Source organism: Caretta caretta, chromosome 20 (assembly GCF_965140235.1).
Source record: "Caretta caretta isolate rCarCar2 chromosome 20, rCarCar1.hap1, whole genome shotgun sequence".
In the NCBI taxonomy this organism is placed as follows: Eukaryota; Metazoa; Chordata; order Testudines; family Cheloniidae; genus Caretta; species Caretta caretta.
This window is the reverse complement of record NC_134225.1, coordinates 22,814,474-22,948,605: the sequence shown is the minus strand read 5'-3', so window position 1 is coordinate 22,948,605 and position 134,132 is coordinate 22,814,474. Positions and strand designations below refer to the sequence as shown.

General features: G+C 54.9%; 8 protein-coding genes across 23 annotated transcripts; 3 read left to right on the top strand and 5 right to left on the bottom strand.

Moving 5' to 3' along the window:
* The first annotated feature begins 14,599 nt into the window (after positions 1-14,599).
* On the top strand, positions 14,600-24,699 carry ATG4D (autophagy related 4D cysteine peptidase). Of its 2 annotated transcripts, none has more exons than XM_048831461.2 (11): positions 14,600-14,724; positions 16,116-16,416; positions 19,471-19,554; positions 20,493-20,666; positions 21,257-21,590; positions 21,807-21,871; positions 22,130-22,278; positions 22,901-22,979; positions 23,478-23,554; positions 23,641-23,760; positions 24,272-24,699. In XM_048831461.2, the coding sequence occupies exons 2-11, from the start codon at positions 16,200-16,202 to the stop codon at positions 24,443-24,445; spliced, it is 1,473 nt and encodes a 490-aa protein (XP_048687418.1). In that variant the 5' UTR covers positions 14,600-14,724; positions 16,116-16,199; the 3' UTR covers positions 24,446-24,699. The 2 variants fall into 2 exon arrangements, with proteins under 2 accessions (XP_048687418.1, XP_048687419.1); XM_048831462.2 differs by having other exon boundaries at positions 14,607-14,724; positions 16,113-16,416.
* Positions 24,700-25,420: 721 nt separating this feature from the next.
* LOC125627405 (galactosylceramide sulfotransferase-like) lies at positions 25,421-28,206 on the bottom strand. Its single transcript, XM_048831492.2, has 3 exons — positions 28,063-28,206; positions 27,658-27,776; positions 25,421-27,008 (listed from the first exon to the last, which is right to left on the bottom strand). The coding sequence occupies exon 3, from the start codon at positions 26,978-26,980 to the stop codon at positions 25,916-25,918; it is 1,065 nt and encodes a 354-aa protein (XP_048687449.2). The 5' UTR covers positions 26,981-27,008; positions 27,658-27,776; positions 28,063-28,206; the 3' UTR covers positions 25,421-25,915.
* Positions 28,207-30,529: 2,323 nt separating this feature from the next.
* Positions 30,530-41,774, bottom strand: KRI1 (KRI1 homolog). The gene is made up of 19 exons (XM_048831441.2): positions 41,631-41,774; positions 41,184-41,260; positions 40,729-40,834; positions 40,091-40,190; positions 39,426-39,477; positions 39,021-39,070; positions 38,709-38,805; positions 38,392-38,466; positions 37,427-37,543; positions 36,398-36,520; positions 35,911-36,006; positions 35,355-35,525; positions 34,687-34,762; positions 34,082-34,185; positions 33,698-33,839; positions 33,070-33,200; positions 32,674-32,738; positions 32,115-32,210; positions 30,530-31,313 (listed from the first exon to the last, which is right to left on the bottom strand). The coding sequence occupies exons 1-19, from the start codon at positions 41,710-41,712 to the stop codon at positions 30,869-30,871; spliced, it is 2,205 nt and encodes a 734-aa protein (XP_048687398.2). The 5' UTR covers positions 41,713-41,774; the 3' UTR covers positions 30,530-30,868.
* A 1,940-nt stretch (positions 41,775-43,714) lies between these two features.
* CDKN2D (cyclin dependent kinase inhibitor 2D) lies at positions 43,715-46,468 on the bottom strand. The gene is made up of 3 exons (XM_048831493.2): positions 46,402-46,468; positions 46,032-46,189; positions 43,715-45,399 (listed from the first exon to the last, which is right to left on the bottom strand). The coding sequence occupies exons 2-3, from the start codon at positions 46,173-46,175 to the stop codon at positions 45,040-45,042; spliced, it is 504 nt and encodes a 167-aa protein (XP_048687450.2). The 5' UTR covers positions 46,176-46,189; positions 46,402-46,468; the 3' UTR covers positions 43,715-45,039.
* Positions 46,469-48,232: 1,764 nt separating this feature from the next.
* AP1M2 (adaptor related protein complex 1 subunit mu 2) lies at positions 48,233-55,497 on the bottom strand. Its single transcript, XM_048831470.2, has 12 exons — positions 55,346-55,497; positions 54,234-54,390; positions 53,928-53,995; positions 53,238-53,368; positions 52,842-52,989; positions 52,446-52,572; positions 51,354-51,496; positions 50,865-50,936; positions 50,040-50,198; positions 49,586-49,711; positions 48,744-48,819; positions 48,233-48,500 (listed from the first exon to the last, which is right to left on the bottom strand). Exons 1-12 carry the CDS (start codon positions 55,385-55,387, stop codon positions 48,478-48,480), a joined length of 1,272 nt encoding a protein of 423 aa, XP_048687427.1. The 5' UTR covers positions 55,388-55,497; the 3' UTR covers positions 48,233-48,477.
* A 3,753-nt stretch (positions 55,498-59,250) lies between these two features.
* Positions 59,251-98,325, top strand: SLC44A2 (solute carrier family 44 member 2 (CTL2 blood group)). 6 transcript variants are annotated; one of them, XM_048831448.2, is made up of 23 exons: positions 59,251-59,357; positions 76,575-76,623; positions 76,920-76,993; positions 78,146-78,230; positions 79,108-79,192; positions 79,840-79,959; positions 80,153-80,213; positions 80,842-80,968; positions 81,765-81,848; positions 82,715-82,827; positions 83,603-83,734; positions 84,598-84,697; positions 84,985-85,077; positions 85,325-85,409; positions 86,112-86,374; positions 86,495-86,589; positions 87,567-87,670; positions 88,153-88,226; positions 88,576-88,646; positions 88,934-89,022; positions 89,544-89,628; positions 90,574-90,729; positions 93,369-98,325. In XM_048831448.2, the coding sequence occupies exons 1-22, from the start codon at positions 59,330-59,332 to the stop codon at positions 90,693-90,695; spliced, it is 2,139 nt and encodes a 712-aa protein (XP_048687405.1). In that variant the 5' UTR covers positions 59,251-59,329; the 3' UTR covers positions 90,696-90,729; positions 93,369-98,325. The 6 variants fall into 6 exon arrangements, with proteins under 6 accessions (XP_048687405.1, XP_048687401.1, XP_074977778.1 ...); XM_048831444.2 differs by lacking the exon at positions 59,251-59,357 and adding an exon at positions 65,980-66,756; XM_048831447.2 differs by lacking the exon at positions 59,251-59,357 and adding an exon at positions 71,263-72,186.
* Positions 98,326-101,564: 3,239 nt separating this feature from the next.
* Positions 101,565-122,830, top strand: ILF3 (interleukin enhancer binding factor 3). Of its 10 annotated transcripts, none has more exons than XM_075121731.1 (20): positions 101,565-101,684; positions 107,234-107,326; positions 107,410-107,636; positions 107,967-108,147; positions 108,512-108,659; positions 109,973-110,064; positions 110,449-110,544; positions 110,909-111,020; positions 111,741-111,838; positions 112,263-112,374; positions 112,476-112,586; positions 112,883-113,082; positions 113,595-113,765; positions 114,261-114,398; positions 114,617-114,793; positions 115,081-115,234; positions 115,521-115,574; positions 119,378-119,743; positions 121,831-121,959; positions 122,176-122,830. In XM_075121731.1, exons 2-20 carry the CDS (start codon positions 107,324-107,326, stop codon positions 122,307-122,309), a joined length of 2,703 nt encoding a protein of 900 aa, XP_074977832.1. In that variant the 5' UTR covers positions 101,565-101,684; positions 107,234-107,323; the 3' UTR covers positions 122,310-122,830. The 10 variants fall into 10 exon arrangements, with proteins under 10 accessions (XP_074977832.1, XP_074977828.1, XP_074977831.1 ...); XM_075121727.1 differs by having other exon boundaries at positions 121,831-121,968; XM_075121730.1 differs by having other exon boundaries at positions 115,078-115,234.
* Positions 122,831-131,689: 8,859 nt separating this feature from the next.
* LOC125627395 (beta-1,3-galactosyltransferase 1-like) lies at positions 131,690-132,784 on the bottom strand. Its single transcript, XM_048831477.2, has one exon. It carries the CDS (start codon positions 132,782-132,784, stop codon positions 131,690-131,692), a length of 1,095 nt encoding a protein of 364 aa, XP_048687434.2.
* Between the last annotated feature and the right edge of the window lie 1,348 nt (positions 132,785-134,132).

Here is a 134,132-nt window from a genome sequence, read left to right as displayed (position 1 = left end):
GATACAACCGCATTTGCTCCAATCCCAAATAAATTTGTTAGTCTCTAAGGTGCCACAAGGACTCTTGTTGTTTTTACTGCTGGACACTGAAATTAACTTTTTTTTCACCCTCCCCCACAAAAATCCCTCAACACAGGAGCAGCAGGGATTCTGACCAGGTTGTTATGTTCAGAATGGGACTCCAGTGCGTGTATATTAAATCTCCAAGATTAATGTTACAATTAGAGATATAATGTCTTAGCTGTAATTAACTGTGTGGCAGTCATGTCTCTAGACCCTGACCAAGAGCGGGGCCACGTCGCTCAGGGTACTGCCCAGACCCCGACAAACAGCAGGGCCCAATCACGCTGGGTCCTGCGTGGACCCCAACCAACAGTGGGGTCCCATTGCGCCAGGTACTGACCGGACCCCAGCCGAGAGCGGGGCCCCGCCATGCCAGGTACTGCCCAGATCCTGACTGAGAGCGGGGCCCCCTTGTGCCAGGTACTGCCCAGACCTTGATGGAGATTTCACACCCTGAGCAAGGTCACTCTGCTGATGCAATTTGTCAGCGTTGCCTAGCCCTCAGACCTGCCAGCGATGAGGGGCAGTGGGTCTGGCACTAGACAGGCTGTCAGGACACTTAGGGTTTATTCCAACTAACCTGCTGGGGAACCCTGGGGAAATCCTTTCCCTGTCCAGCCCTGGGCACCACCCCCGGGCTGCTGGTTTGTCCATGGCAGGACCAGCCACAAGTAGCGAGCCCAGCGGAGGGGCTGAAAGTTGCCAGGGGCTGAGGCTTCAATCCCCAGACAGTCACAGATGGGGCTTGGCTAAACTGGAACGTTCCCGCGGGATTAAAATAGGGTGTGAATTTAAAGCGCAGCCGCTATTCTTGGTTCACTTCCTGCGAGCGTGCTCCTAACAGGAAGGCCACGAAATCAGGGAGAGGGTAGGGCTGCTTGGTCCTGCCTCAGGGCTAGAGGCTGGGCTCAAGGCCCCTTCCAGCCCAGCCGAGATAGGAACACGGCACTGTTGTTCTCGAATAAGTGCAGCCACGCATGGAGGTCGTCAGGAACAACGCCATGCATAGACAAGCCCAAAGCCAAAGGCTGTGCCAAGCACCGTCCTTCAGACTCACTGGAAGGAGCAATGAAGCCCCCATCGTGCAGCTGAGACAGCTCCAGACAAGGAGGGACCGCCCAAAGCACATGGCAGCTCAGAGCAGAGTTCCGAGGTTCCCCAGTCGCAGGGCTGGGATTGCAGCCTTTGGGTGCTGGAGGGAGATGGCAGGAGAGCAGCTGTGAGTGTGGCTCTGGGAGGAAGCCAAGAGACAGAGCTGCCTGAGCACAGAGCCTGCTGCCAGGGCAGATGCGGGGATTTTGGAGCAAGGGAACTGCCTGCAGCTGTTTGTACCCACGGTGCCCAGGGAACCAGGACTCTGGGCACTTTCTCTGTAAATAAATAAAATCCCACCAAGCACAGACCTAGCTCCTGGCATCCATCTCTCCTCCTAGCCAGCCCTGCACAGCTAACTGCTTGGCCCAAAGGGGCAACGACATTCCATGCAGGGCCTTCCCGTGCCCTCACCCCCCAGGGATCTTGGCACCTGCCCTCCGGGCAGCACAGGACGTGAGCAACATCTGTTACATGTGGCTCTCTCTCTCTCTCATCCTAGAGTGGAGGCAGCGTGGCCTTGCGGATACAAACTGGGACTCAGGATGCCTGGGTTCAGTTCCTGCCTCTGCCACTGGCCTGCTGGGTGACCTTGGGCAAGTCCCTTCCCCACTCGCTGCTTCATTTTCCCCCTTCTTTAAAAAAACACCAACCTCCTTCGCAAAGCGCTTGGTGCTGTCTGGATGAAGAGTGCTGGCGAGAACTGCCCCCCTCTGCCCTGGGGAGGAGCGTGTGTGCAGCAGAGGGGATTGTTTTGGTTGGGTTTGGAGAGAGGGAGGAACCATGCTCCCAGACTTGACACGGTCCTTCGTTCCTAGATGAGTTTGTTCCACAGCCCCCTGGGAATGCCCTGGCTCCTGGCCCCTTGGGGAAGGGTCTGCAAGACCCCAGGCTGTTCTGCATCGCAAAGGGCAGGGAGAGAAGCCAAATGACAGAGCAGGCGAAGGCTGGACTGGAGGAGGCCCATGCTAACCCCTGGTATTTCAGAAGGATCCGTGTCAAGGTGCATGAGGACACGAGGCGGCCAGCGGGTTCCAGCGAGCTGCAAGCACCTGGGCGTGACGGGCCCATGCTCAGCCCTACAGCGTGCACTGCAGCTGGGGTGCAGAGCTGGGCTGGGCCTGAGGTTAACAGCAGGAAAGGCAGCCTGCCTCTGCAGCTCCCCACTGCGCTGGGAAGCCATTTTCACACCTCCCCCAGTGCAGGGCTGTGGCTGGCCACAGCACAGTGGATGGGGGATGTTGGGGGTGGTTCTCGGGGAGGTGCAACTGCAAAACTCGCTTTCTTTTCAGGAAATGAAGAGCGAGGCTGACAACACACCAGCCCCTGCCAACCAGCCCCCCCCATGTCACTCCCCCCCCAGCAGAAATCCCAGGGCTCCTCCACTACTGGGAACTGGGGAGAAGTTCAGGCTCTGGACAGTTTATAAAAGGTTCGTGTCTTCCCAAGGAGCGGAGGAAGAAACACAGGAAGCCCATTTGTCAGCGACGAGAGGGGGTGCTCCCAAAAACCTCATCACCGGGGTCAGAGCATGCAGGGGCCTGGGAGCCAGAACTCCTGGGTTCTGTCCCAGGCTCTGACAAGGGATTGGGGTCTTGTGGTGAGATCGGGGGGGACCTGGGAGCCAGGACTTCTGGGTTCCGACCCAGGCTCTGATGAGGGTTTGGGGTCCAGGCTCTGATGAAGGGTTGGGGTCTGGTGGTGAGAGCAGGGGGGACTGGGAGCCAGTGCTCCTGGGTTCTGTCTCTGGCAGGGTCTTGTGGTGAGAGCAGGGGGGTTGGGGGGCTGGGAGCCAGGACTTCTGGGTTCTGCTTAGGAGCCCTTCGCCCAGAAGATTATCTCCTTAAGAGGCCGGGACAGGCATCATGTCCGGTTATTGTCTGGGAGCTGCAGGGCCGCCGGGCAAGGAGCATCTGGACTGCTGCTCCCCACTGCGGCGGGGCTGGCAGGAAGCTGTGCTGGGGCTCTAGGAGCCAAGGCAGCCTCATGGGGTGGGGTCGGGGGGGCAATGTACTTCCTCCCCGCGGAGGATGCAGCTGGGCTGTCTACAGTGCTGACGCACAGGCCCTGTGGCCTGGGCTCCGGCCATGCCTGGACAGGGGTGGCACAGACGGGGGTGTGCCAGCTGCTCCAGAGGACACCCCCAAGACAAGACCAGCCCCTGCCCCTTTCAGGTAATCTCCAAGGCAGAGGCTGGCTGTTTCCGGGAGCATGAACAGAACAGGGGGCCTAGCTCTGAGCCTTTGGATACAGACTGTCGCTGAGGCACTGTACCCAGGTTAGAACAGGGATTGTCCCCATTTCACAGAAGGGAAACTGAGGCACAGAGCAGCTAAGTGACTTACTCATGGTCACACAGTGGCATAGGCAGGAATAGAACACTCCCCCTGGCATTGTCTGCTCAGTGGACAGGCACAGGGTCATGCTCCAAGCCTGCCCAGCCAACCCCCAGGAATATCTCCTCCCTGCTTCCCCAGCCAATGCTGCATGTTGGCCCCCCAGTTCCTCCACAGTTGGCCCCGAAATGTGGGCCCCACATCTGGCAACGCCTGCTCCCAGTCCCTGCAGCTGGCCGGGCGATAAGGATTTATCAGCGGCCGCAGCCGGCTGCCTCTGGCAGAGCTTCCAGTTCATGGGCTGGGCAGGAAGGAGGGGGCTGGTGGGATGTGGCCAATAACCCGGATGAGTCAGACGGTGGGAAAATGCAGGGACACCCCCACCCCCGAGCCAGACCTTGCCCGCGTGAGGGGGCGCCCGCTCTGTGACTTTCCCAGCTCTGCTCTAGGCGGAGGCTGCTCGCACAGAGAGCTCAAATCCGTCAGGCTCCTCAGAGAAAGGGGCACCCATGGGACCACAGGCAAGGAGGGTAGTGGTAGGTAGGACTGCAGGCTCCGCCCACACAGCAAACCCCACCCACTACAAAGGCACAATCAGGGCAAATTGAGAAGATCTCAGGAGTGTCACCTCGGTCTCTAGCCTCACCTGCGATCTCCCAGGCCCCACCCACTCATGGTGTCAGCCACAGCCAACTGGCCCTATCTCATGTGTTGCTTTGCCCCCTTCCCATCTGCTTTGATCAGCAGGGAAAATGTGAACAATGCTGCCCTGTCAATCAGTTCTCAGCAGGGATCTGGGCTCAGCCCTGGCTGAGGCAAGCAAGGTTTGCAGAGCAATGGGTTGAGGCTCTCGGCAAACTCAGGGTCCTATTACAAAGATTCCAGTCACTATTGCCAGAGGCTGATGGCCTGCTGACATTAAAGATACTCACCCTGGGGCAAACCCCTAGGGGAACTGCATGGCATGAGCACGGCCTGGTATGTCGGGAGGCAAGTTATCCTGTTGTGAGCCCTCCTTTGCACAGGTAGAGTGTGACTCTGCTTGGGAAATAGAACCCAGGAGTCCTGGCTCCTAGTATCCCACTCTAACCACTAGACATATTCCCTCAGTTTATCAACATCAGTGCCAGCCTCCATGGGCAGAGGGGGCTGGCTTGTTTTATCGTTAAACAAGAGCTGAGGCCATGGGGCAGAGGGGAGAGGGGGACACTGCTTCCCCCTCAGTCTGAGTCCCGATAACCCCCCATCTCCCTGTTCCGTGACTGGGAGCATGGGGAGGTGGGGTGGGTTGGGGGCAGGTGACCCAGCTCTCGTTTCACTGGCTGAGAGGCCCTCGGGGGCAGGGATGGGCATTAGATTGGTCAGGCTGGGTGTCTGTAAAGCGGGGAGCCCAGAGATGCTTGGGGAGGCTACAGGGCAGCAGTTGGGTCTCCGGCTCAGCTGGGTTCTTGCATCCCAGCTTCAACCCCCTCTCTCTGCCCAGTAGCCCAGATTTCCTAGCGTCCTGCAGCTTTGTTCCCAGCCACCGGGCTGCTTCTTCCCCTCCCGGGTTCCATGCACAATGGGGCTTTAACATCAAACGCTCCCACTCCTGGGTGGGAAACTCCCTCCCGCCTCTGTCTTCATCTAACCCCCCACTACGCCCCCACCCCCGCCTTGTCGCTGAAACAGAACCACTTCCCTCTGCCCACAGGCCCTATGTGAGTGTGACAAACCGGCAGCTTTCCTTCCATGGCCCACACGCTGGGCTGCGTCCTAGCCAGCGGGGACAGAGCAGCCTCCAAGCTAAAGGAGACTCCCCTAAACAGTACAGGGTCCAGGAGGCATGGGAAACCAGAGGATGGGTACCAGGGATCCTGATTGGCTAAGAGAGACCCTCCTACTGGCCTCTCTCTGCCCCCGGCCCCACCTGTTCCCAGTGCTCATGAGCAGCTGGGGCTCAGCCACCCACAGGGCCCAGCTCCTCTTCCTGCTTCTGCCTGTCCTGCCACGCCCTGGAGCTGCCCGGCCCCAAGCTGCTGCAGCGCTGCGTTCCCACGGGTGGGACTCCCACCTGCAAACCCCGCCCATGCTGGGCCGGCTGACGGGCACTGGGGCATCCCCAGCAGGGGGTAGCAACCTGCCGGATTTGCCCTTTCCAAGGAGGAGCAGCCCACTGCAGAGAGCGCTAGCCTAGGACACCTGGGTTCAGTTGCCAGCTCAGCCTTGGAGACCTTGGGCAAGTGGCTGCATCTCACTGGGCCCCATTTCTCCCCGTAAGGCGGGGCTAGGGATCCTTCCCTGGGCTGGTAAGATGGTGAGTATTGCAAGGCCAGGCTGTGTCAGCCCAGTGCCCAATGGCAGGGCAGGGTCTGCACAGCGCCTGGCATGACATGAGGGCCCCGATCTTGGGCCCGTGCAGGGGGCTTCCTGGCTTTCCCCCGGCCTGCCAGGCTCCCAGCTCTGGACCCAGGGTCTCCTGGCTGAGTGGGACATGCGGGGAAGCAGAGCCAGTGTCTCTGTTTGCTGCGGCCGGGTTGCCCGGCAATGCGCGCGGCCCCAGCGATAACTAGCACTTTGCCTTCCCTGGTTTGTGTCTTGGCAGCTCCAAGAGATTCCTGGAGAGAGACCCCCTCCCCCCGCCTGACCAGCTTCCAGCTGCCCCCCTTCCAAGGCCCTGAGGGTTTCTGGGAAGCCAGGGGATGAGGCTAGTCCCAAAGGAATGCAGCTTCCCACAGGGCCCTGGAAGCTGAGCTGGAGGTGGGAGTGGGCTAAATCCAAGGAGTGGCAAAGGGGATTTGAGAGCTTCCAGGACAGCTGAGATGCAGAGATACAACTTTGGGGAGCCCAGGACAGGGATAGTAGGGGGCTGCGGGTCAGGAGTGAGAGGCACCGGCAGAGCTCTGGGGGATCCCAGGGCTGGATAGCAGGAGGCTGTGGGTTTCCAAGAGATATCTGCCCAGCAGAGGCAGGAAGCTCCAGAATCTGTATGGAGGCTGTGGCTCTCAAGGGAGGGAGTGTGGTTCCCCCTAACTCTGCCATTCCCAGTCCAGTGTGAATTCCAGTCCCTGGCCCGGGAGGTTCATTCCACTTGGGTTAGGGGCGGCCGCAGGCAAACATTCCAGCACAAGAGCAAAGCAGCCGGGTTTCAGGACTGGCCCCAGCCATTCCCCTCCCTGGGAAGGCATGTTCTCCAATGCCCCGCAGCCCTCCACTCCCTGTCCCTGCAGACCACCAGCTCCCGCCCTGAGCTGGAAAGCCATCGCTGACAGACCCTGAACGAGGGCTGCCTGGCAAAAAATGAAACATTCCATCCAGCCTCTCCTCCTGGGGTGGAGGTGGGGGGTGGGGTGGAGGATCTGTCCTAGTGGAGGGGGTGGGGTGGATCTGCCTGGGGGTATGTGGATCCACTCTGGGGGATGGGGAGTGGATGGGGTCTGCTCTGGGGGGAAGGTGGATCCACCCTGGCGGGAGGGTCAGGGTGGATCTGCACTGATCGGGGGAGCGGCATTTTTGCAGCAAAATGACAAAACCTGGCATGTGTTTGTACAGACTCCCGGCAGAGGCAGCATGCTATGCAAAGCTGCAAAGGCCAAACTCCTCTGCCCTCCCCATGGGGATTTCTGTAAAGCATTCGCTTCCTCTTATCGCTCGAAACCCACTCGCCAACTCACTGTCAAATTCTGTAGGCCCAAAACGTAGCCTCGTGTGAGATGCTTTGGGTCTGGCAGGGCCTCTGCATTCCCCAAATGCCACCAGCACTCGGCTGTTGGGAAGAAAACCCAAAAATGCAAGGATAGTTTCTGTAGGGCCTACAGGAAAAGAATGGCTAATGCTCTCATGCGCCCCCTGCTGGCTGCGTGCTCCAGCGCTCACACTGATGGACCCTGCCTGCAGCAGCCCATTCCTACAGCTTCCCCAAGGGTGATCAAGGAGGTTTAGGGGCTTGGAGCGACCCAGCCTTGTTACCTGGGGGTTCCTGTGGGGATTTCATAGCCCAGGAGATTGCCCCCCCGCAGCAGTTTCGGTGGGGATTTTGTTCTCATGGGAACGAGGAGCATGTGCCCTGGACCCAGAGCGCAGGCAGATCCAGCACTGCTCTCTCACACACTGCCCAGACCTGGAGCGTGTCGGCCGGCACCCTCTGAGCTATTATAACCAGCCGGTGCCCCTCAGTCTCGACCCACAGCCCTCCCTGCAGTCAAGAGTGGGGGGCACAGCTGGCTAGCAGCTCCCGGCCCATGCAGGCCAGGGGGCAGCCTGCCAGGCACTGGGCTGGGGGTACCAGGAGGCCCGTGCGGCTTTGGTCTTTGGCTTGGAAAAAAAATAAGCTGATTTCAGCTGTTCTACAGCATCTCAAATTTGATGGTAGCGTTAAACCGAGCAGTTGGGGGGGTAGGGGTGGGAATAAGGGCCCCGGGCCAGCAAAGCCACAGGGCCCTGTGGGAGACAGGGGGAGGAGAGGGGTCTAAGGATTTTATGGCCAGCCACTCAGCAGTGCAAGGACCACGTGCCCACGTGGAGGAGAGTGGGAGGCCAGGGGTGTGAACAAGGCCCGGCACCTCTCTCCTCCCCTCCCCTGAGGTTCGCTCTGTCGATGTGAAAACTACAGAGTGTGAGGCCAGGGGCACAGGTGTGAACAGAGCCTGGGCTGCATCATGACAGCTCCTCACCCCAGCAACCTGCCCCATCGCTGGCTCCGGGAGGGCATGTCCGAGTCTTTGCCTCTGAGGGGCTGGGAGTGGAGCTGAACCCCAGTTCCCAGAATCCCGGTTCTCTGTGGGGGAAGAGCTGGCATATCACAATCCTGAGACCCACGGGCCGGAAAGCTGGCCCCGGGGGTCTGTGGGAAGCTGCAGTTTCACGTTACCATGGATTCTGTGTGCCCAAGCAGGGCAGCTCAAGGCTCCAGGGCAAGAGACTCAGCGAGGGGGAAGCCTGAGGCCACTGAATCTGGCCGCCTGCCCACATGGGACTGGGAACCACAATCTGGGGCTTTCCAGGCGAGGGGGCGTGGGAGGGGCTCTGCATGGCACTGCCCCACCTACACTAGCAGAGGGCACACATGCAGGCCCAGCAGAGCAATGGGAGGTTCCCCTGTCCTGCCTACGAAGCCCATCCCCCAAACAATGGAGCAAAGCAGCCCATACTTGACCTCTGACCCTGCCCCACCGGGGCTGTCGCTGCCTTGCCCCCCCTCCTGCGCCTGACCTTGGGTGCAGCTCACCTCGGCTCTCACTACTAGGGGTCCCCTGTCGCCCTCCCGCACACTCCTAGCCTGGCTGGGCACACCCAGCAGGCCAATTCCCCACGCAGTCTAGGTGAGTGGGCCGCTGCACTTGATGAGGGGGTGGGCGGGGAGCCAGGGCTCCAAACGTCCCCGGGGCAGGCTCCTTCCCAGGGAGCTGCATGGGGTCTAGCCGTCCGTCATGGTCGTTCACCCCTGCGCACAGCCCCCTCCTTTGCCCCAGTGCAGAGTGTGCATGAACCGGGCTCTGGACATCCCTCTGTGAGTAGCCCTGCTGGGTGAGGCCTGGAACCCAGAGCCCCTGCACAAACGCTGAAGACCCCTGGGCAGTTTTTGTAAGCGTTTGCCCCTGTCTCCTTGCCCCTGTTGCTGTGTGCCACCTGCCGCTCGCCGCTCCAGAAGTGGCCGCATGTCGGAGAATCTGGGGGTATTTGGGATGACAAGATAGTCGCATTGTCTCTTGCGCACAGCTGGCCCAGGCCTGGGCAGGGTCAGGTTAGATCCGGGTACCCGGCATCCTTGGACATTTAATTAGCACTCAACGAGGATTGTGCTCCCCAAGGAGGCCGCAGCTGAGCCACAGAGGTTGTCTACACTGCAGCTAGATGCTGGTGTGACGAAGTGGGACTGTTCTTAATGTTTCCTCTGAATAGTGTGAGGGTGCCTCAGTTTCCCCTAGGCAGTTCTTAAGTATCTAGGGGGTGGGGTAAGGGTGTATGATCATTGCAGAGCCCTAGAGGGCAGGTGTGTGCAGGGGTCTGGACACAGAGAATGGCCAACACCCGGTTTCCTGGCAACTGATGGCCTGGGCCCTTCCCCCCCTGTCCCGGCTCTTCGCCTCCGGGGACTCCCTGACAACTGGTGGCAGCGGTGGGATGTACTGCACCCCATGGATGGCGCTTCCTGCAGTAAGTGACTGGGGAGCAGTAACACGAAGGGGGATTGCCGAGGACCAGGCCTGCTGAAGGCTCAGAAAGGAGCGGTTTCGGGGGGCGGTTAACCCCTGGGAGTGTGTGACCAGCGAGAAGGACTGTGCAGTAATGGGGTCCCCCTGGGGACTGCAGTGAGCAGTCTCAGGGGCGGAGGAGTCTGCAGCTCGACCCTGGCAAAGAGGTGGTGACCTGGAGAAGGGCTGGCACACTAGGGGTTCTCCCTGGAAACCGTGGGGAGCTGAGAACACACGGACCTGTGAGTCCACAACAACTTGGGAGGAGCGGAGTGATGGCCTGTCACTGTCTCCTTAAGAAGGACATTGTAACCCTGTGCAAAAAGAGAGGGTTGAGCTTTGGAAAGTTCACCAAAGCAGAGTTAATCGTGCAGCTGGAGGAGGATGACCGCTCTAAGGAACAGATTCCTGACCCCAACTGGGGCTATAGCAGGATCTGGGAGCAGCTGGAGCGGGAGCCAGGCATCGCCAAGACTCCTGTCCCCGATCGGGTTCCCCATCGGGGGATCGGAGACGGACGGGATTGGAGCTGAGTCTGAGAGAGCAAGAGGACTGTGAGAGACAGCGAGAGCCCGAGAAAGAGCTGCAGAAGCAGCAGCAGGATGAACTGGCGGTGGGGGAGCGGAGAGGCCTAGGGGACCTCCCAGGGGTGAGTGGGGATAGATCCCGGGGGGCCAGTTCCGCAGGGAACCTCGAGACTAAATTGCTGCCCCTGGTTAAGGATGGGGGGGAGGTGGATCCCCACCTCACTGCCTTTGAGCAGGCTGGAGATTTGAACTAGGGGGACCCTGCGGAAAAGCCCCGGTGTCTAGCTCCCTTGCTGGGTCCCAAGGCCATAGACTCCGTCAGCCAGATGGTTGGGGATGTGGACAGGCTCCCACTCCTGACCCCAAACTATATGTCGGTGTGGAGTTTCCTGGGGCCAGGCCCCTCGGACCTCCAGTGGGATCAGAAGGTGATGGTCAATGGGGAGACATTCTTGGGGTGGCCAAAGGGCATGGGCTGCATAAACCTTCCCACATGCGGCCTGCGAGTGCTATCGACCACCCCTGACCTAAGGGAGGGTGTGAAAATGGAAGGGCCTGGTGTAACTCCTACCAAGGAATGGGAGAGATGCTGGGGCATCCATGGGAACGTTGGTGGCTTCGAACTTCCCCAGGTCACCGGCTAAAGTGACCCCGCTCAGTTCGATCTCGAAGGGGGGAGAGATGTGACGAAGTGGGACTGTTCTTAATGTTTCCTCTGAATAGTGTGAGGGTGCCTCAGTTTCCCCTAGGCAGTTCTTAAGTATCTAGGGGGTGGGCTAAGGGTGTATGATCATTGCAGAGCCCTAGAGGGCAGGTGTGTGCAGGGGTCTGGACACAGAGAATGGCCAACACCCTGTTTCCTGGCAACTGATGGCCTGGGCCCTTCCCCCCTGCAAGGTGAGAGCTAAAGGGTTGGAGAACAAAGGAATCAGGTGACCACCTGGCCCGGGAAAGGAACAAAGCCCAGAGGAGGAGGGGCTGGAGGGGGTTTTTTCAGTTTGGGGCTGGCTGGGACATGGAGTGAAGTGCAGACGTGGTTGTCTGGCTCACTGCCCCCCAGAATGGACCCAGCTGAGGGGTCCCGTTCTCTGCACCTGCAAGCTCTGTTTTAGACCATGTTCCTGTCGTCTAATAAACCTTCTGTTTTACTGGCTGGCTGAGAGTCACGTCTGACTGCGAAGTTGGGGTGCAGGACCCTCTGGCTTCCCCAGGACCCCGCCTGGGTGGACTCACTGGGGGAAGCACACGGAGGGGCAGAGGATGCTGAATGCTCCGAGGTCAGACCCAGGAAGGTGGAAGCTGTGTGAGCTGTGTGTCCTGAAGACAGTCTGCTCACAGAAAGGCGACTACCCCAGAATCCTGACTGACTTCATGGGGAGCAGTTCCAGAGCATCGCCCAGGGACTCCGTGACAGCTGGCCCCTGCCAGCGGCTGGGCTCGGGGCTGCTGAACGTGTGGACCTACCCTGAGATCCACCTCAGGAGCAGACCCAGCCCCGAGGGGAGCACTTAGCTCTAGCCAGGTGGAGTGTGACACCTGCTGTCTGCAGCCAGTATCGCACCCCTTTCGGGGCCACAAGGCTGGATCTAGAGCAGTGGTCCTCAAACATATGTACTGGTGACCCCTTTCACACAGCAAGGCTGAGTGTGACCCCCCCCCGAGCCAGCCAGTCCTCCCTATGCAAGAGCCAGATCCATGCCAGCGCCCCCTAGAGGGAAAAAGCCCAGTGTCCCATTCCCCATACTCCTAAGCCAGAATTCCTCTGACCTGAGGCTGGCTTGGCACCAGTGCCACAGAGGTGGAAAGCTCAACATCCCATTTCCTTACCCTCTCTCTTGTTCCCAATCCCAGCCCCTCCATTCCTAGCATTCTACCCTGCTTTGCCACGCACCAAGCAGGGTCCCGAGCCTCTCCAAGCCTAGGAGAAGACACTGTGTTCAGATCTGCCCCCCTGGCACACAGCAGCGAGAGATGTGGGCCAGGAGCACCTCTGGGGGAAGGCTGAGAGCTGAAAGAACACACAGGTGGAAGTTGAACCTTAAACCCTCAACAGAACCAGCACAGAACCCAGCACCCAGGATGCTGCCATGTAAAAAACAGGCAACCAGCTAGCACCATCTGCCCTGTAGCGTTAAACACTCAGCACCAACACTGCAGAGCACGTATTACCATTGTTATTAGGTGTATTACAGTAGCGCTTAGGAACCCCAGCCACAGCCCAGGCCCCAATGCTCTGTGCAGACACAGAACAAAAAGATGGTCCCAGCACTGACCTCCTCCCTGCCCATCACCTGCTGCACGTTCCAGGTTAGTCCCCCAAGGGCAGTGCCGCATTAGCCCAGTGCAGGTCCTTGGGCCCCAGACCGGGCTCGCTGGGTGGGAGATAGCCACCTGTGGCATGCAGGAGGTCAGACGTCACCATCTGGGGTCCCTTCTGGCCTGACACTCCAGGACACGTAGAAGCCCTGTATGCACATTACTAAGCAGCAACTTCCACTTCCTCCTCCCCCAGAAATGCTCAATGTCTGTGCTAAATCAGGGTTCCCCCACGCCCCGCAGCACAGAGGACCCCTTCCCATCCACTCCACATTGAACCTAGGGTTGCCAACTTTCCACTCGCACAAAACCGAACACCCTTGCCCTGCCCCCTGCCCCGCCCCATCTCTGAAGCCCCACCCCTGCCTTTTCTCTGAGGCCCCGCCCCCTGTTCACTCCATCCCCGCCCCCCTACCCTCCATCACTTGCCCTCCCCACCGTCACTCAGTAGCTCATTTTCACCGGGCTGGGGCGGGGGACTGGGGTGCAGGAGGGGTGAAGGCTCTGGCTGGGGGTGTGGGCTTCGGGGTGGGGTCAGAAATGAGTCCCGGGTGTGGGAGGGGGCTCCGGTCTGAGGCAGTGGGTTGGGATGCAGGAGAGAGTGAGGGCTCCGGCTAGGGGTGCGGGTTCTGGAATGGGGCCAGGGATAAGGGATTTGGGGTGCAGGAGGGGGCTCCGGGCTGGGATCGAGGGGTTCTGAGGGCGGGAGGGGGATCAGGGCTGGGGTAGGGGGTTAGGGCGTGGGAAGGATCAGGGGTGCAGGCTCAGGATGGCGCTTACCTCAGGTAGCTCCTGGAAGCAGCAGTATGTCTCCCCTCTGGCTCCTACGCAGAGCCACAGCCAGGCGACTGTGCGCGCTGCCCCTGCCCCAGGCGCCGCCCCCGCAGCTCCCATTGGCCGTGGTTCCCAGCCAATGGGAACTGCAGAGCCAGCGCCTGGGGCAGGGGCAGCGTGCGGAGCCCCCTGGCTGCCCCACACTACGTGTAGGAGCCAGAGCAGGGGACATACTGCTGCTTCCAGGAGCCACGCAGTGTCACGACAGGCAGGGAGCCTACCTTAGCCCCGCTGTGCCGCCGAACGGACTTTTAACAGCCCGGTCAACAGTGCCGACCAGAGCCACCAGTGTCCCTTTTCAACGGGGCGTTCCAGTCGAAAACCAGACACCTGGCAACCCTAACTGAACCCCGCTCCTCTCTCCTACACGCTCCCATTCCCCGACTTCTCCTCATCCCTGCCCTCCCCGCCAGGCTCCCTTGAGTGGGCTCACCGTCCCCTGGCCGACTCCACCATGGGCCCCAAAGCCAGGTGCCCTCGACTCCTGGAGCATAACATTGATTTGCGGCTGCTGGCAGCGTCTGGGGATGTCCCCGTGGTCTCTCCACGCTGGTGCTGGTCTGCGCTGATGGTGATGTTCGGCATGATGACGGGGGGCCCTGCACCAGGCACGGACCGGCTGGGCCCCCTAAGCCTGGGAACCACTCAGGTGCCTCAGGAGCCGTACCCAGCCTGATCGGCCCCCGGAGGGGGCCTCTCTCCCCACGGAGACCCTGCGACCCAGGGCTGGGTCGGAGAGCAGGGGGCACCCCAGTGGGGCTGGCAACGCCCGGGGCACAGAGCTGCAGAAGCCGGCACTAAATTTAGGACTGCCCTGGGCAAAGGGGCCCTCCGACCCCTCCTGCCTGCGAGGTGGGGGCCCTCCGACCCCTCCCCCGCTCCTTCTACTTAGGTGACCTCTGACCCCTTCACTTCAATGACCTCTGACTCCTGACCCCTTCATCTGAAGTGTCCTCTGACCCCTCGCTCCTTCCACTCCGATGACCTCTGACCCCTGACTTCTTCTGATTAGGTGACCCCTGACCCCTGCTGCTTGGGTGATCTCTGAAGCCCTCTAAACTCCAGTGACCTTTGACCTTTCGACCCATCATAGTTTAGTCACCTCTCACCTCCGGCCCTGTCAGACCCCGCTGACCTCTGACCCCGACCTCCCCCTGCAGACCCCGCTGACCCCAGGGACTCGCCCCGTCGCCTGGCAACGCTACTTCCGGTGACGTAAGGCGCCGGCAGGGAGGCGCTTCCGCCCGGAGAGGGGCCGGCCGCTTCCGGGTTCTGGCCCGGAGCTAAGATGGAGGCGGCGGGAGGCGGGGGAGCCGCGGGGCCCCCCCCGGGGACCGAGTGAGCAGCGGAGCCGGCCCGGGCCCGAGCCCCGAGTCCGCCCAGGTGGGGTCGGGGTCGTGGGGGGCCGGGCTCTGGGGTGCTTATTGCGGGCCGGGCGCGACGGGGGGTTATTTGGGGGGCGCTGGGCTGCGGTTAGGGGGCAGGGCTGCGGGGGGGCTCTGGGCTGCGGTTGGGGGGGCAGGGCTGGGGGGACTCTGGGCTGCGGTGGGGGGGCAGGGCTGGGGGGGCGCTGGGCTGCGGTGGGGGGGCAGGGCTGGGGGGGCGCTGGGCTGCGGTGGGGGGGGCGCTGGGCTGCGGCGGGGGGGCTCTGGGCTGCGGTGGGGGGGCAGGGCTGTGGGGCAGGTGTGTGGGAAGCCCTGAGCTATGGGGGGTGTGCTGCGGACAGGGCTGCAGGGGGGAGGGGCTGTGGTTATGGGGGGCTGGAGTCCCCCCAACAGGCCTGTGGGGGGTGGCACTGGGACAGGGCTATGGGTTGTTTTCAGGTTGGAGGGGCTCAGCGTGTGGGCTGTGTGGGGACAGCCTGGGCTAGGCAGTGGGGAGCTCAGGCTGTGCGGGTCCCTCTGTGAGGCGATTGTCAGGGGACCTCAGGCAATTCCTGGCTTGGTAAGTTTGGGGAGGGGGGCCCCTCGGGTGTGGAGCAGGGCCTTGGCTGTGGGGTGCTAAAGCTGCCTAGGAGGCATCGGTTGGGTGGGGAGCAGCGGGGCTATGCAGGTGTGGGGCAGGTTTGGGGGAGTGCCAGGGGTAGGTCTTGGCTCTGGGCCGTGTCTGGGGTGGGACTCGGGGCTATGAGAGCTCTCTTTGGATAGCTGCATGGCGGAAAGGTGGTGAAGAGTCTTGGCTGGGGGTGCCAGGGCTGTGGAGGGGACCATGAAGGGATTCCCCTGGCAGAGGTTCCTGCGGGAGGTCAGGTGACGGGAGGACCAGGGTGTCCAGGGCTTGCAGTCCTCAGAGAGCCCCCGCAACCCAGTGCGGCAGGAAGCTGCTTCTCCCTGCGTGCCCAGTATGGAAAGAGGGTAGGGCGAGGACAGCACCGTGGGGGGTGGGGCATGTGGGTGTAAGGTGAGGCAAGATCCCTGCTGTAGAGAGGTGTGGGACAGGGTGTGGGGCAGGAAAATGCTGTGGGGAGAAAGGACTCTACGGAAGGCTTCCCTCTGTGCCTTACCCACTACTAACTGCGCTGCTCTGCCCTGGCTTGGTGTGTTGCACTGACTTACTGCCCTGATGCCTGGATTTGTTCCCTGGGCCTCTCGCTCACCTGTGCTGTGTCAAGCAGCCCAGCCCGCTTTCAAATGCCCTTCTCTTGCAGCATTGACCTGGGGGAAGTGACAGGGTGCGGGGAGGGGGTGACATTCACCCCTCTGTGCTAACAGTGAGTATCCAAATGCCGCCGCCACCTCCCTGAAAATAACCCCTTGTCTCTGGTCGCTCAGCAGCTCTGCTTTCCTGGCAATGCACGTGCACTTGCATCCCGGCCCCGCCACCCTGAGAACACCGTCTGCGCCTGTCCCGCCTTCTAAATGAATTCCATCTCGCCTGCCTCGGTGCAGTACGTCAGCCAGGACAAGCTGCACCATTCAGATGGCAGGAAGCTCTTTAACCCCAGGGCCGGGAGCCAGGATGGGAGCTGCAATGGGCTGTTCCCGGGGGGGGCGCAGAGCGGCCAGCCCAGCGAACCTGACGAGGTGGACAAGATCAAGAGCAAGCTCCTCTCAGCCTGGAACAACGTGAAATACGGTGAGCGCCCCAGCCACCTGGGTACTGCCCGGCTCGCTGTTGCGCTGGCCTTCGGGGCAAGGAGATCTGCGTCCTGCTCTGACTTGCCGCCCAGTCAGTGCACCTGGGATTTCAAATGGGCTGGGAGCGGCTTGGCCAGCGGGGAAGAGAATGATGAGATGTCACGTGTCTGTGTTGGAACTGGGGCTGCCCCAAAATGTGCTGTCTCTGGGGCTTTAAGCTGCCCTCCGCTCCGCTCCTGGTCTCCTGGGAGTGCTTGGCCTGGATTAGTTTAGCTGTGCCGGCGCAGCAGCCTGCTGCAGGTCGCTTCTGGCCTGGTGTGGTGATGGTAAAGGGACGTGCGTGGCTGTGTGTTGAAAAGGCTCTTCCCCCAGATCTTTAGCTGGGGCGTGGCAGCTGTTGGTTTGTGGGCAGCAGGCAGGTTGGTGCATTGCGATCTGCTAGTTGTCTTGTAGATTCCCATGTCGATACCCCTGGTGCTTGTGTCAGAAAACTCCTGCTCCTGGCCATGGGGGAGCAGCCCGTCCAGGTTGTCTACGGTCTCTGTGGGTGTGTCTGGATGCTGTGGCAAGTCTAGGCCTACGAGCAAGCCAGGCCTTGATGTTTGTGAGAATCCTGCCGGCTGGACTCCAGCCAGTGGCCCTGCTGGGAGGCTGGGCTTCCACCCATGCTCAGCCCTAGCTGTGTTGTGACCTGAAGGCTTCTCAGTCCACCTGGAACAGGGACCTCGAAATTCCTGTTCTAATCCCAGCCCTGAAACTGACGCCCTCTGGGCCCAGGGCAAGTCACTTAACCCTCTCTGTCTTCCCCAGCGGTGAAATACAGTGATCGAACGGCTCACCCACAGCACAGGAGGGTGGCGAGGATCAGTCAGTCAGTGCCTCCACATGTCTTGCAGGCTTAGGGGGATCCCTAAGAAATGGGGAATGTCTAGGGTAATGGCTACAAACTGGACCCATCATTCATGCTGTTTCTAACCAGGACAGCTTCGAGTCCCATTCCTAGCTGGGTAGCAGAAACCTCGCCATGAATGGAGGGGGTGGGGTTCCCCATTGCAGCTGAGTGCAGGTTTCTCTTCCTGTAACTCAGTCAATTCTGGCAGATCAAGGGCTCCTTCAACTCACTGGCTGCTGACGTGGCTGGAAAGACCACACTCCCCCCCCCCCCCCCCCAGTGCTGGCTGTGTTTGTGTCAGGGCATCGAGAGCTGACCTCAAACCTACCCTCCTCCTCCTGTGGGTGCCTGTTGCCTGCATGTGAGAGTCACTTTATCTTGCTGATAAACTTTGCAACACTTCTGCTGCATCAGCATGTCAACAAAGGCAGTTCTGGTCCTGCTCTCCTCTGGGTGGTTAGGATCTGGCAGTTAGAAGGTCCTGGGAGGACAGCTTCACTCCTATAGAGCCCTGGCCGAAGGTCACCTGCCTTAAGGAGGATCAGGCTCCTCCTGCTGTGCCATGTGACTCCTGGGCCCTGGTGTGGCTGGGCTAGGGGATAATGCAGGAGTGTTTCAAAGAAAGTCCCTAGAATCCCCCACACACACACCCCTGAAGCAGTTGCTACCTTGCAGCCCTGTGAGTGGCCAGGATCAAAGCAGAGTGCAGGGACTCCCAAGGGTGGAGGCAGGTGCCTCAGGACCATAGAGGGCTGTTAGTGGGCATGTTGAAGGGAGCAGGTGAGCGAAATGCAGAGCTCAGACTGTGCGAGCTGAGAGGTATTCCTGGCCCCAGCTGGTGTACACACCCTCTCTACAGGCTTTTACGCTGCTCATTGTTGTGCTCTCTGAGTTCCTCCCAGGCGCGCATTAAGCAATGAGATTACGTGTGTGTCACCTGTTAGTCCCGTCCCCCCCCCCGCCCCGGGGAGCAGCCCATGCAGTGATGTGGCGTGTTTTGGTAGCATTCTAGAGTGGTTTGAAATGTCCCTGCTGCTCTGTGTTGGAAAAGGCAGGTCAGCGAAATGCCCCTTGTATTTGGAGCAGAAGGTGGGAGGTTTGGGAAGGTCCTTCGTTCCCAGAGGAGTTTGTTCCACCACCAGGGAGTGGCCTCTGAGAAAACTCTCTCCTGCCCAGCCAAGCCTTACCCTTAGGGCACAGCGCTCTATTGTGCCGGGGAGTGGAGCTGTCGACCAGGGTCCTCTGGAGCTTTGGATGGTCTTTTAGATATCTTGGGCCCAGGCCAAGAAGCGAACCCCTTGAAGCTAAGGACCGAGACCTTGATCTGGAGCCAGCAGTGCGTAGAGAGTGGAGGAGAAATAAGCAGCGCCTTTTGTCCCCACCCTGTGTCTAGACCAGTGCTGCAATTAACATGGCTGCTTCTAACAACCTGCTGCGTGCTGCTGGCAAATGCTGATCACAGCTCCTGGAGCCACCCACAGAGGGAATTTCAAGGCGCGGTTCTTGACTGTTGCCTGTTTCACTTCCTCCAAGGGGCTGTAGCCGGTAGCCTAGAGCAACAAAGTAAAGGGGTGGGAGGGCCATGGCCCAGCCAGCAAGTGGAGCGCAGCATTCCTGAGGGAGCTGGCCAGAGGACTGGTTTGGGTTTGACTGGCGAGGCTGTGTGGCAGGATTCAGCTGCCCCTTGACCCGGTCTGGCTTTCTTTGTACCATTGCACCAAGGTGTGGCTGTTGGCATTTTCTCTCCTTTAAATGACATGCACACGGGCAGGTGGCAAACACAACCAGAGCTGGAGGCACAGGGGCTCAGCCAACCCTACCCCCAAGTGATCCCCCCCAAAGCTGAGTACATGGTGCCTACCTGAACTGATTGCAGTCAGGACATGATACTGAGGACAGGGCACCTCTGGAGCACCTGGGATAATGCCCCATGGCAGGGAAATCTAGGGCAGCCAGCCAGGGCATCAGAGCTTTGTACACTGGCTGAATCCATGCCCTGTGCATGGGAACACAGCTGTGGGTTATTGACCCTGGCTGCTGGGGATGTGAAGGTTTAGCAGGAGGAAGGAGCTGGCTACTCTCTGATGGTCAGGACGTGGGAATGGAAGGGAGTGCGGACGGGAGGACACTGCTCACTTCTCTCTGCTTCTCCCCTCCCAGGATGGACGGTCAAGACTAAAACCAACTTCAGCAAGCTGTCCCCCATATACCTCTTTGGCCATGTCTATTGCTTTGAGGTGGAGGGTGAGTAGCCGGGTTAGCGCAGAGATCAGCCATGACTCCATCTTGCCTAGCTCCCGTCTGGCCAAATGCCCAGAACCAGAGCTGGGTGGGATTTTTCAGTGAACCGTTTCCTAGCCGGAGAATGCTGATTTGTCCAAACTTGGGGAGAAGGGAGGCAGCTGCTGAGTTGTGGAAACCATTGGGTTTGGTGTTTCCAAAATGAGCAGTTCCGGTTTCCTGGTTCGTGCCGATTTTGTTTATAAATTCAAACTAATTTGAGCACAACCCCTCTCCCCGCCCCCAGTGGATGGAAACAAAGCCTTTGCAGTGACCCAAACCAAAACTCTTCCCTTGAGATCTTGGCTCTCCCTCCCGATTCGGGGAGGGGAAAAGTGTCAGAATCTCACATTGTGTTGCAGTGGGGGAGGTTTAGATTGGATATTAGGAAAAACTTTTTCACTAAGAGGGTGGTGAAACACTGGAATGCGTTACCTAGGGAGGTGGTAGAATCTCCTTCCTTAGAGGTTTTTAAGGTCAGGCTTGACAAAGCCCTGGCTGGGATGATTTAACTGGGAATTGGTCCTGCTTCGAGCAGGGGGTTGGACTAGATGACCTTCTGGGGTCCCTTCCAACCCTTATATTCTATGATTCTATGACACGTTTCCCACCCAGTTCTACGTGGAATCCCACTCCCCTGCCCCCATCACACACCTTAATCCCCAATGTTTGGGAGCCCTGGCCCAGAGTTCTCTCCTGTTGATAAGGCTCAGTGCTAACATCGCCCCCTATGGCCACTGGCAGAGATGGGGCCGTGACAGTGGGGTTCCTTTCTGTGTTGCTACCCTGCCCCTGGATTGAGTGGGGAGGCCCCCCATACATGTCTGGCGGTCCGTGGCTGAACAGGGGTCCCTCCTTCCCCGCTGTGGCTGATTAGGCGCGGGTGGGGGTCTCTCCTGCAGAGGACGTGGAGCGGTTCCAGAAGGACTTTGCCTCCCGCATCTGGCTCACCTACCGCCGGGAGTTCCAGCAGCTGGAGGGCACCGTGTGGACCACGGACTGCGGCTGGGGCTGCATGCTGCGCAGCGGGCAGATGATTCTCGCCCAGGGACTCCTCATGCATTTCCTCGGCAGGAGTGAGTGTGGGGACAGGGGCTGCTGGTGGATGCCGCAGAAATCCAAGGCTGGCCAGCATGTGCCCAGGGCTCCCGGCTCCGTGCCCAGGCCCTGGGGGGTGGCATGTAGGAGGGGTAAAGGAGCTTCAGAGGAAGGGTTAAGACACCCTGCAGGAGGTGGCAGTGGGACCGTCTGCCCGCGGGGGAGAGTTCTCCTGCCCCAAGAGCTAGGGGCAAGACACTGCACATGCTCAGCGCAGGCCACAGCTGCTCTGGCTGCTGGGTTGGAGGGAGCAGCCGGCACTCCGAGCACCCTGGGTCATGTCCCTTTGTTGGTAATACCCTGCCTAGCCCCTCCCTAGAGCACTCAGCCTTTCACAACGTAGGTTGCAGTCCCTACAGTTGAGGGAAACTGTGGCAGGGGCAGGAACAGAACCCAGGAGTCGGCTCTCCAGGAGGACAGTGCGTTTCTGGCCTGGACTCCATGAGTGACTTTCAGGCTGAGCTCTGGCCCCTGGAGAGGGGTATTGGCATCATGCCACGTGTGGACCCTGTTCCCCCCAGGGCAGGCTTGTGGGACACGTCGCCTGTACCTCTCCTGTTACTCTTAGACTGGACCTGGCCCGATGCCTTGTTCACCACCAGCCTGGTGGAGATGGACCCCATGAAGCCTGTCTCTCCTGCCCGGCCTGGCAGCATTGGCTTGCAGCAGCTGCCTACCCTCGCCGTGGACAGAGGCAGGGACCACTGGGGCATCTGGGCCCCTCTGTGCCCCCTTAGCCCCCAGGAGCTGGAGAAGGAGCGCAGCCACCGCACGATCGTCTCATGGTTCGCAGATCACCCTCAGGCACCCTTCGGCATCCACCGGCTGGTAGAGCTGGGGAGGAGCTCAGGGAAGAAAGCTGGGGACTGGTACGGCCCCTCCATTGCGGCCCACATTGTCAGGTGAGCTGATGACGGCCCCCAGCACCGGGGATCAATCCATGCTGACTCCACCGGGGCGGCCCTGGGCATGACATGGGAGCTCTCCTGAAGCACAAGCCTGCGGCCTGCAATCTCCACTCCCGCGGAGCCTGGCATTTTCCGATCCCAGTTGCGGAGCTGGGCTGGGGCGTGGCCAGGCCGCAGGACGCTCATTCTCTTCCCCTCCATCTCCTGCAGGAAAGCGGTCGAAGGCTGTTCAGAAGGCAGCAGCCTGGCTGTCTACGTATCTCAGGACTGCACAGGTGAGCTGCCCCAGGCTGGTGCTGTGGTGATGGGGTAGCCTGTGGCTGAAAACCGATGTGCTCCACGGACACCCGAGCTAGGGGGCGCTCTGACTCTCGGGTGTCACACCTAGAGGCTGGGGGTCTCTCCCTGCCCCGGGCTAGGATCTGACCCCCTCCTGCCCCCCCCGCAGAAGAAGCCAGACCCTACTGGTGTCTAGGGTGGTGCCAGGCTGCCAGTGACTAACCCCCCTCCCCTCTGTCTGGTGACACGCTCAGTGTACAAAGGGGACGTGGTGAGGCTGGTGTCGGGGAGCGACGGCCGGACCGTGCCTGATCCTGGCGCCAAGCGGAAAGCTGTCATCATCCTGGTGCCCATGCGCCTGGGCGGGGAGACCCTCAATCCTGTCTACGTAGACTGTGTGAAGGTAGGGCAGGGGTGGGGCCTGAACACCTGGGGGACCCTGATTGGTGGGGGAAGGAATGGGAGGCAGGACTTGTCCAGCAGTCCCTAGCTGTCCAGCCCCCATCACATAAGTATCTGCCTGTCCCAATCTCTAATGTATTTCTCCTCACTGCTCTCCGAAAGGCAGGGCAATGCTATTATCCCCATGGCACAGATGGGGAAACTGAGGCACAGAGAGGCTAAGGGACGTCCAGAGGTGCCCCAGGGAGTCTGTCAGAGCTGGGAATTGAACCTGGGTCTCCCAAGTCCCAGGCTAGCACCCTGCCCGTCCTTCCTCTCAGTCCCTGTGTTGCCAGCTGCTCCGGCACGGTACGTCCAGCTGCCTCGAGACACGGCCCAGTGTAGGAACCTCCTGAGGCCCTGGGGTAAGCCCCGTCTCCTTGGAAGTCCTCTCGGTGACGCCCCCGTCCAGCTCCATAGTGGAGAGCAGCCCCACGTTTAGCTGCATGGATCCCTGCTTTGTGCCTCGGCAGGCCACGCCCGCCCCAGGGCCCGTGCTGGGGGCAGGGCTGCGGCCGCGGTGGGGCAGCAGGAAGTGAATAGCAAGGCTGAGCCCCCCACCCTGTGTTTCCATCCCCCTCCAGGAGCTTCTGAAGCTGGAGCTCTGCATCGGGATCATCGGCGGGAAGCCCAAGCACTCGCTCTACTTCGTGGGCTACCAAGGTATGTGCCCGCAAGCTCCTGCCCGGTGCCCATCCCTGGCATGTTCGGGGCAGCAAAGCGGGAGCTGCCGGACGGAAAACAGGCTCTTCCCGTGGGAAATCTCCGGCCTCTTGGCAAAAAATGGAAACACCCGCAGTTTCCGATTTGGAAACGCTGCTGCAGTGCCTCCCAGTCTCCTCCCGAGGCCTGTCTCCCTGGTTGGACTACAGCTCCCATGACGCACCACAGTCTCCCTGTGGTGAGGGGTGGTGGCTGTCTCCTGGGCGTCCCTGGCCACAGTACATCATGGGAGGTGTAGTCTGGCTGGGAAGCCTGGCCCATAGGAGAAGGGGGAACAGGAGGGAACCAAACCGCCGCTCCCATGTGGCACCGCAGCAGGTCTGAGTTGCAATGCTTTGGGTTGGCTGCTGGGGCTGGTGTGATCCGGACTGCCTGAGGGAGGGGCTGTTGAGCTCCTGCTGATGCTTCTCCTCTCCCCACCTCCCCCCTGCCTTCCAGACGACTTCCTGCTGTACCTGGACCCCCACTACTGCCAGCCCTTTGTGGACACCACCAAAAAGAACTTCCCCCTGGAGGTCGGTACAAGCCGGTGGATGGGGGGAGCAGCTGCTGCCAGGGGCTGGCTCCGTAGAGTAACACATGTACACGCTCTCTCTCCCAGTCGTTCCACTGCAGCTCACCCCGCAAAATGGCCTTCAGCAAAATGGATCCCAGTTGCACCATTGGCTTCTACGCCCGCGATGGGCAGGAGTTGGACACGCTGTGCTCGGTGTTGACCAGGGTAAGGGCCGCAGCGGGCAATGCCTTGGTGCCAGCTGGAGTGGGGACCGGCTGGGGGGTGCGCTCTGCCGGGGCCCCAGAACACCCTGGATGTAGCCCTCCCGCAGCCCCCGTGCTGGTGTCTGGCATCTGCACTGTGCATGCGGGCACCTGCCTGGGAAAAGTGCCGTGTGGATTCTGCCTCCTGCCACTGGCGGAGACTTAAGTCCGCCTCAATATCTGGATCCTGCCTGGTCAGAACAGGGCAGGGCAGCTCCGTTCTCCTCCCCCAACGCTTGCCCATGCGGGTGAGGGCTCAGAGAACCCGCCATGCCAAGCCAAGGGGCTGGTGCCTCCAATGGCCTGGCCCTGAGCCTTTTCCCTGCCCCTTGCAGCACGGGCTCCCTGAGGTGCTGGCTGGGAGCAGGGGGGCACCGTGTGGATTTTGCAAGCAGATAACGTGTGTGTGGCGAAGGGGGTGGGGTGTCTGCCTTCCTCTCGTGGCCCTCTGACCCCGGCCCTCTGCCCCCCAGGTACTGAACTCCTCGTCGGCCAAGGAGAAGTACCCCATGTTCACGGTGACGGAGGGTCAGGCGCAGGAGTACGGGCTGGCCGAGCTGTGCTCCCGTTTCTCCCAGCAGACCGTGCAGCTCCCCAAGCGCAGCAAGGCCAAGAAGCCCAGCTCGGACGAGTTCGTCTTCCTGTGAGCGGGGGGGGGCTGTGCCCCATTATTTATTACTTATTTATAGAGACATGGCGGGGGCCACTGGCTGCCCCGCACACCATGTCACAACACTGGCAGTGCAGCGGGGGTGCTGGGCCGTTGCCTGAGGGCAGCCCCCCCCCCCACCGTGGGGACAGGCAGCCGGCGAACTGGAGAGAGCCCTGCTGCACACTGTACTTCCCAATTTACACTGGAATAAATCCCTGGCACGTGGGGGAGAGCGGTGCCCTCACCTAGGCCGGGCCTGTTACTTTGCTGGGATCTAGCACCCCCTGAAGCTGATCGACGGCTGTGCAGGTCCTTTGCGGTTTCCTGCTGGAGTCTGGCTCTGCCCTCTGCCGGCTCCTGGGCTGCCAGGGCAGGACCCCGCTGTCCCTCTGAACCGGAGTGCAGAGGTCAGATGGCCCAGCTGCAGCCTGTCCCCAGAGGGAGCTGCCATCCGCAGGCACTGACCCTGTGGGGTGGGGGGACACCTGCATCCCCTAGGGGACCCTAGCACTGCTGTCCACAAGACCGCTGCCCTTGTGCGTCACCCCTCGCACCACAGGGAATGAGACTAGGCCTCTGAGCCGGGAGGTGGTTACTAGCAAATGTGAGGGGCTAGGCCCTTCCCCCAGGGCTGTCCCGGCAGTAGAGCCACAGGGCTACTGTGGGGGCACCAGGCAGCCCCTCCACTGCCCTAATCCAGCCCTGGCACAGAGGAAAGCTGGAGCCAGGGGCCCCATGGCTTATGGGGTGGCGGCAGGCTGAGAGGGCTTTAGGACGAGACTCAAACCAGCTATGTGCAACGTGTGTCGTGAGGGGTGGCTCTGGAAACCCCCTAAGAAAGGGAACTCTCCTTACCCCCCCCCCCCGAGCACCCCTCTGGGGCAGCTGACCCATTCCCCCCTAGCCCAGGGCAGCCCAATGGAGCAGGCTCTTCCTGCAGCGGTGTCAGAACATGAGCCACGGCAGCTGGTTTTGAATGGACCTGGTTTATTTATTGTGGGTGGCCCCAGCTCAGGACACAGTGTGCGGGGATGCTTCCCCCCCCAAGTCAGGCGCTCCTTGGGCCTCTTGGGGAAAGTCCTGCTGGAAGGAGAAAGTGCGGGTGACATAGGGTGTATCAGGGCCACTTCCAGCTTCTCCAGCCTCTGCTACAGCAGCGCCCTGTGGATCCGGCTAAGAGCGGGGCTCCCGGCTGCTCGGCCCCCAGGGGCAGGGGAGAGGGGTGGGGCTGGGCGCTACCCACACTGAGCTTGCAGTCCCGAGCGCTGCCCTGAAGGGCTCACCCTCTAGCTAGGCGAAGGGTGGGGAGTCACAGGCCCGGAGCGGGAAGTGGGCAGCGACAAAGCAGCGAAGAAAACCCAGCTCCTGCCTCCTGCTCTGCTCGCGGGCTGTGGCTCAGAGTGGGGCTGGGCTGCTGCTCTGGGCCCCACGGGTGGGTTATCAAAGCCCCCTGGCCTGTGCCCCACTAGCCACAGGGCAGGGAGCACATCTCCCTGCCGTACTGGCGGTAGTAAAGGTGGGCGTGATACCGCAGCTCCGGCAGCACCAGGCGATAGCAGCTGGCGTGCTGAGCCGGTGGGAGGCTGGGCCGCAGGTTGTAGCCCAGGATGGCAGCAGTGTCAGGCTGCCAGGGCCGCAGCTCGTCTGCTGTCTCCTCGGGCCCCACGGCCTCCCCGGCCAGGCAGGTCTCCCGGGTCTCCCGCAGCAGCGAGCGCAGGGCATCCAGCTCGCCCTTCATGCGTGTATAGCCGTAACTTTCCACCCGCTGCCACAGCACGGCCTGGAAATACCGGTAGAGCCGTACATCCAGCCAGTTCCACGCCCGGATCTGCCGCGCCAGCCCCGGGGCCAACGCCTCGTCCACGGCCCCCTGGCGGGCGTTGAGCCGCACGTAGGCCAGCTCCTCCAGCCGCAGCCCCAGCAGCTCCCGCGCCAACAGCAGGGACTCGTCGAAGTGCTCGGCGATGAGCACCAGGTGGAAGGTCCGGTTCAGCTGCTCCAGCTCCCGGTCCCACCGGCTGCCCCCTTCGTCGCCGCCGGCCTCCAGCCCCAGGTCAAAGGCCATGGGGTTCCTGGCCAGCCCGTTGCCCGTGTCGGCCAGGTCATAGTACTGCGCTGGGGCCTGCAGGAAGGCAGCCAGGGGCTGGGTGTGGTTGGCGAGGGGCCGGAAGGCGGGTACGGTGCTGCGGTAGTAGGCAAAGACGGACTGGAAGGTGCGGACGGGGTCACGCAGGATGGTAAGGTAGAGGCTGTCCGGGGGCATGACCCGGCGCAGCTCGCTGGCTGCCAGCCGCAGGTGGCTGAGCAGCAGGTTGTAGCGGGTGGCACCCGGCGGCAGCGGCTCCACGAAGGCGGCAGCAAAGCGCTGGGGGTAGGCGAACTGGTAGGTGTAGCGGGGGAAGGCCACGGTGAGGTTATGCCGCTCGCCCAGGCGGAAGAGGATGTTCTGCAGGGTGCTGCTGCCCGTCTTGTGGGTCTTCACGAACACCACGCTGGGGGGAGGGCGGCCAGAGCTCTTCCCCCGCAGCATCTCAGGGGGGCTGGTTCTACCCACCTCCCTGTGGTGGGAGAGAGGGGGTGGGTTAGAGGCCCTCACTGCTGGAGCAGGGCCCCCAGGTGCTGCACAGCCAGGTCCAGCCCCATGGAGCTGAGTCTGAATCGACTGGTGGACAGGATGGGAGAAAGGGCCAGGCGGGGGAGGGGACTCAGCCTGCAGCCCTGAGAATAGAACCCAGGTGTCCTGAGTGCCAGCCTGGGGCCCTGGTTGTGCTGCTCCCTCGTAAACCTCCCGCACCCCTATCCTCTGCCCAGCGGTCCTGTGTCACTAGTGGCTGGCCTCAAGGCCCTGTGTGCAAGGCCATGCTGGCGAGGCCAGAGCGGGGGCACTTGGTGCTTACCCCCCAGCCTGCACCACTTGTTAGCATGGTGGTGGTAGGCTTTGCTGCCCTCAGCCTGGGGCCCAGCCAGCTGCTGGGGGGCTCAGGGCCTGGCCCTCCCATGGCAGGGAGGGTGCCCCAGCCCTTGGCTGTTTCCTGTGAAAACCCTGCCTGGGAGAACTGCCCCAGCAGCCACTAAATGCCAGGGAGTGTGTCGAGGCTACAGTGGGTGATACTGAAAGGTGAACCGTCAGACTGGAGGGAGGTTACCCGTGGAGTTTCTCAGGGATCGGGTTTGGGACCAATCTTATTTAATCTTTTTATTACTGACCTCGGCACAAAAAGTGGGAGTGTGCTAATAAAGTTTGTGGATGACACAAAGCCGGGACGTATTGCCAATTCAGAGAAGGACCGGGATATCCTACAGGAAGATCTGGATGACCTTGTAAACTGGAGTAATAGTAATAGAATGAAATTTAATAGGGAGAAGTGTAAGGTCATGCATTTAGGGATTAATAACAAGAATTTTAGTTATAAGCTGGGGACGCAGCAATTAGAAGTAACGGAGGAGGAGAAGGACCTTGGAGTATTGGTTGACCACAGGATGACTATGAGCCGCCAATGCAATATGGCCGGGAAAAAAGCTAATGCGGCCTTGAGATGCATCAGGCGAGGTATTTCCAGTAGAGATAAGGAGGTGTTAGTACCGTTATACAAGGCCTTGGTGAGACCTCACCTGGAACACTGTGTGCAGTTCTGGTCTCCCATGTGTAAGAAGGATGAATTCAAACTGGAACAGGTACAGAGAAGAGCTACTAGGATGATCCGACAAATGGAAAACCTGTCTTATGAAAGGAGACTCGAGGAGCTTGGCTTGTTTAGCCTAACCAAAAGAAGGCTGAGGGGAGATATGATTGCTCTCTATAAATATATCAGAGAGGGAGAGGAATTATTTAAGCTCAGTACCAATGTGGACACAAGAACAAATGGATATAAACTGGCCACCAGGAAGTTTAGACTTGAAATTAGAGGAAGGTTTCTAACCCTCAGAGGAGTGAACAGCCTTCCAAGGGAAGCAGTGGGTACAAAAGACCTATCTTGCTTCAAGATTAAACTCGGTAAGTTTATGGACGAGATGGTATGATGAGATAAAGATCAATTAATTGACAAAATCATGTTAATTATTCATGGTAAATAGGCCCAATGGCCTATGATGGGATGTAGAGGGATAGGATCTGAGTTACTACAGAGAATTCTTTCCTGGGTATCTGGCTGGTGAATCTTGCCCACATGCTCAGGGTTCAGCTGATCGCCATATTTGGAGTCAGAAAGGAATTTTCCTCCAGGGCAGATTGGAAGAGGCCCTGGAGGTTTTTCGCCTTCCTCTGTAGCATGGGGCACAGGTCACTTGCTGGAGGATTCTCTGTACCTCAAAGTCTTTAAACCGTGGTTTGAGGACTTCAATAGCTCAGACATAGGTGAGAGGTTTATTGCAGGAGTGGGTGGCTGAGATTCTGTGGCCTGCGTTGTGCAGGTCAGACTAGATGATCATAATGGTCCCTTCTGACCTTAATATCTATGAGGCCTGGCCTGTTCTGGGTTTGTGACTGCCTGGCACCATGGGGGTGTGCCAGGGCACTACTGTAATACACCCCCATGTACAGTGCCTGGCACAATGTGGGTGCCCCTGGACACGACTGTAATACACCCACATGTACAGCACCTGGCACAATGGCAGCCTGGTCCAGGAGGGGCTCCTGAAACAGCAGCAGCAGCCCCCTTGCTTTGCTTGCTGAGGTGTGTGGCCATTGGGGAGAATGAGCAAGCCCTTGGCCCCAAACCAGCACTGCGGTTTTTTTGTTTTTTTGGGGGGGGGTCTCATCCCAGCCTGCCCACTATGAGCCTTCGCCCATGGCAAGAGCTGGGCACTGAATTACAGGGTAGCCATGGCCCAGCACCCACAGCTGCTCCTGCCAACAGCCACATTCAGCCCCTGCAGGCTTCCCTGCCCCCCCAGTTTGCTGAAGCTCCCCCGACGCACCCCACAGGTGCCAGCTACTCACCGCTTGGCCGCCTGCCGGAGGAGCAGCAGCAGGAGTCCTGCCAGCAGCAGCGCACGGCACCGCCATGGCCCAGCCGAGTGGCACCAGCGAGCCAGGGCCATCTCCTCCCGCTCCTGCTGCTCTGTGCCCAGCCTGGGGCTACCAGCGCCTGCCACGGCCTCTTAAATCGCTCGGAAATCCAAGGGCTGCCTCGCATCACCTTGCTAAGGCGGCTTAGCTGCAGCCCGGAGGGGGACGAGCGACGGGCCCAGCCCCTGAGAGGCACGGCAGGGCCCAGCTCCAGCCTTGGACACCTGGGCCAGCACTATCAGCCTTGCACAGCCCCCTCCCCCCAGCCAGCGCTGGTAGGGACAGGGCAGCTGGGCCCCAGAGCAGTAGGGGCCCTAGCCAGGCCCAGCCTGCCCCGCTGTGCCCCAGGGGCTGAGCCGCAGCAGCGGGCCTGGGCCCTGCGGGGGAGTATGGGACCAGCAGATAGGAGCCACAGGCGGTCCCAGGGGCTGCCCAAACCCAGACCAGAGCCAGGCCCTGCCTGGGGCAGCCAGGCTGACAGTGCAGGACCAAGGGCCGGCCCAGCCCTGGGGGCTAATTTGTGTAACAGCGCCTCAGGGCCCCGCCCCACCGCCCAGGACTCCCTGTGCCCCTGAAGGGAGCTGGGGAAAAGCAGGATCTACCCCCACCCTGGGGCCTTTCTGCTCCCCCCGAGAGGCAATTTTGCATCAGGGCCCGATTAGGGCAGGTAGGAGACTCGGCTCCACAGGGCATTAGCAGGTTCCCCCGAGGACACCAGCTGCCAGGGCTAAGTCCCTGGGTTAAAGCAAAGGCAGCTCCTGGTCTGGTGGGGGGGGGGGGGGGGGGTCAGCCCCAGGGATGGCGCTCACCCAACCCGGCCCCACAGCCTAACCCTCCACAACGCCAATCCCCGTGGCCCGAGGAGCGGACAGCCCTGTGCAGCCAGCATCTCCCCCCGTGGGAAACCAGGGGAGGGTTTGCCTCCCCGCAGGCTAGCTCCCCTCAGTTTAAGCAGCAGAGTTTCAATGTGTCCCCCGGACTCTGGGGGAGGCCGGCCGGCCAGGGGGAGCCACAGCTGGCCCTGGCAGGACAGGCAGCGGCCGCCCCAAGATGAAAGCTGCACTCAGGGAGTCAGAGCACTGGACCGAGGTTTATTTCAGAATCCGTGTAAAAAAGGGAACAAGGCCCAGCGGCGCTGAGGGAGAAACAGGCTCTGCTCCACTCTCTGCCACCAAACACTGAGCCCCACCCTGCCGTGCACCTGCTCCAGCAGGGGAAACTGAGGCACGGAGCCAGACCAGGCGTCAAGCCCACTCCTGGTAGCAGGAAGGGGTAGAGACAGTGACCCCAGCTGCTGGGGAGGGGCGAGAGTTGCCCCCCACACTCAGTTCCAGGGCAGGCCTGGGGCCCCTCTCCCCCAGCTGCCAGGCGACGGCACCCAGCCACGCGAGCCCCCGGCTCTCTCCGTGCTCAGGCCCGGGCGGCTTTTCCCATGGGACCCTGGCGTCCGGGCGCCTTGGCCCGCTGAGTCTGGCGCGCCAGCTGCTTCCTCTGGTGACGGTGGAGCTGGCGCCACTGCAGGCGCCCCGGGTTGAGCCCGTAGGCCCGGAGCCTCTGCCCGCTGAACTCCCGCCCGCCCACCCGCACCCTGGCGCCCAGCAGCCGCCCCCGCCGGCCCCGCCGCGGCCCTGCCTGGGGCCCAGGGGAGGCCTTCCCCGCCAGGCCCCCGGGCTGCCCAGCAGGGGACAGGGTGGGGCTGAGGGCCCCTGCCGTGGGCACCGAGGGCCCCTCGGCCTCTGGGCGCGCGGTTAGCCCGGCGCCGTGCGGCTCCTGCTCCAGCTGCCGCCGCTTCACCTTGTCCTGGGGTTTCTTCCCCAGCTTGGGCCGCGGCTCGTCCTCGCCGGCCTCCTCCGCGCTGCAGGGCAAGGAGAGGGGCCGTGTGAAAAGCGGGGGTTCCCCAGCCCAGGGCATTGTGCGAACTCAGCCCTGCCATGCCAGAGCCACCCACCCCCTGCAAGGCCTGCGGCCCCAAGAGCACAGGCATCGCCAGCCCGGGGGCCCATCTAGCCTGGCATCCAGTCTGCAGCAGGGGCCGTGCCAGTGGAAGGTGCAAGACGCCCTGCAGGAAGCAGCAGAAATAGGATCCCCTCCCACCAGGCAGAGGTCAGGGCTCCTGCCCCAAAGCCGTTCACGCTGTCCATACAAGCGCCCAAACTTTTCAAGCTGCCCAGCTCTTGGCCTCCCTGGGATCATGGAGCAGGGAGTTCCACCGACCCACTGTGCCCCACGTGAACACAGCATTTCCTTTATATGAGGGTGACGGGCTCAGGAGCACTGCCCCCCACCTGCCCAGCCTGCTTCTCTGGGGACAGCATGGGACCGGGGGCACTGACCAACAGGCCCAATCAGCTGCGGGGAGAGGAGGGAACATGCTGTCCGCAGAGTGGCCTCAGTTCTGTAACCCCAGTGCCTTTAAGACTCCCTGCCAGGGGCCCACCCCGCCCGTGCTACCAGCCCCCTGGAGCCCCATAGAATGTGCAGCAGCTGGGGGGGCCCATCCAGCAGCCCCCTGGGACTCCTAAAAACCAAGGAAATTCCCAGCCAAAAAAATATGGTTCGAGACGAGCTCCCATGCAGGGGGTGAGGGTTCAAATCGCACGGCACCGGGGACCCAGCGCTGGCGCCCCCTGCTGGAGCCCAGGCCCAGGGTACGTACGCAGCGGAGAGGGACTTGAGGATCTGCTGCTTCTTGCTGGTGTTCTGGGCCTTGCGGGTGTAGGCAGCCTTGTCCTGGAGCTCCTCCTTCTCCGACCTGCGGGGAGACGCGGGGCAGGAGGGCTCAGATCCTGACCCACAAAGGGGGACCCGGGGGTCACATTCCAAGGCCTCTAATTGGAGAACGGCTGAGAGCCAGAGAGCTGGGAAATGGGAGAATCACCCTGGCCACGTGTGAACGGGGCCTGGACTGTAATCTGGCAATGCTACGGCAGAGCACCAGATAGGGAAACTGAGGCACACACAGAAACCAGGTTTCCTGACTCTGAGCCCTCCCCTCCACCCCAGCTCTAACCTCCACACCTCACTCCCCTCCCAGAGCCAGGGATAGAACCCAGGAGTCCTGTTCCACAGGGCTGTGGGAATCTCGCCCTGCATGTGGTTTCTGAGCAAATCAAAGTCCTGGTATGAAGCTCCCTGGGGCCCAAGGACCCATCTGCTGCCGTCCCATCCCCCACCTCCAAGCGCCACAGAGGAGGGCCAGCCTCCCAGCCCCTCACCTGTACATGCAGGTCTTGCGCAATGAGCACCAGCGGTTTAGCTCCTTGTCATCAGCGGCCAGGATCTGACGGGGGACGAGAGCAAAGTGGGGGAGGGTTCATGGCCTGTGAGGAGCAGGAATCCACTGTGGGGGAGGAGACCCCCCAGGAGCCGGGGATCCAGAGGGGGAAACTGAGGCACAGAGAAGGGACAGGATTGATCCCCTCAAGTCAGAGAGTTGGGGCAGAGCTAGGGAGAGAACCCAGGAGTCCTGGTTCCCAGCCCCCTGCTCTGACCACTAGACCCCACTCGCCTCCTGGAGCTGGGACAGAAAGCCGGGCTAGGCCCAGAACTCTGCGGAGGCCGGCAGAGCACAGGGATGGGTGCTGGGCAGGGAAGGGGCGGCAGGCGGGTACCTCATCGGTGCTGAGGCCGAAGTCGCAGGGCATCACGGTGCGGTACTTGAAGCGGCAGGGCAGGTCGCCGATCACGTCCTCATAGTCCAGCCGGTAATACTCGTCCAGGTACTGCTCGAAGGAGCCCACCTCTGGGGGGGAAATGGTGGGGCTCAGCACAGCCCTGGGATGGGGGCGGCTTCAGGAGCTCCCTGGTCCAGCAACCCCCTCCCAGCCCAAGGCAGCACCCCCAGTACAGCCCCCTCCCACAGGTGATCCCCCATCAGTTCCCCCTCTCAGCTGCGGAGGGCCCTGAGGCAGACCCAGAGGGAGCCGGGGGCTGGGCCCCCCGGCTACAGGGTGCCCTTGGGGCATACCAGGGAGGGCACCGGGGGGCAGGAGGGAGCCTGATCCAACGCAGCCATGTCTTAGCCAGCGGGGGGCACCCCAAGTGCGGAGCCTGCCAGCCTGGGCAGAGCTGCAGAGAGCCATCGTGGGGACACCCAGGGAGGGGGCTGGATACCTGGCAGCACGTGGCTCCTGGTGGGGTGGGAAGGGGGCAGGACGGCTGCTGGGCCCAAGGAGCCTGACACCCCAGGACACCTGCGCTGGAGAAAGCTCCAGGCAGAACCCCCCCCAACCCCCTTACCAGGGTCGAACGGGGGCTTCTCCCGCTCCATGGCCTCCGTGAACCGTGTCTTGAGCTTCCTCTTCCCCAGCAACGTCGGAGGCTCCTTCTGCCGCTTCCGGGGGGGGCCTGGCCGCACGTGGGGGTCGTAATCCGCGTCCATCTGGGGGGACAGAACCGCCCCGGCGGCACCCGTCACGCTTGGCTCAGGGATACACCCTCCCCCCATTACCACCCAGCGCCACGGGCCCCGATCCCCAAGTGGGGTGCCCCCGAACATGCCCTGCTGGCACCACCCCACTGGGGCATGCTCTCTGCTGGAGTCACCCGGCACTGCCAACAGTGTCATGAGTTCAGCGGGGTCTCAGCACCAGCTGGCAAATTCCCTCTACCCCAGGGACGTACAATGAAGTTGGGGTCCTCGCAGTGTGGCTCATAGCTCCCCTCTTCCTCCGGCCACTCGCCTCCCTCTGCGTCCCGGCCAGTCCAGTTGTCCCAGTTCCAGCCATCTGGATCCAAAGGGGAAAGAGACGGTTTCTTTGGAGCAGAATCGTACTCCTACTGCTCCCCCCCCACAACCACTGAGTGGCAGCCACCTCTGGGCTGGGGCGTGGCAGCTGATTTTAACAGCACTGCCCGCAGGGTTGGGGACGGGAAGTTCAGATTCAATGTCCCCTTGCTGCCCCCCGCCGTTTGCAGTGTGGGGCCGCTATGGAGCCAGCCCAGGCGGGCTCCGAGTGGCGTCTGCGTTGTGCCGCGACAGCTCCCACAGAACCAGCCCCTCAAACTCACGCACCCCTCCCAGACAGTGAATCATTTGCATATGTAAATATGCAAATCAGACCACCTCCCTGCAGCATGGGGGTGAGGAGAGAAGTGACCTGCCCAGCTAGTCTGAGCAGGGTGGGGACGGGACCCAGACATCATAGGGCCCAGTGTGTCCTGGATGGTGCCCCCCCATTGTCCTCCCCGCACACGCCCTGCCCCCCTGCCCTCCCCCATCCACCTACCATCCACGCCCTCCTCCTCCTCGAACTGCGGCTTCTCCTCCTCCCCTTCCCCGTAATACTTGGCCCCGAAGAACTTCTGTGGGGTGGGAAAAGGAGAAGGAGCTGAGTGAGCAGCTGGGTTGACTGGGGCAGGATTTCCCCCCCGGGCAGGGGGTCCCAGCCTGGGGAGGGGCTGTGCCCAGTGGGACAGGACAAGGGAGGGCTCCTCTGTCCCAAGGCTGGTCCCCACGAACACCCTGGGCCCATCCCAGCCCCATGCAGGGCTGCATCTCCGGCCCCGGAACGGAGGGGACCGCCCTGCCACTGGGGATGCTGCCTGGTGCCATCCCGCTGACCCACAGAGGAGCCAGGCCAGGCCAGGCCAGGGACATGGGCCCCGGGCCAGCTGGGAGCCAGCTGGGCTTGGCGCGGACATTAACCCCTTGGAGCCCAGAGGGGTGTGTCAGAGTCAGGAGAGGCGAGGGCCTCATGGGGAGAGTGGGGAGGTGTCTGCAGGCCAGCCAAGAGGTGCCGGGTTGGCAAGGTCTGTACCGCAGGCCGGGAGGCACTCAGGCCCCATTTCGGGGTGGGGGTGTTTGTGCTGCAGGCCAGGAGGCGCCAGGCCCCCCAGGGCGAGGTGGGCAGGTCCCTGTCCCCCGGGCGAGGGCAGGTGTGCGGGGGGCTCTCGCCTGCATGAGCCGGTCGTGTTCGGCCGGGTCGAAGGCCCCCTCCAGCTCCTGCTCCCCGAAGCCGACGGTCGCGTTGCCCGTCGCCTCCCGCAGCTTCTCCAGCTTGGCCAGGATCTCCTGGCGCTTCAGGTTCTTCAGCTGCTTCAACTCCTCCTGCTTCCGGGCCTTCTCCTGTGGGGAGGGACTTGGGGTTATTATGGAATGGGCTCCCCTCACTTGCTCATGCCTCCCCCGCGCCCGCCAGGGGGTCCATGCAACCCAGAGAGATGGGGCGGGGGGGGCTCCTAACCCGTGAGAGACTCCCTGTCTGATAGCACCAGCCCCCAAGACCAACCCAAGACAAGAGCAGGGAGAGAACCCAGGCGTCCTGGCTCTCAGCCCCCCCCGTTCTAACCACTAGACCCCACTCCCCTCCCAGAGCTGGGGATAGAACCCAAGCGTCCGGGCCCCCTGCTCTCTCCCCCCATTATTCACTCAGCTCCACGACTCAGGCTGCCCCACAACCTCCAGGGGGTGGAGACCCCCCAGCCCCCTTCACGCTGTGATCATCTCTCACCTTCCTCTTCCTCTCCCTGATCTCCTCGCGCTTCTCCTTGCGCCGTTCGTCCTTCCTGCGCACCGAGCTGGCGATGGTCCGGGGATAAGTCCTCACCTGGGCGGGGTGGGGGTGGGAGATGGGACGACGACACGGGATCCGCGTTACTGCCAGACCCCCCCCCTCCCCACACACAGGCGAGACTCCAGGGCCCCTGGTGTCCTGCACCCACAGCCTGAACACCCCCACCCACAGCATGGGGGACACCCTGCACTGCAGCCCCCAGGCCTCACTCCAGCCAGGGGGACTGGGGCTGCATTGTGTTGGGGTCTCCCAGCTCCCCTATCCTGGGACCCTATCGTGCCCCACCCAGCTGCACTGGCTCCAGAGTCACTCCCCCTCCCCGGGGGAGGAGCATGGTGCCTGGGGAGGGACATAGCGCTTGAGGGGGGAGGGGCAGGGGGAGACAGCGCCCAGGGGGGACACGGCGCCCGGGGGTATCCCTTACCAGCTGTGCATCAGGCTCCTCAAAGCGGAAGTTGAACTTGCGCTCAAACTCCTCCTGCTTCTTGAGGAAGAGCTCCCCCTCGTCCGAGGAGTCCTCCAGCCGCAGGGGGGACACGGCCCCAGGCTCCCTGGGGAAAGCCAACAAGGCCGTGGGGGGGGGTGTCTCCAGGAGCTAAACCCACCCTAGAACCTCTCCTAGGGGTGACGTGACACCCTGGGTGGGTCGTCGGCGCCGGGGATGGAACCCACGACCACGGGATCTAAAGGGCTGAGCTAAGAGCCAGCAGCATTCACCTGCACCACCGAGGACGGGGGTGGTGTTTAATTTGGGGGCCCCAGCCCAGGCTCCCCGCACCATTCCTCCCCACTGCTCTAGCCCTCCCCAGGCCTTTGCCTTATGTTTCCACCTCCCCAGGCCAAGGACAAGTGTCCCCTGCTGACAGCCGTCACCCCCACTCGGAGGCACTGCATGCTTGCCCCCCAAGTTGATTTCAACACGTGCCCCTCCAGGAGCTAGCCATCCCCTCTGGGGGGTGTCTATAGGGAGCTCTGCTCACAGACTATGTTTTCACCCCCGCCTGCTATCCCCAGGAAGCCCCCCACCCCCACGGCTGCCCCCCCACTGCCCCACAGCAGCGGAACCCGAGTGGTTTCTCCTCTTACAGGAGCAATAACCCCCCCGCGCTCCCCCCCCAGTTCCTGCTCTGATTGGCTGGGGTGGCCACACCCACCCCAGACTGGCCAATGGGGCGGGAGGCCGGTCTCCAGGAGATCCAAGAGCACATGTCCAGGCAGCAGCTGGGGCGGAGCCATGACGCTGGGGGCCCAACCCCCACTGGGCTCTGCAGGGCACCAGCCCCGAGAGTCAGGCCAGGCCCCCCAAGTTAGAGACCCCCCCCACCCCCACCCAATAAAACATGGCCCACTCGTGATCTGGCTCCTGGGGTCAGGGGATCCCTTCATCCAGCCAGCCCCAAGGGGCAGGGAAAGGCAGCGGGCAAGAAAGCGTCCCCAGGTGCGCCCACTACACTTGCCTTCCCTCCTCCTCCTCGTCCTCCTCCCTGTAGCCCTTGCTCAGGATGTAGTCGCGTAGGAAGCGCTCCCCGGGGTCCAGCGCGGGGTTGCTCCAATACTCCTTCAGCGGGGCCTGGCGGAGAGAAGACGGCGGAACTCACTGCCACAAGGTGGCGACTGATGCCAGGGCATCGATACGGGAAACAGGAGCAGCCAGGGTTAGAGTAACAGAGTTGGGAGAGGGGTTTTGGACCCCCTCCCGCTTTGGGGCAGGACCCCAACCCTCTAACTCACATGGGTCAGGAGGGACTTCTCCCAGGGCAGGCGATCCCATTCTGCCTCCTGCTCCTACCTCTGAAGCAGCTGGTGCCACTCCCATCAGAGGCGGGATCCCAGGCTAGACAGGCCCCTGGGCTGAGCCAGAGCTGCAGGGAGATGGGGGCGGGAAGGAGCAGATCGAAGGCTGGGCTGGCTCACGCTGCGGCTGTCACAGGCCAGCTGGCCCCGGAAAGGCGTGGGGCTCAGCAGCTCCAGGAGATTGCTCAGCTGGGGGCGGGAGGGTTAGTGGGCTTGGCTGGGTGGGTGAGAGCTCAGTGGTGAGCAGGGGAGAGAGCAGAACAGAGCCCCGAGGGTCCGACGCCCGGCAGGGACCAGCAGGTGCCTCCTGCCTGCGGGCTGAGGATGGACTCTCCAGAGGGGAGACGCCGGAGTGCCTGGACCCTGGGCAAGGGGCCGAGCAATGGGCCAGGGGCTGGTGGACACGATTTGGGTTTTAAATTGGCTGTAGACCCTATTCAGTGGCCAGAAGGGGGCGCTTGTGGGGGTCTCTGCCGGGGGCACAGGCATCCTACTCGCACCAGCCGCAGCCAGCCCAGGCAGCCAGGGGCAGGTCACATGGGACGCTGGCCCAGCACCACAGCCCTGCCCCGGGGTTGGGGGCTCCAACAGCACCTGGCCGGGGGAGAGCGGGCGCCGGCTTACCAGGTCCTCGAGCTGCTGGTCCGGGGGGAAATCCTGCCCTTTGAGCCAGCTGACATAGCCCTCCTGCTCGCGCGCCTGGGGTGGAGATAAGCAGAGACCCCGTCAGCCCCCCCGAATCCAGCCAGCCCAGCAGGAGGTGCCATGCCGTGATGCCCACCTAAGGGAGCCAGCCCCCAGAACCGCATCCCCCGAGCCCAGCCACCTTGACCCCACCAAACCCCGTCCCGGCACAGGAACCGTCTCTGCCCAGAGCTCCCCTGGCTGAGCCCAGGGACCCAGAGCAACCCCCCCTCCCCCCCCCGCCGCCTGTCACCCACCGTCTCCTCCGTGCTCTTGATCCGTTTCTGCAGCAGGGCCGAGCCGCCCTCCCCCGCGCTCTCCTCCCCATCGCTGTCTGCCACGAATGGCCGGAAGCTGTCGGGACGGGGACGCCTCAGGATTAGCAGCAGACACTGGGGTTCGAAGCCACGGGACCCCCCCATCGACCTGCCTGGCTGGAGTGCTGAGCACCAGCTGCCCCGAGCACACCTACCCCTTTGGGGGCCCTGCGTCTGGTGGGTCCCCGTAGGGACTCAGCCTGGTCACCCACACACCCCCCTCTGTGCCCCACACCCCATCCTCCCCCTCACCTCTCCTTGATTCGCTTCTGCTCCTCAACATAGCTCTGGGAGGCAGCTCTCTGCACAGCAAAGGAAACAGAGGGTTAAACTTGGCACCGGTCTCCAGACCCCAGCCCTGAGATGTGGCCACCTCTGGGGTGGGGCATGGAGGCTGTTTATACAGGGATCCCTCCCCCAGGGCTGAGATGCGGCCACCTCTGGGGTGGGGGCCAGCAGTCTTTCAGCAGCTATGCTGCAACAGCATGGGGCAGGAAGAGGAGAATCCTATGTCCCATTGATACCACAGGTGGGGTTTAAGGAGGAAGAACAGGCTCTGTAGTGGGGAAGGCTTCCCTGGCACCTCCTCCCCCCTCTCTCTGGGCAGAGATACAGCCCCTCCCACCCCGAGAAGGCCCTTTCCAAGCCACTCCCCACCTTCTGTCTTTCAGCTGCTGCTTCCTCGTCCTCCTCATCCTCCTCGTATTTGCTGGAAGAGGAAAAAATTGGTTATTTGTCCGCTTCAGCCTTTACGCAGCCCCTGCGCCACGTCAGCCGCCATCAGGAGAGGAGCCAGGCACCCAATTCCGGCTACATCAACACTGCCATAGACCCACAGCTGCCTGCCAGAGCAGGACCGCTCAAACGCTGCACTGCCCTTTCAGCGACAGGGCAACCAGGCCTGAGCCTTTGGCCGGTGGGCTCCAGAGGGAGGTCAACCCTTCTTCCGCATTGTCCTCAGCATACACCTAACACCTGAAGTGCCGCATTAAGCCAATGGCTATAATCCAATCGCAGGCTTCAGGGCCTCAGCCAGTCACTTGCAGGGGTCAGGAAGGGATGTTTTCCCCAGTGCACAATAGGCCAGATATATTCTGGGTTGGGTCTTTTCCGCCCCGCCTGCCTCTAAAGCATCAGAGATTGGCCTCGGCTAGAGATGAGATACCAGTCAGTGCAAATCAGGGCTCTGAGCTGGGACAAAGCATCCTCCATCTAAGATGCGTGGCTGGTGGGTCTTGCTCACTTAAACTAGCCTTAAACTCTATGAAATCACCCCTCCAGGGACCTCTGTGGCCCAGCCCAGCCCAGCCCCCGCTCCTTACCCTTCCTTCTCCAGGATCACCTTTCTCTCGTAATCCTTCAGGTACATGGGTTTCTCCTTCCTCTTCGGGGCCACCTCCCTCCCGCTTTCTGACAAGGAATCTGAGGACAGAGCCACAGCCCAGCTCAGTGCGGGGAGCCAGGCGCTCCGGTCAGGGGGAGGTAGCTGGACGCACATGCCAGGAATTTGGGTGTCCTGCAGGCTGGGAAGGGGAGTCCCCATAGATCAGGGATCCAGACCCAGCCCAGCATTCCTGGCTCAGGGACCCCAGCCATGGGCCTTGGGGGTGGGGGCTTCGGGAATGGAGTACAGGCAGTGGGGGAGGGGGTCCCAGCTGGGAATTAACCCGGGGGGGGCAGGAAGGGGATCCCATGTGGTGTGTCCCTCCTAGGTTACTATGGCAAGGTGGCAAGCTGCCCATGGGAGCCAGGACCGTGCCTCTGGCTCCAGCGCTCCCCCCGGCACAGCCGGGCAAAGGGGGAAAAGTTACTGTGACCAGCGGGTCCCACCTAGGACGATACTTCCTGCCGGCAGCACCACACCGTTAGGCCAACGCTGCGGCTCTGATGGGGGGGAGCCACTGGGGGCAGGGAGAGAAGGGGAAGACTGCACAGCACACACGGGACGGGGAGACATTACTTGCTTGGCTGTAGAAGGTGGCATCTTTCTCGTAGATCCTGGGGTCCTTGGTTTTCAGCAGGGCCAGAGTGCGATAGAAATCTCTGTCTTCCAGGGGGTCCAGCTCCTGCGGAGCCAGCGGGTTAGTCAACAGCGACCCCCACCATTTCTCTGGGGCTCTGTGTCTAGCACTGACCCCACCCCACAAGGCACCAAGGGGCAGCTCAGCGTTATCCCCAAAGGACAGAGGGGGAAACTGAGGCACTGAGAAGGAAAGTCACTCACCTAAGGGCATAGAGCCAGTCAGTGTCAGGGCCGGGGCCAGAACCCAAGAGGAATCCTGGCTCCCAGCCTCCTGCTCTGACCCACAAGCCCTCCCTCCCCTCCCTGAGCTGGGGATAGAACCCAGGAGTCCTGTTTTGAAGCCACTCCGCATTCTCAGGCCCACTGACCCCCAGCCTCCATCCCAGGCTCACCACGTCATCCCCACTTTCCTCCGATTCCGAGCTGGACTCCTCACCGGCCCCCGCGTCGGCCCCATAGCGATCCTGCACTGGGGTGGTCAAAGGCAGTGGGGTTAGCGGGGAGCTGGGGGGGGGGTCTGCAGGTACCTATTCCCCTCTCCTCCAGGTGCCCCACCCGCCCCAACTTTGCACCCCCCCCAGCCACGCCCCACTCCCTCCTCCAGGACCATAGAAGGAGGGGGGGGTGTCTCTGGGTCAGGGCAGGGGGCTATTCGCTGAGCTTGGGGGCAGCCCAGGACAAGGGGGGGCTGCAGGGGCAGATGTTATGCAATGGGGGGGCGCTGCAGGGACAGGTCCCTGGTGGGGAAAGGCGCCCTGGGGGTGGGGGGTTCCCCAGGCTGGGGTCGGGGGACCCCCCAGCAGGCCCCGCCCCCTCGCTAGGCCCCGCCCCCGGCTCACGCCGCCGCAGCTCCTCCCGCCGCCGGTAGCGCCCGTAGCGGGCCGCGAAGCCCGCGTTGATTTTCAGCCCCGGCTCCGGCATCTTCCTCGCCCACCACGTGGGCGCCGGGCACTTCCGGGTCGGGAGACCACGTGGGCAGGCCAAGGGGGCGGGGCGCTCGCCCCTGCAACCCCACCCCCCCATTTAAAGGGACCGCAGCAACCTGGGGCTGTCACTGAAGACAGTGTCCTCCCCCCCCCCATCAAACATCCCCAACCAGAACCCCCCCCCAGGACACCCTCTCCCCCCCAGCTCTGCCGGTGCCCCTCAGTCCCAACCCAGCCCCCCGGCCATCCCAGCCCCAGGTGCCCCTGTGTATATAAAATCTCCCCACTGTATTTTCCACTGCATGCATCCGCCGAAGTGAGCTGCAGCCCACGAAAGCTTATGCTCTAATAAATTTGCTGGTCTCGAAGGTGCCACAAGGCCTCCTTTTCTCTTAGCAAACCCCTGGATCTTAGGTAGTTCTCTGGTTCTTACCCCTGCAGTACCTGAGTGCCACAATCAGGAGGTAGGGCAAAGCTATTGTACGGGGAAACTGAGGCCCGGAGAGATTTTTTTTTGGACCTAAGCTACTTGCTCCAGGCCACCTGGGGTCTGTGGCACACTCTGCTGGAGGGAGAGGTGCACCGTTCGGGTTCACCCCACAGTGAACTACATCACTGGGATGCAGCAAAGACAGAAGAAAGGGGCCTGGGGTGGGGGGGGGCTGAGGAGCTGCAGCTGGGAAAAGCCTCTGTCTCTGGTAATCTCCTCTCAGCTGCTTGTGGCTTCTGGCACTTGCCACAGGCTGGGATGTTGTGAAACAGCCCCAGCTGGGCCTTGGGCTTTTGCTTTTATTTTTTAAAGCTCCTGGCAGCAGCCAGCTCTCCTTTCTCCTCCTCTCCTAGCTTGGAGGCTGGGCTGCCCCACCCTGGCCTGGCAACAGGCACCCAGCTAGCGTTGCCAAACCCTGGCTTCCTTCCTTCCGTTGCTGTGTCACTACGTGCCACACCCAGAGGCTGGGCCCAGGCCGCGGGGACAGCCCGCCCGATAAAGCGTCCCTTGCAGCGTCACCTATTGCGCAAAGATCTCTGCGGAGACCCAGCCAGCCCTGGGAGCAGAGACAGGCCTGGGAGCTTGGATCCCCACCCCACGAATGCCAGGGCGGCCCCTGCTGCGCCCCCCCTTACAGGTTCCTATAGCAGCATCTGAGCCAGGACAGACACCCTCCCTTGCAGCAGGAACCTCCAGGCCAGTAGCTGGGAAACCAGCTCCCCGGCCTCCTAGGGGCCCAGCAGAAAAGGGGAAGGTACCTGGCCAGCATCCCCGAGCTGGGCTCCGGGCACGGGTTGTGGGGGAGCATCTAAGGTCGTGCTGGATTCCCAGCCAGAGTCACAGCAAAGGCTCCGGAAAAACCTGAATAGTTCTGAGCCCCTTCTCCCTGCAGCCCGACATGGATCAGTTGGGAGGAGAGCTCTGCCTGAATCTCGGGGATATGGACGGGTTCTTTGCACCTTCTCCAGTCCCTGTTGCAGGCTACAGGAGTGCAGGAGGCTTAGCCAGGGGAAAGGAGAGGGTGCCACCAGGGAGCAATGGTAGCGGAGCCCCAGTGTCCTCCCCCTGGCAGAGTTACATCAACTGGCACACAAGGCAGGAGAGCCCCTGGCCCAGCCCATCACGGTCCAGTGACGGGGGAGCCAGAGCAGGAGCCCAGAGCCGGGGGGCAGTGCCTCCCTAGTTGTGTGGGACGTGACGTGGGTGCAAAACAAGAAGTATCGTGGCAGCTGGAACGACTGCCCAGCTCTGGGAGGGGAGAGCGGTCTAGTGGTTAGAGCAGAGGGTGCTGCAAGCCAGGACTCCTGGGTTCTGTCCTGGGCTCTGTTGCAATCTGTGACACCTCAGAAGAGTCACTTCCCCTTCCAGTATCAAATGGGAGCGGTGACGGGAAGTTTGACTGAAAAGTGCATTGAGATCCTAATTCCCAACCTCTGTGGCAAGACAGCTGCAGGGAACCCACCCATGCAGCTAGGGCTGCCATCTCTGCCGGAAGGAAGACCCAGGATTCATAATCCACAAATATTAATTTAATGGTTAAAAACATTAAATTATCCCCCAACATTTTCTCCAAAGCACAATAAATAGAATCTGGTTTAATCTTTTCTCTGTTTTAAAAAAACCACTATATACACAGCACAGATCCACCAATTCATCCCGGGAAGAGGCTGCTGCCGGAAGAATCAAGCTCAAACGTTTTCAACGCAAAGACAATTCTGTTTCAAACACACGGGCGCTCGGGGGGAAGGGACACTGCTCGCCCGTCCCCAAGGGGCCTAGCAGAGGAGGGAAAACACCAGCCACCATCCCCCAAACCATGGCTGGAGCGTGGCTTGGCAAGACCACAGAGGCCAGCGTGAGCTGCATTGCATGCTGGGATGTGTAGTCTCTAGGGCAGCCTGGACCAAGGAGGGGCGGGAGGCACAGAGCTGATCTGGGAGCTGGGACGGGGTGTGGAACCCCATGGGCAACATGAGGCTCTTGCCAGTGGGACGCCCTCTTTAATAGCAGCCCTATGCGTTGCCATGGGGGATCCCAAATGCTGGCCGGCCCTAGACCTGGGTATTTGCCCCATAGCTCCAACTCAAGTCCAGCCCCCTGGGCTCTAACCTCCTGTCCCTCTCATCAGCTTGGTCCCATTAACCCTTTGCATGCCGCAGTTCCCAGTGCCCCCCACCAACCCCCGCCCCTCCCGGCTGGGTTCAATGCAAAACGGACACTCACAAAATAACACTGTACAAGGCAGGGGGACGGGCAGATATGGGGGTGGGGAGAGACCAGAGGGCCCTGTGCATGGAGCGCTCTCCTAGGGAGCCACACAACCCCCCCACTGCTTTGCACTGAAGTGGGAGGGGGCAGGGAAGGTCCGGCTTTGCAACTGAAGCACCGTTGTGTCACCGTGCCCTCCCCACACCACAGACAGTCTTCGCTGCATGGCAGGCACTCCTCCTGGCTGCAAGGTTAGCAAGCCGCCCAGGGATCCGAGTTTGAATCATGGGCAGCAAAACCAGGCTTCCCCTCACATACACACACAGGTCAGCAATCCGGGAGGGAGGGGGAAGCACCCACGGCAAGGAGGACGGGGTGGGGAGAAGCCCCCCTCACTCGGGAACATCCTAGGAGGGGAGAAAAGCACCCACAAAAAATATAAATAGAAACAACAGTGAAAGTTAAAGACGAACTCTGAGGTAGGTGGGGGGCAGGGAGCTGCCTTTACACGGGCCGGGAATTAGGACGGGAGGGGGCAGGCAAGTCCCTCTGGGGCGGGTGCAACGGCAGGACTGGGGATGTCCCAGGAGGAGCAGTGCCACCCACCTCCTGCCCAGGAAGGTGTTACGCGGGGGCAGAGAGGTGCTGCTCCAGGATGGCCTCAAGGTGCGAGAGGCCCAGGTGACGGGCGAGCTCCAGGGGGGTGCGCCCCTCGGCGTCACGGTGCCGCAGGTTGGACTCGGGCGCCAGGTACCGCACCACCTCCATGTGCCCCTCCCGGACGGCCACGTGGACGGGCAGCGCCCCCGCCCCATCGGGCACGTTGACGTCGGCCCCATGCTCCACCAACACACGCAGGGTATCCAGGAAGCCGGTGCGGGCGGCGTCGTGGGCGGGCGCCCGGCCGGCCTCGTCCTGGATGTTGGGGCTGGCGCCCTGCTTCAGCAGCTCCTCTGCCACAAACGTGTTGCCGAACATCATCACCTGGGTGAGCGGGGGGGGGGTCACATGCAGCCTGGGGGGAGGGGATTTGAACCCAGGACCACGAGCCCCCCCCCGACGGGCAGCTGGGGACTGCACCCGTGCCCCAGAGCCCTCATCCCGCTCTAGGCAGGGAGCGGTCAGGGACTGGGACCCTAACCCAGGGCCCCCACCCAGTGAGACCTGGAGCCAGGCCAAGTGGCAGCCTTCGCCCGGGGCTGTGTCCATCTTGTTTGGTCTGCACCCCCCAGCTGTTTATAAACATCGCTTGCTTGGGAGGCACCTGCGGGATTCGTGTGAACCCGGGGGGGGCGGCCAGAAGGCATGAGGGGGGACACACGAGGGCAGGGGGGGGTGGGACCTGGGTGCTGGAGGGGGGCACGCGCACACGAGGGCGCTGGAGATGATGGGGCAACAAAGACTGGGACCCCCGCGGGCTTGCCAGCCCCGCCCGGGGGGGAGAGCCCTGAGCTGGACAGCCTGGGCACAAAGGAGCTGGGGGGTCCCTCACCCCCCGACCCGCAGCGGGGATGGGGGGCGCCAGCTCCCCGTGGGGATCCCCCAAGCCCCCGGCGGGGTAGCGCGGGGGGGGGCGCCCGGGGTCCAGCCCCAGGGGGAAGGCGGCGGGGGCCCACCTGCAGCGCCGTCTTGCCGAAGCGGTTGTGCGAGTCGGGATGAACCAGCTCCTGGTGCAGGACGCGGCGCAGCTCGGCCAGGTCCCCCCGGGCGGCGGCTCCGCTCAGCCGGTCCCCGGCGCTGATCTCGTCCCCCAGCAGCATGGCCGGGCGGGGACCTGGGGGCGGACACAGCGGGGGGGGTCAGCCCGTAGCCCCGCCGGGGATCCCGCGCCGGCCCGGCCCCTCCCGGGACACCCCCCTTCGCACCGCTCCCCGCGGCTGCCCCCGGGGCCCCTCGTGCCCGGGGCTCTCCGCACCCCCGCCCAGCCCCCTCTCCGGGCTGCCCGGCCCCCCAGGCCCCGCCCGGGGCTCTCCGCGCCCCCCTCACCCTGCTGCGGGTCGTCTGCGGCCAGGGAGCGGGGCCGGCGGCTGCGGCAGTGGGGAGGGCGGGGGCGGCGCTGGGGGGGGGCGCTGGGGGCGGGGCGGGGCCGGGCTCAGCGAGGCTGGGGGCAGGGGCCGGGGCGGGTCCCGCGCTCGGCTCCGCCCACGTGGCCGCCCCATGTTTGTTTTTCTCTCCCAGCTCTGGGCTCGATACATTGTATCCGAACCACCACCGCCCTGGCCACGCCCCCTCCCCCGGAGTGGCCAATCGGAGCCCGGCTCCGGGCAAGCTCTTGGAGCCTCTCGCCTTCTGATTGGCCGCCGGCAGGCGGCGGGGAGGGCGGGGCTCCCTGATTCAAACGCAGCTTCGGGCGGGAAGGAGGCGGCGGCGCCGGAGTGACCGGGACCCCCTCGAACCACCCTGGGGGGGGCCGGGACCCCCCAGCCGGGACCCGCCCCGCCCCAGCGGCCGGGACCCCCCTTCTGCTGCGAGACTCACAGACTCTAGGCCCCCCAGGCTGAGTGACCCCCTGTGGCCAAGCCCCCCACCGGAGGAGCCGCCCCCAGCTCGTGCTCTCTGCCCCCCACCTGCTAGGAGCCCCCCATCCCATGGATCCCCCACAAATGCCAGGAGCCTTGCAGAAGTTCTGGCACCCCCAGACCTGGGTTGTCCCCCCCCAGCCATGCTCTGTGGGGAAGGGATCCCCAGCAGACCCTGCATGGGGGGCAGGGCAGCACTGGACCGGCCCAGAGGAAGCAGCCGCTTGTGGCAGGCGGGCAGCGACCAGCTGCCATGCCCCAGCCCCCCCCCCATGAAGCGTGACAGACAAAGCACCTGCCCCACATGCTGCATTGGAAGATGGGGGGCCAGCCCCCTGTGATCCAGCTGGGCACTGCATTACCAGAGTGGGGAAATTCCCAGGCCTTTCCCCCTGTGCTGCCCCCCCCCGGCGAGAGAGGGAGGATATGTTCCTCTCCATGCCAGCCCGTTCAGCACAGCCATCCATCCTGCCTTGCTCCTGCCCACACCCCTCCGCCCCCTGGCCCAGGCGCCGAGCTGCGGGGGGTCGGCCTTTACGCCCGGGCCATTAATACCCGGCTCTCGGGCGAGCAGCCGCTGTGTGAGGATGACTGGCAGCTCCAGCCGCCCGGCGCGAAGGGCCGACGCGCCCTCGCCTCAGCCCCAGCTTTGCCGGGACACGGCGCCGCAAAGCCAGCAGGCCCGGGGAGGAGCCGCAGGCCAGTTTGGAGCCAGGCCCCAGTTACCTTTCCCCACGAGCACTGGGTCAGACCCTCGCCCGGGGAAATGGAGCTGGCAGGGGACGGGGCAGAACTCAGCCGCAGCTCTTTGCCTCCTGCCCCCTCCTGGCCGATTGCCCCCCAGCTGATCCATAGCAGGGATGACACATAGGGGTCCCCCACGCAGCTGCCATTCGTGGCGGTACAAACAGAGGCCGGCCTGTAGCAGCCAGATACTCCTGCTTCAAAGGAAGGGGCCCGGGGCCCTGCAGTGCTGCGATTCCTTGGTGCTGGAGTGCCCTCCTGACCCATTAGAGATTGGCTCATGCCCGGGAGCAGGTGGGTTTAGATCCCATCCCAGCTCTCGGGCTATGTCGTCCTCCCTTGGGTTTCTTGCTGGGCCCAATCCTGTGCTCAGGGACGCATATCCAGCCCCGCTGACTGCAGTGGGGAGCAACTGAGGGCAGAACGGGGCCCTCTGCGAGTCCCGCCCAGGTACCCGCGGCACTTTCCAGCCCAAAGGGGTCAGGAGAGCCCCTCCCCGATTCACATCGGACACCCCCCTGGCAGCTGGCACTAAACCATCCTCAGAGCCAAGCGAGGTTCATTTCCTCTTTATAAATCAATAGATAAGTCGGGAGAAAGGACCGGGCCCTGGGGTAGGGGAGTCGCCAGAAATTCAGCCGCAGCTGGGGGCAGGACGGCGGACAGCAGCCCAGGGGGAAATGCACAAAATTCTCTCTTAAAAGGGCCTCTCTAGGTTCACAGGGCACTCGCTGCGGTCCGGGGGCTCCAGCCTCCTTCAATCGTGGGGCCGCAGGATCCCTCGCCGCCCGGCTGGAGCCTACTGGGTCCGGAGCTGGTAATCTGGACCGAGAAAGGGAGACGTGCGTGTGAAATGCGGAGCCGGGGATCATAATGGGCCAAGTGGATCACGGGAGCGCAAAGTGCACCATGGCCTGGTGACCCTTCCTGGAATCCGCCCACCCTCAGTAGACCCCCACCCCCATGGCCGGGGGGCCGACACAGAGTGAGCTTCTCCCCTCTAGGGCTGAGAGGGCAGACCCTGGCCAACGCACCCCACAGCCGGACAGCCCCTGGGTGACTCACCCCCGCTCTGGGTGATGTACCGCACCCAGGGCAGTGCCTGGTACCCGCTCTTCTCGATGATCTTCATGTAGCGCACCTGCCGGGGAAGGAAGTCACAAGGCAGGCGGCTATTTGGTGGGGACATTCCCGCCCTCCCCTGGCACCACTGGGGGACTGCTCCAGCCTCCCCCCAGCTCAGAGCTGTACCCCCTCCCCCCAGCTTGCCAGTCACCGGGACCTTCCCCTCTGGCCCCTCTCCGGGGGAAACCGAGGCACAGGCTTGCCCAAGGAGCTGGGGCAGAGCCCAGCCCTGGCCTGACCTCCCTGCATCTCCAACGCATCCGCAGAGTCGCTGCATTTCCCTTAGCACCGCCCCCCGCGACAGCCCCGACTCTGCATTAGGGTCGCAGGCTGCCCCCTGCCGCAGAGGAAGGCTCAGGGAAGAGGAGGGGGAATGAGCCCCACTTCTGGCAACTGAGCTGCAGTCCGGGGGGGGGCTCCCCCGTCCCGGGTCCAGCTCCCCCGATGAGTCGCTTGCCCACAGAACCGCCGCGCAGCAGGAACGTGGGAACCAGAGCGCGTCAGCTCATCTTCCCCAGCTCCCCACCCCCCGCAGGGCCAGGGGCGGTCATAGGCAGGATGGCGCGGAGAGACCAGGGTGGGGCGAGAGGGAGGCTGGCAGCTTGGATTGAAGGCACCATGAGCACGGGGAGGGGTGATGGCATGGGAAAGGGTATAGCCCCCCCACCCCGGGCTTTCCCAGGCCCTCTCTCCACACACCCTGCCCCCCACTCTCCTAGTTCTCTCCTCTCCACACCCAGCCCCCCTCCCTCCATATAACCCCCCTGACCGCTCCTGCTTACCTGGATTCCAGAGACGGTAAAGTAGGGGATCTCAAAGCGGACAGCAATGGGCGGCCGCCCCTCCACCTCCTCCTTCTCCACGCTGGGCAACCCAAAGTGGGCCCGCATCAGGAACTCTTTCCCACCCTGTGGAGACAAGCATGGCCCTCATGGGGAAACTAAGGCTGCAGATTACCCCAGGGCGCCCCCTCCCCACCTTCCCGCATCCCTGCGAACAGCTGGCTGACCTGGGGGATCGATTCGACCAGGACAGGCAGCGGGCAAGTAACTCGCCCAAGGTTACTTAGCAAAGTCAGTGTCAGAGCCAGGGGTAGAATCCAGCAGTCCTGGCTCCTAGCACCTGTTGCTCTAACCACTGGACCCCACTCCCCTCCCAGAGCCAGGGATAGAACCCAGGAGTCCCAGCTCCCAGCCCTTGCCAGCATAAGGGGGAGGGCAAAGGCCGCTCTCTCACCGGGAACGACTTGATGCTCCAGATGACGATGTTCTTCTCGGGCATGTACTTGGCACTGCCAACGCTGGTCTTGAACTTGGGGGAGTCGGCGTCGCTTGGGACGGGGACCGAGATCTCCACACCATTGGCCACCGACTGCTTCTTGAACTGGCCCTTCGCCTTCCCAGGGCAAGGGGGGGAACGCAGCGTCAGGGGCGTCCCCTTTCACAGCTCAGCAACCCCATGGGCTGAGCCAGCTGGGGCTGGGGGGGAATGAGATCAGACCCTCCCGCTGCTCAGCCAGGAAGGCAGCAGAGTTACTGTGCGGAGGAGTTAATTGGTGGGGCTTATCATCATCCATGAGGATACTGGGCCCTGCAGCCCAAGGAGCGCTAGGGGAAAGGTCTCCTGTCTAGGTGCCTGTCCAAGCCACTCACAGCCACCCTCCTGCCCCCGGGGGGAAGGACATGTTAACTCCATGTTACAGATGGGAAAACTGAGGCATGGGGCAGCGTGAGTGACACACTCAGGGTCCTGCAGGAAATTGAACCCAGGTCTCATGAGTCGAAGGGAGCGTCCTACTCACTAGGCCTTCCTTCCCCACTAGAGTCTTTCCCCACTGGGGGCATACAAAGCTGTAGGTGTTCATTCTCCTTGGCAGGCTGAGGGTGTTTTGGGGGGGGGGGGGGGGGCTCAGTGCAGGCCAAGGGGAGTCCGCACACCCCGTTAGCTCTGGGGCATCTGGCACAGCAGTGTGAAAATCTGGGGGGGCGCAAAGGATCGAGGTGCCCTTGGACCCGGTCATGGCACACCCAGTCACCCCACACACCCAGTCCAGGGGCTCACCTTCACCATGATCTCCACGCGGCTGTGGGAGAACTTCTCGATGACCGACTCGATCCAGATGAGGGGCTTCACCTTCCCGCAGGGAGAGAGAAAGGAATGTCAGGCCCCCCCCTGCCCCGGGTAGTGCCCAGGAGTGGGGCAAAAAGGGAGTCGCTCAAAGTCCCACAGCGAGTCATTGGGAGAGCCAGGGGCAGAACCCAGGAGTCCTGCTTCAACCCACGAGATCCCCACCCCCTTCCCAGAGCCAGGGGCAGAACCCAGGAGTCCTGCTTCAACCCACGAGATCCCCACCCCCTTCCCAGAGCCAGGGGCAGAACCCAGGAGTCCTGCTTCAACCCACGAGATCCCCACCCCCTTCCCAGAGCCAGGGGCAGAACCCAGGAGTCCTGGCTCCCAGCCCCCTGCTCCCTCCAGTCTCATGTGTCGGACGGGGCAGGGGGCACAGTGCTGAGGGTGGTGCCGTGCCCTCCCTGCAGGCCCCCTGCCCACCTGCGTGTTGAGCCGGTAGGACATGAGCTCGAAGTCTCCGTCAGGCGGGATGAAGGAGATGGTGCGGTCATTGTCGAAGCGTGAGAGCCGCACGCACTGGTGGAACTTGACGTCCTCCAGCTCCACCGACTTGTTCTTGCCACCTGGAACGGCGGCGAGCAGAGGGGGCAGCTGTGAGGGGGGTGGCAGAAGGGCTGGGGGGGGTGCAACTGGATGGGGGGAGCCCTGCAGACACTCAAGATCTACTGCTCTGTGATAAGAAGCTGAACATCAAGTGTGGCGGGGTGGTCCCCCCGCCACGCTGGGAGAGGGCTGAGAGGGAAAACAGCCACAGCTGTCGCCCGTGTAGTTAGGGCCCAGCTGGCCCTTATCAGAGGGCTGTGGGCCAGAAGGGGAGAGACTCCCTCTAGCTACCTGGAGAGAGGAGGACCTGGCTGCCGGGGAAGCTGAGGGGGTACCCAGGGAAGGGCAGAGGGAGCTGGGGCGCTCCAGCCTAGCAGAGCCCCAGGCTGCAGGCCGAGGTAAAGGCCCACACAAGGGTACTAAGGCTGCAGAGGGGCAGCCCAGGCCTAGACAGAGGCAGCTGGTCCGACCCCGCTTGCCGATGACGAGTGGTGCGGACTGCGTCTGCCCCAGGGAGCGGGGGCTAGACGATGACTGACCGTAGTCCCTGAGGCAAGGGAGGGATAGGGGGTTGGGGGTTCCCTGGGAGGGGGGCCCCAGACTGAGGGGGTACTGCCAGGGGGCAGAGCCCTAGGCTAGAAGGGGTCTGGGAGGGGCATGGGGCCAGCGGCAGGCGAGACAAGGACCGGCAGAGGGCGCTCCTGCCTGAAAAGAGCTAATTCCCCGGGCAACCAGCAGGCAGCGCTGCAGCGGTGAGTCGTCGCCCCGCGACACCAAGACACAGTTTATGTAGGGCCTACAATAACTCCAGGTGCTAAAGGGAGCTCTGCCATAAGTGTGGGGGGAGCAGCTGTGGGGTCAGCCTGCCCCTCCACACAGGGAGCCCCCCTCCCCTTGTGCGTGCTCTCCGCCCTGGGCAGAAGGGGCTAAGCCGTGGTAGGGGCAAGCCGGGGCACCCCGGGTACTCACGCCCGGTCAGCTCAAAGAGCATGCGGTCGTTAAGGCCCAGCCGCAGCTCGGGCATGCCGGAGAGAAACGTCTTCAGCTTGATGGTGCCCACGATCTCGCTGAGCAGGACACTGCCATTGGTGTTCACCTGGGGGGCCGGGAGCGTGGTCAGCGGAGGGACCCTGTTCCCCTCTTCCGTGCTGGCCGGGCTCGGTGCTGGGCCTGGGCCCTGCCCCCAGGAGCCAGCCACGGCCCCAACACACGCCGGGGCTCCTGGCAAGCTGGGCTGGGGGGCTTGGGCAGCCACCGGCCAGGGCAGGGAGCCAAGGCTGGAGTCTCGTCTCCAGCCCCCGGGATCCCTTGGCCCATCTCCCTTGTGGCCCCAGGGCCGCCCCCCCCCCCCCCCCCCCCGCTCACCAGCAGGTTCACTGACTCAATGACATCGATGAAAACCTCGTTCTTCTTGTACTTGATGCCCTCGGAGCGCCAGGACACGGCGTTGGTGACGGTGGGGGGCACGTGGGACTTGCCGGTCTCCAGCTTGTTGCCTTGCTGGGTGATGTACCTGGGGATGACGCCCGGTTAAAAGAGCCCATCTCCTCCCCGGGGCACAGGCTTTGCTGCCCACTCTGCCCCTGGCCGGAGAGATCCTAGTTACACCCGCGCCAGAGGTCCAGCCCCATGAACCCGACAGGAAACTCCTCTCTCTGTACTAGCCTCCGTTTCCTGAGCTTCTCCATTTGCCTTATTTTCACTGGCCGCCTTCCCGGGCCCAGCCACGTGAATTGACTGGCCCCTGCCCGGGCTACTCACTCCTGGAGGATTTTGCTGTCAGTCGTCTGGGGGAACCCGAAATCCATCAGCTCATCCAGCAGCTCGTAGATGACGACGAAGTTGTCTCGGATGCTCTCCTCCTCCAGCTCCTTAAAGTACTCGGAGAAAACCTGGGAGAGGGGCAGGAGCACTAGCCACTTCAGACGCCGCTCGCTCGCCGGCCTCTTCCTAGGGGCCGAGGTAGGATCTCCCTTCCCCGGGAATAACCCCTGGCCCCACTCAGTCAGCTGGGCGAAGCCACGCCAGACATGGGGGTGGGAGGGGGTGACCAAGTGGATCTGTTCTGGGATCACATGGAGCTGGGTGGTGCCAGGCCAGGCACAGGGAGGAGGGGGAATCAAGCGGATCTGTTCTGGGATCAGGCAGAGCTGGGTGATGCTGGGGGGGCCAAGCAGATCTGTTCTGGGATCACATGGAGCTGGGTGCTGCCAGGCTGGGGTGGGGGTGAGGGGGAATCAAGTGAATCTGTTCTGGGATCAGGCAGAGCTCCAATATCCAGGGCTTTGCTGCCTCCCCGTGCAGACATCATTGGCTCTCCCAACCCTGCTCCGCTCAACTGAAGCGGGGTCCCGGGGACATGACGCTGAGGTTGCAGCCCCTCCCGCCGCCCAGCAGGAGGCGCCGCAGGGACGCACCCCCATTGGATCCAGCACCGCCCGCGTCGCTCACCTCCACCACCTTGTAGAGGAAGGAGTAGACCAGCGAGGCATTGGCGTTCTTCATGGTGGTGGCCACCACTGTGGGGCGAGTTAAGGAAAGGGGGGGGTCACTCTGGGGAGCAGGGTGCCACGTTCTGCCCATACGCCCACTCCTGTCCCAGGAGGGACCTGCCGGGGGGAGAGGGGTCAGGCAGCTGCCAGTTAGCGTCGTCCATTTGGGGACACAGCACCAGGAGATCATGGGCACCAGAGCTTGTGAAGGTGGGGGGGGGATGCCCAGGGGAGGGCAGGGCGGCAGCCAGCGCTGGTAGGATACGGTACAGGTTGGTGTGCTTGATCCAGAGGAAGTGGACTTTGCCATGGGTCAGCAGCGGGGTCAGGGCCCCCTCCTCCTCCTTCTGCATCAGCAGCGGCATGAAGTGATCGATCTCTGCCATGCTCACATCCCCCTTGTAGTTCCGGCTGATCAGCGGCTGTGGGACGGAGAGGCTGGGGGTGTGTGGGGACAGGCCTGAGGGAGCCCCCCCATGGGGACCCCTGCAGGAGAGCACCAGCCCCGCCATCCATGGGGACCCACTCCCCACAGTGAAGCTTTCGCCCTGTTCCACCATGGGCTGAGGATTTTGTGACCTTTCTTTCTTCCATTCATTTCAGGTGAGTAGCCTGGTGGAGTCCCCTAAGCAGGGAATCCCCCTTCTGCTCTGGCCTCCCACACTCTGCCCAGCTCCCCCACAGCACCCACGCAGCCCCCTGCCCCGCATGGCCTGTCAGCCCCTCCAGAGCCCAGGTGAGCAGAGCCCAGAGCTCCATCAGGGTCGGACGAGGCCTTCGTGGGGCAGGTTGTTCCCGCACCTGCCCCTGGTGTAGCTGGAGCTGGGCATCTGGCTGGGAGATGGGCTGGCTGGGCCTCGGGGCTGGCCAGTCTCACTTTGCTCTGGCCATTCTGTGACCTTCACGGGACCCTGTGGGGAGTGGGATGTCCCCCCATCCCTTCACAGCATGCTCCTCCCCACATCTCATCTGCTAGTCAGAGCAGGGGGGCTGGGAGCCAGGACGTTAGGAGGAGAGTGGGGTCTAGTTGTTAGGGGGGAGGGCTGGAAGCTGGACTCCTGGGTTCTCTCCCCAGCTCTGGGAGGGGAGTGGAGTCTGGTGATTGGAGCAGGGGCCTGACAGCAGAACTCCTGGGTTCTATTCTTAGATCTGGTTCTGTGGCCATGGGCGAGTTTCCTTCCCCCACCCCGTGCCTCAGTTTCCACGGCCAGTTCAGAGTGGGGGCTGGGGTGGCACTGGACCAGGGCAGAGCATGCTGGGGGTTCTTTCCAGCCTCCCTTTAGGGACCATTTGCAAAGTGCCCCCCCCCCGACCCAGCTGCCCAGGCCGAGCCGGTCGGGGGCTGGAGGCCTGGGTGGGGGGAGCAGCAGGGCTCACCTTGCCTTTGAGGTCCAGGACGAAGACAGCGGAGGCTGACATGATCCTGGCCTGGCCCCCTCCCGGCCTGTGCGCAGCTTCCTCCTTCCTGGCTCCCCGCAGGGCCAGGTGAGGGAGCTGCGCCCACAGGTGAGCTGGCCCCTTAAAGGGGAAGTGACACATATCCGCCGACAGGAAGGAGGGAGGCGGCCACAGAGGCGCCCTGGGGTGGGGGCGCACGGAACCCCTGGCACACCTGGGCCCACAGGCTGTGGGACAGATGGTGCTTGTGCCCCCCTGCCCCCATGGGTCTGCCCCGCAGCTGGCCTGACCTCTGGGCTGCAGCTCCAGGGGGCTGGGCTGGAGGAATCCTCTCTGCCCTCCAAGTGTCCAGCGAACCCCCCTCAGTGCTTTGCCCCAAACCCCTGCCCCCTGCTTAGCACCTGGGGGTCATTCCCGGGGGAGGGGGGGCAGGCAGAGCCAAGCCCTGGGGCTGTCAGTGTGTGGGGGTGGCCAGGGAGAGGGGGGCAGGCTGGGGGTGGGACAAGGAGGTAAGGGAGCTGGGGAGCATTGTGGAAAGATGGGGGGCAGGAGAGGGGGTGGCCTGGGGCAGGGGAATCTCCACAAACTCCTTGCTCTGCCCAGGGCCCTGGCCTGGCAAGAATTCCCCAGCCACCCACGCGGGCGCATTCCAGCCCCGGGCCGGGCGACCTCGCCAGCCAGGACAATGGGGGCCTGTGCTGGGCAGGGCCAGTGCCAGCCGGAATCCAGCCTCCTCTGCGCCGGGCTATGCGGCTTGGATGCGGAGGGGCGTGGGAGCCAGGCTGCGCTCAGCAGCATGGCATGAGCCGGGGAATGCAGGCGGGTGGCAGCTGGAGCTGTGGGAGCTCATGCAGCCGATGCCATTTCCCGCTGAAGAGTCTCACAGGAGTGTCTAGAAGCCCTGAGCAAATCCAAGGCCCCCCTGGGGCCTGGCGCTGCCCAGACCCCCACCAAGATCCAGGACCCCCCTGGGGCCAGGTGCTGTATGGACACAGCATGAGAGAGATTCCCTAAAGAGCCAAAGCCTGGGCAGGGAAATAGAGGCCCAGAGAGGGATGTGACTTGCCCACGGTCACCCGGCAGGGCAGTGGCAGGGCCAGGAATGGAACTCGGGTGTCCTGAGTCTCAGCCCAGTGCCCCACCCACTAAGCCGCAGTGTCTGTGGGGTATGATGTGCGTGGGCCTGCTCCGATTCCCTCCTCTCCCCAGCCCAGCAGCGGCACGGGACTCTCGGGGCCTTCCCCTGCTCCAGCTCTCAGCCCATATCCTAGTGGGATGGGTGCCCACCTCCCAGACACCATCCCCCTGGTTGGCACCTCCTTGCCAGCAACCTCAGCGGAGAGGAGATCTGCTCCCTCCAGCTTGAGGGGGGGGGGGGCCTCCATGCCAGGTGCTGCTCGGCTGTTGCCATTCGGCAGCACTTCATATGCAGTGCCGTGGGCATGGCCTGTTTGTTATTGGCTGTGTGCTGCAGCGGGCACGGCCCCTCCCCGAAGTGTGCCCGCTCTGCTCCCCGGGAGCCGGAAGGCAGCTGAACCCAGGGGCCGCAGGGACAATTCCGTTACAAAACCCAAACCCAGGCGTCGGGCCCTGCCCGGGTGGGCGTCCGGCTCGGCTGCTGCTCCGGGGCTCTGCGCTGGTGCCACGGGGCAGAACTCGGAGCTTTGAGCATCTCTGCCCCTGGCACCAGCCTGATGGAGAGTCAGAGTCACCCCAGCATTGGGGGCGCCCCCCGGGTTCCACTGCAGCCAAGCTGCCTGCAGGGCTAATGGAGTGCCCGGCTCCAGAAAGCAGAGCCCGAGCTGCCAGGGCCTGGCTCCCCCATGAGCAGGGGACTCGCCCTTTTCCAAGGGACCTGAAGCCCTTGGCTAGAAGATGAACAAAGGGCCCAGCCCCTGCCCTTTCCCCACATAACCCTTGTGATGTGTTTCCTAAGCGAGGCAGCAGGGGGTGCTGGTGCTCCCCTTTCAGGGACCCAGGGAGTCTGTTTCCATGCCCACGCTATGCTGCGACTGCACCCTGGGATCTCTTCAGGGGTGCCCAGTGCAGGAGCCTTGCGGCTGCCCCCAAGGAATTCAGGGAGGTGCAGAGATCAGTCTGTCTGGGAAGCGAACCCTGGGGCTTGGCAGCACAGAGCCAAGAAGGGATGAGGAGGAAGGATGGACTGACGGCCCAGGTGCTGGGGTAGGACCCAGGAGATCTAGGGACAGTTCCTAGCTCTGCCCCAGACTCTCCTGTGGGGCCTTGGGCCTGTCCCTGCATCTCTCTCCATTCCCCCTCTGTCAAATGAGAGTGAGCCTGCTGTTCTCCCGCTCGGTCTGTCTGGTCTCTTTAGATTGGAAATGGGGACTGATTTTCTGGGCAGTGCCTGGCACGACGGGGCCCCGATATTGGTCGAGGTTTGTGCAGCGCCCGGCACGATGGGGCCCTGGTGTCGGCTGGGGCCTCTCGGCACTGCTGAGGTACCTATATAATAATAAGGGGAAGCTCAGGAAGAAATCAGAAGCAGGCAATCGCTCTGTGCTGGGCAGTGTGGGCAGATGCTGGTGCTAAGCCCTGGGCTCTTTGCCCAGGGACAGAGCCCTCCATGCTCAGCATGTCTCTGTAATTGCACGGTGTATATTTGGGTGGGTACAAGCACGTTCTGTCAGGGGGGACGACCCACGGTGCAGCAGGGCCCACGCCCAGGGTAATTGGAGGGGGTCAGCGAGCAAGGCAGTTCCAGGCCACATCGGGAAGAGCTGCTTGCCTTTCACAAGCATTCCTGGATCTGAGGGAGGCAGCAGGACTGCGGCTGGGTGGGGTTGTGGTTGTGAGTTCTTGTCATAACAGCCAGGATCACAGGCCAAGCAGCGCACAGGAAATGTGGCCGGCTGGCTCCTTCGCAGGCACTGACATCCCTGTGTGCAGCTCACGGGCCCTATAGGGCTGTAGGGGCTATGCACTGCTGAGACCCAAGGAGGAGCAGGGGGGGATCTAATGCAAGGGGCGGGTCCTGGGGGGGTCTCAGTGCCTGGGACCAGTGCCCCCTCCCCTCCTGCTGAGCTGATGCAGGGAGTGAAATTAACAATGAGTTTTCATTAAAAAAAATTCAAACTCTATGGACTGATTTGTTCTGACAGGCCGCAGGGATGCGTCTACACGGACCGCTGGCCTCATCTGATACAGCTGGGATATCAGGCTATATGGACCCATAATAATCTATATGGCAGGACATGGGATTCTGGACTATATGGACCAGCAACAGTCTATATAGTATGGCAGGACATGGGGTGCTGGCCTGTATCGACCTGTAAGTCAGATCCATTAGGGAAGAGTTGTGGATACTGAGGTCTGAGGCCTGGTCCCCTATGGAGCCGCTTAACGAGCTGGACGGACCCGTGCTGCTGCTCCGGGCTGTTTAGGGTCTTGTCCGGGGCGCATCACTGGGGTATCTTCTCCAGCGCAGCAGGGGGCGGGCAAGTGGGCCAGCGGACCTGTAAGGGCTCGATCCTGCAGGGCAGGAAGGAGGGTGCTGGACTGTATGGCCTGATGGCCCACCCTGGCGTGGCACTGGCAGGCAGGGAGATATCGGCCAGTAGCGACCGCTGAGCTGATCGAGGGTAGAAGATGAGATATGTGGACTGAAGGTCTGATCTGTAATGGCAGGAGGTTCCATACTGGGCTATATGGCCCGATCTATATGGACTGTGGTCCAGTCCGAGGCTGCAGGAGGGGGGATATTGGACTATACGGACTGACGGGATGGGGCGGCCATGGGGCTATATGGCCTTGCCCCAGCGGACCGCAACCCCTCTCTGCCCCTCCCCAGGCAGGCGGCGGAGGACCCAGGCGACCGGGCAGCCGAGCTCTGGGGGTGTGTCCTCAAGCCCCGCCCCCCCGGCGGCCCCCGGGCTGTGCCGGGCGAGCGGCGGCGGCGCCGGGTGCTGGTGAACGCAGCCGCCCGCGGGGTCCGGGCCAGCGATGGAGAAGGAGCCGGACGGGGCTTACGGTAACGGGGGCGCTCCGTGGGGCGGGGGGGCTGCATCCAGGATCGGGGCCCTCCCCCGCCCGCATCGCCGGGCATCTGGGCAGGAAAGTGCCCGAGGGGAGCTGGGGTGGGGCTGCCCCCATCTGCTGGGCTCAGCCGGGGGGGGAGTGAGCTGGGATCCCCCCTTGTGCCCGCCCACCCGCGGCTATTTCCCCTTAGGGCCCCAGACAGCTGGACCCTGTAACGCCCAGGGGCTCAGCCCCGCATTCCCCCCCCCGTCGGGGTTTGGGGCCCAGGTGCCCTTAGAAGGGAACCGCGCCCCTGGGCTCCCGCTGTCCGTGGGGGGCGGTCAGGCTGGGGGCTGCGGGGGGAACCAGGCCCGTTAGCTGGTCCGCTGCATCGCCAGGGGCGGGTGATGGCTGATGCTGGTTTGTGATGGGGAGATGGGCGCTGTGGGGCTGGGTTCGCCTCGGCTGCTTTGAAAGCAAAGATCCCAGCGGGGTGCAAAGCCAGGAAACCCTCGGTCCTGCCCTGGGGAGGGTGCAATGCAGCCGAACTGAGAACTACGGCCAGGAGACCGCGACCCAGACCAGGGCCCCGTCGCGCCGGGCGCTGCCCAGACCCCACCCGAGACCAGGGCCCCATCGCGCCGGGCGCCGCCCAGACCCCACCCGAGACCAGGGCCCCATCGCGCCGGGCGACGCCCAGACCCCACCCAAGACCAGGGCCCCGTCGCGCCGGGCGCCGCCCAGACCCCGGCCAAGACCAGGGCCCCGTCGCGCCGGGCGACGCCCAGACCCCAACCGAGACCAGGGCCCCGTCGCGCCGGGCGCTGCCCAGACCTCAACCGAGACCAGGGCCCCGTCGCGCCGGGCGCCGCCCAGACCCCACCCGAGATCAGGGCCCCGTCGCGCCGGGCGCCGCCCAGACCCCAACCAAGACCAGGGCCCCGTCGCGCCGGGCGCCGCCCAGACCCCAACCGAGACCAGGGCCCCGTCGTGCAGGGCGCTGCCCGCTGCCCAGACCCCAGCCAAGACCAGGGCCCCTTCGCGCCGGATGCCGCCCAGACCCCTTTAGTTACAGCACTCAGCTGCTCTCCCTTCGCGGGGAGCTGGCTCTAACCCGCCCCGCAGCACATTTGCAGGCTGCTGTGTGTAGAGGGGGGCTGGGAGCGCCAGATATGTGATGTTACAGACCATTAGTTCCCTCCCCCCCATTCCGGGTTCCCCAGCTGTCAATCATGTCCAGTTCCTGGGGTGATGTTCCCACGGGGTGTTTATCCCAACCAGCCCTGGGCTTGGCTGCCACCCCACCCTCACTTCCGTTTCCCTCAGTGCGGAGCCCTGTGTTTCTAATCACCAGCACCACTTGCTCTGTTTCCTTCCACCCGGACTGACAGGGGCAGGGGAAAGGAGTGGGGGCGGGGTGGCTGGGCCTGGGGCACACCCTGGTGTGACAGCCCTGTGAGAAATGCGATGGGCCAGGGCAGCTGCCCGGCTCCCCCAGGTGGGTGCCCGCACTTGCTCTCCTGCACAAACAGTGCTGATAGCTACGGGGGGGGAGCGGGGTCTGGGGCCGCGGCTAGCAGGTCCCGGAAGCAGCGGCATGTCCCGTCTCCAGCTCCTATGCATAGGGGCAGCCAGGGGGCTCTGCTCCACGCACTGCCACCACCCCAAGCGCTGCCCCTGCAGCTCCTGTTTGCCGGGAACCGCGGCCAATGGGAGCTGCAGGGGTGGTGCCTGCAGACCAGGCAGTGTGCAGAGTCGTCTGGCTGTGCCTCCGTGTAGGAGCTGGAGAGGGGACATGCCGCTGCTTTTGGGAGCTGCCTGAGGTAAGTGCCACCTGGATCCTGTACCCCTGAGCCGCCCCCCTCCCAGTGCCCCAATCCCCTGCCCCAGCTCTGATCCCCCTCGCACCCTCCGAACCCCTCGGTCCCAGGCCAGAGCCACCTCCTGCACCCCAAACCCCTCCTCCCCAGTCCCACCTTAGAGCCTGCACCCCCAGCCGGAGCCCTCACACATCGCCTGCACCCCATTCCCCCTGCCCCAGCCCAGAGCCCCCTGCCGCACCCTGAACTCCTCATTTCTGGCTCGGCCCCAGAGCCCACCCCCCAGCCAGAGCCCTCACCCCCTCCGGCACCCCAGCCCTAATTTCGTGAGTGTTTGTGGCCCGCCATACAATTTCCATACCCAGATGTGGCCCTTGGGCCAAAAGGTTTGGCACCCCACGATCTAGCGTCTCGTCCCTTTCACTGCAGAGCACTGTGCAGCCAGAGGGTCAGCGTGGTTATTCCTTTTGGTCACTCATTAGTGGTACTGCGGTGGCTACCAAACCTTGGTCCTGCGTGGAGAGCCACTGGGCCAGGCGCTGCCCAGACCCCGCCCGAGATCAGGGCCCCGACGTGCCGGGCAGTGTACAAATGTAGACTGGGAAATAGTCCCTGCCCCAAAAAGCTCACTCTCAAACAGCCTCCTCCCCAATGCCCAGGACTCCGCAGGGACCCCCTGTGGTGGGCACAGAATTTTAACTCTCCTGATTTATGGGGCAAGTTTGAATTGAGGAGATGGTTTCCGCACCCTTCCCCCCCCCCCCCCCGCCCAATGAGACAGAACAGGGCTGGGGGCGGGGTGCTCTCACCTTCCTGGTATATAACAAGCTCTTTCCTCTGTCCTGGTCCCCACGCAGGGAGCCCTGGAGCGCCCCACCCTGGTGATGCTCTGGCTCTGGCAGCCAGATGGCACCCCAGCAGTTGGGATGTCGTCAGCCCGGTCTGGGGGGGGTTGTTCTCTCCTGGAGGAAGAGCTGTGGCGGGAGCCAGACTGAATCCATCCAAGGAGGTTTCTTGGCTCAGACGGCTGGTGTGATCGGCTGCAGGGCTGGGCTCTGTTCTTCGCTGGAGCCAGCTCTGCGTGTAGCACCCTGAGGACAAGGCCCAGGTTGCTATCCCCTCCCTGGAGCCCGTGGGGGTCAGCTCAGCCAGGCCCACGCCACCAGCGCTTTGTCCCCACGCGGGGTTTACGCCGAGCTGGCTCACTCCGGCCCAGACATGTCATTCTCCACGGTAAAGGCAGAGCCGCTGGATGCCCGGCTGGCTCGGGGAGCCGAACGCTCGCGCTGCTCCAGCTAAACTAGCTATGGGGCCTGGGTGGGAGCTGGGGTGGCACTGGGGGGCTGGCCTGAGCCGCCGTCCGTCCCGCCGTGGTCACACAGCTATTTGTAGCAGGCTGGCTTGGACAGAGCTGGCCCAGGTCTGGCTGCCCGCGCTGGGAATCACCCATCCAGGCCGCTGCATAGACGTGCTCTCAGAGTGGGCGCTGTGTGGGTCCCAGGGCAGGCAGCGGGCACGGGAGCATATGGACTGGTGGCCCCGGAGGTGAGATCCGATGTGCCTGGCACAGTGGGGGCCTGAGCCTGGCTGTGGATGACACCGCAGTCCAAGCCCCTCTTCTCCGTAGATTCCTGCGCTCTCGATAGGTGCGGCCACTGCACCCATCACCATAGAATCATAGAATCATAGAATATCAGGGTTGGAAGGGACCCCAGAAGGTCATCTAGTCCAACCCCCTGCTCGAAGCAGGACCAATCCCCAATTAAATCATCCCAGCCAGGGCTTTGTCAAGCCTGACCTTAAAAACCTCTAAGGAAGGAGATTCTACCACCTCCCTAGGTAACGCATTCCAGTGTTTCACCATCCTCTTAGTGAAAAAGTTTTTCCTAATATCCAATCTAAACCTCCCCCACTGCAGCTTGAGACCATTACTCCTCGTTCTGTCATCTGCTACCATTGAGAACAGTCTAGAGCCATCCTCTTTGGAACCCCCTCTCAGGTAGTTGAAAGCAGCTATCAAATCCCCCCTCATTCTTCTCTTCTGCAGGCTAAACAATCCCAGCTCCCTCAGCCTCTCCTCATAACTCATGTGTTCCAGACCCCTAATCATTTTTGTTGCCCTTTGCTGGACTCTCTCCAATTTATCCACATCCTTCTTGAAGTGTGGGGCCCAAAACTGGACACAGTACTCCAGATGAGGCCTCACCAATGTCGAATAGAGGGGAACGATCACGTCCCTCGATCTGCTCGCTATGCCCCTACTTATACATCCCAAAATGCCATTGGCCTTCTTGGCAACAAGGGCACACTGCTGACTCATATCCAGCTTCTCGTCCACTGTCACCCCTAGGTCCTTTTCCGCAGAACTGCTGCCTAGCCATTCGGTCCCTAGTCTGTAGCTGTGCATTGGGTTCTTCCGTCCTAAGTGCAGGACCCTGCACTTATCCTTATTGAACCTCATCAGATTTCTTTTGGCCCAATCCTCCAATTTGTCTAGGTCTTTCTGTATCCTATCCCTCCCCTCCAGCGTATCTACCACTCCTCCCAGTTTAGTATCATCCGCAAATTTGCTGAGAGTGCAATCCACACCATCCTCCAGATCATTTATGAAGATATTGAACAAAACCGGCCCCAGGACCATGGTATCTGGGCCCCTTCCAGTCACATGGGGCTCACTCGCTCGCTCTTACTCTCTCCCTAGGTGAGCGTAGGGGATCCTCGGCCTTGTCTTCCCCCTCGGCTAGAGCCCGGCCTGCCTAGGGGGGCAGGTCAGGTCCGTCACCCTCCAGGAGGGGGAGAAATACCCTGCTTTAGACGATGGGGCTGGGACCTCGCCTGACAGGGCTAGCTTGGCTGGGAAAGGGCAGCACGGGGTGTGGGGGTGTGGTGGGGGGCAGGGGTATTTGCAGGGGATGCGTCTCTCTCTGTAGGGGTTCTCCAAGGCGGGGTGATGCCCTGCCCCCTGTACAAGGGGAGCGTCATGGCCGGATTCAGGGTTTGCAGCTGGGATTCCGGGCTGCAGATGAGGGGTCAGAGGTGCCCCCCCATTCCCACCCCCGCCAGCTGGCAGCGTTTCAGAGCATGGCATGCCGGGAAGAGGGGCGGAAGTGGGCCAGGAACTGAGGAAGGAGGTGGCTGCCTTCCAGGCATTCAGGACAGGGTGGGTCGCGGAGCCACTCACTCCCCAGGGACATGCTGCCTTGGGAGAGAGCCCACAAAGCGTCGAGTCTCTTGGTTTCGATACATGTGGCTTTTTGCTCCCAACCCTGCTGTTTTAAATGGGGAAGCCCAGCCCCTGCCTACACAAGTGCTTCCGGGGGGAGCGGGTGTTGTGTAACCGTGCACAGCCACAGCTTAGGGGGTGGGGGGTGAGGAGTTCTCTGCCCAGTGGGATCTAGGGAGGAAGAATGTCCCAGAGAAAGACAGACCTGCTCCCTGTCTGTCCTGCAGAGACCTGCACCCGAAGCTGCTGCGGGGGGGATGTTTCCGTCTGTCGGGGGATGTTCAGTCTCCCGGAGGTTGAGAGGCTGCCTAGGGCCCCGGTCCCTGGGTCCAGACCCTTATAACCAGAGGCTGCAGACCTTGGCCTGGCTGGAGGAGAAGGAGCCTCCCCTCTCTCAGCAGACTCCTGCCCCAGCTAGCTGACTCAGGGAAAGGGAATCTGAGCAAGGCAGGAGCTGCCTCAGCCAGACGGATGAGAGGGAGTTTTGAGGGGTGGAGAGCCAGGCTCTGAGATGCCTGCCAGTTCACATGCCAGTCCAGACCCAGCTTACAGGGAGAGCTGCAGATCCTGGCCATGCTGGGACCCGTCAGGGCAGCAGAGGCCTGGGCCCGGACAGCAAACAGCTGGTGGTTTGATGCTGCAAACAGTGTTGGATTGCGAGGCTGGAAACGCCAGAGGTGCCGGGACCACAAGAAGATTTGGAAAGAGGCAAGCGCTGTCCACGGGCCCCCACAGAGCCCCCAGCATCAGAGGGGCCCAGGCCCAGAACAGCCACTTGTTACAGGCCAGGCCTCTTGCTTGTCTGGCTGCGCTAGCAGGCATGACATCCTGTTACAAGCCACACGGGTCATGTGGGCCTGCAGGGGGATTTCCTCACCTCAGGGCTGGATGTTGTTAGCGGAGGGCAGGTGCCAGACTGGCAGCTCTGGAAACTGGCATCCTCTAAGCCCAGAGCAGGACCCGTGGCAGGGTGACCCCACACCTGGGGGGATGGAACAGTTTGTATAGTGGGGGCTGAGAGCCAGTGAACCAAACTGTAAACCCTGTGTAGAATGGAAACCACTTCAAACCAGGGGGTGCGGTTGCACCCCGGCACCCTGACTTGCAGCACCTGTGCCCATGCCCTGTACCCACTGCCGCTCTGCATCCCTTGCCCTGGGGTCTCAAGGTCTCTGACCTCACCACAGGTGCAGCCCAGGCCATGGCAGGATGAGCTGCTGATTTTAGGAAGGGCCCCAGGTAATAAATCTGAGATTGCGCCCGGAGGCTGGAATTGGGGAACCCTCTGTCACGCAGACCCCAGGCGATGCTCTGGAACTGCTCCCTACAAAGCCAGTCAGGACTCTGGGGCAGTCTCTTTTCTGTGCGCAGACTGTCTTCAGGACACACAGCTCACACAGCTTCCACCTTCCTGGGTCTGACCTCGGAGCATTCAGCATCCTCTGCCCCCCCCCCCTGTGCGCTTCCCATAGCCAGTCCACCCAGGCAGGGTCCTGGGGAAGCCGGAGGGTCCTGCCCCCCAACTCCGCAGTCAGATGGGACTCTCAGCCAGGCGGTAAAACAGAAGGTTTATTAGATGACAGGAACATGGTCTAAAAGAGCTTGTAGGTGCAGAGAACAGGACTCCTCAGCTGGGTCCGTCTTGGGGGGCAGGGAGGCCAGAGCCCCATCTGGGCCTCCCTCCATTTCCCCAGCCAGCTCCAAACTGAAACTCTGCAGCCCCTCCTCTAGCCTTTGTCTCTTTCCCGGGCCAGGAGGCCACCTGATCTCTTTGTTCTCGAACCCCTTGGTTGGCATCTTTGCAGGGGAGGGGCCCAGGCTATGAGTTGCCAGAAGACAGGGTGTTGGCCATTCTCTGGGCAGACAGCATCCCACTGGCCCTCTAGGGCTCTGCAACAATCACACCCCCTGATCCCACCACCTAGAGACTTAAGAAATGCCTAGGGGAAACTGAGGCACCCACACAGTAGTCAGAGAAAACATTAAGAACATTCCCACTTCATCACACCGTCCTTCCTGTGTCCTGGAGCACAAAGAGGGGGTGGCTGTCCAGACCGGGACGGGGGTGGGAGGCATCTGACCCAAGCTGGTCAAGAGCCCGTAGGTCACAATAGCAGCGTTGCATCAGCTGGAAGATCCACCCAGAGCAGGAGACAGCCCCGAGCATTGCATGCTGGGATACTAGTCTCCCTGGAGCAGGTGGCTGGTGAGATAAAGACAGGCAGCAGCAGGGCCCTGCTGAGGGGGGGAGCTGAGAACCCATCACAGCCTGGGGTTGGGGCTGCTCTGCCGGCAGGCGGTTGAGGCGGCTGCAGGGATGGAGCGAAGGGTGTTGGGAGAGTTCAGCTGGGAGCCAGGACCAGACTTCGGTGAGGCTGCAGGTCGGGATGAGGGGCATGGGTGGAGCTGGGGGGCAGGGCTGGGGTAGCAGGGGGACTGCAGGTTGGGAGTGGGGGGCAGGGCTGGCATAGAGGGGGCTGTGGGTCAGAGCTGAGGGGCACCGGTGGGCCTGGGGGGCAGGGCTGGGATAGCAGGGGCTGTGGGTCAGGGTTGAGGGGCACAGATCCTCCACTCTCCCAGGCAGCGAACTCTTTGTCAATTTAAAACCAAAACCGAATTAAACCCCCGTTACAATAGGACACAAACCCAAGCCCATTTAATCTGATAAATGCTTTAAGCTGAATTTGTCTCTTCTGTCCGTGTCCTGCCCACGCGGGGTCAGCAAGGCTGGTCTAGCAGCCGCTGTGTGTGTGTTTGTGGGGGGACAGACTAAAACCAAGTTGCTGTTGTGATACTTTTAGCTCTGCAGCGAGCCCGCGGCTGCTCAAGGATCTCTGGCTATGCCCCACTTCCCCGCGCCTGCTCTCGCGCCCGCTCTCGTGCCCCTCAGAGCCAATGGGGCAGGGAGTGGCTGACCTGATGAGTGCAAGGAGGTTGTTCCACTTTTGGGCTGCGAAGAATATGTTGGTTCCTTGCCATGGAGAGGGGCCTCGGGGGTTTCCTGGGGCTCTGCAAACTTGCCGCTTCCTGGCATTTTCTCTGGAACGGCCTCTCTATCGAGCGCCCCTTTGATCCTGGCTGAATGCAGATAAAAGTCAGCTGCATCCATGTCTTTTAATTTGCACCACTTCATTTCCTGTTGATCAGGTTGTGCTTGCCAGGACGCTGCTTTCCACCTCCTCTGAACAGCATGCACTGGGGCTGGGGCCCTGGGGCAGCCCCTCGCGAGATGGGGGGTCTGGAGTCTGTCACTGTGTGTGGCCGGAGGCTCTGGGCTGCTGGTTCGGGAGGTGACACTTTCTACCGTCTCCTCATTCTCGTCCTCAGGCCTCGCAGCTCGTGGCTTCCGAAAGCTGTGAGCCCGTGTCCGGGGTGCAGGGACGGGGGCTGGCTCGGGGCTCAGAGCCTGCAGCTAGTGGATGGAGAGGAGAGGCTACGAGATCGTGCCCACCTGGCTGGTGGGGTGAGGAGAGAGACGCCCGCGGGAGCCTCTCCTGAGGGAGACTGAAACAAACTCACAGAATCCATGTTGGGGAAGGAAAATGGCCAGAGGGGCCTGGGAAGGCCACATGATGGGAAAGTCAGAGGGTGACAAAAGAAACCCAAATGGCTCTGGGTGTGTGAATAACCGAGCCAGCCCCTGTCACGGAGTCCCTGGGCGATGCTCTGGAACTGCTCCCCACGAAGCCAGGCTGGACCCTGGGGAAGTCTCCTCTCTGGGAGCAGCCTGTCTGCAGGACACACAGCTCACCCGGCTCCACCTTCCTGGGTCTGACCTCGGAGCATTCAGCCTCCTCTGCCCCTCCCTGCGCTTCCCACAGCGAGTCTGCTCAGGTGGGGTCCTAGGGAAGCCAGAGGGTCCTGCCCCCCAACTCCGCAGTCAGACGGGACTCTCAGCCAGCCAGTAAAACAGAAGGTTTATTAGATGACAGGAACATGGTCTAACACAGAGCTTGTAGGTGCAGAGAACAGGACCCCCTCAGCCAGGTCCATTTTGGGGGCCAGTGAGCCAGACAACCCCATCTGCCCTTCGCTCCATGTCCCCAGCCAGCCCCCCAAACTGAAACTCTCTCCAGCCCCTCATCCCCTGGGCTTTGTCCCTTTCCCGGGCCAGGAGGGCACCAGATTCCTTTGTTCTCCAACCCTTTAGCTCTCACCTTGCAGGGGGGAAGGGCCCAGGCCATCAGTTGCCAGGAGACAGAGTGTCGCCATTTATGTTCACTGGCCCTTTGCTCTGCAGCCATTACATCCCCTTATCCCACCACCTGGAGACTTAAGAAATGCCTAGGGGAAACTGAGGCACCCCAACAGTATTCAGAGGAAACATGAAGAACAGTCCCACTTTGTCACAGCTCCCCCACCAGGTCAGCTGGCCACGCCAAGGGCTGTGGCATCGCAGTATCATCCGATGAAGTGAGCTGTAGCTCACGAAAGCTTATGCTCAAATAAATTGGTTAGTCTCTAAAGTGCCACAAGTCCTCCTGTTCTTTTTGCAGTATCTCTGCTAGCCCTAGCTATGGGAGCTGCTGCTCTAGCCCAGCCCTGGGCTGTTATGCAAGTTGTACAGCTGGGACCCGAGGCACTAAGTGACTCAGCCAAGACCACACAGGGAGTCAGTGGCAGAGCGGGGAGTTGAGCCCAGATCTCCTGAGGCTGAACCCCTGGACCATCCTTCCTCCCGCCACTGCCTGGATCTCTCAGTCCCAGCCCTCCAGGCTTCCCGCTTCTCTCCCTCTGCCCCCAGCACTGTGGCTCAGGGAGTGGCTAGGAACATCACCCGCTGGGCTGTGGTTAATCAGCCTCCCTCATGCCATCACACCCATGTGTTTCTTGTTCCTCTCTCCCCACCCTCCCTGCAGCAGCCTGACTGGCAGAATGACTCATGGCCCAGCAGGCTCTGCCCTGGCCTCTCTCCTCTCCCCATCACTCTTGAGGCTTTCCCCAGCCCTCCTTTGTGCTGAGGGGCAGCCTGGCACTGGGCAGCGGGGTGCGGGTGCCTGGCGGGGGTGATCCCTCAGTCCAAGGCAGCAGCTCCAGGAGAGATGCGAGGATTCTCCCGCTCCTCCAATCCCAGCTTTTGTTTTGGAGCTGTAAATCAGTGGCCTACCAGTCTGCCCCATGACATCACCACCAGCCAATGGGGGCACAGAGCTGCTGCCAGGGCAAGGGCTCACGGGCGACTGGCACAGGTCGCCCATAAATCTCTCTCTCCTGCCCTGCACTTAGGGTGGCGAAAAACATGCTGCTTACAGCTGGTGACTCCAAGAGCCACTCCCATGGCTCGTCCTTCAATCAGGCCCCAGGTCGTAGCCCAGCAGCAACCGATACCGCTGCAGGGAGGTGGGTTCTGCGCTGGCTTAGGGGGGGTGCATAGGATGTACCGTCAACCTTTGGCTCAGTTACTATCTGAAGGAATTTCTGTCTAGTGCTTAGAGCGGGGGGGCTGGGAGCCAGGACTCCTGGGTTCTATTCCCAGCTCTGGGAGGGAAGTGGGGTCTCATAGTTAGAGTTGGGGAGGGGTGGGAGTTAGCGCTTCTGGTTTCTATTCCTGACTCTGAGTCAATGTGTCTAGTGGAGATTTATTTACAATCTAAATATAGCGAAGAGGGTAAACCACAGCAATGAACTGTAGGCTCAGGGGACTGACCGTGGCCATGCAATGCTCAGTGATTTCCATGGCAGCCCCAGATCGGAACATGTGCCCTGACGCAACATGGATCGGGTGGGTCTCAGCCACAAACAGACCGGTACCAGCTGGCTTCTTGCTCTCGATCCCAGCAGAGGCACCGAGGACGCTGAGATGGAGCTGAGGCCCTGGCAGGAGGCAGCGGGAGGTAGATCCCTGCCTTGCCGTGGCTCACGGTGTCTGCACCCTGAGGGTCAGTCGAGGTGCTGGGGCTGGCAGTTAGAACCGTCTGCCAGTGCCGCTGAGTACGCGTTAAGAACAAAACAAGCTGAACCAGCTTCCAACCACAGCCCCACACCTTGGTCCCGTGCCAGTGGCGGCCAGTGGGTGGCTAAAGGAAGAAGAAGGTCTAGTGGTGAAGGGCTCTAGCCTGAGACATAGGTGAGCCAGGTTCAAATCCCTGCTCTGCCACAGGCTCCTGGTGTGACCTCGGGCAAGTCACTTAGTCTCTCTGGGCCTTCAGTCCCATCTGCCCACCAGTGGTAGCAGCCCTGCCTCCTAGGGGTGTGTGAAGGAGGGTAGATGAGCACAACAGATAGAAAGGCTTAAAGCTTTTTTTAAAGACACAATTCTAAGGTCTTGTCTATACACAAAAGCTTAACTGTCGGTAGAGTCACCTAGTGTGAACCTGGTTAGCCCGATATCAAGGTGCCTTGTACCAGTCTAGCTAGTCCCGTACAGCAGGGGTTCTCAGACTTTTGTCCTGGTGACCCCTTCCACACAGCAAGCCTCTGAGTGTGACCCCCCTTATACATTAAAAACACTTTTTTAATATATTTAACACCATTATAAATGCTGGAAGGAAAGCAGGGTTTGGGGTGGAGGCTGACAGCTCGCGACCCCCCATGTAATAACCTCGCGACCCCATGAGGGGTCTCGACCCCCAGCTTGAGAACCCCTGCCGTACAGGAAGGGGAACAAGGTGTAGCAGGAAGACACCTTTATTCTGGTACAAGTGCATCCACACTAGAGACTGTGGGAGTATGACTGTCTCAGGAACCAACACAGTTCTACCAGTGCAACCACAGTGCCTCGGCCCGTCAGCGGAATAGAAATGCGCGCGCACCTCTCGATGCACCTCTCTCTCACTTGTGCCCTCCCCTCATTCTCTGCATCAAGGGCTCGCGAGAGGAAAGTTTCTTTTTCAGAAGAAAAGAAAGTCAGACTTTCTGCCTGGAGCTGCCGTTGCACAACGTGCGTGACTGAGAGAGGGAGAGAAGAGAATTCCGCCTGACTCCAGCTGTGGAGGGGGTCAGAGCCCAGCTCAAAGCACTGCATACCTACTGGCATGGGTGTAAAGAAGCTTATTTTTTTAAGCAATAAAACTTCCCCCATTTCGTTGCCTTTTTATGATTTAAGCAGCTACAACTGTTCACAGCGTGTCTGTGAGACTCCCTTCTCCCATGTGCCACCATGCTACCCTGGCACTAAGGCACGGAGCTGCTTCATTGACCCCTTTCTTTGGGGAGAAGTTCTTCGCAGTGGGTCAGATCCTGTGTGTTTGGGATTTTTCTGTGCAGAGCTCTGCTTGGCCGCAGGTCTGGCCGTGCGAGATGGCTAGAAGCTGATACATCTTCCATCCGAGGGATACCTTGAGAGATCCTATGAGAGCCTCAGTCCTGTTTTTGAACTGGCCCCTGCCTTGCACCTTGGGTGATGTTTCCACCTTTGTTCCCATTCTGATTCGGGAGCGCTTGGCATGCATTTGGCACAGGGTGTAAATGATCAGACGTGGCACAGGGCCTGGGAGAATCAGGCCAGCAACCCAGGCCTATCCTATAGGAGTGGTTGCTGTCCCTTTAAATGTGTTTGCTGAATGGGCTTCTGTTTTTATTGGCTGCCCATAGTCACACCCAGAGAGAAGAGGAAAGACGGCTAAGACAGCCAGAGAATCAGTATGTGAAAGAGCAACACAAACTGCCTGCAAAGGGAGCTTTTTGCTAAACACCTATTACAGGTTAGACCAGTTCAGCCAGACAGGAAGAGGGGGCCACCAGAGCTGACTGGGCAACTGATCCCTAGCGGACTGTGGGAGTCAGAAGGAAGTGAGCTGAGCTCCTGCAGTGAGTCGTTGGCATGGGGGTAGACGAAGAGAATTATTATGGCAAACACGGTAAGAAAGTGTGCGTCGTGCAGCAATGTCCAGTGTGTCTGTTCTCTGGGGCTTGCTTATGCCAGCCTCCTGTGCTCCCTTCCTGCTCCTGATGCTCGCTTTCCCCTCTGTGTGTGCAAGGGTCTGCAGGGGACAGCACTGAGTTCTGGGGAACCGGGTGCTGTCTCGCCGGGATGCCTTGGGCCTTTGCCAGGAGCAGTCTGTGCTCGGATGCCTTTCTGATTATGGGCAGAAAGAAGAGTGGAATCTGGGCATGAATGGACATGGCTGGCTCTCTGCAAACTCCCTGAACTTTAATGAATGTCTGACCATCAGGCTCCTTCACAAGCAGCTGAGGTCCATGGAGGGTAGAGATGGTGCGTTACAGTTAATTAAACAGCTTCCTGGCGAAACAAGACAGCAGCTGCCTTTCCTCTGCATTTCTTTTCAGTTGTGGTGAGCCCTGCCCTTGGGACTGACTGGAGAAAAACACTCTAAGCCCTGGTATAAAGGCGCCCTACACCCATACAGTTTATTCCCGTTCTTGCAGGGGAACAGCTATAAAAGCACCTTTGTAATCAGTATAAACACCAGCTGGCTTGTACTGCTTTCCATGGTGTAGTTAAAGCAGCGTGACTTGTGTGTGGACAAATTGTCACTCCCTTGTTGTGAGTCACTCTGTGTTAGGTTCATAGCCCTGGGCTCGAGCTCCTCCTCTTTTAGGCTCCCATGGCCACAAATTAACCCTGGAGTCTCTTGGCCCTGATGGCTGAGAACCTGGACTTCCAGTTCTCCTCTGTGACCCTCACCCTTTCTGCAAAGGTTCAGAGTTCCCCTTGCGTCAGCACAGATGGTGGAGAACCCCCCCCCATGCTTTCCAAGACCTTGCATGGGGAGTGGCTAGTTTGGGGGTAATTGCCGCAAAGTTGCTGCTTGCGTGGTATTTTTAGGGAGGCGAACGTTCCAGCAAAGTTAGCCATCGCTGCCCTGGAGTGACCCAGGACTGGAAGAGCGGGGGGGGGCAGAGCAGAGGTGTGCTGGCAGAGTTGGGGGCACGGGGAGCCCAGGACTGGAACAGAAGGGTGCCGCTAGTCAGGACTGAGATGTACTGGCAGTGTCCAGGCCTGGATTAGCAGGGAGGGGCTGCAGGTTTGGCCTGAAGCATGCTGTTAGTTCCAAGCAGGGCTACTAGCTGCTCACTCTCTGAGCAGTGAATTGTGATGCCCCTGAAAGGGGGGAATCCCGTGAGTAGAAATCAAGAATTGTTTCGTTTCACGGGTCCCACAGGTCCTGCTGAGAGTTTGGTGGTCTCTGTAGCTTGGCACATGGGCCATGGTGCATCTTTTGAGTGCTGAGTGGGAGCTGCAAACCTGCTGTTATAAACTCTTCTGCATAAATTCTCCCTGGTGGGGGTGGGGATGCAGCTGCTCTGAGTGTTTGTGCAGACAGTTCACAGAAGCTGGCAAGAATCCTGCTCTGTAGATAAGGAAAACAGGAGCCTTGTAAATCACTTCACTGCCTGTCCACAAACACGATGACCAGGGCAGGTGCTGTGTGCCTATGAGACATACAGAGAAGGAACATTGCACACTCATGTCTCTTCCACAAGTGCCAGCAGTAAGTACAAGTATATTAGGTAGCTGCAAAAAGAACAGGAGGACCTGTGGCACCTTAGAGACTAACAAATTTATTTGAGCTGTAGCTCACAAAAGCTTATGCTCAGATAAATTTGTTAGTCTCTAAGGTGCCACAAGTCCTCCTGTTCTTTTTGCAGATACAGACTAACACGACTGCTACTCTGAAACCTGTCATTAGGTAGCTGAAATTTCTGGCGTATGTATGCTAGCCTTGGCCTGTTTTTCCAGGAAATCCACCTGGTTTCACTTTCAAAGCATCTGTGTATGCCTGCCTTGTGCATTGGCTCTTACCCACGTTTTGATTCGGGGATTAGGGCATCTCAGCAGCTCCCAGGTTTCTCAGAGCGGGATCCGTGCGTGGCTCCTTCTCAGGGCAGGAGGTAATGGAATAAGCAGTCTGGCTCCAGCTATTGAATTCCATCCAAGGAGTGCTAGGGTGGGTTAGGGCGGTTGCAGCCTGTAGAGAGAAGGGATTTCTAGGTTAGATAGAACTTACTATCCTAGATCTGGAGCTGGCTCTGGGTAACCTGACTGAGGGGCCCCTGGGCCTCTTTTGAGGCTCTGAAAACATTTCTGGTGACTTTCTCTCTTGGAAAATTCCCAGGAGCTGAATGGAAACATTCTCTGAGAACTGGCTGAGGAGCTATGTGGAAACTTGTTCTACAGTCAGGCCCCAAATTATTTCCAGCCCTGGACACTAGGATATCGGAAGAAAAATGATCTCTTGGTAGATAATTTTCCTCCCTGGTTCTGGGTAGTCTCCAGGCCTTTGCTGTAAAGGTGAAACCTGCTTCCAGCCTCCTCCATCGGCACCGTCCGTGGTGCCAAGATGAGGATGTAGTATTCTAATATCTAAACCAAAGGGGGGCAAACTCCGTAAACTCACTGAACATTAAATCCCACCAAATGAGGGTAAATCCATCCTCATCCTCGTATCCACGCATTATACTCCACACCTGAACCTAGCCATTATATGGACAACGTACCCCATATCTCAGTGTCTGTACTTTGACCTGTTAAACCTTTACCCCCAATCGGGGAGCTTGCAGATTATGTATTCCTTACGCCACCCGTTCCTAAACCGAATTTTGCACCCCTTGATAATCTGTACCTTATTCCCTGATAACCAGAAACTTCTATGCTTAAACTCTGTACCGTTTTCTTTTTACTTCAACATCATCTTAATAAAATTATGAATTCTAATATCTAAACCAGAGGGGGGCAAAATCCGGCCCATGGGCCACATCCGGCCCGCAGGACCCTTCCCTCTGGCCCCCGAGCTCCTGCCAGGGAGCGGGGTCAGGACAAGCTTGCAGAGGAGCCAGCCCAACTCCCCACAGCCGGGTGAGCGGGGCGGAGCCTAGTCTCTGGCCCCTCCCCTTCTGTTCCCCTCGCTGGCACAGTTCCCCAAGCGGGGCAGCGGGGCAGCATGGCTATAGCGGGGCCAGAGGGAGTTCCGGGGGGGAGGTGAGGAGCTAGGGGTCGGTCAAGGGGCCTGGGGCCTGCTGCCGGGGACAGGGGCTGGGCAGAGCAAACCAGGGCCCCCCTCCACCTCCACCATGCACCTCCAGCATGCACCTCCAGCAAGCCCAGACACGGAGCGAGCCCTGCCCGACTGCCAGGGAGAGCAGCCAAAATGAGCAGGGGAAATGCACAGGGAAAGGATTGAGCCTCCTTTCCCCCACCCCACAGCTAATGTGGGTTGGGGAGAGCAGGGAGGGTTGGATGGGGGCAGGGGAGCCCCAAGGGGGGCGGTCAGGCGGTGGGGAGCAGGGGAGATTGGATAGGGGACAGGCAACCTGGGGGGATGGTCAGGGGGCAGAGAGCAGGGGTGTTTGGAGAGGATGCAGGAGTCCTGGGGTCAGTCAGGGGTGGGGAGCAGGGGGGATTGGATGGGGGTGGGAGTTCCAGGGGGCTAGATAGGGGGTGGGGGCCAGGCCACACCTCACTGTTTGGGGAGGCATAAGCCTCCCTCAGCCTTCTCTACCCGGCCCTCCATACAATTTCTGTACCCAATGTGGCCCTAGGGCCAAAAAGTTTCCCCATCCCTGAACTAACATTTTCCTTAATTCCCGTGCTCCTGTGGGGTGGCTAGGATCAGCCCAGAAAATGGTGGTTGCAGGGGATTTCCTGTTCTGAATCTTTCTTGCCTGTGTCTCATAGAACGGAAGTTCTCCTGCTCATAAGAGCCCCAAACTCATTACTAACCCTACAGCATCCTGAGTTCTTCTCTTCTTGGTGGGAAGAAATTCAACTGCCACATATGACAATTAGACTTAGAATCAGACTTCCTCAACACACCTTCCCCACCATAACATAGCAGACGTGCCCAACTCTGATTTTGAAAAGGAAATACAATGGGCCAAGGTCTACCCTCTGTTACCTCCGGGGCTGCATGGGTACCCCACCAGGGGCAGATTTGGCTCAGTCTGTGTCTGGTGGCTACAAACACTGGTCAAAGAGGGAGCCAAGTAGTTAGAGCCATGGAAAATGGTGTCCTGTTCCTGGCTGTTGTACTGATGGGCTGTGTCCCTTTGGGCAAATCACTTTCTCTTGCTTGGCTTCAGTTTACCAGCTGCCCTGCCACCTGATGAAAGGGATATTTGTCATCTCTAACCAACATCAATATTTGCCAAGTTCCTGCTACTCCTGGGTATGAAGTAGCTCCAAAACAGGTCCTAGTAGAAGGAAAAGGATGTGAAAATTTACCCTGCTGGCCCAATGCTACTCCAAATGGATGGCTAACTCAGTGTCCTCTTACCTTCTTTTTAGGGACGCCACAGAAATATGACCCAACATTCAAAGGTCCCATTCATGACAGGTAAGAGCAGCCTTTCAGCAGCTGGCAATAGGAGTGGGGTGCTCCTCAGGCTGAGCAGAGAACACCTGTTCTCATCCAACACTCTGGGGTGGCGCTAATATGAATAGGTGACTGGGGAATGCTGATTGCCGCAGAGACCTTGGAGACAGGGTCCACATCTCAGCGGGAATGTGGATGGGAGTGGTTTCTGCAGGGAGGTGCTGGGATGAAGCAGGGGGGCATAGTGAGTGCTCCAGTCTCCCTGCTTTTCTGGAGCTAGTGCCTGATCTTGTTCTTACTTCGCCTTCCTCCCTCAGGGGCTGCACTGACATCATCTGCTGTATCCTCCTCCTCATCGCCATCCTTGGCTATGTCATTGTGGGAGTCGTAGGTAGGTAGCATATGGCCTTCTCTTCCTTTCTCTGTTTTTTAGGAAACAGAGTGGCATTTGTCACCCTCGACACCTCTAGACTCAGATCCTGGCGGGGACAGGCCCTAAAAAGGCATTGGCGTACAGCAGATGCTTGGTTGGGGTAAAAACACCAGGTTGACAAGTGATTAAATGCTTAGTGTGTTGTGATGTTACACGTGTGTGAGGGGGGTGGCTCACAGGGCAGTACTTGGCACAGTACCCATTGCCCAGCCACTAACAGGTGATGTCTCTGGGTAGGAGGGATGGTTCTCCTCTTGCAGGTGGAGTCACCCCTGTTCCTCGAGGCAGGATCCCTGACTGTGACGTGGCAGGGCTTCTCCCCAGTTTTCAAGCATATGTTGCCATGGCCAGTCTTACTGAAGCAAGTTTATTGTCCAAACCTAATCAAACCAGCAAAACTAGTTCCTCAGCTCACCTCTGTTCTAGTGTTTTGTGGCCTCTCCTCCTAGGGGTTTCTGGTAATCTTGCTTTTTGCAGCTTCCCATTTTCACCCAGCTTCCCTTCTTCTGGAACGCTGGCACCAGGGTTACCTCCTTGAGCACCTGGCCCCTTGTTCCAGGGATCCATCCCCAGAGTTAGCTCCACTTCTCTGTGGCTTCTGTCCTCAGGAACAATCTGTCCCAATCACTCCTCTTCCTGTCCTCTGACAGGCCTTCCTAGCCCCACATGGAGCCCAATCCCCTTTAATGAGCTCGACTGGGCCCACCGACTCTGGCACAAGAGAGCCAGACCTGGCCTGTTCACAGGGCCCAGCCACCCTAGGACAATCCCTTTAGCTCTTCAGCAGCTGAAGACTCATGAGGGCAGGTTGTCATTTCATGCCCTACCTCAGTTTTCCATCTGCTCCTGTTTCATGTGAAGGCTGGAAGAGACTGGTCCATGTATCTACAGTCATGTCAAATCAGCACCGAGGGGACTTCTGGGTGGGGCTACCCATGATAAGGTTGTCCCACTGATTTGTTTGGTGAGGAGGGTGTTTATATGAGATCACTTGCTAACTGGGGGAGGTCCTTGGCCAATGATTGACTCAGCAGGTTGATACAGCAGGTGAGGTGGGAGAAGGAAATGAAGGTTGCCTGGTTAATCGTAGCTTTTTTTTCTCCCATTCAGCATGGACACATGGTGACCCCCGGAAGGTGATATACCCCACAGACAGTCGCGGGCAGTTCTGTGGCCAGCTGGGAACTCCCAATGAGTATGTGTCTGAGATCACTCTTCTTTTAAAAGACTGCAAGGAAAGCTGGTTTGCCATTAAATGGGAACACTGAGTAATGTCCTGTCTTTGCTCCATAATACCTCCAGAAGAAATATAGCCTCAAAATACTACATCCTTGATTTCTTGGCTCCCTACAACCCCATTCAACTGTATCTCCTCTCCTCCCTGCCTCTGGCTGCTAGGATTTGCCTGTGGGATTTGCCCTTTTCCCTCTGTCCCCCCACCCCCAAGCTCCTGTGAGGTATAAACGGGACATCAACAATCCTATCTGTTTGCTCAGTGCTACCTTCCATTTTTCAGGCTGTGTGAGAACCCCCCTCCACTTGCCACTGCCTGAGACTAGGCAAAGCGAGAAGAGCTCTGATCAAACCAGCAGAGACTACTAGAGCTGCAGGTAGAGGCTACGGACCCAGGCTGAGCAACACCACCTTTTAGTCTCAAATCACACCCAAGTGTGGGTCACTGTGATTTTCCAAGTTTGGCAGCTCCAGTTCTAATCAGCCAGGAAGTGTATTGCTGCGAGTCTCTCACCCCAGGAGATGAACCTCTAGACCATTTCCCAGGGAACCAGATACAAGAGCAGGATTAGAACTAGGTTCTCCAGCCTGGTGGGACAGCGTTTGACTTTAGATTCCTGCTCTAGCTCTTCGGCATATTGAAAGGGAAGCAGTATAAATGCTTCAAAACCACAAGACTGTCGTGGCTGTGGGAGGACAATGTGACTTCTCCACTGCTGTTGGATGGGCAAGGCAGCGCAGGGTCTCACTGCAGGCCTGGACTAGAATAGGTGGTGTGGGAGGTTTGTTCCCCTCTTGGACAGGAGATTCCAGAAACTGAAATGTTGTCTTGTTTGCAGGAACAAGCCTTTCCTGTTTTACTTCAACATCATGAAGTGCGCCAGCCCCTTGGTACTGCTGGAGTTCCAGTGTCCGACCAAACAGGTAACACAGCTCTCCGCAGCTTCCCATGCTCCCAAACACCACTTGTTGCTGCTTCTCTTCTTGGGGCCCCAACCCCTGCTTTGTTCTCATTTGGAAGGTTTTAAATAAGAGCTTTGCAATGTCCCACATGCTATCTTTAGCAAATGTCCTTGCAGATAACACACAGACCACCGCCCGGGGAGCAGGGGGTGTTGCTTTCCAGTCAGCCATGAGTGAATCCTGTAACGGGGTGGGCACTGGGTACTGTGCCAGGTATGTAGAGCACATGTCTCCTGGTGTCTGTGTGTCTCTCAGTGTTTAAGGAGAGAGGAGCTACAGTGCGGGATGCCCTCTCTTGGTTGTGCCTGAGCATTGCAACAGCAACTGAGAGCCTCAACAGGGAAAGGTGCAGGAAGAGGAGCAAAATGAGTGGCTTCTGCTGGTGATTTGCTTTGAGGTTTATGGCACAACGGGCAAGAGTTGAACTGTAGGCTGAGAGTGAATGGACAGGACGCCAGCTAGCAGACTCCTGCCCCTCACCCAAGAGGGAGCGGTGACCTTGTGTCTGTCTCATCCGCTCCTCTCTGATTAATAATGATACTTAGATCTTATACAGCCCCACTCAGTTCTTTCAGTCTTACATACTGTGCATATCTGAACTCTTTCAGATTTGTGTGAATAAGTGCCCAGACCGGTATCTCACGTACCTGAAAGTCAGGACACAGCTCACCAAAGACTTTGAATACTACAAGCAGTTCTGCGTCCCAGAATTTAACAATCAGCAGAAGGTGAGTTTTATATTAAAGGAAAGGGATGTATTTTAGAAGTAAACTGTTCAAAACTGGTCCCAGTGTGGTGCCATTCTAGACTCTTCTTTCTCTGATGTTAACCTGATGCTTGCATGTTTCTCCAGAGGAAGAGTGAATGGTGTAGAAATTTTCAGGCGAGAATTTCATTTAAACTTCTCTCTCTCTCTTCTAGAGCGTCCCGGAAGTGCTGAGGGATGGAGACTGTCCGGCCATGATCACTCCCAGCAAACCTTGTAAGTCTGACTGGGGAACGAAGGAAAAGAGGCTGGGAAGGCTCCTGGGAACTGAATATGGGTCGTGTATGAGTTCAGACAGGGTTTGTTGCCTCTTGTGCAACAGCATGTGAGGGCAATGTACATCCAAGATAGCTTTGCACACAGGTGTGTTACCACCAGCTGGTCTCCATGTGTCTATGTCCCCCTACCTAGGATTTGCTCCAGTTCATGCCCTTGCAGGTTGCTTGGAAGAGACCTGCAAATAAAAGGGTACAGCTTCCTTCCCCCAGTGGTCCATCCAACCAGCTGGGACAGGGTACTGAGCAAAATCCCCATTAAACTGCTAGATAAGAGCAGGAGCAGACCAGCTGCTGGGTTTGGGTTTATGGTGATGAGAGCAAGGGAACCAGCCAGGTTCTAAACCCAGCTCTGCTGCTGATCTGATGTGGAACTGTGGCGGAGTTCCTTCCCTAATCTGTGCCTCAGTTTCCATATAAGTAAAATGGGGTTAGTGATATTGACACTTGTGTAAAGCACTTCCTGTTAGCCTTACCTGAGGGTACTGGATTTTCCTGATGAGGCAAGTGGCGATTAGACTGCTTTGCTCTACAAAATTCACCTGTGCCTCTTGTACTTTGTCCCTCAGTGGCACGCAGGTGTTTACCAGCAATCAACACCAAGAAAGGGGTCATCATGGTTGGGAACGAGACGACCTTTGATGATGGATGGGGACAAACAAAAAGGAACGTGACAGAGCTGGTGGAAGGGGCCAAGTGAGTTCTGAGCCTCATCTCTGAGGAGAGGTATCCTGGGTGCCTCTGGGCTTGTCTTCGTTAGGAAACTCGGTCACGTTCGAACATGACCAGAAGGCATCATGGTAAATAAGTTGCCATGAAATAATGCTTATTTACATGTGTTGCGGTAGCACCTGAGAGCCTTAGTCTTGGACCAGTTTTCAGAGTAACAGCCGTGTTAGTCTGTCTTTGCAAAAAGAAAAGGAGTACTTGTGGCACCTTAGAGACTAACCAATTTATTTGAGCATGAGCTTTCGTGAGCTACAGCTCACTTCATCGGATGCATACCGTGGAAACTGCAGTAGACATTATATACACACAGAGACCATGAAACAATACCTCCTCCCACCCCACTGTCCTGCTGGTAATAGCTTATCTAAAGTCTTGGACCAGGAAGCCACTGTGGCAGGCTTTGTGCAAACACAGAACAAACAGAGGGTCCCTGACTTAAAGAGCTTACAGTCCAAGTATAAAGACCAGAAACGGGTAGAGACTGACACACAACTGGGGGAATACAGGGAAGAAACACCGGGCAGCGGTCAGTGCACAACAACCGCCCAGTCACTAACAAAATGTTTGTAGGCATCACAGCGGAATTCTAAAAAGGGATCTGAAGGAGGACAATGAGGTAGCTTTGAGGATGTTCAGTGAGAACAATTCTTATCCCGGCACCAGGAGGGCCTTGGTCAACCTATAAAGATTGCGGGGTTGATCACAAACTGACATGCCTCTCTTCTCCCCTCTCCCCCCAACTCCCTGCTGTTTTTAATTCCAGAAAAGCAAACGTGGTTCTGGAAGCAAGACAACTGGCCATGAAGATCTTTGAAGATTACACAGTTTCCTGGTACTGGATAATAATGTAAGCAGAGAACTGAATGGCTCAGCTAATGCATACAAAGAGCATGATGTCCGATTCCCTTCCAGACAGAGCTGTATGGGAACGGAGCCAGGGAGCTGCTAGCACTTAATGGGTGCAGAGTCTGGCAGAACATGTGCTGTCTGAGAACAGTGCGGCATTTGAATGAACATGTATCAAAGCTTGCTGGTTATGGAAGCTGTAGGGTTTTTCTATTCCCTATGTAATGAGGGTTGTGGTGGGGATTTTTCCACTCCACTTTGCTGATGGTAAAAAGGTGGTAGTGGAACTATGCTAAAATAAAGGAGTTTAGAGAGACTGGCTGGCTTGGGATCTGAATGGAATCCAGAGTGGTTTCTTTGTTTAGTTTGTTGGTGTGTCGTCCCCCTCCCGATTCTAATCCACCACCAATGTGGCAGTGGCTGAGTCATTCAGCTCTGACAGTTGGGCATCTTGTGTGCAATGAGTTTGTTGGGTCTCGGTCCAGTTCTTAGCAGGATACGTGTTGCCAGGACAAACTGCCCCCCTGTGTTGGTAGCCCCCATCTAGAGACCAAGGATTTGAACAGGCACTGGGGGACTGACCTCTTCCCCCCTCCTCCAGGATTGAGAGACACAGAGAAGGCAGTTTAGGGGAAAGTTTGCTCTGATGCTGCTTGTGTTGCATCTGCTCTGGGGACAGAGGACTTCCATCAGTACGGCTGCCAACTTAGCACCTTCAACTGTTGTTAAAGTTCACAGGAAAAAACGAGAGACTAAATCAGTTAATGGAACAAAGCTGCAGGGCACAGAAAATGGGACGCTCTGACATGGGCTTGTTTCTGCATGTGGTTCTGTGCTCATGAACTTGCCACTCTCTCCCCTCCACAGAGGTCTAGTGATTGCCTTGGTGATCAGCTTCATCTTCATTGTCCTGCTTCGCTTCCTTGCTGGGATCATGATCTGGGTTATGATTGTGCTGGTGATCTTGGTGCTCGGATATGGTGAGTGGCTGTTGAGCCTAGGGTCTCTGACATGAGGCTGGCTCCAGGGATTCTCTCCTTGCATTCACCCTGCAGAACTATCTGAGATTGGTTTAGTGACTTAGGTCACAGCCGCTCAGTCTGTGTTCCAGTCTCTTCTGTTTCACTGCGATACTGCAGCAGGGTTGCAGGGCTCTTCTGGCTAAAGATGCAATTATTTCCACTGACTTATGCTAGCAGGTGGATCCTATTATTTCCAACCCAGGATACAAGAGGGGATGGGAATATCCCTCTCTGAGGCAGAGGGACAGGGAGTTTCGCAAGGAAAAGCTGAGGAACAGCCAACCTTAGTCAGAAGTTTGTTTACATTAACAATAAAAATTAAGTAAGTTCCAGGAAGAAGGCAAGTTTGGACCATATCCAGCATGTACCTTTTGTGTAGACCAGGGTGGGAACACACATGAACATCTGCTGGGAGGGGAGACCTGACTAAACTGGCTGCCATCTTTTGGTCTGTCGCTTAACCCTAGCTTGTATGGGGCTGGGGCCAGAGGCCCTCTCCAGTTATCATTTGTCTCTTTGCCTAGAGCTCCCTGAATGGTTAGACAGCAGTTGCTCCTGTAGGTATGCATTTACTGAAGCCTCCTCGTTCTTGCATCCCAAAGAGCTGACAGACCCTCCCCACCGTCTCCTTTTAAGGATAGTTCCCGCTGGGTAGCAGATACTCTGAGCATGAGGTTAATCAGAGGCTAACAGTTTTACTCTAAGGCAGTCAAATCTCTGCTTTCCACTGCAGGAATCTTCCACTGTTACATGGAATACGCCCGACTAAAAGGAGAAGCAGGCTCTGATGTCTCCCTGAAGGACCTGGGATTCCAGACTGATCTGCATGTCTATCTCCACCTGAAGCAAACGTGGTTGGCCTTCAGTAAGTCTCTCTTCTGCTCTACTGGGCCTGGTGCAATGCAAACAAACATGGGGCTGTGGGACAACAAGCGCTCCTGTATGCTCATCTCTTGTGCTTGTTTGTTTGGAGGAAGAGGCTAGAAAATAAGACATCATGAAGGTTATAGGTCCCGCTGTCCTGCAAGAATAGGAGATGGTGGTCTTAGAGGGGGGCACAGCAAGAACTCATGTACCTCCATATGTGATGTCCCAATCATGGGACTGTGTTCATGGCTGCATCCGAAAGGCAGAAATGCCTGGCTGGGGGGGATGTGAATTTCAGTGCTGGACTGACTGCTCCTGGAGACAGGAATCCTCAATCTCCACAACAGGCCCATCAGCATGGGCAGTGGCAGGACATGTGCCTTTTTCCCAAGCTCCTCTGGGGATGTGAAGGGAAGAGAGTTCATCCTCCATGGCCCTTCAGTCCTCTGACTTTTTGCTGAGGCTGCTGAGAAGGCCACCAGTTTTTGTCCCTCTTGCAACCTGGACGCCTGGGAACTGGAAAGAAGGGAGAACTCCTTCAGAAGCCAACGTCTAAGGAGGACAATCACGTCACACAACTGCCTGGTCAATTCTTTGGAAAAAAATGTAGACCGTCCCCTACAGAGGATATCTATGCTCATAACCTCTGGAGAGTTTAAACCCAGGTGTATTAGTGGTAATGCTACCCCCAGCCCAAAGTTGGTGGGTTTCCTTAGGACTCTGTGGAAGAAGAGGTGGTCTTTTCAAGGTGTGCTGCTCTCATATCTAGGGGCCAGCATTGTAGGATCCTACAACAAAGAAACTGCTGGCATCCAGAGCTCTGATCATGGTACGACTCCAGTTTTCCCCTCTCTCTTTCAGTGATTATCCTGTGCATCATAGAGGTGATCATCATCCTGTTACTCATCTTCCTCCGCAAGAGGATCCTTATTGCCATTGCGCTCATCAAGGAAGCCAGCAGGTGAGCTTTGTGTGGACTGCAGCAGCCGCATGCAATAGAGAGTGCTGTACTCGCTTAGGGGGAATGGCGAAGACCAACTCTTGCTGGGTCTAACCCACAAGCCAAGTTTCCCCCTCTGGCCCATGATAGAGATGGCTGCACAGTCACAATTCCAAACCTGTGGTGGGAGGTTTGGGGCCTATGCAAAGCAAGCTGCTGTCTGTGGATGGTTTCTACTCCATCTGTTTGGATTTCCTTTGCAATGAGAGGATTTTTGTTGTTTTTACTGACTCTCTCTTCCCTGGCAGGGCTGTTGGTCATATCATGATGTCGCTGGTGTTTCCTCTGTGCACCTTCTTCCTGGTGTGTCTCTGCATTGCTTACTGGGCCAGCACCGCTGTGTATCCTTCCATCTTCCTCTCTCCTCCACCCGCAAAGAACCCCTGGTGTGGTGGGGGCAGAAATCACACATCTCTCAGAAGGCTAGAAATGTTGTGGGATTATTTACTTACATGTATCCAGTCTCATGATTAAATAATAAAAAAAAAAGGGTGATAAACAGGACGGTAAGAGCAGGTCTGTGTGGGACAGATAGAGAATTGGGTCCAGTCTCCTTAAAGTTGAATCCCCTTAACTGCTTCTTCCCAGTTTTTTATCTACTTCTAATGAGGCTGTCTACAAGGTGTTTAACGAGTCTAACTGTGATTACGCTGGGCAGACCTGCATACCAGAGGTGAGGGGCTCTCTGAATAGTCACAACTGAACATGTTGGACTTAATAAGATTAGTCTCTTGAGCAGACATATTGTGCAAAAGCCAATTTGGCGGCTACTGTAGCCTCCATCCCTGGGAGTACCATATGGCTCCTATTTGCTGTGACAGTCTCTCAGGCTAGCTAAACTATACCCTCCCCTCACCGCCCTTTGTTCATGTTTACACTCTTCGTATCTGTTGATTGCTCTCCTCCTCCTCAGAATCCTCCTTTAACCACTGTGTATACTTAACCCTCTCCCTCTCCAAGCCCCTCGAGAGTGGGAAATGTATATATTCCCATTTTCCAGAGGAGAAACTGAGGCACATACTTGGCTGAGGTTGCAAAGGAAGTCCTGTGTCTGAATAAGAATTAGAACTTGGAAGTTCCTGACTCCCAGCCTTGAGCTTAGTTCATGCCTTTACCCCTCATCCTTGTGATGTTGAGGCACCAGAGATCTTCACAGTACTCCCAGGGGCTCAGTGAGTAGTGTGTGTAGACAAGTTCTTTTACCCATCTGAAATGCAACTGCTTGTGGGATTGAACATGGTGTATGAGAAGAGAAGAATAATTTCCTGGACTCAAACTCCAGAAGTGGCTTTTGGGTTGGCGAGAACTACTGTCTATCTAGGTTCTTGTGTGGTCCTCATCTCTGCAGTATCTGAGCGTCTCTAATTCTCTCTAGACATTCAATATGACCAACATCACCAAGCAGTGCCCAGATGCCCGCTGCCTCTTTGCTTTCTATGGGGGCGAGACAGCCTACCATAAATACCTCATCGTCTTCCAGATCTATAATGCCTTTATGTTCTTCTGGCTGGCCAACTTTGTGATTGCGCTGGGCCAGGTCACGCTAGCCGGAGCCTTTGCTTCCTACTATTGGGCCTTCAAGAAACCTGATGACATGCCGGCTTTTCCCCTCTTCTCTTCCTTCGGCCGGGCACTCAGGTGAGCACTGGAGCTTTTCCAAAGAGGGGTGTGGGTTTTCTTGTTGGCTACAGGAGAAATAATGTAAAAGCAAAAATGCCAAGAAGCTGCATCTAATCAAGGCCCTCTTCCCCGTGGCAGGTATCACACTGGCTCATTGGCCTTTGGGTCTCTGATTCTTGCCATTGTCCAGATCATCAGGGTCCTTCTGGAGTATCTGGATCACAGGCTGAAAGGTACCCAGTTGAGGATAGTTTGGGAAAGGGCAGGTGGAGGGACAAACAAGGTGAGCAAAGTTTCTCCATGTCGAGTCACAACTCAGAATAATTTGGTCCGTGTAAGCAGATGGTGTTCCTGTTCTACTCCAAAATTGCCCTTTTCCTTTATCTTTGTATCTTATTACTGAATTTAAACATAGGTACTACTCTGTGCTTCCTTCTGAGCCTAGCTGTTCCTAAAGGCTTTCTCTGTCAGACCCACTCTTCTCTAGATCTTTCTGCCTTTGTGAGTAGAGAGACCTTACATACTCCTCTTGGGTAGGCACTAACCCAGCTGGTCTGATTGGCAGTGAGTCAGTAGAATGGCTCTGGACCTCTGTGCAGAACTGCACTTGATACCCTGTTACAGTCCTGTTCTAACCAAATGACCTCAGTGACCGTGAATTAAAGCACAAGAGCGACACACGAGACCTTTCCCCCGTACGATTCTCCAGAGTATCCTCTCTGTCCACAGGAGTAGTACAGTCCAGTGGGTAGGGCTCTCACTCCAGATGAGAGTACTAAAATCCCAGTGCTCCCGCTGGCGTGATGGCTGTGGCTAACTGGAATACCCAACCTAAAACTCTCATCGGATGCTCAGGATGAAGTGAGGGACTGCTGCTTGCTTCTTCTCTGAGGATGCTTTTGATAGTGGATGGCTAAAAAAGAAAATTGGTTTATGTTTCCTGAAAGTAGCTGTGCAAGAGAAGGTAGCTGCCAGCTCCATCTGCCAAAGTGATGGTGCTGTGACATAGGCTTAAGCTGAAAGGAGCAAACAGAAACGGCTGGAGAACAGATATGGGTGGGAACTGTGCACAGGATCGGGGTTGGAGAGATGTGTTGCAGAGAGCGAGGTGTCTGGTGCTGAGATTTTTGATACTTGAAGAGTTGCTGTTTCAAAGAACAACTTTCTCTTCTGCTCCACACTCTTTCCACTGTGTCTCTTGTGCTTTTAGCTGCTGAGAATAAGTTTGCCAAGTTCCTGCTGACCTGTCTCAAATGCTGCTTCTGGTGCCTGGAAAAATTTATCAAGTTCCTGAACAGGAACGCATACATCATGGTGAGGACCCTAGTTTAAGAATGCCACCAAACATCCAGTGAATGGGGATTTGGAGATTCTCAAAAAGGGACTGCTTCTGAACACTCCTTCCCACCCCATCAATGGTTGGCTTCCCCTAGCTCCATGACGATCTCATTTAGGTCTTAAGAGGCATTGGCTGTCTTATGTGAGTGACCCAACATCCAGCAGTGTACACAGTATCAGCAGATCAGATCTGTCCTGTGTACTAGTGAGAGATGGCACAGGCTTCAGACAGAACGGCCGCTTGGCACATTCTGCCCTGGCACTGTGGTGAAAGGGGGGGGGCGGAGGAGGAGAGGAGGTGGGTCTCTTTACCCTAATGCGGCTCTGAATGACTAACCTGTACAGTGACAGTTTGTTGACAATCTTTAGGCTTCAGGGCAAAATCTTCTGGAAAAGACCATGATGCCTACTGAGTAACCCCATTTCTTCTCTGTGTCCTCCTTTGTGATCTGTCCCAGATTGCCATCTATGGCACCAACTTCTGCACTTCAGCCAAGAATGCGTTCTTCCTACTCATGAGGAACATTATCAGGTAAGAACCTGGAAACTGATGGAATCCTCCCTCCTCTAAGACTACCCAACAAGGAAATGGCTCCTCTTCCCCAGGGCTGCTATTTACCAGGCTTGGCCAGAGTAGCTGAAACCATTTCAGAGGTCAACAACTGACTCTCACTATGGAGATTCAAGGTCTGTTTATCTGCCACATATCAGGTGGGAAATGCAAACTGGCTCTAGGTTTGCACAAACCATTGTGTCTTTAGCGACTCTTATCCTGGGTTGTCTTTATCACAGAGCCCCTGGGGGAGCCTGGATGCACTTTGCCTCTTCCCCCCCCCCATCCTGGTGGGTATGGAAAGACATTCACATCTCTCTGTTTTCAGGGTGGCTGTTTTAGATAAAGTCACAGATTTTCTGCTCTTCCTTGGTAAACTCCTCATCGTGGGAAGTGTTGGTAAGTTTGGGATCTCAGTCCTCTTCCAGGGCTTACTTTGATTACAGCCCCTCCCCCTGAACCCTGCTGTTGTAGAAAGACTGGTGAAAGCTGCATGTCTTTGCATCTTCTCAACTCCTTGCAAATCTCCCCAGCCATTCCAGGAACCAACTTCTTGTCCATAATTCCCCTACTAGGTCTCTAAATTCACCTTCCTCCTCCCCCGTCAGCCCCCTATAATGCTGCCCTTTCTTGCTTGTAACTAGTGCATCTCACAAACATCTGTATTATTATTTTCTCCTCTCTAGGAATCCTTGCCTTTTTCTTCTTCACTCAGCGGATAAAACTGGTTCAGGACACTGCACCTCCTCTCAATTACTATTGGGTCCCTATTCTGGTGGGTATCTTACTTGCCTTACAATGAATTTAGGGACATTAGCCTTTCTCCAGAACGTGTGCAGCTTGAGCAGAGAAAGCTTCCCCTACTCACTGTCCTCCAGGAGTCCCTCTTTGTAGAGCAAGGAGAGCTCATTCTCAGTTTCCCATTCAAACCTTGGCTTCTCTGCAGAGTCAGCCAATTAATGCAGAAGCACATCTCCCCATAGGCACTTCCAGGCGGCTGCACTGAGCCAAGCCTGGCCAGCTTCCATTTGCTGGTGCTGCTTGAGCCTCCATGTGTCTGAATCAGGTTGGGCAGGGCTGTTTCTCTTTTCCTATGGAAATGGAAGGGGGAACTGTGCGTGGAGTTCAGCACGTCTTTTCTCTCTTTCAAGGAACAGAGCTTTTGCTCTCTATACTGGTATCAGGTTATCGATTTCAAGACCAGAAGGGATCACTGTGACCTCCTAACACAGGGCAGAGAACTTCCCCAAAATAATTAGGTTTGGCATTGAGGTGACAACCCGGTTTCTCTTACAGACTGTGATTGTGGGCTCCTATCTCATTGCACATGGATTCTTCAGCGTCTATGCCATGTGTGTGGATACCCTCTTCCTCTGCTTCTGTAAGTAACTGGGCCTCAGGGATTTTGGTGCTCAGTTGAGTATTACTTTGTAGCTATACCTCTGTCATCCCAGACGGCTGGCCTGTGGAACTGTTCTGTTGTGTTTGACTTACGCGGCCTTTCTTTCACTACTTGTCACTTCATAGTTTGCTTCTGCTCTACTGAACTACTTCCACCGACACGGCTTCTGCTTATAAAAGAGGGCAGCACACCACAAAGGGACCCTCCAATCTCCATCCTCCCCTTCCCTAGAACTGAGGTGTCATAATTTTTTCCTTAGTCTAGGGCTTCCCCATACTTCTCATTACCATTAAAGACTGTTATGGGCACTTGCAAACCGCCAGCTTTCCTCTGCCTTCTGCATCACAGCTCCAGTCCTCTCAAATGCTGCCTTTTGTGCATGGGCTGCAATGGGAAGGATGTGCCCAGGGCTTGGAGCACGTGGGCAAATCTTTCAAAAATGCCAGAGGATTTAGAAGTACAAGTTTTCAAAATTTCCCCTAAGAACTGCGTACAGAAATGCACATGCACCAACTCTGCATCAGTGATTTAAAACCCTGAATAAAATGAGACGGATGGAAGAACCCCTGAAAGCTAACTCCTTCTATCATTTCTAAAACTCTGAAGTTCTCTTCTGCTTCTCTCTGTTCACCACCCCCATCACTACTCTAACAAGCAGCTCCTGTACACCTTGCTTGGTAGCAAAAGAAATTTGTAGCCCAAGAGTAGACTCTCTGTAATCTGTTTTAGTCTCTCTAAATTTCTTGGTGCTTTGATCTCGGTGGTAGAATCTAATTGCAACTAATGTGAGTTTTTCCTTCTTTTTTTCTCTCCCTCTGTCGTCCTTCTCTCTTGTTTTTGCTGTGCTGCTCCCCTTGCTCCTCCACTGCTTCTCATTCCTCCTTTCCGTGGCCGCTTCCTTCATCTTCCTGGGGTTGCGAAAAGGTGAAGACCTGGAGAGGAATGATGGATCTCCTGAGCGACCTTACTACATGTCCCCAGAGCTGAGTGAAATCCTGCTGAAGGGGAGCCTAGAATCATCCAAAAGTGCTGATAGCCAAGGATAGGGCTCAACTTTCTGAACAGGGAGGGCTAGCACATGTGGGTGTCTTGTAGAAGACTTGTGCTCCCCCAGCCAATCTGTAACTGTGTGGCATTATTCCAAGGGTCCACCCTGGTGGTGCATGATTTTCAGCTGCTTGTCCTTGGAATTCTTGAGGGTAGAGGAGGTGTTGATTTTGGAAGGACCGTGCAAGTGGGTGAATGCTGTATCAAATCTATGTTTCTTCCCCCTAACTGATATTCTTGTACCAAAATGGGTGGAACTGCAATTGGGATTCTTGTGCATTTGACACAATCATCTCCTCCATTAATGCATGATAGGTAACATTTTGCTAACCTAACTAACAAGACTCTGCCTCCACAGAGGCCAAATTTGGCTTTATATATACACAGGATAGTGTATATCTCACTTATTAAAAAAAATTAACTTGCATCCTCCTCTACTCTCAATTGCCTATAATGAAAGGGGCATTGTAGCTACTTCTGGAATGTTCCTTACAAATTGACTCACTTTTGCTTTGTCCCGTTCTATGCTCGGTTTGCGGGGGAGCTGTTTCTCTTTGCAGTTGATGAGATACTAATTTGTAGAATGATCAAGAGGTTTACAGCTGCCCATGTGTCAATCTGTTCTGGATGGAACTATATTTTCCTCTTTATTGCTCAGCCTCCAGCTAGCTGCAAAGAGAAATTAACTACTTTTCTCACTACTCTTTCTATGCAAAATCAAGCTGGCAGACCTGAACTTTTCTTTACTAGGTGGCATATCCTTCACTTTCAAACCCGTTGTGTCCACGAGGGTCCTGGAAACCTTTGTGTCCCAAAGTGGAATTCTCTCTGTTTAAAGTAGGAAACTTGTAGTTGCTGTTTTCTCATGCTGACTCTTCAGAAAGGTTATTTTGGGGGAATGAACAAGTTGGCAGGATTTTTTTTTTATAATTTTTTTTTAAATTGAAAAATCTAATTGATCTTTTCACTTGTATGTACACCTTGACTTGTATAGAATTATTTCAGTCTGTCTCCCACTTCCTGGCTGGCTACTCGCTTAACTAGTAACTAAATGGAAGATGGTGGATCTTTGTGGTAACCGGCTCACAGAATACTGCTCATTCCTGAGGTAGTTCAGCTAACATTTGTCCCACTTTTCAGTGAGAGCGCTAGATGGAGGGGGTAAAGCAGGGTTATAGCCTCCAGGCATCTCAAATAAGATCTGGGCACCTTCTTAGCTTACAGCCCAGTGCAGTCAGGACAGTCGGGCAGAAGATAACTGACTGTCGGTGTCGGAAGCTGAGCTACATAGTACAGAAAGGGATGCCCTAAGTAGCTACTGTGATTTCCCTTTAGCCACTAGACCATCCATCAAGTCTAGATGCCACAAGAATCTGTGATTATGTACCCAGTGTTAATGACTAGAAGAGCAAGAGAAAATGGCAGATATTACATCTGGGAGGTGTTTCAGCACGATGGTGGACAGAAATAATACAACTGAATCTAGAGAGGTTTGACAGATGGCCAATTTTTAAAGTTTTCGGCATCTAAAACATATGCCCGCAAATACCCCATGGATCTTCACCTTATTTTCTCCTTACTATATCAAGGACGAGAAGGATGTTGCATGGGGTTTGTTGTCTTATTTTGATTGATTGATTAAGAGTCTCTTGGTTGGGGACTCAATTCTGTGAACACTGCCAAATCTTGCATTACAAATTCCCATCAAAATAAGGTTTCCATATTTTGAGTCTTATCCTTCTAGGAAAAAGTTGCTGGGTTTCGATACTCATGCCATCACTATGCCATCACCCTCAAAATATTCCAGGACTGTTTCACTAAACTATGAAGCTAATGGTCTCTGTGATTTTGGCTGCTATTCTCCTATGGCTTTTGCTGGAGCTGCTGCTCTGCTTTGAACAGCTAGCATCTGAAAAATATATTCTGTGCCACGGACATGCCTAAGTATTATGTATGTACTGTATGTTGACAGGGGTGTTGTACACTAGGTGAACTGTGCCAAACAAATAACAAGTGACTTGCTTTACAGTCAAGTCATGAGCAGTTACACTACACTGAAGAACAATGAGTGAGCATTGTCTTTCCACACTATCCCCAAGTAATGGTAATCTCTGTATTTCCAGGCAATGGTACTATTGAGCAACCTGTTCTGTTCATATAGGAGGAGCCTCTGTCTTAGCTGATTTGTAACCTAACACTTTAGACTCCCTGTTCCAAACAGATGTTGATAAACAGCCTCCCTTCAGGAGTCCAATACTCTGTCTTTAAAATGGGAGCGGTACAAGTATAATTCTGGCTTACATTTGGAAGCTACATACAGCAACGGCTTTAGAAGAAAGAGAGAATACACACACATGCACTGCCTGTGAGAAGCAGAAGGGCATTCGCATCTCAACTGGGTATTTAACGGATGAGTATTACATCTGCTCTTTTAGCACTTGTTTGTCTCTAGACTCCTTATTGCACCTTCTATGACCATCACATGGACTGCAGCCACTTTCCTGAGCATCCAACTTAGTCTGAATCATGAGAAGGTTGTGCATGTAGATGTAAGAGCACCGCCAAATTTATCCCTAAGAGGCTTGGCAAGCCCAGTAACTGGTTCTAGTTTGAGGTGTTTACAACCCTGCAGTACTTAAGTTCTGTGTTTTTAACCCTCTCCCCCCTTGCAGTGGAAGACCTGGAGCGTAACGATGGTTCATCCGAAAAGCCTTACTTCATGTCATCTGACCTGAAAAAACTTCTGAACAAGACAAACAAAGGTCACTCGGATGCATAGCAGCTTCCTCTTTACTCACTGCCCTCTTCACTTCTATTTGTCCCTTCCCCGTTTCTATTTCAGGAGCAAATAATAATATGCAGCATTAAGTGCTATTAGTCCAATATGCAAACCTTGTTAGTACTTTGTGAACTGCAGTATCCTTTACTCAAATTAAGATGGACGGCTTTGGCTGTCAGCCTGTGCATTGGCCACAAGCTTGTCCAGAGCAGTGGAAATTGTTTCTGGAGAGCATTTTGCAGGATTTTCCTTCCTCAGATAGAGAGAAGGAATTAGTGTCAATAGTTCTACTTAAGATTGTTAGGCATTGCTAAGTAAAAACTGAGCCCACTGCCTTAGTGGACAGGTATCCACTACTGCAGAACCCAGCGCTACTGGGACCTTGTTGGTCTCAGGAGAGAATCGAAGAAATGAATTGGTCAGTTTTCAGCTGAGGCCCACTGATGTAAGGTTAACTTGCCCTGCCTTTGTCCATCTCCATCTATTCCAGAGACTGAATTCAGTCTACAGGATTGTAAAGCCAGCACCAATCACAGATTCACAGACACCAAATTGAATTTTAAAATAAAACTACTAAATCTGTCACACCAGTAAAGCTAGACCATTACCTCCTCCATTAGCTCGCTAGAACATCACTAACATACTTGACTGCACTCAGATACTACCATGTTGGACACATTAAATACCTTCATTGATTGAGGAACGCACCTATTAATGCCTTGTCTTCATGGATGATGGCAGGGACAGAAGAGAAACCTGCAATGTTAATCAAGCTGTAGAACTTGAACAGCAGAGGAAATGCAAAATACTCAGATAAGCACTGGTAGGGAATGTGCATGTCTGGATAGTCATTAGTATTACTGATGAAAGCTCTATGTCATTTGTTTTGTCTCTTCAGTGAGATTGACAGTCCAGGAGTGTGCTGCTTCTGTACCTTTAACATGTTTTGATTTATTGGAAAAATCCAGCATTATATGCAAAAACCCATTTGAATGCATGGGAAAGAAAGGATGCTCATTGTTGCTTTATATATATGTGTATATATATATATACATAAAAAGAGCTGGCTAATGGAAAAGTATTGTTAACTGTGGTGAAACAAACCAAAGGGTCAAACAAACAAACTTGCCTCACAGTTTTGAAAGCCACCATCTGATGGGGGAGCCTGCTGGGAAGTTCCAATCCAAGGGCAGCTTTCACCTAGAGAAACACCAGCAATGTGTGTGAGAGAAAAAGCGAGACTAGAATGCCACTGAACATCAGAAAGCCCAGTGTTGCAAATTAAGTTATCAGGCATGTTAAGAATCACTGTAGTTTCCTTTAAATGGTCATCTCTCTGACTGTGTCCAATGTTGGCAAAACTGATAATGTACCACAGGTGCAACTCTGCCTCCGGTAGCAACAGTAAAAGCTGCAGAGCAGACAGGACTCAGTTTTTGTTTTTGTTTTTTTACCAGTGAGCAGGGTTGGCCAGGATGGTGGGGAAAAAGGACAGGCCTCAGGCTGCACTAGAGCATCCACCCTTGCTACCACTATTTGTGAATTACTCTATTTTCACTAATGTAGATGGGGCCCTCTTGGGGATAGGAAAGGTGGTCAACCTCACGACTTCATTTATTATTTTTAATCTGCTTAAACAACTTGAAATGGGGCTATTTGGATGGTTTACAGCTTCCAAATAATGCAGGAACACAGAGGTGTAAAGAGGCATTGTGAGGTTATCTGGACTCTTTATTTTTTTAAACAAAAAGGAACTCTTTATTCCAAATATGTTAATTTGGCCAGTTAATTTGTAGCATTTAATTTGTGCTAAAGGTTATATTTTACTTTTTTTATACCTATTTCTAGTAACCTTTTGAGCCTGTAGTATTTTTTGTAAGATATGAGAATTGTTTTATTATCTGAAATATTAAAGGGTTTTTTGGTTTTGTACATTTTTGTTTTTATTAGTTGTACCCACGAGTTCCAGTATTGTTATTGGTCAACGTTGCTTCTTTCGTTCAACAGAGGTCTTAGGTACTGGTACAGCCCCTTAGCCATAAAGTCACATGAGCCTGGAGCACAGCATAGATGTGCAGCATTACAGCTGTAAATTTGTGATGGATTTTTAAAATATATATGTATAAAATCTTTTGTTAAGTTTTCTTTCTCTCCAACTGATTATCAGCTTTGCACGTTTGAAAGGTTGGTGTTTATAATGAAAACCAGTTACTTTGGACATTTTGCTTTGGTTTTAAATAAGCAAATAAAAATGACCAAGTTGTTGAGTTTGCAGAGGCAGCTCTAGCTACTCTTCTAAACCACTCTCCAATGGAAAAGACTCACATGCTTTTGCAATGTTGCTGTTCATTTAATACTTAGAACTTTACAAGTTCAAAACACTTGTCAAATGCATTAATCCTCCCAAAGTCCTGTTAGGCAGGTATTATCCCTACTTTATCATTGGGGAAACTGTGGCAGAGATGTGCTGTGACCTTGCCCAAAGCTTCCACTGGGAGTTGGTATCAGAACTTTGGACTGGAACTTAGGAGTTTCATATTCCTAGAACTGTCTTTTGGACCACTGGGTCTCAGAAGCAGCATCTATATTAGGAAGCTGATCTGTTGCTGACAATAGCAGGGGGTAACCAGTCCCCTTGAATTGGTGAGGGAAAAGCTCTGCTAGTGTAGATAGGACAAATTATTCTTCAACACTGTGATATAAGAAAATATGACTGAGACTTGCCAGATCGCTGACCAAAAAACCAAAACGGCCCCAAAACAAACCATACCAAAACACTGTACTGCACCCATTGCTCTCCCTCCGCGGAGAGGTTGAGAGAAATAAGTAATATCTGTTATATGTGATTTGTTCTGTCACTTAACTCACTACTGGAAGATGCTCAGATGCTACAGGGATGAGGGCGCAGTATAAGAACCTATATCGAATAGGAAAAAAAAACCCACCTGAGCTTGGTAAGCAGGAGTTGCCTCATCAATGACTCATTGGCTAAACTTCACCTCTTTGAAAAAACTACAGCCTGTTACATAGATAATCTGTGTGCTGTGGAGTCTCCAAACCTGGCATCATCTACCTGTGCCTGACAGCTAGTAATCCCTTCCATGGGGCTATATATACCAAAAATGTCCACAGAAACTACTTTAAAGGATTTCTTACTCTACCCTTACATAAACTCCTGGTGATTCCTTTAGAATCCCCATCCCATTTTAAAATATAACCCTGTCCGAACTTTGTATGTCCTGTTACGCATCACATATTTACAGTGCCACTTTTTTTAAACTAATCATAAAGGTAGGGTGACCAACTGCATTTCTAGGAAATAAAAACCAGCTTTTCCCCTATTTCATCCCCAATTTTTTATTCGTGTCACAAAATCCTAGACTTATAGTGCATGATCCTTTGCATGATTATTACCTGATCAAATGCTACTTACCAGAGATGGGCTGTGGGATAGTAAGCACCAGATACGGGATGTTCAAAAGGACAGATGGTCACCTAGGTAAGGGGGCGGGAGTGGTTACAGAAACAAAACTACAGATTTGATTTACTGGCATCTAATGGAAAATGTTCGCAAAATGTTTTGTGCAAGATTATTCTGCTCATCTATTGCTCTTTTTCATCTCTTCCACAGTCTTTTGTTTTGTTTTTACTGCTAGGGATATTTGCACAAGGACAGGCTCTGTGGGTGGTCTATTTCTGCTGCTTGTTTCTCCAGCTCAACTGCTAATTATCTTTCTAATAGAATCATTTTGGTTGCTGTAGAAATAAAGTTCTAAAATAGCAGGTGCCCAGAAGGACCAACAGCAAAGGGGGTTTCAGGGCCTTTCTGTTATTAGGATATTTTTCTCATAAGATGGCTCATTTTAAGTCACTATGGAAAGATTTGTATTTTCAGGCATACAAGAGTTGATGAGGAAGCATAGTTCCCGCAGAAACCATTGCTTTGGCTTGGGATGTATTCTGCAGACTCAGTTGTAGTATAAGAAACTATGGAATTTAAGGAACAGGATGGGGAGGAAGTCCTAGTTAAATACCCTAACGGAATTCAGATTGAATACCAGAAACCAGCCCTCTCTCTGCCTTCATAGTCTTGATATAATTGTAATGTAGCCTCTTCCCCCTTTTTAAAGATGACAACTACACCCACACTGTACTATAATGAACATGCTTCTTTATTTATCCTGGTGAAGTAGATAAACATTGGCGGGGCCCTGCCTTCTGCAGCAAAGGGACATATCTTTTATTAAGGAGCTGTTCAGAATATTAATGTTGTTGCCATATCACTCAGACTGGAAAGACAGTCTAGTACATTTACACATGCACACTGCGTGGCGGGATGCTAATGCCCCAAAATGAACTCCAGTGATTGATTGTTATGCTGTGACTTGGTGATTCTCTCTATCTCCTTATGGAAGCCTGTTTCTGTTACTCAATTGACTGTGTGATTAGAAGCTTTTTTCTCTACCTACCTGAGCTGCATCTTAAAGCCATAACTGCTTATCTTACCTTTAAGAACAACTGTCTCCGACTGCCTTTAAAATACCCCTTTATGTCCCTGTAAACCACTCATGTTCCATTTCCTTCCCTGGATCCTTCAGGGCTGATCCTGCAATGGTATTTTGCCTGTACAAAGACTGCAGGATTGGCCCTTCTATGTTGTTGTGATAACTGTCCCTTCCTTTGATTTCCCAAAGATGCTCACTCTACGCAGGGAGGCCTTTTATGCAAAATAAAATAAAAACCAACAACCTTGAGTGGGGATGTATGTGTATATTTCCAATGTATATGTGATATTCCATTATATCAATGTCAGCATTCCAACCACAAATAAAGTGCCTACTTGGACTGAAGCTTGGCTTTCTTCCGAATGGATCATTCTGATTTGTGTGGCTAATCCTTAGCCAGATTACACTGTCATGACAAATAGTCTACTGAAATCTCTTCACTACTTTCATTTCTTCTCTCTCTGACAAGGTAGGTGAACAAATCAGCATTGCTGTCATAACAGAGTAACATTCTACCACATACAGAAGGGTGTTTGACTGAATTCTGCCAAATGTCCAAATTTTCAATGCGGGAAAGGGAGGACACAGCAAGACCAAGGCCTGGACCAGATTAAATACAGTAGAGAGAGAATCAGACTCCTTGGCCTTATCTAAACAGGTCATTTTAGGGAGTTCCTCCACCATTGGTCCAGCACTTATGCTAGCAACACAGGGAGCACTTGTGTGGAGGAGCTGCTTTGTGTCTTTACCAATGAGTTGTCCAGACTGCTGAGGTAGATGACAGTGGTAAAAACGCTGTCTAGCAGTCTACATATTACACCTTCTATCTAGCTGGCATGGCTAAAAATAGTAAAGATGCAGTGGCATGGGCTGTACAAGCCCACCTGGGATCTTGATTACATTATGTTGCTAGCCTGCACTGAGGCCCATGATGCTACAGCTTTGCTATTATTTTGAGTTGTGCTAGCTAGGTTACAGCTAGTACAGGTATGCCTACCTGAGCTGTAATCACACCTCTGACTACACTGTAGACATTCCCTGAGTCTGGATCAAAGACTGGGATTCCAAGGTTGCTAATAGCCATCAGTGGCTGTTGTTTCTCGACATTTTAAGGAGACATTTGCACTCATCCCCAGGAACTTGGGTCACTCAAAATCATCCTAAGGAGTTACAAATAAATCTTGGCAAATTTCTAGACACTTCCACAATATTTTCCACAAACAGTGCAACATTTTCTTCTTCCCTACAGTTACAGCCTCCCTTTCACTTTGATACTTTGACATAGCAAATGCAAAGAAACCAAACCAAAAATTCTCCTACCATAGCACCGAACCGAAAGGCACTTACTACCTTCTTCTCTATATGTGCTACTCTGGTAAAACCTCAGATCTCTTCTCTCAATTGTGCTCCCCAAACAAAGGCTGTTCAGTGGGTCACCCATCCATCCAAAATCAAACAACATTTTCTGCCTCTTCCTTACACTGAAGAGTTCTCAGCAACAGTAGATAGATCCTGTTTTGTTGACTGCATCTAAACAATACAATGGATGAAGTAAATTATAAGTGTACGCAGACCAACTAGGATAATAATCTACAGGTGCTGTCTGTCTGCACTCTAAAACTAACAAGTAACACAACTGTAAGTTATTAGAAATGGCTATGCAGCTACTTCAGCATCTGATGGAGTGGATTCTAATCCACGAAAGCTTATGCCCAAATAAATTTGTTCGTCTCTAAGGTGCCACAAGGACTCCTTGTTATTTTTTCAGTGTCATGGGCTCTCAAATAAACTGAATTCTTCAGAGAGTAATATCAATGGAACTGCGCACCCAAGGTTTGCTTTAGCAAGGGATGAGCTGTTGTAGTTATTATTTATTATGTGCACTGTCAACTTGCCAACAGTCTGAAACCTGCTCCAAGTGAAATGTACAGATTTTTAAAAGCCACAATGCACCCAAGCATAATATTGGCTTTTGCTTGGAAACTGACTAGAAATGGCTTGTTTGGGAGGTTCACAAGACTGGCAAAGCAGGGACTTGATCCTGCAATCCTCACATGACTTCAATAAACTGAGTAAGCAGTGCAGAACTGGGCACCTGACCACCTTCAGGTCTGAGGCAAAGAGCAGTCACAGACTGCATTTGTTCATGGGTGGACCCCAATCTGTGAGCAGTGCTGGAGGAGGATGCTACCACTTCTCCCCTCCTGCCCAAGTCTGACCCTGAAGGATGGAGAATGGTAACAAGACAGGGAGGGGAGAGAGCACTGGAGAAATTGGCAAGTGTTCCCATTTTTCCAGCTTGGAAATACAGTCATCCACGCTCAAAGAGGGCAGGGGGGCTGCCACTGGTGAGTCTGAGTCCTGTCAGGTGAGCCTTCCTCATTGTGCTGAGGGTAAGAACCTCACACATGCATGCACACAAATGCAGAGAATGAGAAGATCTGAGCCCTTCCATACCCCACCTCATAACAGGTGTGAGGTGAGCAGCCACCCAGTGATCCTTCCCATGCTCCCTTCATGACAGGATGGACAGCTGCTGCCAGGCTCCCCAAAATCCTTTCTGCTCACATCTCATGCTTCAGGTGGTCATCTGCAGGGGTCAGAAAGAGATTGCCCAACCCCACAACCTATTCTGTATTTGTATTTTGTTTCTCTCCTTCCTCAGAAACATCAGTGATGGCTACAGCTGGCTGGTTCTTGTTCACATCATGCTCAGAATCTAACTGCGTGCTATATGTGGATTTGGGAAGAATTTTCCCCCAGGTCAGATTGGCAGAGACCTTTGGGGGTTTTTTGCCTTCCTCTGTGGCTTGGGGTGTGGACTGCTTTCCAGGATCGTCTGGGTATATATCTCAATTAATCAGTTTCTTGCCACGGCAAGGGTCTTTGGCACTGGGACACCTCCCTCCCTCCCTCCCTCCTATTCTCTTCCTGTGGCACATCACAGTTTAGTCTCCTGAGGGCTGTAATACCCTCAGGGCAGCTGCCCCCCCATCCCCTTTCCCCTCAGAGCAGCCATCCCACACTGCCCCCCACATCCCCTTCCCTTCAGGGCAGCCTCCCCACACTACCCCCTCATGCCCCTTTCCCCTCAGAGCAACTGTGTCTTGCCCCCACTTCTCCTGAGGCCAGTCCCCCGCCACCTTCCCCTCAGGGCAGCTGCCCCCCCATGCCCCTTTCCCCTCAGAGCAGCCAACCCACACTGCCCCCCACATCCCTCTCCCTTCAGGGCAGCCTCCCCACACTACCCCCCATGCCCCTTTCCCCTCAGAGCACCTGCCCCTTGACCCCCTTCCCCTCAGAACACCTGCCCCCCTCGCATTCCCTTGCCATCAGGGTGGCCGCCCCACACTGCCCCTCTCCCCATCGATCCCCTAGCCCCGCCCCCTCGCCTCGCACCTGCCCCAGTTCCCCGCGCGCCGAGCCACCTCCCCCTCGTTCTGAGCCCGCGGCGCCGCGCGCCGAGACGCAGATCCGAAGGAGGCGGAGCCTAGCCGGGCGCGCAGGTGACGTCGCAGCGGCGTCCCGCGCCGATTGGTGGGGAGCGGACCCGGCGGCCTCCCCACGTGATCCCTCCCTGCCCCCCCGACGGTCCCCCTCCCCCATTCTCCCGCCGGCTCCTCCCCCCTCGCTGCAGTCGGAGCCGAACAGCGCTGCGCACCGCACCGTGTGGGGAGCCGGCGGCGGTGGGCACGGCCCGGCCGGTGAGTGCGGCCTCGGGGAGCCGGGCAGCAGCCGGGGAGCGGGGCCGGGCGAAGCAGGGGCCGCCCCCGGCCTGAGGGACTCCCCGCGCTGAGGCGCAGGAAGGGGGGGCGGTGCTGGGCCGCGCGGGGGGCGGTGCTGGGCCTACTCCCAGGCCTGGCGGCCCCTTCCTGCCCGGCCTGAAGGCGAGCGGGTGCCTGGTCCCCCACCCCGGGCCCGGGCCCGGCCCGGCCCCCCACTCCGCTCGCCCCATTGTGCTGTGGAGACAAAATGGCGGCGGATGGCGGTTGGGCCGGGAGTAAAAGCGGGGGGGGGGGTGGTACGGCGCGGGCGCACAGGGGGGTGCTGCGCGCGCACCTCGCTCACCCCCTCGCGCGCTGCCCGGCTTGGGGTGGAGGGGGGGGGGTGGCGCGTGCGGGGTCTCGCGGCGGCCGCGGCTCCACGCGCTGCTCGGGGCCGCTTTGTTCTCGCTGCCGCCTTTGCAAATGGCGGCGGCTGCTCCTCGCGTGGGGGGCCCGATCCTCCCTCCCTCCCTCCCTCCCTCCCTGCGCGGCGCGATGCAGGGGTTTCCCCCCTCCCGCGGTCCCGGGGCCGCCCGCTCCTCCTGCAGAGGGCGGAGCGCCGCATCCCGGGTAGGCCGCCCCCCGGCGTGCAGCAGTGGCAGCCCGGGCAGAGAGCCGCGCTCGCTCAGTGCTCCCCTGCTGCGGGTGGTGGGGGGAGCAGGGGCCTGCCCGAGGCGCTCTCCGGTGCGGCAGGAGACACCTACTGCCCGAGGCCTGCATCCTGGCAGTAGGCTGCAGATCTCTGCCGTTCTCAGTGCAGTGAAACAGCGCTGTGGGGGAGGGTGACTCCGTCAGAGCACAGGCCCGGAGGGGCATGTAGCAGAGATGGGGAAACATCCGGCTGGGTCCCATTGAGTTCGTCTCCCCACAGCTTCCCTGGTAGCTGAAATTTCTCCTTTGTTCTACTTCTGACCAGTTTTCAGAGCTGCTGGATTTCTCTGTAACTCAGAATTCAATGTAAAGTACGACTCGCAGGTTGGTAATGGCATACCTACTGAAAAACCTGGAAATCTCTGCTTTCCATTAACATCCTGCATCTCTTTACATTTGAGCCAGGTTTTGTAAATCTTCCCACAAACAGGCTGTTCTGGGACCAAGATTTGAACAGCTCAAAAATGTGTCCTGTCCTGTTAGTGAATGAGAACTTGAAAGCCTACAGAACTGGTCATAAACAAAAATGAAATGGAGTACCCAGTCTTATTCAAATTGAGGAAGTTAAAAAAGAAAACTGTATAAATGGAGAAATAGAAACTATTTTTTTCCTCATCAAGCTAAGATATCACAGAATAGATGGGGTATCTTTATAAAAAACGCAAAAAAGAAAAGGAGGACTTGTGGCACCTTAGAGACTAACAAGTTTATTTAGTCTCTAAGGTGCCCCAAGTCCTCCTTTTCTTTTTGCAGATACAGACTGTAACACAGCTGCTACTCTGAAACGTTTATAAAAAACCAAACTTTAAACCTTTAGCATTCTGATTACTCTCTTGCTTTTCACCCACATGAGCCAGTTTGGGCCATTACTTTGAAATGCAAGAACCCAGTGCTTTATAGCATTGGAATAATTAGTTAAATCATGAAGTGGAAATGATAGGAGGAAGTTTTAGCATAGTAAAGAGCATGATGTGATTTCGAAGTGTGTGTGTGTGTTACCTTTTTTAGTCCTTTTCCCACATTTTATTGAATGTTAACTTTGTGAAGCATTGTCGATAGTTCACACCATAAGTAAAATTAATGTTTTTAACCTATTCTGTGGTTACCTTTCCTGCAAGGTCTGAATCCTATGATGCTGCAGAAACCATAAGTAGCTCTTATTCTCACATTAAAAAGGGGTTTTTATGATCTTAAGTGCATAAATAATATTAGTCTTAGAAAACTGGAAATTTCAGTTTAATCTGCTGTAGCATTTTCTGGATGTGACCTTTAATTTATTTTTTTTTATTGACACGATTCAGAATTTCTCATCTCACTTGGAGAGGGAACAATACAGATGTCATTAACAAATATCAATGTATGGCTGTCAACACTTATTTACAAAATTAATATTCAGGGTACAAATAAATATAAAAGTAATTTTTAGTAAATTAAGTAGCTATTTGGCTAACAGGTGAGGGCATTTTTGAGAATTGGTACAAATACTTTCAGAAGTATTCAGAATCCAAACTCAGGCCTTCGGACAGGGATTAGAGAGGTTAGGACTTGTATATGTTCCTAACATATGACAAGGTGTCAGAATACCAGCACACCTCTGTATTACAGGATAAGAATGATCCTGGAATTGAGACATCTAGGCTTCAGTCCTGCAAACACGTACATGCTTATCCTTATTATTGCAGGTAGTCTCATTGAGCTAATGGGACTGCTCACAGTAGGAAAGTTTGTCATGTTTGTAAATATTTGCAGAATTGCAGCCCTAGCTGTTTCTTTTAATATGTTATCATAAAAGGCTGCATGGTGAAAATTCCCCACTTGCTGTGTCAAAGGATTAATGATAGTGAGTTGTCTTCATCATAGGATATTACTTTGTGGGATTGGGGGACTGCCTTTTCCTTCTGTATTGGTACAGCACCTAGCACAATGGGGTCCTGGTCCGTGACGGGGATCTAGGCACTATGATGATACAGCTAATAAAACATAGAGCAGCACTGCTTTAGTAAAATACTGAGTGTTTTGCCACTTCATTGCTAGCGTTTTTTTCTTCCTAGCCCCTCACAATAGTTTATATTTATTTAAGATGTGTCCGGATTAATTGCAAATTAGTATTATTGAAAAAGTGATATGGCATCCTGAGTATATTGTCAATGCTAAGTATTTTTATAGTACTCATCAGGGTGTTTTTGTTTTTTACTGTCTCCTAAGATACCTGTCTGCATGGATCCCAGTGTAATTTAATGTAATAAAAGTTAAAATTTAGTCCCCTTTTTGTGAAGATGTATGTTCATTTGCAAACAGCTGAAATTCAAGTACATGTATTTGATTCTGATGTGTAAAATACAGTTGAGACACGATTGCTGTGTAAATCTGAGGTAGGTAGGAAATGCCAGACAAGGTTAATATGGATGCATTTAAAACAGTTCGACAAAATCTTAATTGAAATTAAGCAGAGCCCAGTAGTGGTGTTGAAGTTAAGGGTCTGCCAGCACTTGTCTCCAACTATAATTTCTGTTGTAAACCTTTACAAATTTATTCATTAGCTCTGAGGCTTGATAACTTTGCATCACCTTTTTGAGCTCAGTAAGAATTTCATGTTGGATGCTTAGATGTTTTTAGCCAGCACCTAACAGGTAATCTAGTTCCTTGAAGTTATTAGAAAACTAGGAGTTTGGGGTGGGGGATAAATTGACCTTGTAATATTTTGCAGAGAGAAATCATGGAGACTTACTAAAGATAAATATTTTCAAACTGATTTTGATTTACTGTCTCTATTTCAATAAACTGTTGGTTCTTGTCATATTCTAATTTCATAGCTTCCTGCATTCTTACTGCTGTTTAAAACTAGAAGGGTAAAGCCAGTTTGGTGCTAGATTGTATTTTGGGCTTCATGCCAAAAGTCACCTGCACATCTGAAAACGTTCTTGGAAAGGTGTTGCCTTTCACAAAGAATAGATATGAATCCTTAGGAGATTAATCTTACCGCCATCTATCTATCTATTAAAGAGTGATCAAATGAAGAAACAAAGGGGTAGAAGTTTGAGTTGATACAGAGTTAAAAACCAGTTATGGCATAAACCAGTGGTTCTCAAACTTTTGTACTGGTGACCCCTTTCACATAGCAAGCCTTTTTTATATATTTAACACCATTATAAATGCTGGATACAAAGCAGGGTTTGGGGTGCAGGCTGACAGCTTGCGACCCCCCCATATAATAACCTCCCGACCCCCAGTTTGAGATCCCCTGGCATAAACTGTTTTAAAGCGTTTTGTTCGTTTCTAAAGATGACCTCAGAACGGTGATGAGTAGTTCCATGGAGATTCTTGTACAACTGTAGCACAACAGTTATGGGAATTATCAAAACACTTGTATTCCTACACAAAAATTAGCTAACTTAGAGTTTAGTTTGCACAAGTGTATTTCCTCATAGGTAGGCCTGGAAGGATTAGATTTTTATCAATAAACATGGATTTCGTTGAACACACAAACTGATGGAAAAAATGTTAACATTAAAATTTACACATAGTCAAATTAAGAAAAATGTTGTTTGAATTATTAGGGTTGGTTATAAGGATATTTACTTTTTATATTTTGACATGTGATGTTGACAATTTGTTTTAATGGTTATAAAGCTTTAATTTTTTGAATCTCAGTGTCGTCTGTCATGAAATAATGGTTTGACCCTCCACGTAATTTCCTGCAACTGGTGAAAATTTAAACTGATAAAAATAACAAAAAATGCTTAAAAATAGACATCAGTATTATCTGTCAGAAGTATAAAAAACCCCGAATTCTGCCATGCCTACTCAGAACACAAATAGTGAAACAAGGAAAACAAAAGTTAAGGCAGTGAACATAACCATACTTGCTCATATATCATCATAGTGAAACAGGCTGCCCGTTTACTTGTAGGCAGTAGGATGAGGTGGTGGTATGGGAAATAGATTATCGCAAGTGATCACTTAGGCCTGTCTGGGATGAGCAGGCATTGGAGGATCCTTTCTGCTAGGACACCAGGTTGTTCCTTTTGCCATGAAACTGCAGTAGTTAGTTAAGTTTGCAGTGATTCCATTTTTCATGCTCCACTTCACTAGTGGAAAGTAGTTTTGCATTAACTGGGGATTTAGTTAGGTTGGACTTAAAAATTCATGTCTTTAAAATGTAGAGAGGGGCTTGTGTAGTGGATTTTTTTTGTAAAGAAAATGAGAGCGTGTTTTAGGCAGAGGGAGGCTATATCACTTCCCCAAGTCAACAATGGGTACAGTGTAAGAGGTAGGATTAGAAATCAGGCAGTCTTTTTTGCTCAGACCATTGGACTCTTATAATTAAGTCTTTAGACAACATGAAACCTCACTCCTTTTGTGCTCTTGAATGAAATATAGCATAGGGTTGGCATTATACATTTAGGTCTGTGTAGTTATTTCACATGTTGCATTGCACATCTTGGATGTATGGTAGTGGTTGTCAAACCTTTATTAAATAGATATATTTGATGTAGCACTTGATGAGCTCTGGAATGTTTTCATCCTTCTTCTCAAAGTAAGAACTTTTAAAGCAATCCATACATGTTAGAATGGTGTCTGTATGGCAAACTTGATTTTGATCATTATTTTGCATTTGGGTTAATGTTCAGCTACTATATCAATGCCTATGGGTATTGGTCTTCAGGGGTAGAATACTTGGTCAGCTATAAACTGTTCATATGGTCCTAATCTGCACAGTTTATACACCCAATTACTTTGATAACAAATTTGAGTTACAGGTATGTACTTACCAAGTAGACAGATGATTTATCAGTCCACCTACAAATCATTGGTAATTATTTTTCTGTTGTTTTTAGATTATAGAAAGCTGTATTGGTTGTAGTTCCTTGGAGGAAGAAGTTAAATAAATACTTTTTGAAAGCTTCAGCAAAGATTCAGAAGCAAAAATGGTAAGACTCTGAAATCTCCAGCTTTCAGAAATAAATATTATTCTTAGTCTATTATTAAATTGCATCAAATTTTGTCTTTTCAGCGACCGATGCGTATTTTTGTGAATGATGACCGCCATGTGATGGCAAAACATTCTGCTGTTTACCCAACTCAGGAAGAGTTGGAGGCAGTTCAGAACATGGTCTCCCATACAGAACGTGCTCTCAAAGCTGTATCTGACTGGATTGATGAACAGGAAAAAGTCAGTGGGGAGCAGCCAGAACCGGAGGCCATGGAAACAGCAGCCGAAGAAGAAAACAAAGAAGGAGGGTAAGTAACATTACTAGTCAGCTGTTTTATGGGGACTCTGTCAAGTGCTTCAGTAGTATTTTTTTTCTCTAGACTGATAGTAATGTGTTCTTAAGTGCTTGAAAAGACATTAGTTCTCATTTTCTCCCTAATTCTGACATTCCATAGCCAGAGGAAATAAACATGGAATTCAAGTAATTTTCCTGTATGTGTATAGTAGTAGTGCTCATATTTTGGATCTAAACCTTTACTGCTTTGTCCTGTGAGCTAGGTTAATTTAAGTGTCCCTTTAAGTGCACTTCAGGCTTCGACTTTTGTGCTGCCATAACTGCATTTACATATTTTTCACAGGGATCAGAAGGCTGCCGAGCATTTGACTAGGACCCTTCGTGGAGTGATGCGTGTTGGGCTTGTAGCAAAAGGCCTGCTACTGAAGGGAGACTTGGATCTTGAGCTAGTTCTCCTGTGCAAAGAGAAACCCACAACTGGTCTCTTGGACAAAGTAGCTGAGAATCTTGGTGTACAGCTTGCTGTGAGTAAAATCCTTTGATTGTGTATGCTTGTCACAGTGAACACACACAAGTGAATGGATTAAAGGGACTAGAAGGTTACTGGGATATTTATTAGGCTTCTTACTAAGACAGAATGGGAAAATGTGGTTAATATCTTTACAGAACCACCTTGTCTTTACAGAAACACCTTGTAAAGTAGGTGGATGTCATTTGCCGCAAACAATTTTATAATATCACTTCATAAACTAACTAAACTGAAAAGTAAGTTATAGCATCCGTATGAGGCTTGTTGATACTCTTAAGGGAAAGGGCGGTGCTGTGCACTTGGAAGAAACGCATAAATCCAAGAGAAAATTTCTAAATGGTAAAATTATTATATTGTAGACTATTACTGAAGATAAATATGAAATAATCCAGTCTGTGAGCGAAGCTGCAATTATCATTAAGAACACACAGGAGCCTCCATTGACGCTGACCATTCACTTGACATCCCCTGTTGTGAGAGAAGAAATGGAAAAACTGTTAGCTGGAGGTATGGAAGACTGAAAACGGCTAACAGTCAGTCTGGGAACTTACGTTGTGTATTGCTAATCACTGTTAAAATGTGCTATTCAATTTCAGCGTAGGTAGTCCAAGTTGTTTGAGACAAAAATATTTCATGCAGACAAATTCAATTTCCAGATTGTAATACTACAAGAGACCATGGATGTGGATAATTAGAAACAGACTCCTAAAATTGAGTAGCACCTTTCAAGTGGTATTTCACTTTTCTTACTTGGGCCTTTAGTTCACTAATATATAATGTTGTTTAAATCTTTTTTTATACCTAGCCGTGTTAAAGGCCCACACAAATGACATCAAATGTAAGCTTGTACCTTAAAAAATATTGAAGGCTTCTTGTAAATGACTTTTGCATGTACATAAAATTGGATATGTTATATAAAATGGTTTGTGTTGCAGCAAAAATGATAGGTGCACTGTTGGGTCTCTTTGGCTGTTTTATCAGCTAAAGTTCAGAATTCCAGGACGTGATGCAGAGTTTTGGATAAAGTTAGACGCCATCCATGATCTTATTCAAACTTACTCTTTGGAATAAGACGTCAAAAATATTTTCACTTGAAAAATCTTACTATAATCAGTTCTGTATCACAAGCATCACACTATTTGACTCATGAACTTGTATGCATAACAAGTGTTCGAACTAGCCTTATCTAAAACCCTGGTCTTCAGACACTTCAAAATTAGTAACACAAATCTTCAGTTTTGCTGCAGCACAGACTGGAGAATATTTTTGTGCTCTATTGATTGTCTATGGTTCTGATATCTGACTTCGTCTACCAAGCCTTCTAGTTTGTCAATTTTAGGGACGCTGGACCTTTGACCAACAGGACGCACTCTGTCACGGGCCGGGGCCAGGGCAGTCAAGCCTTGTGGGCGGAGGGGGTTCCCTTGGCTTTAGAAAAGCCTTTACCTCTGCTCTGGATGTAGAGTGAGGGTTAAGTTCAAACTTCCCTTTCTGTTAGGTACCGTAGAATTCTACTTTCTGAAGCTTTGTTAAAGCAGTATAGGCTTTCTGTCCCCTCCTACACAGAATTCCTCTTTCCCCTCATAGTATAGGAGTTAGCCTATTCCCTGTTACATTAATCTCCCCCTCTCTGCAGTGTGAAGTTCCAGTTAAGGGTAATAAAGTGAAGTGTACTGCAGACTATCCTTTCAGGTAAAGGGTATAGCTCGAGATCTTTTGGGAGCCTCCGCTGCCCTTTAGGAAGCTGCCTCATCCCCTCTCCACCTGACAGAACCCCCTTGGTCAAACTGTGCCTGTCTTCTTATTCCATCCACGAATAGAAACGCTATCAGTCAACGACACCCCGGACGTTCTGGACAGGCAGAAATGCCTTGCTGCCTTGGCGTCACTCCGACACGCCAAGTGGTTCCAGGTTTGCATTTTGTTCTTATATTTGTCTTTAAGTAGCCAGTTAAAGTTTACAAATATCTAACTTTATATTAAAGTACTTTAACATTGGACGATAGTTGTGCTGAACTTAGCGTCTGTCAACCATACAGTTGCTAAAGAAGCACTTAAGCGAATTTAATGTTCAAAGAGGAAACTTTTTTTAATGAGTAGATGCATAGTTGCTGCTTTGTGTTAAGAGTAATGTCACTTTTGTACACTAATTACTATTCCGTTATAAAATTGTAATGATGTAAATATATATTGTTTACCCTTGACAAAGTAGCACTGCAAAAATTAATATTTGTCTGCACATAAATTGGTTTTGGTATTTTTATTGAATATGCCTTTGCTTGATTACTTATTCTAGGCCAGGGCTAATGGTCTGAAATCGTGCGTCATAGTCATCAGGGTGCTGAGAGATCTGTGTACTCGGATTCCTACTTGGGGACCACTTAGAGGATGGGTAATTTTTTTTTTTTTTTTTACTGTTTTCTGAATTGTTTGGTTTTATTCTTTAAGTCACTGGAGAGAACTGTTCTTCAGTCTGAAATGCCATTTTCACAAATTGCAACTTTCTTTAATTTGAAGACATTATTGAAGCATTTTGGTTTTGAAATATACACTTGAAGACTTTCTATATGATCACATACTTTGGATCTGTAGGCTGAATTTAAAGTAATTTCTAAACTTATGGCAGTTACAGCCCTCTGCTGCTTATATTCAATTTGGTGATTCTTTTGCTTTTGCTTAGGCATTTGTTGTAAAGTTTCCCTAAAACCGTCATGTGTCTGCATCTCTCACTTTTTAAAATCTCAAATGTTTTACAGCCTCTGGAGCTGCTGTGTGAAAAATCAATTGGAACAGCTAATAGACCAATGGGAGCTGGTGAGGCCCTGAGAAGAGTACTTGAATGTCTTGCATCAGGAATTGTTATGCCAGGTTAGATGGTTCTCTGCATATACATTTCAAAGCAAGAAATCACATGGGATGCAATTAAAGTTTGGTGCATTATAGTATTGTGTGGTACTTACAAGGCCCCCCTCATTGTCAGGGATGCTCTAGGTCAGTGGTTCTCAACCTATTTACCATTGTGGGTCACATATATGGCCCAGTGTGCTATGTGGGCCGCATCCAATACTACCTGTATGGCCCTGAGGATGTCACATGGGCTGTAGCTCTGTGCTGATTGGGCTGCAAGCGGCCCATGGGCCGCAGGTTGAGAACCACTGGTCTAGGTATACTTGATCCTGCCTCAGCGCGAGGAGGAGGACAAGATGACCTCTTGGCCCTTCCAGCCCTACATTTCTGTGATTCTGTGTTTGCACAGTTGAGATTTAAAAGTTCATAAAAATATGTAGCATAAATGGGTATTACAGTACCATCATTTTATCTAGGGCACAAGGACCCATGATGATAAGCCCTGCAGTGTGAAGTACCAGATTCTACAAGTGTTAAATTGGTTGTCTTACTTTCTAAGTGGTATTAACCAACTTCACTTATAATTGTACTTGTAAAATAATCCAGATAAATTTCAAAATGTTGGACGTTGATCGGTGTTACACAGATGAGTGTTGAATGATGCCAAGGGAATACTTAGTTTAGTTTTTTTAGAAACACTAGGATAATTCTCTGCATATCTTCCTTGTTTCCTGCCTTCAGATGGTTCTGGTATTTATGATCCTTGTGAAAAAGAAGCCACTGATGCTATTGGGCATCTAGACAGACAACAAAGGGAAGATATCACACAGAGTGCTCAGGTATAGTTTTGCCTACAGATGTTGCAAAAACTTAATGAGTTCAATTTATGTTGAACTTCCATATTGGTTAATGGTAGTCTAGTAACCTCTCTGAGGTTGGTTTTAATTTTTTTAATACCTAGTCATGTAAAAAAATGGGTCTCACACTAAAAAAGAAATTTATAGTTTCATCTGCCAGAAGCAAAGTATCAGGTTTTAAATAGTGACTTACCGCTGTGGCCCAGGTTTTGGATTGAACTTAGAATTCTAAGGAGCATCCCATTTAAACTGAGCTGTCTTTTTTGGTGTGTTTTTTGTTGGTTTTTTTTTTTTTTTTTTTTTTTTGAGCAGGGGTGGGTAGAAGATTCCTCTTTGAACCTCTGCAGTGAGCAAATATTACTTTAGCAACTTGTGCATCCCATTAACATGTGTTCCATCTTTTTAGCATGCTTTGAGACTTGCTGCTTTTGGCCAGCTTCACAAGGTCTTGGGGATGGATCCCCTGCCTTCCAAGATGCCCAAGAAACCAAAGAACGAAAATCCAGTTGACTACACTGGTAGGTATTGGAATAAACGAATACATTCTCAGTGCCCAGTGCTCTTGCTACTCCATCACTCAGTAATTGATATATTTAGCTGCCTCTTATGATCTTTACAGTCCAGATTCCCCCCAGTACCACATATGCCATCACCCCAATGAAGCGTCCTATGGAGGAGGATGGAGAGGAGAAGTCTCCCAGCAAAAAGAAAAAGAAGATTCAGAAAAAAGGTATTGAGTTAACCAGAGGTAGGTAACAAGTTGCTGCCTAAGAGCTGTTTTCAGACTAAATGAGGGGCAAACTGCAGAAGAAAGTGTTTCTTGTGGAATGGCTTGTAAATCTGAGTGACTGGATTTTTCTCCTGCTTTTTAAGGCTTTATCTACTATAAATGATCCTTTCAAATCTGTACTTCTAAACAAGAAGTCCACAGTGGCAGATTGAAACCTCTTATTGTCTGAATTCAGTTGTCAAGTTTGTCTTAAAACAAATGTGCATGTCTAACAAACAAACTGTTTTTCTGTTTAGAGGAAAAAACTGAACCTCCCCAGGCTATGAATGCACTGATGAAATTAAATCAGCTAAAACCTGGTCTCCAGTACAAACTTGTGTCTCAGACTGGTCCGGTTCATGCTCCTATCTTTACTATGTCCGTGGAAGTCGATGGCAGTACGTTTGAGGCATCTGGACCTTCCAAAAAGACAGCCAAATTGCATGTGGCAGTAAAAGTAAGAGCTTTGTCTTCATGTAAACACTTTTTTTCCCCCCCTTCAAATTCCTTTCTCTAAAAAACATTAGTATCCAAACAGTTACTCCCTTAGACTTAATCTTCTGGAAGATCATGTTAGAAATCATATGTGAAGTGTGTAGGCCCTTCTACACTGGGTACAGTTTTGTGTTGAAGTTAAAACGCTGAAATAGTAGCAGCCCTTGACGGATTAAGTAAATCACTAGCCAAAAGACTTTACCCTTTTTGTTGCCAATGTTTAAAGGGCCTGTAGGGCTTGGGGGAATGGTTATAGCCTCCTGGAAGTTTTAGCACCATCAGTGGGGATGGATGAAGCTTGGGCTAATACTACATTTGGAACGAATGGAGGTAGTTGTAATTTCTGGGACAGGGCCAGTGGATCCACTTCTACACAGCCCTCTCAGCTACGTACCTCACCGTAGGGGTATAAGAGGCATGGAGGATATAGTGTCAGTACTTCTCAATGGCCTGTCTCCCTTCCTGCACCCTTAGGTGTTGCAGGATATGGGTTTACCTACAGGAGTGGAAGGCAAAGAGTCTGGAAAAGGAGATGAATCGGCAGAAGAAACAGAACAGAAACCAGTAGTTGCTCCTCCTCCTCCTGTAGTGGAAACTATCTCTACACCCAGTGCTGCTTCTCCTCCCTCAGAGCAAACTCCAGAGGTGAGCACAGACTTCTTACATCTTTTGAGACCAAATCTTTCCTCCAACCTTCAGGAGAGCCGTGTTGTGACAAGCTGCTTAAATGATTCTTTCACTCATGAGTCTGAAACTCTCAAGCACTTTTTAAAAGGAATACTGTCCACTTGAGTTTCAGTGGAGTTTTGATTAAATAGTGTGTCCTGAAACTCCTTACAATCCCGTAAAATATTTGAGGATTTTTTCTCTCCTGTTTTAAAGGGGTGTTCTAGGTAAGGAGCACACTGATTATACATAATGCTGACAAATGCAAAATAAAACTATAAAAATCATTAACTTTTCAGTTACAATAATTATAAGGGTTATAGCTGAAACTTTTATTCCTCAAACTTAACTTTCAATGTAACTTTCCCTTTAAGACTAACATTTTCCTTAATTATAAAAACCACAAGCATACATTGGATAACTCCAAGTCCAACAGCTCTTTGTACCTTTAACGGCACTTCTAATTTATTTTAGAATGTGAAACAACAGGGACCAATCCTGACTAAGCATGGCAAGAATCCAGTGATGGAACTCAATGAGAAGAGGCGTGGTCTAAAATACGAACTGATTTCAGAAACAGGTGGCAGCCATGACAAGCGCTTTGTCATGGAGGTGAGCGACTTTGTAGTTCTCTGTACACAAGGTTACATTTATAGACACTCTGTGCAGCTTTAACTTCCAGGCCTAGTAAAATTTCACTAGTTCATACTAATTTCTGTCTGACACTGTGCATGGAAGTAGCAAGCTATGCCATAATTTACCAACATAGCAGTGTCAAAAGTGACATCTCTTGTGTGATTCATAGCATGGTTATTTAATCTATTTCTAAGGTTGAGGTTGATGGGCAGAAATTTCAAGGAGCTGGCTCAAACAAAAAAGTGGCAAAAGCCTACGCTGCTTTAGCTGCCCTAGAGAAGCTGTTTCCCGATGCTCCAGTTGCTGTTGAGCCCAATAAGAAGAAAAGAGCCCCTGTACCTGCAAGGGGAGGACCCAAGTTTGCAGTAAAGGTAGGCACACTTGCTGGTGATTTTAAATGTTTCTGTTCTGTGTGTGTAACCTAAGCAATGTTACTCAACACCCCAGAGAGGCAGAGGAGGGGTGGTTGTTATCCCCGTTTGCCTTCGGAGAAACGGAGATCGATTTACCCCTAGGTTTAGAATTAGGGCCAAACACTCAAGTTCGTAGCTCAGTTCTACCTGCACTGGACTTCAGAAACACAAATCCATTTCAGGTTGGGCACTGAAATGCTGATTTAAAAATAGGGTTGTGTAACAAGGTGTCTCTTCCACAGCAGCATAATCCAGGTTTTGGAATGGGAGGCCCCATGCACAATGAAGTGCCACCTCCCCCAAATCTGCGTGGACGTGGCAGAGGAGGCAACATCAGAGGCCGTGGCAGAGGCAGAGGTGGATTTGGTGGTGGCAATCATGGTGGCTATATGAATGCTGGTGAGTTACCGTGAATGTTTCACTCTACTAACTAAATGTCTGCTGTCGCATGTTAAACTTAATACATGTAAAGTGAAGTAGGTGTTCACAAGTAGGGTATCTCCAATGGAGTTGATCAGCTTTCTTGGTTTAAGCATATAGGTGGTAATAGAGTTCCTACATTACACAAATTAGATAACTTACGCTGTAGCTTATTGGAAGTGAAGTTTGTTTTAATGAGCTTTTCATTCCTTTCATCAACAATAGAAAATGAATATCTTAGAGTAATTGCTTTCCTCCATTCTAGGAGCTGGATACGGAAGCTATGGTTATGGAGGAAATTCTGCAACAGCAGGCTATAGTAAGTGTTAAGGTTTTAATCTTTGAAACACAGCACCCAACTGGGGTTACTTGAACTCTGGGTTTCAACATACAGTGATATACCTGTACCTGAACCATCATAGCATGTTCATTTTAAAATGAGAAATAATGAAAGGGAGCTGAATCAGATGTTTAAAACTTAAACTCAAATCCAGGTAACATCAGGTTTCCTCTTCAAATGTGAATATTTTAAATTTCTCTGCTTTAAGCCATGTGAAGCAATCCACCACTCTTGTGAATAAGATTTTCCTGAAAATACACAGCTATTTGTCTTGAGAAGAAGCCTTCATTGGGGGGTGACAGGAGCAGAGAAATCTAAAACATGACTTTCAAATGTGGCGCATTTTGCCATCTTCAAAAGAATTCTAATTTTTTTCTCTGCTCTGTCTCCCCCTTTTGTAGGTGACTTTTTCACAGACTGCTACGGCTATCATGATTTTGGGTCTTCCTAGATCATCTAAAAGTATTGCAAAAAACAGCTTTTTACTCCAATTTTCTCGAACTCCAAAACCCAAAGTGTTCGTGCTGTGTCCCTGTGCTTCACTGGGTTTCTCAACAGTGGCTTTTCACCGCAGCTTGTCTGAAACTATTAGCCGGCAGAACTTAAGACAGTGGCAGTTTTTATTGTGATTTGCCTTTGAACTTGCTCGTAATTTGATGTACACAACAGGGGGAACTAATTATCCAAGAACGTTTTTGTGCAATTTGCACAAATTTTAAAGTCAGCTCTGTTCAGCATAAAGGCAAAAAGCCCACCTTTGCTTTTTATGGAAAGCATTACTTTATTTTTAAGAAACAAATACTGAAGTTTTAATCTACCTTTGTCTTAATTTACAGCAGGTTTTGTACAAAATTTAAGCCTTTTAATAAACACCAGAACTTGGGTTGATGCCTCTGACAGTAGGGAAGATACTTTCAGCGTTTCTGAATCTAGTACAGCCCAGCATTTTAAGCATGCAAAATGGTGACTTGTATGTGCAATCATATGTGCTAAATTAATCTTTACATCCTTTGTAATACACTGGTGAATAAATGCTGGAGGGGTGTGACTTATTGTGGCTGCTAGCTAGTATACTGTCAAAGGTATTGTACTGTGCTTCCAATACTGGTACAATAAATATCCAGGCATTAAGGAGTTGATGTAAAAGTGTTAGTTTTCATGACTTCTTAAAAATGCGTGGGTTCATTAGTTACATAAAAATGGGCTTTTTTGATCCAAGCATAAAGGGCCTAAAGCACTTCAAAAACTAAAATGTCCAAGGGTTGCAAACCCAGCAGGCTGACTGGCTGCTCAGGCCATCTGATATTCTCTGTAGCTTATGCCTCTTGTAAAATGCACATTGCCCTAAAAGCAGAAGTATTTAATAGCCCGGACAATGAAACGTCATAAGAGTTTGAAGTCTCAGGGAATAAATTGCCTTTTGAGACTCTCTAATATTTAATAAAAGATCATGTGTTCGGTCCTTTATTCTTGCTATGATACTTATGTTTCAAAATTGTATTTTCTTTGTCACTGTTCTTTTTAGCTGCAAATCCTGAAGCATTGCATTAATTTAATTTGTGAGGCTCAATAACCTTTTAGTTAACTCAATAATTTAAACTGGTGAAAACAGTAACCTGTCAGGTTTCAGAGGAACAGCCGTGTTAGTCTGTATTCCTGTCAAACATCCGGTTGCTGAAACCTCCTTGGGCAAAATTTTAAATATTCAGTGTGAACACTTTTTAAAAAAATAATGCATGTCCTATTTTTTTTAGAAAGTTATTGTTTGAGATAATGTCTTTTTATACAAGGGAATAGATATTGTTCTGAATGAGGTGAAAATGCCATTTTTTTTTAAATGAATACATGTTAAAGTAACTTGTGTGTTGGATATTTTTATTCAGTAGTTTTAACTGAACAGGGGTGGAATTTAGGCATTGAACAGTGTTAACACTTGCCTAGTTAAATATAAAGCATTCATCTAGAAATGACTGTCCCAAAAGCTGTCTTAACTCTCTTGGGAAAAGCATCAACTTCCACCATTTACGTTTTCAGCTCAGGTGATGCAGGTTTCTCCCTCACCTCCCATTCGGAAGAAGCTCACTTCTGCATTCTTTCATATATTCTTTTGCTATAACTCTGGATCTCTGTTTGTACCAAAGACTGGAGGTTTAGTACCAAGCTACACACTACAGGAATATTTTTTATTGTAGTATGGTATAACCATGTTATAACTTCTTTTGGGTGGAAAGAACTATTAAAGAACCTTGTTTCTGCCCTATTGAAATGTGGCCTTCTGCCCACAGAAGAAGAGACATGTTATAACATGTTTATTTGCATAGTGTGGAAAGGGCCTTACCCTAATTTGGAGGTGGGGTGAAGTCCTTTTAAATGGTTATTCCAGGAATATTAGAAGTTTTAAACTAGTATGCAAAATAAAGAAAAAAGCTGGATGGTTCCTAGAGCCAGCTCTTCTGTACAAACTGCAGTTTGTGTGTTGGAAATGAGCTCTGATTCACGTTCCATCATTCAGATGTGCTTTTTAAAGTTTCACAAATGTGGAGCTGTTAAAGGTCACAAGTTTACTCCTTGACTTTTTAACTTTACATTCTTCTCTATTTGAGAAGTACTATGTTTTTATTACACCCCTCCTTTGTTTCTAATGTAGTTTAACTCAGTAAAACTCCACCTGTCTCTCAAGCATCACTTAAGCTCCTGGAGCTGTGCGTACTCTACTGTGGACAGTGATGCAGGTTTTTGTCTAGATCCTAGTGGCTGTTGTTTCTTGGTAAATAAGAATCATGACCTTTATTAAAAAATCAAAATGCAACATACCTGCTCTCGTCTTAAGTTATTAAAGTAGGCCAATTATCTAGGGCCTGAACTGAACAATCCCTTAAACCTGAACATGTTTAAATTGGGCAGGAAGGTAGTTACTCAACAGTGCAAGATCCAGTCTGTTAGTGCCACAGGTCGATCAGAAAATAAGTTTCTAGCTGCCAAAAGACTAAGTACAAGGTTATTCCAGTTATTCCTTTTGGGGATCCTCAGCCCTAACACAGGGTTCTGGTAACCTTCTGAGTTCATGCTGATGCCAGAATTTGATGGAGTGAGCACTTTGGTACAGTTGGATAAGCTTTGTATAAGGCATCTTTGATTTCAGTCAAATTATTCCTATTCAAACAGCATTTCATGTGGAAAGTGCTCTTTATTTTAGAGTGATTTGTATGGGTGTTGGCTCTAAGTCCTTGTCACTGGAGTAAGATTCTTCCTGATTTTCATTCCTTTTCTGTGGAGAATGAGCTTCAATTATCATTGGTGGCTAGCTTGTCTCCAGTGTAATTTGAGGACGAGACCAACTAACTTTGTAGAACATTAAGTAATAATTGTTAGATATTGTAACATGCATTGGAAAAACCACTAGTCACCTTGAACTTAGTTCTAGAATTTGATACAGATCCTTAAAGTTCTACACACATTTAATTCCTAAGACTTGAAGAGTTGTTTAATGAGCAGTGATAGTAACTGGAAGATCCTGTGTCAATGTGTATCGTGATTCCTTATCTACTTAAATGAACAAAATGTTACACCTGTTGGCCTTGTCTGGAATTACTTAAATCTTCTTGTGTTGGTCAAAAGAGTTCTGGAGTCTAAACTGCTGCTTATATAATGTCAAAACATCATAGTGTGATACAAGGCACACAACCATTTACATTTAATAAGGTATTTTAAAACAAAGTGGTGGAGTGACTGTTTCCTCAAGCCTGTCAGAAACACCGTTTGACTTCCTCTTCTTTGTTCAGGCCAGTTTTATAGCAATGGTGGTCACTCCGGCAACACAGGAAGTGGTGGAGGTGGTGGTGGCGGCGGGGGCTCCTCTGGCTATGGATCCTACTACCAAGGTGGTGACAACTACAGCTCACCAGTTCCACCCAAACATGCTGGAAAGAAGCAGCAGCATGGAGGACAGCAAAAACCTTCCTATGGGTCAGGGTATCAATCCCACCAAGGCCAGCAACAGCAGTCTTACAACCAAAATCAGTACAGCAATTACGGCCCTCCGCAAGGCAAACAAAAAGGATATAATCACGGACAAGGCAACTACTCTTACTCTAATTCTTACAACTCCTCTGGCGGAGGATCAGACTACAACTACGAGAGCAAATTCAGTGAGTGGGGGATTGTTTATAAGGACCTAAGTAGATACTCAGGGTTAAAATGCTACATTTGGGGGCCAGACAGATTTCCACAGGGATTATGAAGTCTTTTTGGGGTGAACAGGCGGTACTGCCTTAAACATTAGAATTGTAGTGAGCTTCAGGAGTTGTGATGATGGTACTTCAATGCCATGTTGGCATGAGAGTCCATTATGGGTGTGTTGCTCTGCTGAAACTTCCTTTATTGGTTAAGGAGCAGTGTCGTGGAATCAGGGACATGAACAGGGTTTGAAAGAATCTTCAAGGCCCGTAAACACCTCTGTCCAGAAATACTGTTTCTTCATGCAAAAACAATGAGGAGTCCTTGTGGCACCTTAGAGACTAACAAATTTATTTGGGTATAAGCTTATGCCCAAATAAATTTTAGTCTCTAAGGTGCCACAAGGACTGCTTGTTGTTTTTGCTGATACAGATTAACATGGCTACCACTCTAAAACCTGTTTCTTCATGATATACACTCCAAATGAAAGATGGCTAGTGAGAGACTAGCCCTTGATCATGTGTCTGGTCTGAGATGCAGAGAATTACAAATTCTAAATGCAGGCCCATTCTGTGTACCTGGCCTTTCTATTCCTGGTGATTCTGGGCAGAAAATCCGTGGGTTTGACATAAATATATCCTCCTATTTCGTGTAGTTTAGATACCGTATTTAGTGTTCAACTGGAAAGAAGTAGGACTCCCAGTGAATGTAAATCTGTATTCTGAAATGGACACCCTGTGGACTTCATTCCAGAGTGAGATGGTATCCATATTCAGGATCTGAATCTGCTAGAATAATGTAGGTAGTTAGTGAAGTTAAACTGTCCCTGTTACACGTAGGGCTGGTCTACATTGGAAACTTAAGTCAGCATAGCTACACCTCTCAGCTGTGTGACAAGCTACACCCCTGAGAGAAAGCTAAGCTGGCCTACACCCTCGTATAGACAGTGCTAGGTCCACAGAAGAATTCTTCCACAGGCATAGCTACTGCCTCTCGGGGAGGTGGGTTAACTACAGCAATGGGAGAACCCTTCCTCTCGCTGTAGTGAGAGTCTACACCGAAGAGATTCAGTAGAGCTGCAGCTGTGCCGCTGTAGCATGTTAAGTAGAGACGCAGCCTTAGTAGTTTGCTGCCAAATGTAGCAGATACCAGATTGGCCTTTTGACCTGTTAGACTGATCTCTCTCCCATTCTGATGCTACTTCCCGTGATCAGTCAGAGCTGTACCAAGGAGAGACTATAGTCTGTTACAGGGTAACTTCTCCACAGCCTGTACAATTGTGCTGCGTCTTTGTGGATATTGTCTGCTACATTACCACTAACGTGATCAGTTGGGCATTTAGTCTTTAACACTTTAGAAGAATAAACATTTGATAGTTTTGGTCTTTCCATCACAAATCAAACTGCTTCAGGGCACTTATGCCAAAAGCCAGCCTTGGTTAAGGAGCAGTGGCGTGGAATCAGGGACATGAACAGGGTTTGAAAGAATCTTCAAGGCCCGTAAACACCTCTGTCCAGAAATACTGTTTCTTCATGCAAAAACAATGAGGAGTCCTTGTGGCACCTTAGAGACTAACAAATTTACGTACAACACCCATGTAGTTTTTGGCTAGGCAAGGCTAATTGAGGCCACCCATGTGACTCAGCCAAAAAATTACCCAAGTCCCCACTCTCCACAAAAGGAATTTTTTTACTTGCATGAGCTGTTCTTCCAGCTGTAGGCCAGACCCTCCAGCCATATGCAATTGTACAGGCTGTGGAGAAGTTACCCTGTTACAGACCGTAGTCTCTCCTTGGTGCAGCTCTGACTGGTCAAGCCTCTCCTGCGCTGGCAGCTAAGCCTGTGGCACTTTTACCAGCCAAAGGCTGCAGGAGAAAGATTTTCTCTAATTGAACACTTGGCCGTAACCCTTACCTTGATGAGTCATAAACTCCTTGGCAGTTTCTGTTACTAACTCAGTTCTGTATTGATAGTCTAGATATTTTTAAGGTGTCCTGGTCTAAGAGCAGAGTTGCAGACTTCACTGTCAGCCTTGCTCAGCGTGTGTTCTCAATTGCAGGTTATGGTGGCGGCAGTGGCCGTGGTGGAGGTGGAGGAAATAACTATGGGTCAGGAGGTGCCTCATACAATACTGGTTCACACAGCGGCTATGGGGGAGGATCTGGGGGAGGAGGGTCGTCTTACCAAGGTAAGCAAGGTCAGTACACAACCCTCTTCGGCTCTCCTTTGTAAAATGTGTTTGTGTGTGGTGCAAAGATGCAGTCACCACTCTTCTGTTTTCTGTGTGTGCTCTGCTGGATGGCAGCCCAGACTGGATAAGTAACAACAATTCTTGTTGCGTACTGTTGTGTTAAAATAGCTCGTCTCAACATGGTTTAGATGAACTCTTCGCTCTCCATTTCAGGTGGATATTCTTCTCAGACTAACTACAGCTCTCCAGGTTCAGGCCAGAATTACAGCGGACCCCCAAGTTCCTACCAAGCTTCCCAAGGCGGCTACGGCAGAAACGATCACAACATGAATTATCAGTACAGATAAACCGACCCTTTCTCCGTGGGTGTGAAGTTTTGTTACCTTCCGCACTTGCGCACCCTTTGAATATTCAGTTTTATTGCATCACAGTAAACATGTAAACCCCCGTTTCCATGTTGCAGTGCTCTTTGTGATATCCGTCACTAATGGTCGAGTACCTGTAATTCCATACTTAGCTGTATTTTGGACATCTATGTATTTAATGGTTTGTTAGTTGCCATTACAACTTTGTCTAAATAGAATTTTTGAGTTAATAAAATTTCAGTATCCTTTTTCTATTTAAAATTGTCATTCAAGTGTTAACCCAGTATGGCTTTAAATAGATAAGGGATATGCCATCTGTTAATGCTTTTGTGAAGTGAGTTAAACAAGCTTTCTGTATTTTAATGCTTTAGTGTTTCAGTTTTATAAGTGAAGATTTTATTTTAAAAACCAGTGGGAAAGAGTGGGTTTTGTATGTCTGGATCATTCAGGCAGTACATCTTGATTAAGCTGAATGTAGACAAATAAACACAAACTCTTGATGTCTTTGTCTCCAAACGTGTAGTTTTGCCTTGCATACAAATGTCAGCTAGAATGTTTGTCTGCAGCAAAATAACTTTTTCCTCTTCCTTTAATAGCCACAGTGGCACAAATAGTGAAACATGGCCAGAAAACCATTTTGCAAAAATATATCCAGCAGCCCCAGAGGTGTGCAGATGATAGACCTGAATTAAATAGCTGTTTCTATCAATATAGAAAGTAGAACTCAATGTTTCTTCTCAATTATAAAAATTGGCTACAATTGCCTTTTTGGACCGTTCAGTCCTATTGGTTCATATCCAGGTTTGCCATTTTTACATTGGGTTTTCTGCTGTGTAGCTGAAATGGGACCGAACTTGTCAGTCACCAGATCAGGGGGCTTGCCATTCCCATTGGAGCCTGCAACTCAGATCAAAGTTCCTCCTTTCTTTTCTCAGCTGGGAATTGCTGTGCTCCTCCAGCAGCGTCCCTTTAGGGCAGAGAGAATTGCTTGACTGTGTGAAGCAGCCTTGTTTTCCCCACCTCGTGCAGAGACAGAGCTCTCCACCTCATCTCCTGCCTTGGCAAAGGACACACTTAGGAATAGTGGTTCCCGGAGGCTTCTGTGGCTGCCCTTGGAAGCAGTGAGAGGACAAGAGCTTTGACGCTCCCTCAGTCTGGTATCTCACATGCCAGTGCTGCGGTGGGCAGAGAGATTCCAGCAGCAGCTGTAGTGGGAATACCTCAAGCCCAGCAGGAGACAGTAGTTCCCTAGTCGAGGTTTGGTGAGGTTCCAGTACCAACAGGGCTGTCCCTCCTGAGCCCCGGACTGCCTTGTGGCAGATCCCTGGTGGCACCATTAGCTGCAGACTCCCTATCAGTAACCAGTAAAGGACTGGGATTCACCCCTTTACTGGAAGTACAGCAGTGGCTCAGACCTACCTCAAGTAGCAGGGCACACATGGAGTCAGCAGCCCGTCTCCTCTGTCAGGGGCTGCTGAGTTTATTTCCAGGCCTATCCTTGGGAAATTAACCAGGTGGGAAGAGGCTCTCCAAAAAGTAACCATGCTGTTCATGAAAACAATCTACTAACCAGCATCTTCCCTTGCCTCCTTGCTTGCAGAGGATGAGTTCTCAGCCTCTAGCCAGGCAGAGGAAGAGACCCAAGAAAACTCCTTTCCTCCTAGCGAGCATGAACTCTGCCGGCCGTGCTTTCCTAAGTACCCATGGACTGGAAGAGGTGACAGATCAAAAGGAAATCAGATCCTGGAGTACTTTTACATAAGAGAACAGCAATTCTTCTCCACCCAGTTATGGAGAATGTGGACACCGAAGAGCACCAGGCTGTCACAAACACTGACTCTTGTCAAAATTAAAAAACCGGTCTACCTCGCCCTTGGCACACGAAAGATTGAGTGGAAGCTGAGAGCCGTCTCAAGCCGGCGTGTCTGAAATGTCTTAGATGAGCACTAGGTGGTGCTGCTGTCCGCCAGGGAACGGGAAGAGCGTTCCTTTGCGACTAGCACTGCAGCATTAAACCCAAAGGCTTTGCCTGTGTTTGTGCAGAAATCGGGTTTGAGCCGACTCCCACCTGTCAGTGTTCATTCCCCCTCCAGCCCCAGCGACCTCTATTCCCTCTCCCTGTCCAGACGCAGCGTGGCATGCAGACTCACCAAGCTTTGACCTCTTCTGGCAGCCAGGTTTGGTCGGTACTGTTAGCAAGACCGTTAGCAATAAGTTTCTCTGAGAAATTCCTCACCCCCAAAAGCGCATCAGTCACTAAGCTAAGGCGCTAGAGAAGATCCCAGAGGAAAGGATGGCAGCCTATGCTGCCTGCCCTTTCTCTGACATGCACATCAATTTCAGTCATCAGTCTGGTGTAGCTTAAATGACTGGCAAGCTTACCCAGCTGCAGACAAGCAGTGTATTGCATCCCGCTGCTGTCAAACGGGATTAACAAATGAGCCAGTAGGTCAGGCAGCTTGGGGAAGGCTGAACTTTGCTGCCTTTAATCATCCTTCGTACAAGGAGTGCTGAGGCAGGCAGCAAACTATGTCAAGGCTCCGCCGGACAGTGACTGGTGTCCCCCCTGCCTCTGGCCAGTCAGGCACCAGCTGGGCAGCTTTGCGCAGCGACCTGTCTAGTGAAGCCAAGGCATCTGCTGTCACAGGTGAAAGGCAGGGAGGGCTGCTGTGCAGTGGTGGGGAATGGGCCGGAGTCTAGCATCAGCAGTTCAGTGCCAGATGGTTGGGCAGGTTAACCTGCAGGGAAGGTTTCAGAGTAGCAGCGGTGTTACTCTGTATCCGCAAAAAGAACAGGAGGACTTGTGACACGTTAGAGACTAAAATTTATTAGAGCATAAGCTTTCGTGGGCTACAGCTCACTTCATCGGATGCATAGAATGGAACATATAGTAAGATATACACATACAGATAAAAAGAAAAGGAGTACTTGTGGCACCTTAGAGACTAACCAATTTATTTGAGCATGAGCTCACGAAAGCTTATGCTCAAATGAATTGGTTAGTCTCTAAGGTGCCACAAGTCCTCCTTTTCTTTTTGCGAATACGGACTAACACGGCTGTTACTCTGAAACATACAGATAAGTTGGAAGTCACCATACAAACTGTGAGAGGCTAATTTAATTAAGAAAAAAGAAAAGGAGGACTTGTGGCACCTTAGAGACTAACCAATTTATTTGAGCATAAGCTTTTGTGAGCTACAGCTCACTTCATCGGATGCATTAATTAAGATAAGCTATGAGCAGGAGAAAAAAACTTTTGTAGTGATAATGAAAATGGCCCATTTAGACCGGGGACAAGGTGTGAGGATACTTAAGGAAATAGATTCAATAAGTGGAATGACCCAGCCACTCCCAGTCTCTCTTCAAACCCAAGTTCATGGGATCTAGTTTGCATATTAATTCAAGCTCAGCAGTTTCTTGGTGGAGTCTGTTTTTGAAGCTTTTTTGTTGCAAAATTGCCACCCTTAAATCTTCTACTGAGTGGCCAGAGAGGTTGAAGTGTTTGCCTACCGTTTTTTGAGTGTTGTGATTCCTGATGTCAGATTTGTGTCCATTCATTCTTTAAGGGAGGCAGTTTTGCAAGAGAAAAGCTTCAAAAACAGACTCCAACCAGAAACTGCTGAGCTTGAATTAATATGCAAACTAGATCCCATTAACTTGGGTTTGAAGGGAGACTGGGAGTGGCTGGGTCATTACACTTATTGAATCTATTTCCTTAAATATCCTCACACCTTGTCCACTGTCTAAATGGGCCATTTTGATTATCACTACAAAAGTTTTTTTCTCCTGCTGATCATAGCTCATCTTAATTAGCCTCTCACAGTTTGTATGGTAACTCCCAACTTCTCTGTGGGTATGTGTATATCTTACTATATGTTCCATTCTATGCAGCCGACGCAGTGAGCTGTAGCCCACAAAAGCTTAAGCTCTAATAAATTTGTTAGTCTCTAAGGTGCCACAAGTCGTCCTGTTCTTTCTGCAGGGAAGTGTGTTTCCCCCTCTGTGGGAAGAAAACTGCCCTGGTGATGTGTAGCTGAGGCTTTCCAGCTTGGTTCTGCTCCAGCCTACCTGTACAGCTGCCCCCTTTCACATCTACAGGCCCAAGAGTCCTGGCTTCGCTGCCCGGGCAAGTGCACGGCTAATAACCCCTTCCTGATGCTGCCGAGCACGGCATCCCTGCAGCGCGTTGATACCTGAATTGCTGTGGGAAAGACTCACAGGAGAGCACGTTGCTGCTGATTTAGATCGTCTGAGCCAGAACCTGCTTAGAAGAGCCAATCAGCTCAAGCCCCCTTGCATCATGCTCTACCTGACAAGGCAAGGTAGGGCTTCATGGGCACTCATGCCAACCCAGCCAGCAGGGTGCCAGTGGGCACCCTGCTCTCTTGCCAGGTGCAGGAGGAAAAGGAACCCCAGTGTGTTACATCTGAGTGTGGGGGTGGGCGGGAATGCAGCACCCACCTTGCTGACCGTGGCACACACAACCCAGGCTAGAAATCAACGGGGCTTTGCCTGTCTGTCAGGGAAGCTGGTGTGTGCTTTAGTGGAAGTGAATCCCCATCTGCTTGGGTGTTTGGGCACAGCCTGCGGGCCCTTGTCTGTCCCTTTTGTCGTTAGATTGACATCTGTCCCCGCTGCCGGTCCTCCTGGGTTTCCAGCCAGGCTGTGGGGGAAGATGCACCAGGGAAGGGTTTAATGCTTAAGCAGGCCTGGGGAGTTCTGTGGGGGAGGAAATGAAAAGGTAGGCATGGGAGGACCCTTCTCCAAGCCATGCAGGTTAAGCCTAAGGATAGGGTGAGGGGGGGAGCTGTTGGGTACGATAGCTTGGGGGAGGGCTGACTTTCACAGGCAATGAGCTAGATCTGGCATAAAAGTGAAAGCGGCCTCTGACCGCCAGAAGCTGGGAGTGGCCCTGTTCTGTTCACCTGGCATTGGCTGCTGTGGGAAGACAGGGTACTGTGCTGGATGGACTGGTTGGTCTGACCCTGGGGGGCTGTTTTTAGGACGGGATATTCGTGGGGAATTCTGGGAAACCAATTAGAGAGGGAGGGAGAAAGTGGGGAAATAGCCCCATGTCTTGGGGGAGGGAAGGCTGCACCCAGCCATACTAGGCTGTAGCTGGCTTGTGGGGCTGGGGGGGATGTATTGAGCATTTTCTGTAAATCTGCACAGGCTTTGCTAGCTGTATATTCATGGAAATGTGTCCCTTGCTGAAACCAGGCAGCTCGCTTCAAAGGGCCCGGTGCTAAAGCAGATGAAGGGAGGGTGGCTGCAGTAAGCTATTCACTGCATTGAACGGAGCTGGCTTTTGCATGAGATTTGCATCACAGGCTGCACTTGTGTGTGGTCGTTCCAGGTCACAGGGCCCTTTTCCCAAGGCTTGGGGCGATAACCCTGGTGTTCCCGCTGGGTTCTGGCATGGCAGATGGCAGTCTACCTACTTAAACACCTCCTGACGGTTTCAGTTAGCACCACCTAGCTCTTATCAGTAGATCTCAAAGCACTTGGGAAAGGAGGTCAGTATCAGCATCCCCATTGTACGGATGGGGAAACTGAGGCACAGAGAGGGAACATGGTTTGCCTGAGGTCACCCAGCAGGCCAGGGGCTGAGCTGAGACTAGAGTCCAGGTTCTGAGTCCTCAGTCTCCAATCCATGGTTGTCACAGGATTCTCCCTCTCTTCTAAACGGCCACGCAGTTCTCAGTGAGTTGCTGCATCCCACCCTGGATGCTGTTTCTGGGTGTCCTTTGGCAGAAATGCCAGCCTAGAAATGCAAAGAATTATTAACAAACCTGGGACTGAAGCCTGGTTTTAGCAGTGACACAAAGTAAAAACTATCTGACCAGGGTACTTTTTTGAAACTGCTGCTTTTACACTTACTCCACTAAAATCAGAGCTCTCGGACGTGCCCTGGAGGGGCTGCCTGGTGGGCCAGCTACCCTCATTAGATATTCATTCAGCATAGCAGTCTCCTGCCGTGTGGTTTTGCATATTTGCAAATCTACTCATGCCCCAAAAGGCCACTCAAGGTTATGTATCGGTCACTGCGCCAATTCCCCCTGGTGTGAAGAATTAATCATGCAGTTGGTACGTGGACAGTGCACAAGTGTCCTTTCAGTGATGGTCTGACGGTGCGGAGAGGGGGCAGCGCTGCATTCACTTGCTTCCCCAGGCCCCACCATTGAATGGACTTGGCCCTTGGCTGGCACACAGCAGCAACCACAAGTTGACTTTTGCCCTTGGCAGTTTGTTTCCTAGGACACCCTGACTCTCAGCTGTGATGCTGCATGACATTAGAACAAAGCAAAGTTAAACCCAGCGACGGCCGCTGTTTTCATCGTGCTTGGAGACAACGGCATTGTAAGCAGGGCCTGCGGTGGATAGCGGACACCTGTCTCCACCATGGATTTGAGCTGTGTTTGTAATGAGTCAGTGGCATGGTTGGCTGGGGATGCAGTTAAGCCAGGGGCTGAAGTGTGCGAGACCTCAGCACCAGATTTGCATCTCATTAGAGTTTTTCCTCTTCTTCGTTGGTATGGAGCACGTGGGGCCAGATTGGGAGAGGTTGCTATTAGCCTCAGTCAGCTTAGCAAGGGAGGGGGTGGGGGTCTCCATTATTTGGGGACTTGAAATGGGGAATGGAGGCTGCTTTCTCAACCACGTGACGGGGCGGCTGCTGGAATCACGGGGCGTGGCTCTCGGCAGCATGTCAGGCTACATCGAGCCTGGTCCCTCCTGGCCTTCAAATCTCTGAATCTAGGATCTTCCTGAAAATCAAAGGCTCTGAATTGAGGCCGGAATGAAAAGCAGGGGTCGGGCTTGAGAGCTGAGCCCACCTCCAGCTCGATTTGCACCTGCCTCCATGCCCCCTGCCCTTACCCCACGCGAAGGGGAGCCTGGACCTTTCTGCTCAATGCTGGCTCACATGGTAATGAGAGTGGCAGAGGGGCTACCTTGCAAGGATCTGCTCCTCTCGAGGAAGTCCCCGGAGCTGGCCTGTAGCCGGAGCCCCCTCCAGCAGGGTCAGGGTGATTTTGCAGATACAGATATTTTCCCGTTAGCTGCTTTCTTTATCTCAGCCCCATCTCCCAGTTCCGAGCAGCAGGGAGTCGTAGGGGGGACCCAGCATGCACCACACAGTCTTTGTCCCTGTGCATTCGAGGGTAGCAGGTCGTGCCTTACCCACTACCAGCCCAGCATTGTCGAGGTGATGCCACTGGTCTCCATGGGGACAGGGGATGGGGTGGGGAGGGTGCTATGGCAACCAGCTGGCACAGGGGAGAAGGGAAGAGGAGTTGCCTAGCAACAGAGGAAGTGCCAGGATGTTCTGATCTAACCAGCCTTGATGTTTGGGGGGTGGGGGGAGAAGTGAAGGTGCCCATGCTGTCCTGGGGGTGGTGAGGATGAATTATCTAATGTCTGCAAACAGCTTTGGCCAGCAGGGAGAAACGGGGGGAGGAGTACTGGGAAGGGGGGCGCTGGGAGCTGAGAGCAGTGCCTTTGGGCAGAGGGGTTACCTGCCCCACTGGAGCAGCAGCCAGGCTGCAGTGCCCAGCTAGGGAGGGGCGCCCAGGGCCGAGATGTTGGCTGCAGGTCAGCGAGTCTCAGGCACTTGGGCTGGGTTTATCCCAGGAGGAATTGGGGGCTTGTTTTACTCTTAGGAGGGCAGCTCCCCTCCCTTGGCCCAGGTTTCCGGCTGGTTGGCACCCGAGGTTCTGGAATGACTCCGGGCTCCGTCCCACCCGCACACGCCCAGCGAAACTCCCGGCCTGTACCAGGGGGGTCGGCAGCTTGCTAGTCAATGGGACGTGGATGCATCGCCCGGCTGGGGGGCAGGGACCAGGACGGAACAGATGCCGCTCGCTGGCACCTGTCGGGTACTGCATTGTCACCAGGCCCCTGCTCGCACGCCCCCTTTTTAAACACCCGACTCTTACCTAGACACAAAGGGGATTGCTGCAGGGTTCTCCGGGTACCTTGGGCCCACCTCTGGCTCCAGCCCAATTAAACGGCTGCAGGTGCCATTTTCATCATGAGTTGCAACAACATCTCGGTATTTGTCTCCTCCAGAGTATTTGCTGTCTCCATTGGGGCCCGGTAGGTTGGTCAGTGGGTGGACTCTGCCCAGTCAAACATGGGAGCGTTTCTGCCCAGACCAGCCAACCGGTGTGCGTGTGTGTAACACCCAGGCCTGCAATTGTGGATGGCTACTAGCAGCTGGCAGCATGCCAGGCCCTGTTTTTCTATTGCAGGGACTGTTTGTTGCAGCATCTGGCTTTGTAGCAAAGAGCTTCCCCGCCCACCCCCATTCCTCCAGGCCCCCCGCTGCAGTTGGCCCCTTACACCTCCACACCACCTGGGGTTGGCTGCAGCTGCTCCTCCCTGGCGAAAGCCCTAGGTCAGCCGCCTTCGGTGTCCAGCACTCCACTGACTCATCCCAGCTGGAGCCCCGGGCCCCTTCTGGGTTTTCCATAGCACAGGAAGGGCCGGATTCACCCACCCAGGGATGTTCAGGCCCCGCCAACGAAGGCTTTAGTAGCTCTAGCAGCAGCGGAGGGCAGGGATCGTGTTAACCACGCTTTCAGAAGGAACCAGCCAGGAGCAGGGGAAGTTGGCAAGGAAGAGAAATGAAGCGGCTGGAGGACGCAGTCCGACTGGCCCTTAGCCAGCCCGTTTATTACAAATGTAGCGATCTATAATTTAATACAAAGCCTGAACCAGCCCGGCAATAAAGCCAGGCCCTGGGCATGGGAACCCTGTGTCCCCTGGTAGCCACGGGGAAAGGGGGGGGCGCTGCTTGTTGTCTGGGCAAAGGCATAGAGACATTTCAGGATAAGGCACCCCCCCGTGCAGTGCTGGGGGGGGGGGGGCTTATTCGCTGGGGTCCAGCTGAGAGCCCTGAGATTATGCAGCCGAAGAGGCCTGAGCAATTGCCCAAGTGCCAGAGTTTCTGGCCAAAGTGTCTGAGGTTCGGCCGGTGGGGTGGGGTGGGGGTGGATGGCGGTCAGGGAGCATGAGCAAGGTGGATGGCGGTGTGATGTATGTGTGACAGATGTACGGTTGCTGAGTGAGGTATAGAGCGGGGGGGTGTATATGAGGGTGTATACCCTGGTGTGGGGTGTGTGTACATTGGGGAGGGTGTACACAGTAGCGTGCGTGCATGTGTGTGTGTGAACACTGGGGGTATATACACGGGGGGGGGTGCATTGGAGTGTGTGTGTGTGTGTGTGTTGACACTGGGGGGTGTACACAGCGGCGAGTGTGCGCACACACTGGGCTGTCAGCCTGGGCAAGGCACCATGCGCAAGCCTGCGTCCCTGCCCGTGTGTCCCCGCACACGTCCCGGCTCCTTCCCCATCCCTCTAGCTGGGGCAGGTCTTGTTCCCGCCCTGGAAGTCCGGCCAGACCCTCAGCAGGTCCGTGGGCCCGTACTGATGCACCAGCACCAGCCTGGAGAACCGGCACTTCTCGTACTCCAGCCAGAAGACGTTGAAGAGGCCCCAGGGGCTGTTGGTCACGCTGATGCCCAGCTTGTACAAACAGATCCCCAGGAACGCATCCTCCATGTTGATGACCCGGAGGGTCTGGGCCGCCCCGTACACCTTCTTGGCAAGGTCTCCAGAGAGCACGTAGCCAGCACCCCCGCAGTAGGGGGGGTAGGTGTCGTTGGGGTACACCTCCCGGGGCACGTACCACTTGTACGCCTTGCTCCGCAGCGGCCCCGTGTTCCTGTAGATGTGCCCCGTCATGAAGTCCTTCTTGGGCGGCAGCTGGGGCTGCAGCAGCTGCCGGACGAGGAAGCCCACGTTGAGGAAGATGTCGCTGTCGGCCTTCATCACGTAACTGGCATTGGAGCAGTGCCTGCTCACCCACTCCATGCCCATCAGCGTCTTGAGGGTCAGGTTGTTGTAGGTGTCCAGGAAGTCCTGCTGGATGATGTCGCGATGCAGGGCGCTCTCCTCCTCCAGCAGCCGCTGCAGCGGGGAGCCGTAGCGCGGGTGGACCCCGGTCAGGAAGATCCGCACCATGGAGACCCCGGGCACGGCGCGCTCGTTGCCCCAGGTCTGGCGGATGGCGTTCCTCACCATGATGTCCTTGGGCTCCGTCGCCACCAGCAGCACCAGGAAGGGCGCCCGCTCCCGGCACTTGTCCGGCTCGTTCAGGAGGAAGCGGTAGCCATAGGGGTAGACGACCTGCAGCGGGTGCCTGGTGGTCGCTGGCGGGCGGCTGGGCACGGGCACAGGCATGGAGTCCCCAGCTCTCTCCTCCTCTGTGCCTCGCCACTGGAAGGTGGGGCTGCCCTGGCGCTTCTCTGCAGAGACAGGCTCACCCCGGAGTGCACCCAGGAACCCCAGCTGCAGGGTCCCAGGGGCGTCCTGGCGGATGATGACAACCAACAGGAAGAGGAAGGCGGAGAAACAGACCAAGAGCTGCTTGCGCAGGAAGCCAGCCCCCATGCTGGCAGAGATCTCAAGGACGGGACAGCCTCAGCGGGGCAGAGTCGGTGCCTCTTCTGCTTCGTTCCAGCGCAGACCTAGAGAGAGGGAGGCCCCAGCTGCATTAGAGCGAGAGCAGCCAGGAGGCACAGGGAGCAAGCCCAGCCTCCTGGGGCTGTGACCATCTGCCAGGCGGGTCTGCTCCTGGATGGAAGACCGCCGTGTGCTGCAGGGGACAGGGTGCATGCCACTCAGTCAGCTGCCCCCAGTGCCCCAGCCTGGCACTAGGGGGCGCTGTGCTGCAGGGACGGGGGGCTCAGTAGGGGGCTCTCTCCCCTGGCAGTCAGTACTGACCCCAGTGCCCCAGCCTGGCACTAGGGGGCGCTGTGCTGCAGGGACGGGGGTGGGGGTTCAGTAGGGGGCGCTCTCCCCTCTGAATTGGCAGCTTAATTCTAAGTGGGTGAGACATTAGAAACAAGGCCCTCTGGCCCTTCTACCTGGCTTACGCTGCTAACACCTGCCTCATTCCGTTTTCCTTCCCTAAAGCCCCTTTGCAACTGCAGCAGGAGACACCGTCCGTCCATTATGTCCCCCAACACCCGCCATAAACTGCCGTGCGGTGTTGCCATTTGGCTGTTGCGCACACGGGCTGCTCCATCGGTGGCCGGTGAGCAGCGTTTCCTGTCTCTCCCACAGTGACCAACACCAACTCATACTCCGCACACGCCAGGGGCTGGAAAACACCCCGGGGGGTGGGGAGGCTCCTGGTCTCTGGGACGCAGGAGCTGGGAGAGACCAAGCTGGGATATTGTGAGACCAAACCAGCCGGCCCCATGCGCCTCTGGACAGGCTGCTCTTTGCAGCCAGCCCCCCTCCTCTGGTAGCTCCATGAGTCACACACACACACACACCCCCGAACCCGCTGCCTCCAGCCGGCCCAGCATCCTGGAACTTTGATTCTCAGATTGCGAGAGATCTGGGAGTGGCAGGGCCACGCTTGGCCTGGTGAGTCCAGCAGCTTCTGGGCCTGTGCCCAGAGCAATCACAGGGAGCCTGGAGTGGAGATTAGCAGCAGGACACCTCAGCCAAGTGTAAACAGCTGGGTGGGGTGGGGAGTGGCCAGCGCTTGCCGGGCCGCTCTGCAGTTGAAGCCTGTTGGCTGATGTATTTAATCTTCTGTCTCCCCAAAGTTGCTTGGGAATGCAACAGGATCAAGGCAGTGGGGAGAAGTTGGGAGGTGGGATCCAGGATGTCTTGGTTTTCTCCCAGCTCTGGGAGGGGAGTGGGGTCTAGCGGTTAGAGCAGGAGAGACTGGGAGCCAGGACTCCTGGGTTCTCTCCCAGCTCTGGGAGGGGAGTGGGGTCAAACG

Excerpts from the sequence above, each read along its gene's own strand:
- SLC44A2 (XM_048831444.2), top strand. The coding sequence starts at position 66,705 with ATGGAGCGAAGGGTGTTGGGAGAGTTCAGCTGGGAGCCAGGACCAGAC. Across the intron at positions 66,757-76,574 it reads GGAGCCAGGACCAGACTTCG|GGACGCCACAGAAATATGAC; the intron begins GTGAGGCTGCAG and ends CCTTCTTTTTAG. Across the intron at positions 80,969-81,764 it reads GAGCTGGTGGAAGGGGCCAA|AAAAGCAAACGTGGTTCTGG; the intron begins GTGAGTTCTGAG and ends TTTTAATTCCAG.
- AP1M2 (XM_048831470.2), bottom strand. The coding sequence starts at position 55,387 with ATGTCAGCCTCCGCTGTCTTCGTCCTGGACCTCAAAGGCAAG. Across the intron at positions 52,573-52,841 it reads TTGAGTCAGTGAACCTGCTG|GTGAACACCAATGGCAGTGT; the intron begins GTGAGCGGGGGG and ends CCGGCCCCCCAG. Across the intron at positions 51,497-52,445 it reads GCTCTTTGAGCTGACCGGGC|GTGGCAAGAACAAGTCGGTG; the intron begins GTGAGTACCCGG and ends CCGCCGTTCCAG.
- ATG4D (XM_048831461.2), top strand. The coding sequence starts at position 16,200 with ATGAATTCCATCTCGCCTGCCTCGGTGCAGTACGTCAGCCAGGACAAG. Across the intron at positions 23,555-23,640 it reads AAAAGAACTTCCCCCTGGAG|TCGTTCCACTGCAGCTCACC; the intron begins GTCGGTACAAGC and ends TCTCTCTCCCAG. Across the intron at positions 23,761-24,271 it reads TGTGCTCGGTGTTGACCAGG|GTACTGAACTCCTCGTCGGC; the intron begins GTAAGGGCCGCA and ends TCTGCCCCCCAG.
- LOC125627405 (XM_048831492.2), bottom strand. The coding sequence starts at position 26,980 with ATGCTGCGGGGGAAGAGCTCTGGCCGCCCTCCCCCCAGCGTGGTGTTC.
- LOC125627395 (XM_048831477.2), bottom strand. The coding sequence starts at position 132,784 with ATGGGGGCTGGCTTCCTGCGCAAGCAGCTCTTGGTCTGTTTCTCCGCC.
- CDKN2D (XM_048831493.2), bottom strand. The coding sequence starts at position 46,175 with ATGCTGCTGGGGGACGAGATCAGCGCCGGGGACCGGCTGAGCGGAGCC. Across the intron at positions 45,400-46,031 it reads TCGGCAAGACGGCGCTGCAG|GTGATGATGTTCGGCAACAC; the intron begins GTGGGCCCCCGC and ends CCGCTCACCCAG.
- KRI1 (XM_048831441.2), bottom strand. The coding sequence starts at position 41,712 with ATGCCGGAGCCGGGGCTGAAAATCAACGCGGGCTTCGCGGCCCGCTAC. Across the intron at positions 39,478-40,090 it reads GTGATCCTGGAGAAGGAAGG|CAAATACGAGGAGGATGAGG; the intron begins GTAAGGAGCGGG and ends TTCCTCTTCCAG. Across the intron at positions 35,526-35,910 it reads TCAGGGAGAGGAAGAGGAAG|GAGAAGGCCCGGAAGCAGGA; the intron begins GTGAGAGATGAT and ends CCCTCCCCACAG.
- ILF3 (XM_075121724.1), top strand. Across the intron at positions 111,839-112,262 it reads ATATCACACAGAGTGCTCAG|CATGCTTTGAGACTTGCTGC; the intron begins GTATAGTTTTGC and ends CCATCTTTTTAG. Across the intron at positions 114,399-114,616 it reads ACAAGCGCTTTGTCATGGAG|GTTGAGGTTGATGGGCAGAA; the intron begins GTGAGCGACTTT and ends TCTATTTCTAAG.